The sequence below is a fragment of the Vombatus ursinus genome, unplaced genomic scaffold, assembly GCF_900497805.2.
Source record: "Vombatus ursinus unplaced genomic scaffold, bare-nosed wombat genome assembly UNPS02004691.1, whole genome shotgun sequence".
Lineage (NCBI taxonomy): Eukaryota > Metazoa > Chordata > Mammalia > Diprotodontia > Vombatidae > Vombatus > Vombatus ursinus.
In genome coordinates, this window is record NW_020944469.1 from 4,108,430 (window position 1) to 4,252,608 (window position 144,179).

At 43.7% G+C, this 144,179-nt stretch overlaps 2 protein-coding genes across 2 annotated transcripts in view; both read left to right on the forward strand.

Moving 5' to 3' along the window:
- The first annotated feature begins 15,040 nt into the window (after positions 1 to 15,040).
- Positions 15,041 to 111,659, forward strand: LOC114026340 (sodium/hydrogen exchanger 2-like). Its single transcript, XM_027840026.1, is given in 13 exon segments — positions 15,041 to 15,164; positions 15,167 to 15,397; positions 19,777 to 20,240; positions 20,869 to 21,119; positions 54,924 to 55,141; positions 65,432 to 65,628; positions 72,885 to 72,974; positions 76,479 to 76,549; positions 79,060 to 79,224; positions 82,102 to 82,213; positions 84,846 to 84,980; positions 106,005 to 106,071; positions 111,529 to 111,659. Coding segments are annotated over 13 exon segments (2,256 nt in total).
- A 23,806-nt stretch (positions 111,660 to 135,465) lies between these two features.
- Positions 135,466 to 144,179, forward strand: part of LOC114026147 (transmembrane protein 182-like) — a 29,960-nt gene continuing 21,246 nt past the window's right edge. Inside the window, exons 1-3 of the mRNA XM_027839763.1 lie at positions 135,466 to 135,618; positions 139,478 to 139,595; positions 143,307 to 143,405. Of these exons, the coding sequence (XP_027695564.1) occupies positions 135,466 to 135,618; positions 139,478 to 139,595; positions 143,307 to 143,405 (370 nt within the window). The remainder of the gene's footprint in view (positions 135,619 to 139,477; positions 139,596 to 143,306; positions 143,406 to 144,179) is intronic.

A 144,179-nucleotide genomic window follows, 5' to 3' on the forward strand; every position in this document is an offset into this window, starting at 1 on the left:
AACTGCTACAAAGCAGGGCTTGATTTATTGTTTTGTTGGTTGTCTAGACTTTAAAAAGTGAGGGAGAAAATGTTAACCTTGCCGATCCGTAAAGGTGTGGTCTGCTTTGCCGAGAGCCACTTGCTAAACATTTACCAGCACACACCTGGGAGGATGGCTTTCTCCTACTTGTCTGTTTCCAAAGTCTGTTCTTTTTTTTTTCAGATTCTGCCCGAGGGTCTGGAATGTGTATCCTCTTTTGAAGCAGGAAACAAGAAGAAAGTCTCTCTCCTCCTAAGCAATTGTGTGCCAAGCGACTTCCAAGTCCTCAGCCTCTCCAACAATGGGGAGAGTGTTATGCAAATGATCCAGGCTTCAACCCCCAGTGACACTAGGTTTAGACAAGGCCTGGTCTCTGCTGTCACAGAGCTTGCGGTCTGCCAGGGGGATGAGATCCAAACACAGGCAAGGGTAATGTACCACCCTGCCTAATAAGCGCCGCACAGAGAGGCCAAACCAGGCACAGAGTTTAGGTTCTGAAAGTTGGCTCCTCCCACTGACTGACAACACTTTCCTATATTTCCTGTAATATTCTACAAGAGCTACAGCTGCAAGGGATGTTAGAGGCCCAGAGAATCAAATCAAGCCAACCAGCTTTTATTAATCACTATGTGCTAGGCAGGCACAGGTAGGGCAGCTGGGTGACGCAGCAGGTAGAATGCTGGGCCTGGAGTCAGGAAGACTCCTCTTAGTGAATTCAAATCTGGCCTCGGATACCTACTAGCTGTGTGACCCTGGGCAAGTCACTTAACCATCTTTGCCTCAGTTTCCTCATCTGTAGAATGAGTTAGAGAAGGAAATGGCAAATCACTCCAGTACCTCTGCCAAGAACACCCCAAATAAGGTCACAAAGAATCAGACATGACTGAAAACAACTGAACAACAACATGGGACATCCAACTGGAGATGTTTAATTGGCGGTTGAAGATGCAGTATTAGAGGTCAGGAGAGAGGTTAGGGCTGGATAAAGAGATCTGGAAACCACCTATATAAAGATGCTCATTGAATCTATGGGAGCTGATGAGATCACCAAGTGAGATATTATAGAGGGAGAAGAGAAGAGGGCCCAGGACAGAGCCTTGGGCGCCACCTACCATTAGCAGGCTTGACCTAGATAAAGATTCAGCAGAGGAGACTGAGAAGATAGAGGAGCTGTCTCTAGCCAGGTGTGAGGGAGCTGGTGGTTGAGGTGACCATTTGGCTTACCTGGCACATGCCCCTTCTTTTTTTCACCCTCTGGCACTGGCCAGTGCTTTGGACTGAGGCTGAGGAACTGAAGCCCATGACCTCATTAGGTCCTCTGTGATTCTATGTCCTAACATTAACATCAATAAATAGTAGGAACACATTTATTTAAGATGAACAGCTGAGCTCTTCATTTTAAACAGTCTTTAATAGAATTCATAGTTAAAATATTAATGAATAAAGAAATATGTGCCTGCAGAATTCAGTACCAACACTAAAAGTATTCACCAGTATAAGTCTGCCCTTAGATCATTGGCTTCAGAACTATCAAGAAAGCTAATTTTTTTTTTTAGGCAGTTGGGTTTAAGTGACTTGCCCAGGGTCAAACAACTAGTAAATGTTAAGTGTTTGGTCTGAGGCTGGATTTGAACTGAGGTCCTCCTGACTTCAGGGCCGGTGCTCTACGCACTGTGCCATCTAGCTGCCCCCTAATATTCTTTCTTTAAAAATGGGCCTTTGCTTTTCTCCTCCTCTGATGCCATCTCATGATTTGGGGGATACTTGGTTACAAAAGGGTGTGCCCATGGCAGATAGACTCTGACAGAGTCTATGGAAGCTGGGAAATTGATGAATATGAGCTCAGAGACAGATTATGTTATGTGTCTGCTGTCTAAGGGCTGGCCTAGCTAGGTGCACAGAGGGTTGGCACCAAAGACCGTCCACCAGAGGATAAAGTATTTGGCTACACCATCTCACAAAGATTGTCATTGAAGTGTGGAGGGCATGTCAGGGTAGTGCAGTGGAAAGAGCACTGAACTTGGAGGCACAGGATAGGGGTTTGAATCCTGGCTCTACTACCTGCTATCTGTGTGACCTTGGCCCAATCCCTTCCCCTCTCCAGGCCTCCATCTCCTCCTCTCTAAAATGAGTGGAATGTCCTAGATCAGACGTAACCAACTTATGCCCCAGATTAAAACGTAATTGGAAAATGTTTAACAAAATAAATAAAAATACAACACAACATAGATAATGTTAATACGTGGTTTTCTAAGTCAATATGTGGCCCACAGGAATCTCCATTTGAATTTGACACCCCTCGCCTAGATGACATCTGAGGCCCCTCCCAGCTCTAAATCCATGACCTTGTGATTGCCATCTTCTTCCGTACCAATATAATCACAAATCCTTGATGCCTAGAAGGAAGTGAAAATGAGCCTACGCATCTACTTCCTCTTTCCCAGGCTGATTTTTTTTTCTGCCACAGCTCCTGCACAGACTGCCCTGTCCTCCAGAACTGCCCTGCTGGTGATGGGCTAAGGCCACAGGACCAGCAAAGCTCAGCCAGAGGGAACATCTTCCACGAGGTTCCATGAGCCCAACGACACTCTGGCCTTTCCCTCTGTAAGGAAGCTCCAACGAATAGAGCTCTGAACCTGTAGCAGACAGGGTGTAGTGATCTTTCAAAGGGGTGAGTGGGCCAAGTCTGAGGTACTGAAGGGACTTTTCCAGATACTGAAAATCTGGAAAAGAAAGTCCCTGACAACAAAGTCTTTGGACCTGCCAAAATGATTCAGGAACAGAAGGGATATTGTTTTATCAGTGGAAATGAAATTAAAGAGGCTCCATTACCGTATGTCTGCCTACTGTTCCCTAAGGACCACTGGGCCTGGCCATCTGACTGGCAGCTGAAGCCTCCTATCCGTGATGTCTCCCATTAGGATGTGAACTCCTTGTGAACAAGGACTGTCTCTCTTTTCTATTTACATCCCTAGCACTTAGCATACCGATATAGGAAGCACTTAATAAATGATTTTTCATTTATCCATACATTCATAAATAAGTCCAGTAAGAGAAAGACTCTGCAACTTCTTGTGGTCCTTCATTTCAGTGTTTGCTTTAACCGAAAACTTTATTAAGTGCCTACTGTGTCCTGGTACTGTGCTAGGATGTCTACCCCAAGCATGCGGAGACTTCCTCTGGTGGATCAGAACAATGGCTATGAAGGTGGCTGAAGCGGGTGCTGTGGAGCACTTAGAGCTCGGTCAGACACCAAGAAGACTCCAAGATCATCCACTGCATCCTGGGTCATCATCAGTGGTCTTGACTTTTGTCTTGCCACTGGACTTCCATGACTCTGGAAGAGAGTGAGGCTGATGACTTTGTGCAGCTCTGCCTCACTGAAATCCAATTCAAATGCAAGTTAAGACATCACCCATTACACTGTGATGTCATTGATCTGACAAAAACAACTGTGCTAAGGGCTGGAGATACAAAGACCAAAAGGCAGAGACCCTGCCCTCGAGGAGTTTACAGGATGGTACTTCTACTTGGTGGGATACAACTTGTACACAGAGCAATTCATACAAAATATATACAAAGTAAATACATCATAACTTTTTTGGGGGGGCACTAACAACTTGGGGGATCAGAAAAAGCCTTGTATAGGAGGTGGCAACTGGACTGAACCTTGAAGGGAAGTGGAGATTCCAAGGGGAAGATTGAGGAGGGAGAGCATTTCAGGGGTGGGGGACAGCTGTGCAAGAGGGTGGAGATGGGACACAGCATGTAGTGCGTAGGAAGTGGCAAGTCAGCCAGTTTGGCTCAAGGATAGAGGGTCTGACAGGGAAGAATGTGAAATCCAAGTGGAAATGTAGGCTGGAGTCAATGTGAAGGCCTTTAAATACCAAAGTCTCTCCTGTTTTCATTTAAATCCTTTCCTCCTGTTCCATTCATAAATATCCTTCAGATGCTTAAAGACGACAGTGCCTTTATGCCTTAGCTTTCTCTTCTTTTAACTAAACTATTCCAATTCCTTTAAATTTAGTCTTTATGCTCTTTTTAAAGACAACAGACAAATAGAGACCATACTCTTTGGTCTTTTTAAAAAATAAAGTTTTTCAATTATCAAGCATTTGTTTTTTCTCCCTTCTACCTACCCCTCCTCTGAAAAAAAAAAAGAAAAACAAAATTCTTGTAACAAGTATGCATACTCAAGCAAGAAAAATTCTCACATTGACCATGTATAAAATATATATATCTCATCCTGCATCTTGAATCTATTACCTTTAGGTCAGGAGTTGGGTAACATGCTGTATCACTGAGTCTCTGGAAGGATGATGGTTGGTCATTGTATTGATCATACTTCTTAAGTCTTTCAACATTGTTCATTTGTACAATGTTAGTGTTATAGTATAAATTTTTCTTCTGGTACTACTCACTTGACTGTATCAGTTCATATAAGTCTTCCCAGGTTTGCCTGAAACCGGCTCTTTTTACCATTTCTTATAGCACAATAGTATTGCATACATTCCCCAGTGACAGGCATCCCCTTAGTTTCTAGTTCTTTAAGAGCCACTATACATAGTTTTGTTCATATAGGTCCTTTTCCTTTTTCTTTGATTTCTTTGGGGTATAATCCTCGCTGGTTCAAAAGGTATGTACATCTTGACTTTTTGGGCGTCATTCCAAATTACTTTCCATAATGGCTAGACCATTTCACAGGTCCACCAACAGTGTACCAATGTGCCTGTTTTCTCACAGCACCTCCAACATTTGTTGCTTTTTCCTCTTTTTTTTGGTCAACTTTGTCAATTTAATTAGTGTTCCTTTTATATTTTGGATGTAAGACCTTTACCACAGAAACTTGCTGCAAAGACTTGCCCCCCCCCCAGTTAATTGTTTTCCTTTCAATCAACCCCATTGGATTTGTTTGTTCAAAAACTTTTGAATTTGTGTAATCAAAAGTGTCCATTTCTGTGCCTGTTTTCCTATCTCTTGTTTGGTCATGAACTCTTAGCCATACATCTGACAGGAATTTCCCTCATTTTCCCTCTAATTTGTTTATGATGTCACCCTTTAGGCCCAAGTCATATTTCCATTTGAGGCCTGGCTTGGTATAAGTGTTAGACCTTGTACTTTGTAAGGGCACTGTGCTGATACTGTATTTAATATGAAAAGATTGGTCTTGGAGGATTGGAGTCTGGGTATTCCAGCTTTGCTGAGGGCTAGGGAGTGGTTTTATTCTGCTAGGAAAAGAGGAAGTAAAGGCTATACTGGGCCTCCTCTCCTCAGTGGGATGAAGTGTCAGTGGCTGATTGATTGTCTTAGCAGGTTGGGTGAATGAGAGCTGGATAGGATGTACCATTTCTCTCAGGCCATGGTGCATGAGAATATGTTGAAAGGAAGGTGAGCCAGGAAGAAGGCCTTATCATAGGGGACTGGACAAATTCATCTAGAACGTGGAATGAAATAAGGTCCTGAAATGAAAAGGGAAATAAAGCAGCTCCTCATCTTTTTTGTTGATGGAGATCCCGAGTCATGAATTTAGCTGGCTTCATCGATCTAGAACTGCAAGAGACTTCAGGGGTCATTGAATCCAGCCCTTCTTAAACTCCCACAGTGGGTTGAGACCCACAGTTTAAGAAGTGTTGAAAGGGTCTCAAGTGGAAAAAGTCTAAGAAGCCCTGAGTAGTCCAGCCCCTTCATCTTGTAGATTAGGACACTGAGGTTCACTCACAGCTACTAAGTGGCAAGGGCAGGATTTGAACCCATGTTCTCTTCAGATCCAGGAATTTTCCATCTGCCTCCCAAATGAAGCCATCCCCAAACTTCTCTAGCCCGTAATGATCATTGCTTCTCTTGAACACATACATTCACAATTGGAAAGGACCTTAGATTTACTTGGGAGCATACAAGTACCCACATAAGTGTAATATGAGTTAGAGCATGATGGGCTTGAAGGAGAGAGCTAAGACAATTTGAGGAGTCAGAGGGCATTTCACCCTGGTGTAAGGGAGGGCAATTAGGGAAAGCTTCCTGGAGGAGGTAGATTAGAAGCAGCTGGGGGTGTCCTGGGGGTGGGGCAACATGTGTAGATGATTAGGACAATTCATTTCCAGGGGAAATGGAAGAGTATCTGAATTGAGATCCAACTAATTTTAGTAAACCAAGAGGTTAGGTTAAGTCAGCACCAGGGATTTTTTTGGAGAGCTAAAATACAAGAGGTCATCAAAAAAGGAGTTGCAGGAATGATTACTTCAGGAGGGATAGGGCTCCCTCCTCTTTAGAGAATGTCAAATGAAGGTTAAAATTTGGGAGTGTTATAGGGAAGATTCCTGTGAAGGCACAGGTTAGACCAGATGAGCTTGGAGGTCTTTACCAATACCTCAAATTCTATGAGTCTGTGAGGGGAAATGGAGGGAATTCGGTACTGGATTAGGAGACAAGATGCTGGGGTGCTAGAAAGCTGCTTGGTGCTCCTCAGTTCTTTCCAATGAGGCCTTGATTTTGTACAGTACAGTAGAGTGGGAGCTTAGAGGCTTCTCTTCTGGTCCTAACTCTGCTACTAAACAGCTGTAGGATCTTGGTTGAGTCACTTAATCTTGTTGAGTCTGTTTCCTCATCTGTAAAACAGCCTCCTACCTTGTGGGGCTATGGTCAAGATCCAATGAGATAATACACAGAGAGTACTTTGTGATAGCTTTTGTCACTCAGTCAACAAGCATTTATTAAGCTTCTATTAAGTGCTGGGGATACAGAGAAAGGCCACCTCCCCCTCTACCTCTGATCACAGTCCATTCGCTCAAGGAGCTCATGGTCTAATGGAGAGACAACATGTAAATAACTATGCACATGTGCAGCATAGGTCCATACACGGAATGGAGAAAAGTAATCTGAAAGGGGAAGGTACTAGCAGCTGGCGAAGCTGGGGAAGCCTCTTGGAAAAGATGGAGTCTGAGCTGAGTCTTGAAGGAAGCCAAGAATTCTAAGAGGCAGAGATTGCAGGCCTGGGGGACAGCTGGTACAAAGACACAGAAATGAGACATGGAGGGTTTTGTGGGAGAGAGTGCAAATAGGCCAATGGTGCTGGTACTTAGAGTGTATGCGGGGGAGAATTCTGGAGAGCTTTAAATGCCAGAGGAGTTTATATTGGATCTTGAAGGTGAGGGGCTGGTGATGGCAGGGGCAGTGTCAGGGTCAAACCGGCTCTTGAAGAAAATCCCTTTGGCAGCAGAGTGGGGGATGGGCTCGAGTGGGGAGAGACCTGAGGCTGGGAGATTCACCAGGAAGCTTACCTGGAATATTCCAAGGGAGAGGTGCTGAGGGCCTGAGCCAGGGTCGTGACTGTTTAAGTAGAGAGAAGGAGACACATGAGAGGCGTTCCGAAGGTAGAAATGACAAGCTTTGGCCATAGATTTGGATACAGGGATTGAATCAAGGCTAGCACTCAAGTTTGGAGCCTGGGTGACCAGGAGGATGGTGGTACTCTTAGCAGTAATGGAGAAGTTCACAAGTGGAGAGAGCTGGGGGGCGGTGGGGTGAGGGAAGATGAGTTCCGTTTTGGACTTGTAGAGTTTAAAGTGCTTTAATTTAAATGAGTTGTCCACGTAGTTGGAGATGTGCCTCATAAATAGTAAGGACTTTAAAAATGGTTATTGACTGACTCCCTGATTGACTGAAGATTGAAGATAAACCAGAGAGTAGGCATGATAATAGTGTTAATTTGCTGGAGAAGTCAGGAGGGAATTAGATCAAGGGTGCACGTAGAGGAGTTTTCCTCGGTAAGGAGAAGGGCCACATCTTCATCCAAACTCAGAGAGAAGGAGGAGATAGTGGGAGAAGACTCAGAGTGACGTGACATGAGGAGGAGGGGAAAAGAGGAAGCTTCCTTTGGCAGATGGCCTCAATTTTTAAATGAAGTATGAGGCAAGGTCTTCAGAAGAGAACGTAGGGGAGAGGTGCTGTGGGAAGCTTGAGGATAGGGGTTTGGAGCAGTGACTATGGAGAGAGGATGGGAGAGTGAATTCATTGGAGGAAAGTAGAATCATTACCATACTTCAGTAAGGACCTAGTTGAAAATAAGTAACAAGAGTGTATGGTGGGCCCAGTCAACATGGTGTCATTATTTCTTCTAGCTCGAAGGGCAAAGGAGGCAAATGGTAAGGGCTGGGGTTTGGCAAGGTCTGGTCAGCAATAGTATAAAGGGCACAGGGACCCAAATGGAGAGGACAGTGGAGAATTGAACTGGTTCACCAAAAGGTGGAGATAGGGAAGGGAAGAGAGTGTGGCCAGGGCAGGGGTAATGGCCTGGAAAGAACTGAGGCTAGAGACAATGGATCAGATAAGGGAATTTCAGAGTTCCTGAACATGGAAGTGGAACACTTGTGGGTGATGGCAAGGGTCAAGGGTTTGACCACCTCTTTGTATAGCTGAAGTGGAATGAAAAGGTCATAGGAATTGAGTAGATTGTAGGAGTGTGACATGGCAGTATTTGAGGGAGTATCCAAATGTATATTGAAGTCCCTTAGTATGAGAGCAGGAGATGGAGAGGAGAGAAAGCCTGGGCCAAGTGCTGAACTCATTGAGGAGGTAAGGAGAATGATCTGGGGATTTGCTGGTAACAGTCACCAGGATTTGGACTGAGAAGTTTGTTAGTTATGGAGTAAGAATTCCAGAAGGCATGAGGAGTGGCTAGATCTGGAGTGGGACATTTCAGTAGAAGGTCGAGATAGAGCCTGAGAGAGCATCCAATTGAGGATGGCGAATGGGGTTTGTATATGAGGACCCAGAGGTTTTTGATCCCCGGGAAGTGGTGAGTAGAAGGGGATATAAGTTAGTATGCTAACTTTTGAGCAATGAGTCCAGGCAGAATGTCAGCAGTTGATGAGAAGCCCATTGAGGGGAGCATGAGATTAGACAGTTCGAGGTCCTCCCTTGAGATTCTACCTCTTGGAAGATGGGGATGTAGAGTCTTGTAAGGCCTAAGGAGGCCTGCTTCATGTTAGGCAGCAAGAAGTGGAAAAATGGAAGCCAAGTTAGGAGGTCAGGGTGTCTTATGCTTTCCTAGACAATGGGTGGGGGCGGGAACAGAAGATGGAGGAGGTTTTGTCTGCAGGGCACCCTGGCAACAGAGAAGGTCCTGGGGCTGGGCTCCACTTGGCTGAGAGGTGAATAGTAATTCCCCTTGCAACCCCCTCCCCCAATACACACATACATAGACACACACACACACACAGTCCTATGATTGTAAAAGTAGGCTGAGGAAGCCAACAGGGCCCCATGGGAAAGAGCCACACAGGGATGATGCTGGGGATCTTGTTATCACTCATTACTGAACTATCTGATTTCCTTGAGTTTTAAGAAAAATTCTGTTTCCTTGCTGGACCTGCAGTGAAGCAGCATGGGACAGTGGCAAGAGTGTGACTCTGGGTAAGTCACCACTGTTCCTTTCTGGACCTCATTTTCCTCCTCTCTATATGACTCTGAGGTCACTTCTAGGTCTAAGTCCATGCTCCTATGATCTTCTTGCTCCCATAAATATCGCTATTTATAATTTCCCCATTTTAGCTGTGATGTTATTGCCTTCCCTTAAGCATATAGAGCATTTATTTTTCGTGTAACACTAGAGGGCAGCAAAGAGAAAAAACTATCCATTTTTGTTAGTAGTTGAACTGAAGCTTTATTTTCATTTTGAAGGACTGGCAAAGGTTACCTGAGTTTTTGAATGTCTTTCACTGCTGTATCCTTGCTCACTCTGCTCACTCAGACTTGTGTTGACCTGTGAAACTATAGTTCTCTCTCTTTGTTATAGTTCTGTATTTTTCTATTTCTACTCTCCAGCACAATTGGATGGTTTTTCTCCTATTTCCACTGTCCTGAATCCTTTTGTTTGAGCCTGGGGCCTCTCTGTCCGAGCTGAGGCAGAAGGGGGTCTAGGAGACCAGGACTGTAACCAGACCCAACTACACAGGGGCAAGGGCAGCAAACCTGGAGCCCTGATGGCTGCCAGAGGCTAGAACTCAGGGGATATCTACTGAATGAGACAAAAGGTCAGCACAGTGCCCCATGGTGGGTGCTTGATAAATGCTTGGTGACAACCTCAGTATTCTGACTTGTGCACGGGCACAGGTTCTTAACCTGCAGGGATTTCAGGGGTTCCGTGAACATGGATGGGAAAAAACAAACAAAAACCGTCTTTATTTTCACTAACCTTTGGTGTCCTTTGTAATCTTACAATTTGGTTTTACGCTCCATAGGCTTCACCAGACTGCCAGAGGGGCCCATGACTGACATTACAAAGTTCAAAAACCACCTAATGTCTTAACCATTTGTCTAGACATTGGGTCGTACTGCCACCTGCTGTCACCTGTCTCGATCTCTGCCTTGCCACAGTAGTTTAGTTGGCAACGTTGAATTTGGTTCCTCTTGCTGCCCTTTGGGCCTTGGTACTGACAGGAGGCCCTGGGCAATACTGCCCTCAAAATGATGGACCTACCCAAAAACATGGAAGTGTCGGAATTTCACATGTAAGGGCCATTAGAACGGTGAATCTTCCTTTTCATATTTATTCTCTATATACTGTACACCCTCATTGCTATGTCTGAAAATAAGCTATTCATATGATACTTTGAAGGATATGTGATTTTTCTTTTGATTTATTTTGTTTTTGTTCTGCACTTAATAATGAGTCTGTGGTTGGGTGATATGGAGGCTCACTCTAGCATCTGTGCCTTTTTATCTCATGTGACTCTTGTTCACAGCTTACGAGGCAGTATTGGAATTCATGTCTTCCTGACTCCCAGGCCAGCTCTGGAACCAAAAGAATGACAAATAGCAAACAAGCAAATAGGATACTTTTGATCTGGAGCCTTCAGGCCTGTCAGAAATTTTACCTCCTTTCTTGTCTTTCTTCCCTTCCTCCCTCCTTTACTCTTTCTTGCCCTCCCTCCCTTCCTTCCTTCCTTTCTTCCTTCCTTCCTTCCTCCTTCCCTCCCTCCTTTACTCTTTCTTTCCCTTCTTCTCTCCCTCCCTCCTTTCCTTCTTTCCTCCTTCCTTCCTTCCTCCCTCCCTCCTTTACTTTTTCTTTCCCTCCTTCCCTCCCTTCTTTCCTTCCTTCTGTCCCTCCCTCCCTCCTTCCTTCCTTTCTTCCTTCCTTCCTCCTTTACTCTTTCCCTCCCTACCTCTATCTTTCCCTCCCTCCCTTCCTTCCTTCCTCCTTCCCTCCCTCCCTCTCTCCCTTCTTTCCTTCCTCTCTCTTTTACTCTTTCTTTCCCTCCCTCTCTCCCTTCCTTCTTTTCTTCCTTCCTCTTTCCTTTTATCCCTCCCTCCCTTTCTTCCTTCCTTCCTTTTTCCCTCACTTCCTCTTTTCCTCCCTCTTTTCTTTTCATTTTAAAAGAATATAACTGTAGTCAGTATGAATCTAGCTCTGATTCTGCTGATTTCACCATTTTCCATATTTTCTTATATGCATCATATTTATCTTTTTTTAAACAGCACTAACATATTCCATTACTAGATCATAATTGATTCAGCCATTCTCCAATTGTTGGACATATATGTTGTTTCCAGTTTCTTGCTCTTACAAATTGAGCAGTTGTGGATATGAACTTTGAATGGGAATATGAATATTTCCCTTTTTATGACATTTTGGGGATATGATTCTAGCATTTTTAATTTAATAACTTTATATATTTGCTTTGGTGCATTGATTTCTTCCTTCAATACCTTTCATCATTTACATGGATACTGAATATTTAAAAATTAATTTCCTATTCCAGAACCTGTGACCTGATTGAAGTTTGTAGAGTCCAATTAGCACTTGCTGATAGCAAAGTGGTTAAATGCCCAGCAGAGGATGTTGGGAAACAAGAAAGTAGATGGAGAAGGTAACAGCCCCAAGTTTATGTGAAAATCCAACTTGGAGCTTTTCCCTGTACTTTTCAGTTAATGCCTTGCTTTCTCATCTAATTTCTTTTTAGGACAGACTTGTTGTTGACAAATGAAAGGCCCATGCATTGGTGATTCTGCATCTCCAAACTAGTCCCAATTTGCTGAAAAATGGGTCATTGATTTGTCATTAGTGGTTGGTTGGATGGTGTTTGGACAGCTAAGGAAAAATGGGTTATGGATTTATCTAATAGCCTTGGGCCTCCATGTTTTAATTACCCATGTTCTCTGTGATTAGTCAGTCATGTTGCTAATGCTCAGGACATCCTGCTATGTGAAATCCTTGTTCTCCTTCTCTCTCTCTCTCTCTCTCTCTCTCTCTCTCTCTCTCTCTCTCTCTCTCTCCCTCTCTCTTCTTTCTCTCTCCTGACAAAGCAGTTAAGTTAGGATTAAAAGCATTGGAATCAAGATATTTCCAGTTTAACTTTTTTTTCCCTTCCCTTTTACTGTCTGTGGTCTCAGCACAAGGAAACAGTATTTTCTTGGCTTCATAATTAGTGGTATCTGCCACAACCTTTCAAATCCATATCACCAACATCCCCAAGTCTTCATGGGCTACCTCCCATGAGGGTTATTCTAGAGGTTATATGAAATAGTACATATTTTCCCTTGATAAAATGCAATTCAGTTTTGTATATATCACTTTAGAAGATAAAAGGATAAATCTTTGAAAGAAGGGAAGAAGCTGGTATTTTAAAACTGAAGAAAAATACAATTGTAGTTTCAAGAATCACCTCCATTCAGCCCAGGCTTCTTTTGTCAGTCTGCTGTGGGCTTCCTCTGTGTCTGCCCAGATGTGACCTCTAGATAGGCCGTGTGACGAGGCAGGACCAGGGAGGAAGAACATGGGGAGAGAGTCTGGACTTTTTGCCTTTTCTGTTGATTGATTGTACTCTCTGTCTCTCTGAAGTCACCTTCTCCTGGTTTCCAATAACACAATCCATCTGCTTTTTGCTTATCCCTTCTCTTGTAGTTACTGCCCAAATCATATCTAGTATTTGCAGGTTGTCAATTTGTTGACCGTAGTAACAGGGCCTCCTTTGACTAGGCTCTGCTGTTTCTTAGCTGGGTGACCTTTGGCCAAGCCCTTCTCCTCTCTGGGCTGCTGTCTTTTCACTTTGCAAAAGATCACATGGGTAATAAGTGTATGGCTTTAAACATTCAACTCCCATGAGTGTTTGGGTGGACTTTAGTGGTCCCTGTTTCTTTTTGATTTTGACACCACCAACCTGGACCTTTCTTAGACTCAGTTAGGGGTTCTTAGCCCAGGGCCTGCAGATCTCTCAGTCTGTAGCTAGATTTCAGAAGGTCTGTGAACTTGGATGGGAAAAAATATTTGTTTGTTTCTACATAATTGATTTCCTTTGTGAGCCTCTGTGTATTTCATTTTAGGCATTTGAAAATGTAATTCTGAGGATTCCATAGGCTTCACTGCACTGTCAGAGTGGTCCAGGTACAACCAAGGTTAAGAACGCTTGGCCTAGATGATCTTGAAGGTTCCTCACAGCTCTACCATTTTGGGCTTCTGTGATTCTTGGGAGAAGCCAAAATTAATCTCTCCCACTTGGATGGCACTTTAAGGTCTGCAAAACCCTTTCCTCTCAACAAATATTGTTATGCTCATTTTATAGATGAGGACAAATCTAAGGGACTTGCCAGGGGTTCCACAGCTAGTATGCATCTGGGACAGGTTTGGCCCCCAGGTCTCTCGATTCCCCATCTGACACGTGGCCTTTTAAGCCTGCCTTAGCTACTAAGCAGTATTCTCCAGGTTGTCCATTTCTCCTGCCCCTGGAGCTAGGGGACATAAGTGAATAAACTGGATAATTGGGAAATGCAAACACACTTGACTTCATCCCTCAAGGTGAGAGAAATCAAAGATGAAAAGAGATCCACTGGGCAAGAAGAATTCCCATTGCATTGATTTGTACTCTCCAGCCTCACACCACTTCTATTCGTTAGAATCGCTTGACAAAGAAAAGAAAACACATGATTTGCCCAGGGTTCCTTGGAGGGGCCCTCTGAAAGATGTCACACCAGGCCCATTGTTGCCTAAAAATTGCTTGAACTCTGCGTTGGAGTGGAGTTCTGCCTGGCTTTGAATCCTACCTCAGATACTGCTAGCTTTTCTGGGCCTAACTTTCCGCATTGAAAAAGTGAGGACCACAATACACATGAGACAGTGGTTTGCAGATCTAGTGGTAGGCCAGCCACATCTTTCAAGGGGGGCTGGGCAGAGAAATAATCTAAAGGTGAAAGTGTGGCCACCAGAAGCTCCAGAACCCACAAAGGGATGCTGAAAACTCCCGAGACCTGACCTGCCTTCTTTTGGGCTATGGAAGGAGACAGAGGCAGGGTGGGTTGAGGAGAGAGTGGTGTACTTGGGTCTGGGTTCAAATTAGGCCTCTCATATTTGCACCTGCTGTCCCTGAGCCTCAGTTTCCTTCTCTGAATAATGAGAGGGTTGGACCAGATGGTCTCTAATGCATCTTTCAGCTTTAATTCCAGGAGCCCATGATCTTGGCTCAAAAGCAGACCTGGGAGCCACGGGGCAAGCTTCTGCTTGATATTGGCACTTCCTAGCATGGAGAATTTTCCAAAACTGGAATGGTGAGGCATGCTGCCAGCTCAGGCATGGATATGATGGCCTACATGATCTTTGAGGTCTCTTCTCTGGGGTGCTGTGAATTGCAGCTGGTGAGGTCTGGCAGGGAACGAGATTCTCGCGGATCCCAAAGGGCTCCCAGAAGTTGGCCCTCCCATGAGAGCTAGCGTCCCAGCTTGTCAGTCCAGCCCCAGCCTTCTGGTCCCTGCTTCCTCCCTGTTTCCCCCGCCCCCTCCTCCCGCCCCTATCCACCACCTCCCCCACCCCCAGCCCCACTGGCTGAGGCAGCTCACAGGGGCCAGGGCACATCTCGCTTGAGGCTCCTGAGAGCACAGGCGAAGACTGGGAGCTGTGACTTGGGAACTGACTGGGCTGGGAGTTTGAGGGCTGAGGGAGGATTGAGCAGGCTAGGCTGAGCCAGGGCAAAGTGCTCTGCCATGGGTGTGGGGCTGGCTCAGATCTGTACCCTGCTCCTGGCTTCCTCCCATGCCGGCAGTGATGCTGCACAGTGGGGACCCCCGGACACCCCTGACCAAGGTCATGGCAGCTTCTGGGGGCTGCAGGAGGACCTGGATCCCGGCAGTGGCTGGGGATCCCAGGAGGTCCAGACCAGCGGCAGTGGCTGGGACCCGCCGGGCAGTGACAAGGACATCAGCAGCGACAGTGGCTTGGGGCTCCGGGGAGACCCTGACCATGGCAGCGGCTGGGGCCCCTCGGGCAGCCCTGAAGGCACCAACGGCTCGGGGGCTGCACACCTGTTCATCTTCTCTCTGGATTACCAGCATGTGCAGGTGGCCTTTGAGATTACTCTGTGGATCATGCTGGCCTCACTGGCCAGGATCGGTGAGTTGGGAGTCCAAAGCTTGCTCAGCCTTCTCTGGGCACTAACCTGTCCTCTTGGAGCACAGAGACCGGGGAAAGTGTCAGGAGGCCGGGCAGAGTGGTGTGGGCTTCAGCCCTGAGGGACAACTGGGGCTTCTGGGGAAGGGACCAGGGAACTCAACTCCGGGCTCAATTGGGTCTGACCTCACTTAATACCCCTTTGAATTACTTGCCCCCAGCTTCTGGATAGCTCTCTGTATTTGTCCGATGGGTGGTGAAATCAGGGCACTCAGTCCTGCCCAGGCTTTGGGGAAAACATCAGTACTCTAGTATTATAAGAAATGTGCCTGCCTTCAAGTTTCACTTGTCCCCAAATCTTCAATTAGTAAAAACTGACCTGTGTATAGAGAGCTTCACATCCATTACCTCATTTGATTGTCACAAGAACTCTGTGAGTTAAGGGCCATTATTATTTGCGTTTTACAGATGAGGAAACTGAGGCAGATACAGTAGAAAGAACATTGAACTTAAAATCATGGGACCTGAGTTCTCAAACCTGCTCTGCCACATACCTGTGTGACTTTAGTTAAGTCTCTGGGCCTCAGTTTCCTCAACTGTAAAATGAGGGAGGGGATGGACTAGATGGGCTCTAAGTTCCCTTCCACCTCTAGACTAGATCTAATATCCTGTCACAGAGACAGATCCCACAGTAAAGTGCATTTCAGAGGCAGGTTTTGATCCGACTTGGTTTCACTGCAAGCCCAATACTGGATGCAGCCATGCCCAAATGTACTGTAGTCAAGAGTTTTATTTGCCAGGACTGTCTTTGATGCTTCTTACCAAGTGTCTTCATATTTCTTTGGGAGACTTTCATAACTGTCTTCTTAAATCAGTTATTCTAAAGTCTGACAAAACTAACCAGTGCTCAGTTGATACCAGCTTGGAAAGTGTATGCAATGCTTTATACCCATAGGCCTCCAACTCAGCAAAGAAGGGAGGGAGCTGCATTTTGTCAGTTGCATTGCCTATTTTATGTCAAAACATATCAACAGCCTTGTAAGAAGTTGGGCCTGCTGTCTGAGTCTGCCATGCGGTGGTTACCCAGTAAATGTCTGCAGAACGTGGAGAGTATTGTGCTAGAATCTTGTCCATTCCAGTCTTCAATGCTGCTTCCTTTAGCTGTGAGACAAAGGACATTCAATCCCCAAATGGTTCTACTCCCCAGTTTTGTGAAAATGACTCTGTTCTGCCATGCAGGGCCTTTAGTTAAAAGAAACCTTTGCAAATACTGCTGTTCCAGGAGAGGGGCTTCGACACTGAGCCTGAAGACTTCTTGCTAACAGTATGATGGAGGGCAAGGTCATAATGATGGGGTGCTTGGGTGCTCGTGTTTGGGTGCTTGTGCTTGTACTTGGACCCCAATTTCTCCCTAGTCTCAGAAACATTGTCTCTGACAACCACTCCCCAGCCCAAGGACACTGTGCCTAGCAGTTATTCACGCATGGGCCCCAGCAAGACTCTTATCTCTCTCCCTGGTTCAGCTACACAAAGCTGGGGGAGAGAGTGCTGGGCTGCTCAGGCCCCAGCCCTCAGATCATGTCTCTGGAAGCCTCCCAATTCCTTAGTAAGTTCCTATCTTGTGAGAAAGTTTTGCATTGTTGCAGAACATTCTCTCATCAAGACAGAGAGAGAGGAGTGCCTTGCCCAGCCCACGGAGTTTTGTCTTTGGCTGGCCCAAGGACTCTTCCTCCTGCCAGACTCCAAAGATACATACCTCTGTTATCTCCCTCCCTATCCAGTATACTCCCTGTACTTTCTCATCCATAGCTCCCAAAGACACTTGGACCTTTAGATTACCTCATCAGTGTCCCTGGCATTCCTTTCCCATGCCCTTTTCCATATAAACCCTAGCTCCATCCTCAGTCTCTCACAGGTTCCTTAAGAATCCTTGCCCGCTGAAAAGCGTAACAATAAATCTTTGCCACCTTGACTTAAAGATGCTTGAGTCTGTGAATTCATTCCAGATGACCCTGTCCTGTACACCAGTCTTTGAGGGGTCTCAGCCTGTCAGACCGCAGCAATTCCAGTCCCCGAGCCTCACTTTCCTCCTGTGGAGAAACAAACAGGCTTGGTTCATGGACCCTGCCCTGGCTGCCTTACTGCAGAGAGCTCACGGAGATTAGGAATGCAGAAGCATTCTGCAGATCAGTGTGAGGGATTATTTTTAGGAAGCTTGGCACCTGTAGATATTTGTGGTTTCCTAATACTTAGAGAAATGTTGATGCCCGATGAGATTGCAACTTCAGAATTGTGGGCCTAGGGGGGATCTGGAGGAAGTGTCCATTCCTGTATCTCTAGGTAGGACTGCTCTGACACCATCCCAGATATCAACTGTCTGACTGACCCATCCTTGGTGTGGCCTCAGAAAACCTCTCCAGGGGGAGAGGCAGTAGCTCCTTTTTGTCTGCTTTGCAGCTGCCTAGGATAGGGAGGTGCTTCTTAGACTGGGTCTTTTGGCTGCTTCTTTGATGATGTCCCGCAGACCCATTTGGCACTCTACTAAAGGGCATCCAATGCTTCAGGGAGTGGAAAAAAATTTGCAGCCCTACAAGAGAGAGAGACAAGACATATACATACAAGCCTGCAGTGATAAGCAAGTGCGTGATTGGATGTGTGCCAAGGGAATGCTAAAGAAGGGATGTCTGTGCAGTGGGCAAGTCAAGAACTATTGCCAATGGCCCCCATATGAGGTGCCTACATTTCATTGGCTCAATGAAGGAAAGGCCCTGAGGATTACTTTGGTTATTATCACCCTAGGGCCTGTCAGAGCCCATGACAGAGGGGAGAAGTGGGGTGTAAGGAGTGTAACAAACCTTTTTTTTTTTTTGGCAATTGGGGTTAAGTGACTTGCCCAGGGTCACACAGCTAGTAAGTGTCAAGTGTTTGGTCTGAGGCCGGATTTGAATTCAGGTCCTCCTGACTTCAGGGCCAGTGCTCTATCCACTGTGCCACCTAGCTGCCCCTGGAACAAACCTTGGACAGAAGAGAGTCAGAAGACCCAGGTTCTAAGTCTGGTTCTGCTATTAAGCAGCTGTGTGCCCTTGGGCAAGTCACTTCTCTTATCTGCATCTTAATTCTCTCATATTCTGAAGGGGGAGGGTTGGATTAGTTGACCTCAAAGGTCCCTTCCAAATCTATTGTTCTAAATAAGAATTGAATACCAATCTAAACTCTAACCCCCAGCACCAGTAATGTGCCTTTCCAGGTTATTGAGACCCACTGCCACTGAATTTCTTATCATTCTGATGACAAGAAGGATTGCTGATAAATACATCATTTCATGTTTTAAAATGTCTGTACCTATTTATGAAGAATTCAGCGGATACATATAAATAATCTTGCTGATGGTAACTAGATAGGGTTTATGAGTCAACGCTGTCTCCATCATAGAGGAAAAATACCTTTGTCCGTGCCTCTGCATCTTAATTACGTCATTATGAAACTGGCACATCTGAAATTGAACTTTTTTTTTTTGTAAATCCTGAGGCTCAATGATAATGATGAACTATGGAACTGTAAAACACTGTCCATGGTGCTCTACTGTGTAAAAAGTGCTTCCACCCAAGTCCTGCTTTATAATGTGAGTGACCCTGGGTTCTTCAAAGTTATACCAGTAGGTCCTACTAGGCTAGAAGGATCCTGAGCACCAAAACCTTCTGATAGATGATCTCTTGGTCTAGGACCAGCCTAGCTGAGTTTGAAGAAGTTCGTCACCAGGCTGGCCACACGGGGATGAATTTTGGGACTTTTTCAAGTATAAAATTTTAGAGGGGTTGCAATCTGAATCAGTAGAAAGTTTCTATGCTGACAAAACCACAAATTCTTGAAGTATAGAAGTTATTTTCCTTTAGAGAGGTATTGTGTATTGAGGGCTGGCCTTGGAATCTGGAAGACCTGAGTTCAAATTCTACCTGTGACACATTCTAGCTATGTGACCACGGGCAAGTTTCTTAATCCTTCAAGCAACTCTCTAATACTGTTATAGAGGAATTACTGTTCTGTATCAGTGAAGGGAGTTTTCACTCTGGGAGTTTACCACATCAATGAAATCACAGATAGGGGAGGGGCAACGAATTCAAATCATATAACATAAACCCTGTGAGAGAAGGTTGCATAAGTATTATTATCTCAACTTTATAGATGGGGAAACTGAGACTCAGAGAGGTTAAATGACTTGCCCCCAAAGTCACTTAGTTGGAAAGTGTCAGAGCTGGGTTTCAAAGGTCTTCTGACTTCTGGTCCACTTCCCTCCAGCACACACTCTGTCTCTCCAAAAAGAAGTTACTCAGAGTAAAGATGCCACACTCTTATCAGCCACACCATCCTTTTCTCTCTTCCAGGGTTTCACCTTCACAGCAAACTGCCCTCAGTTGTTCCAGAAAGCTGCTTGCTGATTTTTGTGGGGCTTGTCATGGGTGGAATCATTTATGGCTTAAATGACAAATTCCCACCCGTCATGGACAGTGACATATTCTTTCTGTACTTACTCCCCCCAATTGTCCTTGATGCAGGCTACTTTATGCCCAGTCAGCCCTTTTTTGAGAACATTGGCACTATCCTTCTGTATGCAGTTGTGGGCACTCTGTGGAATGTGCTTGGAATTGGCCTTTCCCTCTATGGCATTTGCCAGGTGGAGTACTTCAGCTTGCGCGATATCTCCTTGCTCCATAATCTCTGGTTTGGGACCCTGATTGCCGCCGTGGATCCCGTGGCTGTGCTCTCAGTGTTCGCAGAGATGCACATGAATGAGAAACTATACATTTTGGTCTTTGGAGAGTCTCTGCTCAACGACGCTGTGATTGTTGTAAGTATTGCCGCCTTCCTGGTGTGTGGCTGGTGAGCCAGGCTGCCCTCATGATGGATGGAGGCCTCTCCCCATAAAGGGTACCAGAGAATTCAAAAAAACTGGATTCAGTCCACCATTGGCCAAGCAATGCCCTTACAATAAGCTTCTCTGCAGGGGCACAGTCTCTGTTCTCAGTTCACAGATAAATAAACATAAAGTAATGACACAATAAATGCTGAATGATTTCAAAGGGGAGGAGGCATGAGAAACGAGAGCAAAGCTTGGCTTACTCTTTGGTGTCCAATGAACCTTTGGGTGTTCTGGGAAACCCAAAGTTTGAGAAGTGCTGAGTGGTAACTGCTGATGTTTATATGGTGCTTTAAGAGTTTTCCAAAGCAATTCCTATGTATTATTTCATTTGAACCTCACTGTGAGGACACTGAGGCTCTTAGAGGTTACATGACACACCCCAGGTCACACAGCAAATGCTTAGGGGAATATTTGAACCCTGCTCTGGACTTCAAGTCCAGCATTGTGTTCACTATGCCACACTACCTTTCTGGTTGGGGTTGGATCGATTTGGATGACTTGGGCCGTCATTTTTGACCTTTTCTAATGACATTTCTTCTAACACCTTCTCTTCCAGGTGCTCTATAAATTATTTCAGTCTTTCAGTGAAATGCCATCTATCACGACACTGGACATATTGGCTGGGATGGGAAAGTTCTTTGTGATTGGAATTGGAGGAGTCTTCATCGGTCTCCTGTTTGGAATGGTTGCTGCTTTTACCACTCGCTTTACCGCGGCCACCCGTGTCATTGAGCCCGTCTTTGTCTTCTTGTATAGCTACCTCTCCTACCTCAGCGCAGAAATGTTTCACTTCTCTGGGATTGTGGCGTAAGTACCCCAAGGATCTTTGATGGCTCAAGGAAGCCTTGGGTTTAGAGTTTTATGCTTGATTCTGCCCAGTAAAGCCAGGAAGTGCCTCTGGTGACATATATAAGGTGGAAAGAACAATCCCTCTCTCTGCCTAGCCGTGGGACCTGGGCCACGTTCTTCTCTCTTGGGACCTCAGTTTCTTCATTTGTATAATGGGGATGAAACCTGTACTATTTACTTCACATGACTGATATGAGGCCCAGATTTGAGAATGGATAGAAAAGTGCTTTGTAACCATAAAGAGTTTTATAAACATTTTAGATTAATTAATTTTTAAGCAAGCATTTATTTTCTTTCTATTCCACTCCATTGAATTTCAACCCATTGAGCCATTAAACCATGACCACCAACAAACTCTCTTAACATAGGCATAGTTCAACAAAGCAACTTTCTGTTGACCATATCCAAAAAAAAAATGTGTCTCCTTCTTCACTCTGAGTCCATCAATTTCTAGCAAGAGGTGAATCGCATGCTTTATCTTTGGTCTTTCAGCATTGTCATTGAATTCACTGATAAGGACCCAAGACTTACCAAGTTGTTTTTCCAAGTTTGTTTGTCATTGTTCGCCTCGCTCATTTCACTCCATGTCAGTTCATAGTTGCCTTCCCAGTTTCCTCTGAAACTGTCCACTTTGTCATTTCTTATGTCATAAAAGTATTGCATTACATTCATCTATAATAATTTGTGTTGCCATTCCCTGATTAATGGATAACCCCTTCATTTAGGGCTCTAGAAATGTGAAGTGGTAGTATATTGTGGATGAGGGAAATCCTCCTTTTCTTCTCCTCCAGGATTCCCCAGCTGGCCTTAAAGAATCTCTTAATCATTGAGGCATCACCAGCTGGATGGTAGCCCCACACACTGGCTACTTGGGGAAGTTTGGAGCTGGGGATGATGACATCTGGCTCTCCCTTCAGCCTTCCTCCAGACAGCCCTGGAAGCTGAGGGGTTCAATAGCTTTGTCCAGGGCTCCCTTGTTATCATGTGGAGGAAAACCTTCCCTGTTGTATACATCTGGAACATGCCAACTTCTGACCCATTTATGGTGGAAGACAAATCATTCTCTAATGTATTGTGTCTTGAGTCTAGAAATACTTATAATGAAAAAAAGAAATACTTATGATAAGGAGTGGCATGGGACATTTCAAGAACCTTGACATGGATTCTTATTCAGGCAACTATTGTTTCACTACATAATTATGAACTGTGTTATTTCTTTGACAAACCTCTAGGGCAGCCTGACGTAGTGAATAGAGGGCTGGCCTTGGAGTCAAGGAAGACCTGGGTTCAAGGCTCGCCTCTGACACATATCAGCTATGTGACCCTGGGCAAATCACTTAACCTCAAAGTTCTCCACGTAACTCTCTATGACCATAAGTTGTAGAACAATTACTGATCTGCATTGGTGGAATGAATTTCAATCCTGAGGATTTCCTGTGCTGATGAAATCTCAGGTCTGGATCCCAAATGAACAAATAAAAGTGAATAGCTGAGAAGATGAAGTTAATATAAATTAACAGGTATATTTTGCTTTTGAAAAGCATCATGATAAAATTGACAGGGAGACAACCTTGGAGTTGGGAAGACCTGAGTTCAAGTTTTGTCTCTGATATGTACTGGCTTGTGTGACTGTGGACATACCAGGTCCCCCAGGTGAGTCTTTGCAACTGGAAGTTGCAGATAAGTCTTGGTGATTTGTATTGGTGGAGGGAATTTCCACACAGGGAATTCCCTATGCCCTATGAATTCATAAGTCTATACCAGAAACACCTCCCCAAACACAGAAAAACCCCTAAACTTACCTTGAGGTCATGCAATATATTTTCCTCTACATCTGGTTGGCATTGAACTAATAATCACAACAACAATAATAAATACTGTTTAGTATCTGCTAAATATTTACATGGTAGACTAAAGGAAATGGACATCTTATTCTGTTTGAATTTGTATTTAGAGCTGGCGTCCCATTCTCTGTGTGCTACTAAAATGAGAACACACCCCTTCCCCAATGTACTCAACGCAGGGTTTCCAAAAGCTTAAAAAGACAAAGGGTGAATTACTGTTGAGTTCCAGAGCACTAATGCCATTTGACTTTCTAGGTGATTCGAAGCTCTAAAGGGATTTAACTTGAAATAATAAATTCCACAGTGCAGTGGTTGGAATTAGTTTGTTTTAACTGCGTGTTGGCTTGGCTAAGCTCAAGGATTCCATTCTGAGCCCAGAAAATTGTCTTCTGTCTTGGCAAGGGGATGAATTCCATGATTTAAATCACCCCTGATGTTACCAGTCAATATTAGCTATTGTCAGAGAGGTAGAGAGAGCCAATCCAATTGCCTGTTGGTTTCCTCTGGCATTTTACATTGAGCTGATGTAGTCCAGGGGATTTTTCAAGATTTTCCACAGAGTGTCTTTTTGGAAGCCTTGTCCTTTGGAAGTCCACATCTAATTTTTTCAGCTTGCCTGTTTGGAAACTGATCTTCAACTCTGTCCTCAGCCCAGAGGCAGCCACACCAGAGGGACCAATGGGGCTGAGCCCATCTTTAGCTTCCTGTACCCAGCTCAGGACATTTGCCTTTTTTTGAATTTGCTAGTGCTCTTTTTTTTTTTAAAATATAGGCTAGGACTGCAGCCCTCGAAGCTTTAATTAGATAATCTGGTCTCTTTATAGCCAAAGGTAGCAGCAGGAGGAAGGATTTGTACCATCCTATCTCCCATATATATTTCATCTGAGATATAGATTTTTCTGAAATTCCCCAAACAATTTGGGTTTCTTTCCAACTTGAGGCAAATGCTGTGGAGCTCTTTTTGTAAGAAAAGTCTATTGGGTTTGCCAAGTAGCAGGCTGTCGGTGAGCTGGGAGAGAGCAGTTCCATTGGAGTGGTCGGGGCAGCAGGAAGGTTTCTGAATATGGGGCAGGGCAGGGGAGTCAGTGTGATTGTAAAGGTAAGTGCAGAGAAGACAGTGCTCCCAGGGTATCCCTTTCAGAGTCCAAGGAAAGATTTTTTTAGGATAGGGAAGACCAGAACATGTTTCTAGGGAAAGAGAAAGGGGCCAGTGGGGAAGGGGAGCTGAAAGACCTAGTAGAGAGAGGTGGAGGAAATCAGCAGAAAGGACACCTCTGGACCCTCTGCAGGAGGGATGGTTTTCACTTTGAGGTGGGAGGGTAGGAGGAAGCATGGGGTGAAGAGGTGGAGAAATTTTGATGTAGAGGGTAGAGAAGTAGCTGGAACTCATCCCAAATGACCTTTCTCCTCTTGGTAAAAAAGGAAGTGAGTTAGTTTGCAGAGAATGAAGGGACAGGGCTGGTCTCTGGGGCTTGAAGAGAGTAAACAGTTTGGAACAGTTTCAGTGGTGAATGAGGGAATCAGGTAGAGGTGATCCAAAGCTTTCTGAGCAACTCTGAGAGTCCTTTTAATGGTAGCTAGACTGAATTTGTGATGCGGCCGATCAGCTGGGTGCCACTTTTCTCCTCTAGTCTAGGCAGCCTAGGAGGAAGGAGGAGTAGGGAATGGAGCAGAGAAAGCCACTGGCAGGCTTTGCCCTAGGCTGGAGGTGGTCTGTAGGACGGATATGGTGGAAAGTCAAGGAGGTGTTGGCAAGGTGTTGAACTGGTTGATTGTGGGGTTTGGGTCGGGTCTGGGTGGGTGGACGAGTATAGCTAGAAAACTCCAGACAGACTGAGGAAGGAGAGATAAGTTAGCAGACTAGAGGGCGCCGGAAGGGTGGATCACACAGTTTGAGAACTGGAAAGGATTCAAATGATCATCTGGTCTACTAGGCTGCTGAAGAGGAATCTTTGCAGTAGCACTCCCAACATATGGTCAACGAGACCTTGCTTGAGCCCTCCGGTGATGGGGAAGCCCACTCTCCCCAGGCAGCCCATTTCCCTTTGGGACAATTCTCATTAGGGAGTTTTCTCTGACATCAGGCTGAGATCTGCCTCTCTGCATACCAAGTCTAGGCCGTCTTCCCCAGGGCTGCCCCTCAAAAGAATCCGTTTCTGCAAGAATGACTCCTGTCAGCCTTCCTATTCTAGGAACAGCTCTACTAGGAGAACTGGAACCTGGAATATGGACCCCCGGGGTTTCAGCCTTCCAAAGCAGAGAGCATCCAGTCTCCCCCACCCACTTGATAATATTTTATTTTTTCCATTTACATGGAAAGATAGTTTTCAACATTTGCTTTTATAAGATTTTGAGTTCCAAATTTTTTCTCCCTCCCTCCCTTCCCCCCTTCCCAAGACGGTAAGCAATCTGATATAGGTTATACATGTATAATCACATTAAATCTATTTCCATATTAGTCATGTTGTGAAAGAAGAATCAGAACAAAAAGGAAAAACCAAAAGAAAGAAAAAAACAAAAAAAGTAAAAATAGCATGCTTTGATCTGCATTCAGACTCCATAGCTCTTTCTCTAAAGAGAGCATGCAGTCTTAATGATAGTTGCCTTTAGCATTAGTGGGGTACAGGCTCTGGAGAGCAGTCTGTGTTCTTTCTTTTCCAATGAAGTGGTGTTTCTGAAATCTAGAGGCTGGGTGATCTTGGGGAAGTCACTTCAGAATCCCAGCCCCCATCTCGGCAGCTCTTCCTGGGGCTCGGCTTCCTCATCTGTGAAACGACAGGGCTGGAGTCCGTGGCCTCCAAGGTCCTTGCCAGTGCCACCATTCCACATGTTTCTGTTTCCTGGCCTTTGATCCCTCTCATTCCACGTTGTCTTCCTCTGATGTTTGTTGCTTCACACGATGACTCCAGAGTCCTCAGGTAGCACAAAAGCTTTAACACATCTTAGTGAGGCACCTGTGGCCTTGAGATGTTAAGGGACTTACCTAGTGTCATCCAGCCAGACCGGATTGGATAATTTCATGAGTTGCTGTGGCCAAACTCAATTTGTCCCCTCACGGCCAAGCTTCTGGTGCTGAAGGTTTCTGCCCTGAGCTAAATTAGTGCTCGGACATCAGGCCCACCCTCATACCTCTGTTTCCCTGAGAGTATCTTTTAGGTATCTATGCACCACTGCTATGAGTTAAAAGCTCTCCAATTTTTTTTGTCTATTTTTATGGCATCTTACTCTTTCTTTTTAATATTTAAGGCTAGATTTCTTTATCTTTATTTTTATTTTTTTTTGCTAGATTTCAATATAGAAAAGTATGAATTTAAAAAAAAAACTGTCCTTTCCTATCTTAGGAAAGGTATTATCTAGTTAGAGCTAAAAGGGACTTTAGAGTTCATCTGATCTAGTCTCCACTTTTCTAGCTGAGGAGGCTGGGGCCTGGAGGGTTTCAACACCTTTGTCAAGGTAGTCACATAGGCAGTAAGCCACAGAGCTGCGATTGGCCTCGGGCCTTTGGCCCCAACAGCAGCATTCTTTCCCCTGCACCATGCATTCGTTCCTTTTGAGCTCAGCAGGCACGAATTTATCTTCCCGAAGTTTACAACCAGGTGGCCCGTCATTCTCAGAGCCATTTCAGTATATTGGCCCAATTTTTGCATTCCCCTATTAGGGTAGGTTTGAGAGTAGCATCTGTTAATTAACTCTGCTTGGGTCTGATAGTTCTTGATCTGACTTTTGAGGCTCTTGGAAAATAGCAGCCATTGTAATTAAATGTTAGGCTAATGCCACTTCTTGGCAGAGGAGACAGGAGAACAACTCGTTTTATCTTGTGTCATTCTCAGTATGCAGAAAGAAGGTTGCTGTTGGCTTGTTTTCCAGGTGTAGGTGAATGCTGCCGAATGTTGCCTCAACCACCATCCTTTGGCAGTAATGTTATTGAGTGCCACCAGACCATTATGAGCCCAAGACTACAAGTTGTAGGCATGATGTTGGCCTGCGTTAGTAGAAGGAATTTCCATAGCAGGAATTCTTCTACACTGATGAAATCACAGGCCTGGACGAAAAATGTAATTAATAATTCAATATAATGTTGAGAAGCCTTGATGTCATGTCATTTGGCTGATTGCTGAGTAGCAAACTTATTGGTGTAATGCTGAAACGAATTGCCCTTTATAACACTGTTTCACTGAATATGTCTTCCTGTAATCAGTTGTTTTTGAATATAAACTTATTTATTCCAAAGACCGACAAAGATATAAAGTGAACTTGCCCCTGAATCCAGTAGCAAAGAATGACCTCATCACATCAGTAGGGAAGTCTATGCATTGCAGGTGGTATTGGAGCTTCTTCTAGTCTGTATCCATTGGTCCCTTCCACATTTGCCCAGTGCAGCCGTGTCCTCTGCTGATCTCACATGGCTGCTGTCCTACTGGCCTGATGGCCACTGCTAACCGTTGCTCCTATGAGAGAGCGTAGAAAGTTTTTCTCTTTCCAGCTTTCTATTTAAGAAAAAGATTGAGCTGGCCCCTCTCTCTTGTAGATTAAAACTCAAAGACCTTTTGCTTTCTATAGCCCTTTAAGAAAGGCAGATCCTTTTACAGCTACCTATGGGACAAAGGGGAGCAACCCTCAGAGGTTTTCCCTCCCAGAGGGAAGGAGCCTTACTGGTAAAAGGTACTTCCTCTCCAAAAGGAAATTTCTTCTTCCAGGGACCAAGCTTTTCAGGATACAGGACCAAGGGACCAAGCTTTTCAGGATATAGGATACAGAGCAGCCACCACTGGCTAGTGCCAGAAGGCATATGAATTTTTTTTTAAACCCTTGACTTCATGCTTCTCAGGGCAAGGGGGATGGGGTCTGTCAGAAACCTTATCCTGACATAAAAATTGCTTAACTTCTCTGATTAATTTCCTTATGGGAATCCTGTGCCCCCAAAGCCATTTTAGAGGAGCTATGCCAAAGAAACCCTCAGAGTTCTGTGGGTCTGACCCACTTTAGTCATTTTGTGGGGGCCCAAGATGCTTTGTGTCTATCATCCAAGCATAAAAACCAAGGCCAGAGGGCAAAGTCATCTATTCCTCAAGCTTAGCCACATATCTGTCTTTGGCATGCCCATATGGCCAACTGTTAACTGCCCTTCAGGAGTTAAGGGAGTAGAGAATTTCAGAAAGAAAGGGATGGTCTATACTGGCTGATGCTTCGGAAAGATCAAGGAAGGTGAGGACTGAGAAAAACCTTTGGACATAGTAAATAGAAAAGCGTTGAATATTTTTTTCTGAGCTGCATTTTTTTTCACCATTCAGCTTGTTGGAATTGAGATTCTTTTCTGAGGGGTGGGGCATTGTCTGAAATTTTAATTGTGTGACCTTTGTGGTGTATTAAGACATCTTTCCTTGTGTTGTGAATCTTTGAGTGAGTCACCAAATATGCTGATTAGGACCTGGGCCTGGAATTTAGAGGTTTCTAGCTTCAGTTCTGAGTTCTGAAGTGAGCTGGGGAAGAACCAGCTCGTGAGCTTAGAGCGAACGTCACAGCAGGTTCCTCGAGTTGTGGAGAGGACACCGCAAACTTGCAGTCAGGAAGAATGGGCTTGAAATTCCAGCTGGTCACTTCCTAGCTGTGTGACCCTGGACAAGTCACCCAACCTCTCTTCCCCTCAGTTTCCTGATCTGCAAAATGGGCAACTTTGGTTCAATGGCCTTGAAGGTCGCTTCTAACTGTAAGTCTATGCTCTGCTGATCTCGTAATCCAAGAGTGTTGTCCATCAGCTCCTGTATGTTTGACCACCGCAGGGTCAGCTGGTGGAATGTGGTAGATGAGAGGGAATATTCCTTGTGAAAAGTACGTTATGGCACTGTTTGTTTCCATTGGGGACTGCGTAATACAGTGAATGGCTCCCCAAAGTCACAGTATTGGAAAGCCATGACCTCATTTGTGTTTCCATTTTAAAGGGACCTGCTTTCTGTCCTGTCGATGTGGCTCCCTCTTCTTATGCTTTTAGCTGGCAGCATTGCCTTGTCTATCTTTAGCTCTGAGATAGGAAGTGTCTGTGTAGTTTCAAATCTAATTAGACTCCCTAAATTCTAAATTTATCAGAAATGAGCAATCACTCTAGACCTTTCTCATCTTTGTATCTCCCTTGTGCCTAGCACAACACCTGGCATATGATTAGGGCTTAGCAAATGTCTATGGAATTGAATTGGATTGGAGGAGAGGGTACAAAGGCATTGCTCACAATTTCATAAGAGCAAGACAGCATTTCTTTTCAATATCACTGCCTTATTATTTCTTTTCCAAATGTCAGACCTCTGGGTCTTTGGAGACAGCTATCTGCCTTGGCCCTGATATGTGAGTGAACTGTGGGGGGATGGCCAGGTGGGCACTGCTCACCACTTTACTGGCTCCCAGAAAGTGCCATGGTGGGGGAGGGGTTCCTGCAGTGATGACTGCCCTGCTGTGACATGGTCTTTGGCAAAAGTTCCTGTGGCTTAGACTGGCCCCAAACTTAAAGAATGGTGATGTTTACAAAGAAACCAGAGATTGGCTTATCAAGGTCCTTGTTTAGCATGCCCTGTGCCCTGGAGGGGAGCTCAGTAGAAGTTTGTGGAATGAACGAATGAAAGAAAGGCATCATGGTCTTATTGGTACAAATGCTTCATTTGTGGAATTCAAGATGAGCCAAGATCAAAGTAATGTCACTGCTTTCCAAAACTGTGACTTTGGGGGGCTATTCATTGTATTACTCAGTCCCCAAAGGCTTTCCCACTAGCAGCCCTGCAGAAAATAGATCCATGGTGTGAGAACAAGAGGGAGTTAGGGATCTCTGAAGTCCTTCTGGCTCTGAAATGTCCTGACTTTGATGGTGTTCTTTGTGCAGTTAGGAGGGAAAGGCAGGGTGAATTTGCCATGGTTCACTAATGAGTTAGTTGCGAACTTGACCTTCTAGGTTAGACTCTAATCATTAATATACTCCCATCCTCATACTATAATCAATACTTGAACCTTTAAGGAAAGTACAAGGTCAGGTCTTAAATACCATTAGCCACTTGTTGACCTTATCAGGAGTTACACACAGAAGAAATTGAAAAAAATAATGCAAGCAGGGCATTTCTCTCAAAGAAGAGAGAAAAAAAAATGACTTCGACATCAGAGATGCTTTGTGTGACCTTATTCTTCAGCGCTCTGGTGCATTGTAGATCCCTTCAGCCTCCCACAGGGTACTGACTGTGGCCCATCCACTTCTCATCCTGGTTGACACTTGTCCATGTACTTCTATAGCTCCTCCATGGAAGAGTCAGCTGACAGCTTGGAGGACTTTATAAATGTTAAGTACTCAGGCCATTGGTGTGTTAACCCTCCCTTCATTTCTCTTTCATTCACATTCCTTCTTGCCAGTTCTTGAGTAGAGGTTAGCATTGGCTGCAAGCTGCAGCTTACTGGTCCCTACCATGCTCTTTGCCATTGCCCTTTGGATTTTTTATTTTCACTTTTTATTTTATTATTCTTGTGTGACATTGTTAGCGTGGGAGTTGATAAAGACCTGTATTTTCTATAAATAGTCAATCAGAATATATTCCAGCATTGCGATAGAGATCAAAGGGACCTTGGAAATAGTCTCTCTCCTAAATGAGACTGTTTACACTTCAAGTCCATTGAGTCTAACTTACAGATTAAGGACCTGAAGCCCAGGGAAATGAAAGGAGTTGCTCAGTGTTGCAAAGGGGGTAAATGGCAGAGCCAGAATTCATATTTAGGTCCTTGGACTCCAGATCAAGTGTTCTGCTAGAAAGAAATTAGGGAATCTTGAGAGCTAATCTGTTAGGCTAACCACATATGTCCTTATTGGTTAAAGAACCAATTATTCAAGAGGAATCAAAGGGCAAAAGTTTAAATGAACACTTTGCACTTTGAAATTGACCTTGCATGTGCTGTACCAAGAGACAAAAGGGTGCAGCAGGAAGAAATGTCTGGTTTTCCATAGAAACGGGAACTCATTACAGGTTCGTGAACATTCGTTAATCATTTAATTTCTGTGTTATTACTTTCTTCCATCCCTCTCCTCCCCTCATCTTGGTATGTCCTTAGGGGCCAAAGAAAGGCATTACAAGACTTAAGTGCTTTTATTTGGCTGTGAGGACACAAAGAAAATTTCACGTAATTACAAATATCAAAAGTCTAATATTTGAGGTTGTTGTTCTGGAGCACATGACTCTTAGAATTTGGAATTCTTTTTTTTTTTTAGCATTATGCCTCCTTTTAAAAAAAAAGGGTTATTGTTTTTTTATCACTGTAATTTCCCAGTTATTTCTCCCTTATTGTGTGTACAAAGAAGGAACAATTAAGAAAAAAATGGCCACACTGACCATGACTGACAGTGCATGCCTCATTCTTCACCTTTAGTCCACCATCTCTTTACCAAGAAGACACAAGTGGGTTTCATTATTAGTCCCTCTGGAGGGAGTCAAGATTGTTCATTACATTGATCTGAATTCTGATATCTTTTAAATAGTATTTTATTTTTTCTAATTACATGTAAAGACAAATTTTAGCATTCATTTAAAAATTTTAAGTTCCAAATTTTTTCCCTACCTTCCTCACCTCTCCCCTCCCTAAGATTGTAAGCAGTTTGATATAAGTTATATATGTGCAATCATGTAAAACGTATTTCCATATTAGTCATGTTGTAAAAAAAGAAACTGCCCAAAATAAAAACCACAAAAAAATAAAGAAAGTGGAAATAGTACTCTTCAATCTGCATTCAGACTCTGTCAGTTCTTTCTCTGGATGTAGATAGCATTTTTCCTCATGAGACCTTTGGAATTGTCTTAGATCATCGTATTGCAGGGAATAGCTAAGTCATTCATAGTTGATCATCATACAGTGTTATTACTACTATGTACAGTGTTCTTCTGCTTCTGCTCACTTCACTTTGCATCAGTTTGTGTAAGTCTTTCTAGGTTTTTCTGAAATCATCCTGCTCGTCATTTCTTGTAGTACAATAGTATTTCATAACCATCATATGCCACAATTTGTTCAGCCATTTCCCAATTGATGGACATTCCTTCAAATTCCAATTCTTTGCCATCACAAGAAGAGCTCCTATAAATATTTTTGTACAAGTATGTCCTTTTCCTTTTTTTTAATCTCTTTGGTATACAGACCTAGTAGTGGTATTGCTGAATCAAAGCATATGCACAGTTTGATTACTCTTTGGGAAGAGTTCCAAATTGCTCTCCAGAATGATTGGATCAGTTCACAGCTCCACCAACAGTGCGTTAGTGTCCCATGAGTTATAATGTCTTTAAGCATTGTTTTCATTTACATTCTTTTATTCACTATGTATATTGTTCTCCTGGTTCTTCTTACTTTACTCTGCATAGTTCATATACATCTTTCCAAAATTTTTGAGTCCTTAAAATTTTTTTCTTGTGGCACAATAACATTTCTTTTAAAATGTTTTTATGTATTTTGTTAAATATTTCCCAATTTAATGTAAATTTTTTAAAAATAATCATTTAAAAAAACTTTTGAATCTCAAATTCTCATTTCCTCTCTCCCCTCCCCCCTTATTGAGTAGGCAAACACTTTGATTTTGATTACATATGTGAGGTCATGCCAGATATATTTCCATATTAGCCATGTTGCAAAAGAAAACACAAACAAAACGGAACAATAAAAATAAAGAAAGCAAAAATAAAGTATGCTTCAGTCTGCATTCAGAGTTGATCAGTTCTCTCTCTGGAGGTAGATAGCATTTTTCATCATGGGTCCTTTGGAATTGTCTTGGATCATTTGATTAGAGTAACTAAGTCTTTCACATTTGATCATCCTTATAATATTGCTATTACTGTGTACAGTGTTCTCCTGGTTCTGCTCACTACAATTTGTATCAGTTTGTATAAGTCTTCCCAGGCTTTTCTGAAACCATCCTGCTTGTCATTTCTTATAGCACAGTAGTATTCCAATACAATCATATACCACATCTTGTTCTGCCATTTCCCAATTGATGGGCATTCCCTCAATTTCCAATTCTTCACTACCATAAAAAGAGCTGCTATAAATATTTTGTACATATAAGTCCTTTCCTCTTTTCTTTGGTCCTTTTGGGACCTTTTGGGTATGGAGAGTTTCAACACTCTTCTAGCCCAAGCATTGTACCTTCCCTCATACATTAGGGAGATGATCAGTCGTCTTTTTCTGCCACTTAGATTTGTTCTTCAGGCTTGACTTCTACCAGACTAGGGACCTATGTGGTACTGCTAGATTTGATGGGATTCCTAGGGTTTGAGGAGATTCCACAGCTAGGAGCATAAAAGAACCATACCAGAGTCCAGGCTTCTTCAGAGCCTAGGGGAGGTAACATTGCATGTCTTTTCCTTGCATGAACTTGTGAGGGCCATTTCTCTCATTTTGGTGCCTATGGTAAGGTTACAAGTGGCCTCATTGTTCACTTCTTCTACCAGGTGAAGTTCATCATTTCTGTTTTTAACTGGATTGGTCAATTTGTTCATGAATCATTTACAAATTGCAGCCTGAAGCAGTGACAAGTCTTTCTTTTCTTTGTCAGAGGGTCAGCTTTAGATACTAGCATAGTACATACATAGATACATAGATAGGATCTAGACCCAAAAGGGATTTTAGGAGTTCATTTTATCCAACTTCCTCATTTGAAAGATTAATTGCGTAATAAAATAGCTGCCATCTATATGACTCTTTAGGTGGCATAGTGGATAGAGTAACAGCCTAGAATCAGGAAGACCTGAGTTCATATGTGGCCTTAGATACTTACTAGGTATGTGACCTGAGGCAAATCATTTCACCCTGTTTGCCTCAGTTTCCTCTTCTGTAAAATGAGCTGGAGGAGGAAATGGCAAACCATTCTGGTATCTTTTCAAGAAAACCCCCAATGGGTCACAAAGAGTCAGACATGACTGAAAATGACTGAACAACAGGTACGTGACTCTTTTTTTTAATTTTTTTTTTAGTTTTCAACATTCACTTCCACAAGATTTTGAGTTCCAAATTTTCTCCCCATCTCATCCCTCCCCCCACCCCAAGATGGCATGCATTCTGTATACTCCTTCCCCTAATCTGCCCTCCTTTCTATCTCTTCCCCCCTTCTCTTATCCCCTTCCCCTTCTATTTTCCTGTAGGGTAGGTTAGATTTCTATACCCCATTTTCTGTATTTCTTATTTCCCAGTTGCATGTGAAAACAATTTTTTTAAACTTTTGTTTTTAAAACTTTGAGTTCCAAATTTTCTCCCTTCCTGCCTCCCCACCCACCCTCATTGAAAAGGCACGTAATTCGATATAGGTTATACATGTATAGTCAACACTTCCACAGTAGTCATGTTGTGAAAAACTAAGTATACTTCCCTTCATTCTATCCCACCCCCTATTTATTCTATTCTCTCTTTTGACCCTGTCCCTCCTCAAAAGTGTTTGCTTCTGATTACCCCCTCCCCCAATCTGCTCTCCCCTCTATCATCCCCTTGCTCTCTTGTCCCCTTTCCCCCCATTTTCCTGAAGGGTAAGAGGTTTCCATACCCAATTGAATGTGTATATTATTCCCTCCTTAAGCCAAATCCTATGAGAATAAGATTCACTCATTCCCTCTTACCTTTCCCGTTTCCCCTCCACTGTAAAAGCCTTTTCTTGTCTGTTTCATGTGAGATAATATATCCCATTCCACCTCTCCCTTTCTCCTTCTCCCAGTATAATCCTCTCTCATCCCTTAATTTTATTTTTCAGAAATCACCCCTTCATCTTCAACTCACCCTTATCCATCTATCTATCTATCTATCTATACATACATATAATTTTTTCCCTCCAACTACCCTAATACTGACAAAGGTCTCATGAGTTATAAATATCATCTTTCTATGCAGGAATGTAAACATTTTAACCTTAATAAGTCTCTTATGATTTCTCTTTCCTGTTTACCTCTTCATGTTTCACTTGAGTCTTGTATTTGAAAGTCAAATTTTCTATTCAACTCTGGTCTTTTCATCAAGAATGCTTGAAAGTCCTCTATTTCACTAAATGACCATTTTTCCCCCTGAAAGATTATACTCAGTTTTGTTGGGTAGGTGATTCTTGGTTGTAATCCTATCTCCTTTGCCCTCCGTAATATCATACTCCATGCCCTCCTGACCCTTAATGTAGAAGCTGCTAAATCTTGTGTTATCCTGATTGTGTTTCCACAATATTTGAATTATTTCTTTCTGGCTGCTTGTAATATTTTCTTCTTGACCTGGGAACTCTGGAATTTGGTTACAATATTCCTAGGAGTTTTCCTTTGGGGGTCTCTTTCAGGAGGTGATCGGTGGATTCTTTCAATTTCTATTTTGCCTTCTGGTTCTAAAATATCAGGGCAATTTTTCTTGATCATTTCTTGAAAGATGATGTCTAGGCTCTTTTTTTGATCATGGCTTTCAAATAGTTCACTAATTTTTAAATTCTTTCTCCTGGATCTATTTTTCAGATCAATTATTTTTCCAATGAGGTATTTCACAATTTTTTCTATTTTTTCATTCTTTTGGATTAGTTTCACAGTGCCTTGATTTCTTATAAAGTCACTAGCTTCCAATTGCTCCATTCTAATTTTTTTTTGTTAGGCAATTGGGGTTAAGTGACTTGCCCAGGGTCACATAGCTAATAAGTGTCAAGTGTTTGGTCTCAGGCTGGATTTGAACGCAGGTCCTTCTGACTTCAGGGCTGGTGCTCTATCCACTGCGCTACTTAGCTGCCCCCATTCTAATTTTTAAGGAAGTATTTTCTTCAGTAAGCTTTTGGACTTCCTTTTCCATTTGGCCGATTTTGCTTTTTAGGGCATTCTTCTCCTCATTGTCCTTTTGGACCTCTTTGGCCATTTGGGTTAGGCTATTTTTTAAGTTGTTATTTTCTTCAGTATTTTTTTGGGTCTCCTTTAGCAAGCTGTTGACTAGTTTTTCATAATTTTTTTGCATCATTCTCATTTCTCTTCCCAGTTTTTCCTCTACTTCTCTTACCTGTTTCTCAAAATCCTTTTTGAGCTCTTCCGTGGCCTGGGACTGATTCATATTTTTCTTGGAGGCTTTGGATTGGGAGCTTTGACTTTGTTGTCTTCTTCTGGTTGTATGTTTTGATCTTCTTTGTTACCAAAGAAAGATTCTATGGTCTGACTTTTTCTGGACCTCTGTTTATTCATGATCCCAGCCAATTACTTGAGTTTTAAACTCTTTGTTAAGGTAGGAGTCTGCTTCCAGTGTGGAGAATGTACTGTCCCAAGCTTCAGGGGTTTTGTGCAGCTGTTTTCAGAGATACTTCTAGGGACCTGTAAATTTTCATTTCTTCTAAGGTGGTATGATAAGGGGCGAGGTGTTTACTGCTTTTCTGGTCTGTACTCTGGTTTGTGAGTGACCACAAGCACTCTTTCCTGCCTTGGAACTATGAGGAGGATTTCCTCTCCACAGCCACTACAAGCTCCACCACGCCAGCACTCCACCTCACCCTAGGATTGCCACCCAGAACTCTGACCCAGATCTAAGCTCGAATAAAGCAAGAGAATCCTGCACCAGCAGAGAGATCCCTGCAATCCCCCTCTGGTCAGCCACTCGATTCCCCCTCAGTCTGTAGGCCAGAAGCTCTGGAAGCAGCCACCGCCCCGGCCGAGCTCAGGGACTGGGGCTGGGACCACGCTTCTCTCTCTTTCACTGCAGGCAGATTTTTCCCACTGACCTTCTAAGTTGTCTTTGGCGTTTGTGGGTTGAGAAGTCTGGAAACTGCCACAGCTGCCAGCAATTCGACCTTCTGAGGCCTCCTCCATGTTCCCTGAGGCCTGCCTTGACTGCGTGCCTCTCCCAACCCGGCGCGATATACCTTTCTGATCAACTATCCAGGCTGTCTTGGACTGTAAATTTGTTTCACTCTGTATTTTTGTGGATTCTGCTGCTTTAGAATTTGTTTAGAGTCATTTTCTACAGGTATTTGGAGGGGTTTGGGGAAAGCTCAAGCAAGTCACTGCTTTTACTCCGCCATCTTAGCCAACAACATGACTCTTCAAGGTTGACAAAGCATTTTATATATGTAATGAGAACTCTCTGGTCCACTCCCCCAAAGCCAGTCTGCTCCATCTTCCCCTCAGGGTTCTAGGGGGTTTCTCTTCTCTAATGCCATTGGCTCGAGGCCCCACCGGTTGTGTTAGATACATTATGTAATTTGATCCTCCCAATGATCTGGTGAGAGAGGTGTTAGAGGTCTTATTGTTCCCATTTTATAGATGTAAGGAGGTTGAAGTTCCAGGAGACAATGGGAATTGCCCAGGGTCACACATGGCTAGTAAGTGTTGGAGATAGTCCTAGTACCCAGGTCTTCCTCATTCCACCCTGTGTTCTTTTCACTATACCACGCTGCTTCATGATGAACTCTTTTTTTTTTTTTTTGGTCTTCATTTGCTCTACAAGTTTAGGTTAGGAGAGCACAAGTATTTTTCAGATGGAATTTATTGATTCCAGGTCAGTACAAGATTAGAAGAGTCCAGATCAGTGTAAAGACAAACATTTTATACTCCCCTCACCCCTTCTTCAAACTTGTACAATGATGTACTTATACAGCTTGTACAGCTACGTGTAAATGACTCAATAAAATGGAAACTGAACTTCTAAGAGCTTGTGAACAGATCCAGCTTCTTCTTGTAAAGGGTCTAGAGTAATGTAGGGGGATTTATTGAACTTTGGGTTACTTTTGGGTGATAGCACAGGGATAGTATGTGTGGGAGTTTGTGGGCTTTTGGCTCCCTGCTGGCAATGGAGAAGAACCATAGCCCTTTCTCAAGAAGAAAGCAATTTTCCCTTGACTCACATGCATAGCTAGAAACATGGACTCCCAGGACAGGAAGGCCACTTCCTCCCTTCAGGCAAGACTGTCATCAAATGGTCAAAGGCTGATGAGAGGCACTCTTTGTTTCTAAAATGCCTCAGATCCTCCAAATCCCTCGGTCACCCATGAATGCGTCAACCTCTTTCCCAATCACAGTTTGTTTTGGGGGGGCCGGGAGGGCTGGGGGGGAAGGGACTGGAAGCTAAGGTCATTTCAAGAAAGGAAAATAAGCCGACACCATCCTGTTCTTTGCAAAGGACTCATGCTATTGGGATGGTAAGGCCAGATGAAGGCTGGTAAATTTGTAACTGTTACAGAACATTAAATCCCATCAAATAATAAAATGCAATTACATTTCAAAGGCAAAGGAGACAATGGCTGCAGGATCACTGAAACAGGCCATGATTTTTTTTTTTGCTTCAGCAGAATAAGACAAAAGAACATCATTCTCTGCACATCCTGTGTATGTTGTTTTGCTCTCTGAAAATCAAATTCTATTGTTTCTGTTAAATGAAATTATTGTCAATTCAGTTCGTTATTAATTCAGCAAAACAAACTTTCATTAATTAAGTGCTGCTGTGTGCAAAGTGCTGTGCCGGCTACTGGGGATACAAAGGTGAATAAAACTAATCTTGTCTTCAAAGATCTCCTGGGGTGGAGTTAGGGTAGCACACGCATGTACACACATACATGGGTACACCTTCCACCCCACACACATGTACACATGTGCCCACATGTATACACTCACACCAGTGTGCACACATGGGTATACACACATATGCTCACATAGTGCACATACGCCACACAACGCCACAAACATACACATGCTAGACATACGTATACCAGACAAACAGACATATATACACAAACATAATACACTGAATATACATATAGCAGATATACACTATACAAACACACATTCTACACATACATATACACATACACATACTCATGTTCCATACACAAACACACACTACTTGTACACACACATACTCCACAGTAAACACCACACGCACGTCATATATACCACACACAAATACCACACATACACATACATGTGCATATATGTGCACACACAAACACAGACACCTGGAAACAGAAGTATAATGACAAGTATAGCATGGTAGAGAAAAAGGAGTGATCCAGGCAAAAAGCTTTAGGAAAATCTGAGAATGACAGATAGCTTTTGTGCGGTGGGGGGTGGGGCACAGTGAATACTTCATGAAGAAGGTAATTTGTGAGTCCATTCATGAAGGAAGAAAAGGGTTTTGACAATATGATATGATAAAGGCCTGTACTGGGGACGCGGGGTGGTCTGCATAAATGCCCAGAGGTGAGCTGGTGTGGCTGCAGCAGAGAGGCAGTAAAGGGCAGTCGTGGGAAATAAATCTGGAAAGGCAGGCTGGGATTCAGTTGTGGAGGGCCTTCCATGCCAGGCTGAGGAGTCTACATGTTATCTAAGAGGCAACAGTGAATTATTGCAAGTTTTTTACATGGACAAATGACATGATTAGATCCATGCTTTAGGAAGACTATTTTAGCTATATGAAGGATAAACTAGAGAGAAGAGAAACTTAAAACAAGGAGATACTGACATAAATAAAAATGAAAATGAATGAATGAACTTGTTTTTCTAGCCTAATGTAGTCTTTCACTTTTTTTTTCCTTTGGCTAAGTGACTTGCCCAGGGTCACTCAGCTAGTAAGTGTCAAGTGTCTGAGGCCAGATTTGAACTCACATCCTGCCGCCTCCAGGGCCGGTGCTCTATCCACTGTGCTACCTAGCTGCCCCCAACTTTTATTTCTTTTTGTTCAGGCTCTGTGAATTCTTTATTGTGGGTTACCCATTGCCTAGAGTAGAAAATCCCTCTATCCATTATGCCCTGTTGCCTTTTCATCCTACAAAGGGGAAATTGGAATATCTGAATTCTATATTTTTTACCTATTCTATATCTTTTATTGTTAACCTTTTTTTTGTTTTGTTTTGGCTAGACAGTGGGGTTAAGTGACTTGCCCAGGGTCACACAGCTAGTAAGTGTTATGTGTCTGAGGCTGGATTTGAACTCAGGTCCTCCTGAATCCAGGGCTGGTGCTCTATCCACTGCGCCACCTAGCTACCCCTATTGGTAGTCTTTTAAAAATCGTTTTCAATCAGCTTGCCCTTTTTGAAAAAATAAATTTTATTGATTATTTTTTTACAACACCAGAATCTCTCTCACCATCTCTCTTCCTTCCCCTTTCCCAGAGAGCCATCCCATATAACAATTTTTTTAAAAGAAAAAGAGAAAAAAGAGTAAGAAGAGAAAAAAAATCAGCAAAACTGATCAATATATTGAAAAAAGTCTGAAAATGTATGCAGTTTTCTACCCCTTGGACCTCTGTAAAGAAGGTGGAGTGGGGATATCAACTCATATCCCTTCTTTGGGACCATGCTTGTTCTTTGCAATTTTGTAGCATTCACATTTGATTGTTTCATGGTTGTTGTAGTTGTGTATATTGGTTTCTTGGCTCTACTTACTTCACTCTGCATCAGATTATGTAAATTTTCCATGCTTCTCTGTAATAATCATTTCCTACAGCACAGTAATATTCCATTAATTTTATATAACACATTTTGTTTAGCCATTCCCCAATTGATGGGCATCTACTTTGTTTTCAGTTCTTTGCTACCACAAAAAGTGCTGCTATAAATATTTTGGTGTATATGTGGACTTTTTTTTCACTGGCCTCTCAGGGGTATAAGCCTAGTAGTAGAATCTCTGGGTCAAAAGGTATGGCCATTTTAGTTACTTTTTTTTCACATAATTCCAAATTGCTTTCCAAAATTGTTATATTGATTCACAGCTTTACCAACCATGTACCAGTGTGCCATTCTTCCCACAACCCCTCTAACATTGACTATGCCCATCTTTTGTCATCTTTGCCAATTAGAAACCTTGGGGTTGTTTTGATGTGAATTTTTCTTAATGTTAGTAATTTGGAGCATTGTTTCATGATTGTTAATAGTTTTCAATTCTTTTGAGAAAGGTTTATTCATATCCTTTGACCATTTATGTATTGGAGTTTTTTGGTTTTATATAGAGAATTCTGAAAGTCTTAATGCAGTTTTAAGCTATTAAGTCTTAAAACTTCACTAAGACTTTTCAGATACACTGTATTTTTCTGGTACTTTCCCATATAGCTTGGATTCCAAACATTTATATGAGAAATTTGACACAATTTTTTTTTTACTTTTGACTGCTTCTTGTCTTATTCCAGATTCATTAATTTTGTTTGAGCAGAAGTTTTTCAGTTCTGTGTAATCAAAATTAGCTAATTTATTTTTGTAATTGACTCTCTCCACTGTTTAGGCAAGAATATATCTATCCACAGCTGTGAAAGGTATATAACCTGCTTTTCTAATTTTTTTATGGTACAATCTTTAATATTCAGGTCATGTATCCATTTTGATATCATTGTGGAATATGGTGTAAGATGTTGGGCTAAGTCTTAATTTCGAACAGATCGCTTCCCAGTTTTTCTAGCAGTTTTTAAAAAAAAATCAACATGTCATTTTAAAAGCTATCTTGCTTGTCTATGTTTCTTTCTGGCTTTCCTTTCATTCTCTTCTTGGCATTTAAAAATTGCTTCTGTTAAGCATTGTCTTCCCCATTAGATTGTAAGCTCTTTGAGGGCAGAGATCCTGCCTTATACATCCTTGCTAGCACCTTTTTCTCCTCACCTCGACAGGGCCTCAATGAGTATTTGTAGAATGGATGATGGTTTAATTTATTTTACCATATAGAGTCATCTTGGACTGTTCTCCACTCCTCAGTCAGGTGTAAAGTCCTGTAGATTCTACCTCCATAATGTCTCTCCCATCTACTCCCTTCTCTCCATTCGTGTGATTACCTTACTTTAGGTCCTCATCACCTCATATCTGGGCTGTTACAGCAGTCTTCTAAATGGTCACCCTTTCTTCAGTCTGTCCTCTGTCCAACCCATCCTTCACCCAATTGCCAAGATAACCTTACTCTACTAAAGGTCTGACCATGTCACTCTCTCTTCAAAGTTTATCCTCTAGGATAAAATATAAACTCCTCTGCCTGGTTTTGAAAGCCATACAATTTGGCTCCAGCTACCTTTCTAGAAAGTCTTAATTCATGTTCTTCGCCTCTATGTACTCTACTGCCTTCCACACCAAAGCTTTGCTGTTCTCCAGGTTTGACAGTCCATTTGAAGCCATGAATTTCATACCCACCTCCACCCCCACCCCAGAATGTATACCCTCCTCATCTCCTTCTTTTGGAATCTATAAATTCCTTCAAGGCTCAGCTCCGGTACCACTGTCTCTGGGGAGCCTTTCCTCACCTCTGTTGTTAATGTCCTCTCTTTCCTCAAATTCTCTCACATTTACTTATCTGGGTCTGTGTTCCATCCCCTCCAGTAGAATGTAACTCCTTGAGGTCAGAGACTGTTTCTTTTTTTCCCCTCTCTGTATCAGCAGTGATCAGTACAATACCTTGCTCATAATCAAGCTCCTTTGGATTCAGTTCCATTGGATTGAATTGAATTCTGTGCCTCCTGGGCAAAAGTTGGACCAGCAGAATAGCAAACCTATTTTAATTGATCATTTTTGCCAAAAAGGATATATCAAGCACCGAGTTCCGCTGAGAAATGGGCTAAAGGGAAAGGACATTACATACAGGTGGATTAAGAACTGGTTAAATAGTCAGTCAATAAGCACATAACCACTATGTGCCAGGCACTGTGCTAAGTGCTGGGGATACAAAGACAGGAAAAAACACAGCCCCTGCTGTTGAGGTGCTCACAGTCTAATGGGGGAGACAAATAAGCTTTATACAGGATAAATTGGAAATAATCAATCAAGGGAAGGCATTAGCATTAAGGGGGACTGGGGAAAGCTTTTCTTACAAGATGGAGTTTTAGCTGGGACTTGAAGGAAGCCAGGAATCTCTGCTCTGTACTTTTCAGCATTTTTTTTACCCATGACACAGATAAAGCTGTAGTGATATGCTTGTTTATCAGATTTGCAGATGGCAGAAGGCTAGGAGGAGCACTGAACATACTGGATGATGGAATAGAATGTTGGGCTGAATCAAATAAGTTTCAGTTTAATTGGGACAAATGTAAGAGGTTGTGTTTGGGTTCAAAAAGTCAACTTCATAAATACAAGCCAGAGGAGGTATGGTTAAATAATAATTCATCTGAAAAAAATCTGGGCATTATGGTAGATCTGAAGGTCAACAGGAGTCAATAATGTGGCAAGATAGCCAAGAGAGTGAATGTGAAGGTGATAAGCCCACTGTTTTGAAGCCTGCTGGGGCCACATTCCTGGTGTCATATTCTTGTTCTGGGAACCGTATTTTGGTAAAGACATTGATAAACTGCAGAGTGTATAGAGGGGGATAACCAGAAGAATGAAACACCTCTATTTTATGTCAATGGAATTAGTCAAAGCAATTTGGGGTGTTTAGCCTGGAGAACAGCAGACTCAGGAGGGTCATGAAACCTGCCTTTAAGTATTTGGAGGGTTGTCATGTGGAACAAAGTTTAAAATCGTTCTTCTTGGTTTCAGAAAGTCGAACTAGTAGCCATGGGTGGGAGTTGTAAAGAGACATACTTAGATTATACTAAGAATTTCCTAACAAACTTTCATCCAAAAATGGAATAGGCTGCTATGGAGATTCTGGGTTCCCTCTTGCTAGAGGTCTTCATGCAGACGCTAGATGACCGTTAGGTATACTGTACAGAGGATTCTTGATAAGGTTGGGGATGCACCATATAGCCTCTGAGTCGGACCTCGAGGGAGGATCTTGAACAGTCTGTGTTCCTTCTTCAATGAACCTCTTTCCACGCACCAGCACTCTGTCCAGACTCACTCCTGAATGGTTAGCATAGTCTTACCCCCTTACACTCCTGTCTCAGTGATTCTGGATCCCCAAGTACTGATATAAAACAAGTTGCCCATCTCCAACTACCTACTTTCTTACCTCAGTTCACCTTCCTAACCAATTGGTCATCACCGAGCAGCTTCTCCTCCTTTGAGATCTGTGGTATCTGAATTTATCACCCAATCCACATCCCGCTGGCCATTATCTCTCCACTCACAGGATATTCTCCTTTTTTCTCAGTGAGTTCAGTGCCTGACTCAGTCTCTCCTCCCCAAGTCCTGCCCTTGTACTGGTGGACTTCAGTGTGAATGTCAATGCTCCCTCAATTAACCCTAGCTCCTCAGTTCCTCAGTATACCCATTCCCCATGATTTCCACGTCCACCCCTCCTCAGCTACATGCAGAGATGGTCATGCCCTTGATCTTGCCATCACGCAAGTATTATGCTTTAGGAACTCTGAAATTCTTTTATCTGATCATCCTTTTTTTTAAACATTCCGTCTTTCCCTATGCCTTCCAATGCCTAACCCTGTTCTTTGTCTTCAATGTGACCTCTAGTTGCTTCACCCTCCAACTTCTTCTGCAGGACATCGCCCCTGCCCTGGATAAACTTCCTTCCTATCTCCATCTCCACCCCTTGGTGAGCCAGTTCACCTATACCCCATCTTGTCCACTTAAATCCTATGTCCCTTTGTGCTATTGCTTATTGGCCAAACCCCAATTCTAAATTACTCTCACCACATACCTTCTTTGTTCTTATAGCTGGAAGAAATCATGACACCACGCTGGCTGGGCCCACTACAAATTGATGTTATCTGATCTCAACTGGACCCATACTGCAGCAAGGCAACCTTTCTGTTCCTCCTTAATCAGTTCACTCTCCCACTCCCCATAGTGGCTGCTCCAAACCTTCTCTTTCCTCACACCTCCCACAGCACCCCTCCCCTATGTCCTCTTCTGAGGACCTTGTCTGGAAAGGACTTGAGGACTTCATGGAAAAACAGTCGAGGCTGTTTGCCAAGAATGTTCCCTCATTTCCCTTTCTCCTCATCGTGTATCATTCAGATTCTTCCCCTACCATCTCCTCTTTCATTCTGATATTGAAAGAAGAGATGGCTCCTCTCCTTGCCTAGGCAAACTCCTCTACATGCATCCTTCAACTATTCCTCTCCCGACATCGCCAGCAAATTGATACCACTGTCACGCCCACTTTCTCTTTTATCTTCAATCTCTCCTTATATACTGACTCTTTACCTGCTGCCTCCAAACATGTCCATGTCTCCTCCATTTTAAAAAACCCTTGTCTCCAGTAGCCATGGTCCCATATTTCTTTTCCTTTCTCTGCTGAATTCCTGACAAATCTGTCTAGATTCAGTATTTACACTTTCTCTCTTTTTCTTCTCTTCTAGACCTGCTTTAATTTGACTTCTGGCCTCATCAAATGCCACTGTTCTCCCCAGAGTTACTAATGAACTTTTCTTTGCGGAATCTCATGTCCTTTTCTCAGTCCTCATCTTTTTGGAATTCCTTGCAATATATGACCATCATGATGACCTTCTCCCCCTGGATAATCTGTCCTCTCAGGATTTTTGTGGTGCTGCCCTCTCCTCTCCCTCTCCTTCTCCTTCTCCTTCTCCTTTTCTGGATCATCACCAATATCACACCCTTTAACTGGCCTTCTTCCACTTGACTCTTCTCCCCAAAGTGTAAGATCCATCCACACTGGCCTATTTGCTATTTCCTGTGCAAGACCCTCCGTCTTCCAGCTCCGTGTTTTTGCCCCACCTTTCCCTTGGGGCCTGGCGTGGACTGCTTCCTCACCCCTGCCTCTGAGTTTCTCTGGCTTCTTTTAAGATTCAGCTTAAATCCCACTTCCTGCAAGAGGCCCTTCCCTGTCTTCCCAGCTACTAGTGCCTTCCCACCAATATTGCCTTCCATTGACTCTGTATCTCTCTCGTACGTACATTGTTGCTTGTGTGTTGTATCCATCAGACTGTGAGGTCCGTGAGTCCTGGGACTCTTTCTACCTTTCTTTGTATACCTGCCACTAAGTGCAGTGCTTGGTGGATAGGAAGGGCTTAATAAATGCTTGTTGATTGATTGGTTGATTGATTCTGCAGTCCCGTAACTCTTACTGTATGAGGTGCTCTATAAAAAGAATTGATTAGACATGTTTTCTGCTGTCTGCGAGCTTACAACTTGAGGCAACATTAATGTGTCACTCTTTTATATAAGTAACAAAGAGTGAATATATTGTTCAAATCTCTTAAGACATCGCTTCTTATAAAATAATATGTGTTTGTAAATGTTATATTTTCTTATCCTCTGTATACTTTTACAATTCAACTCCTAAGATGGTTTTGCTCTTTTAAAAATAGCATCATTTTCTAATTTTTAATGATGGGCGAAATGAGATTTTGCAATCTTACAGTGAACAAGGAAAGAATAAAGAGGAAGTAGGGGAGCTGAAGGTCACAATGTCTGATGAATAAAAAAATCACCTGCCATGCTATGCACTCAGTGCTGAGTGATCTCTGATAGTGGAAGAGAATGGAATGAAAGAGGGAGGGCCAGAGAACCTTATCAGGGAGCTGAGAAGCAGCCCCGGATTAGTGCATGGCAAGGGCTGACCTGTCAGGAGTCACATTTAGCTTCATTCAGCTTGCAGTTGACGTCCCCAGGAGCTGTGGCTGCTGACTTCATTGGCACCCGGCCTTTTGGTGTGGGGCCTTCTCCAAGTGAGTGCAGGTTGTGATGACTGAGTTCCCCTAATTGAGAAGGAATGGGGCCTGAGTCCCATGCATCCCATGATACTTTGCAACATGCCCCCTCCAGTTTGGTATGTATATGCTTAGAAAATGCCCTGTGGAGGTCCTTACCAGTTCGAGCTCTCGAGGACCTTATGATGTTGCAGGTACCTGTGAGGACAAGACTCAGGCCTTCTTTGTGATTTGCTTTCAGATCTTGAGTGTTTTCCCCCTTCTCTGATCCACACTTGTGGCATTTATGGAACCTTTATTTAGGGGTCTCAAGTTCTGATTCTTTGATGGAACCACAATCTTATTGAGCTTGGTAATAATTACTGGCATTTATATCAATGTCACATAGGTAAGACTTGAAAGTTTATAAAGCATTTTCCTTGTATGGTATCACTGGAGTGTCACAACAGCACAGTGATCTAGCTACGACAGGAAGCATGTTTTTCATTTTACAGATGAGGAACCTGAGACCCAGAGAAGGGAAGTAACTGCCAAAGGTCACACAGGTAGGAAGTTGAAGAACCACAATTTGAACCCAGGGCCTCTGCCTCCAAGTCCTTATGGCAGGCGGTCTTTGGCAGTGCAGATCATAGCCTCTTTACACCTTCTCATTGTGTGCAACTCTTGAACTCTGGTTCACGGCCTCCCTTATATCATTTGAGGGAAGTCTACTTAGGGTGTGGAAGGCTTTCCTATAGAACTCTGAACATTGCATGCATGCTATTGGAGCACATGGGCTGTTCGTTGTCCCTTGACCTTGCTTTGTGACTAGCCAATCTTTAAAAAAAACCTGAAGTTTTATTGATGTGCTTTTCTTTTTTTTTTATGTCACTATCACTTCCCAGAGATTCCTGCTTTCCCTCTCCCCTTCACCCTCCGCTGCCTTCCCTTGTAACAAATAAGTATATTTTAGCAAAAAAAAAAGAAAGAAAAAAGTCCATGTCTGAAAATGTATGTTTCTTTCTTTATCCACAGTCCACTACTTCTCTGTCTTTTTTTTCCTGATAACTTCTGAGCCTCAGTTTCCTTATCTGTAAATAATGATGATAATACTTGAACTCCCTACTTCGCAAAGTTGTTAGGATAAAAACTCTCTATAAACTGCAAGGTACTAGGGAAATGTGAATTATTGTTATGCCTATAACTAGAAAACAAAGTAGACTTCCCCCAAAAATTAACCTTAGGAAATATTCATCATATACTTGTTTGATTATTATATTGTCACTGTGATCTCATGTCACCTCAGAAGGTAAACTGATGAAGAACAGGAGTCATGTCATGGTTATTTTCTATGAATGCAGCACAATATTAAAAAGCAACAATTTCAAATTGCAGCCTAACTGGTGGGTGAAGAAGGTACAGGGCAGTTAGCAGGCTAGGAATCTGTCCTGGGCAGTATTTTCATCGTCCCCATCCTCGAAGCTGGCCCTTTGTTGAATTCTTGAGTTAGATCAAGGGTTCTTAAACTGAAGTCCTTGGGCCCCAAGAGATTTTAGGGGGTTCATGAACTAGGATGGGTAAAAAGTAAATCTTAATTTTCACCAACCACTAATTGAAATTTAGCATTGCCTTCAATTATTTAAAAACATTATTCTGAGAAGGGGCTCATAAGCTTCACCAGACTATTGCTCACAACCTGGAATTAGACGGACACAGTAGGATTTAGAAATATGAGCAGCCCAGGATGGTAGAAAGGGTGCTGAATGGGGAGGTAGAGGACTTTGGTTTAAATCTGTGCCCTGGCCTGGAATTTCCTACTTGAGTGACCTTGAGCAAGTCCCCTAACCTATGTGGGGCCTTAGTGTCCTCATCTGTATAATGAACTAGATGGCCTCTAAGCTCCCTTCCATCTCTGAATCTGTTACCACGAACAAATTACTGTTTATAATGGATTATTGAATATAGTTTATCCATCAGAAGCTCCCATAATGCTTATGATGCTTGGATTATTTTTAGAGGGTTTCAGTGTTAGCTGATTAGTTGGGTTTAAATGGTTATATTAGCATTTGAAAGGCTGATGGTAGCATGACCAGCTATGCCCCTTCCCTTTTGGGTATTTTTAGTATTTTCTGGAGGTTTTTCAGAGCCTCAGGGTAGTTTGCATGCCTTAGTTGTGGATGTGGGTGAAGGGGACAAGCTCTGTGGGGCCGACTAATAAAAAAACCAGTGAGCATTCTCATTCAGCAAGAGCTGTAACACAGTCTGAGGAAGCAGGTAAAGGGAGAGTGATCTTTGTCTATGTAGGCCCTGTGATGACAAAATCACAGATCTTTGAAGTGTCAGAAGTAATACACGAGACAAAAATGAAAATGACCAATGTTGGAAGGACTGGGGGGAAATGGGCACATTGATGCACTGTTGGTGGAGCTGTGAATTGGTCCAGCCATTCTGGAAAGCAGTTTGGAACATTGCCCCCAAAATTATTGGACATGCCCTTTGACCCAGTGATATCACTACTAGGCCTATGCTCCAAAGAGATCTCAGAAAGAGGGAAAGGACCTATATCTACAAAAATATTTATAGTAGCTCGTTTTATAGTAACAAAGAACTGGAAACTAAGGGTGTACTTTTCAGTTGGGAAATATCTAAACAAATTATGGTATATGAATGTTATGGAATCCTCTTGTGCTGTAAGAAAATAAAGAGATGGTTTTAGTGAAACCCGGGAAGGCTTTCTGAACTAGTGCGGAGTGAAATGAGCTGAACTAGGGCAGCAATTTATGCCAGAACATGGACATCATGAAAACAAACAATTCTGAAATACTTAGGAATTCTAGTTGGTGCAGTGATCAGCCACAATTCCTGAGGCCCGATGATGAAGTATGCTGCCCACCTTTTAAAAAAGAGGTGATGAATTCCAGATACAGAACGAGTCATACGTTTTTTTTGGACATGACTAAGGTGGGAATTTGTTTTGCTTGATTATGCATACTTCCTACAAGGGTTTTGTATCTCTCTGTGTGTGGGGGGCAGGGCAGGGTGTAGGGAGATAGGAGGGAGAAAAAATAAATGCTTGAAAATTGGAAAAAATTAACTTTAAGAGATATAAACGAAAAGAAGAAGAATAATTTTGTTCTTTGTATGTAACATGCTGAGCACAGTATCTAGCCCATGATAAGTATTTAATAAATGCTTATTGATTGAAAAAATAATAAATATAAAATGGATGTTCTATGGAGTAATATCAGTTTTGCTGCCACTGAGACACCCACCCTTATAACAGGAACTCACATTTCTCATTCACAACTTGTCCATGCTACACAGAGGCGAAAAGTCAGTGACAGATTGGGAACAGATGGTAACTGATCACACTTTGGAAAGCTCGGTTGTTGCCTTGTTGACCAAGTTCACCTACTTCAAGTTGCTGAGCCTTAACGGAAAATAGTGATTAAAAAAAATTGGCCTGTACCATTGAATATGATCAAGAAACACTCCTCGTCGCTGGAAGAAATCCCAATCTATTTAAAGGACAAAGAAGCAACACTTTATAACAAGGACAGAAGAGGCAGCTATTTTGATGTCTTAGGAGATGAGAGAATAAGTGAAATTTGACAAAGAAAACAATCCACATTGGCAACTGTACTGGATTCCTAAGCTAAGGAGGACTTGGGATTTATACCTTCAAAGGGGCTAAAATAGTCACTAGAAGAGGTCGTGTTGGACACTGTTGTTTTTTTTTCCCCTGTCAAAAGGACAGCTTCTGTTATTCTATTCTTCTTCTTTCCAGAGAGGACCAAATTCGGTCATATCATAGAAGCAAAAAGATTTGTCTCATAGTGAGGCAGAACCCCAGGAAAATTCTAACCCACAGCCCTCTCCCAATCGGAGAAAAACCTCCTGGTCTGTGTCCTCTGGTGTGGCATAGGCCCCACCTGGAGCTCAGTGTTCAGTTCTGGGAACTACGGTTTAAGGCCATTGAGGAGTCAGAGTGTCCAGAGGAGGGCAACTGGGAAGTCCTTGAGTCCATGACTTAAGAAAATTAGTTGAATGACCCGGGGATATTTCACCTGAACGAGAGAAGATGAATACGGGATAGGAGATTTATTGTCAAGTATTTGAGAAAGAGGGATTTGACTCATTTTGCTTAGTCCTACCTAGAGGGTAGAACCAGGAACAATGAGTGGAAGTTGAAGAGGGATAGATTTGGGTTTGATAGAGGGAAAAACTCCTAATAATGGGAGTTCTTCCCAAATGGACTGATCTGCCTTGGCAAGTGGTAAGTTTCTACCCTCCCTGGAGGTCTTCAAGTAACATCTAGATGCTCACTTGTTGGGGATGCTCTAGAGAACATTATTGCTCAGTTATAGTTGGCCTGGATGTCCTCGGGGATCCTTCCCTACTCTGATTCTTTGATTCAATCCAGAGAAAAGAGCATGATTTTGGAATATGTAAAACTTGAAGATGAGTTGGCCTGGCTCAGTGGATAGAGTTCTGGCCTTGGAGAAGAGATGACCAGACTTCAAACATCAACTCTAATTCATACTCACTGTTTGAATCTGGGCAAATCAATCTGTGTCTGCCTCAGGCAGCAAACAAGTTCTTAGGATTCATCTCCTAAGGCAGAGACAGGTTCCAGTCTACCTTGGTGGGGGGTGGGAGGAGTTCCCTATGCTGCCAGAAGCTCAGAGCCTCCTTAGATTTTGGCACATTGGACACCTGCAAAGCACAAGCCAATGTTGGCACAGATGTAAGGCCCTGTGTGTATCCTACTCCTCCTTCTGGAAATTGACCAATGAGAACTTCAGCTCAGTTCACCAAGCCTTTATTAAGTATAGTGATTATGTGCCAGGCACTGGGCTGGGCACTGAGTATATGCAGAAAAGAGCAAAACGGCTCCTTAAGGAGCTTATGTTCTACTGGGGAGAAACATGTGTACAGATAAGGACAAAGTATATGCTGAGTAACTATAAGATTATTCTGATGGCTGCAGTAACCACAAGAGGCATCTGGAAAGGTCTTGTACGGTTGGTGGCACTGAGCTGAGCCTTGAAGGAGGCTGGGGAGGCTGTGAGCAGGAGGTGATGTGAGGAAGCTTCCAGGAATATGCTGTAAGTGCCCAAGGGCGGGACTTGGAATGTCCTTTATGAGAAACAGCACGTAGGCCATGGAGGCATTCCTGTGAAATGGGTCCGGAAAGCTAGGTTGGAGCCAGCTAGTGGGCTCAAAAGGTGGGACAGAGGAATTGGTATTTGTTCCTCAAGGCAGTAGGAAGTTTGAATTGTATTTAAAGGTGAGTGTAGGTAGTCAGTCCTGCTACTGCTGTATTCTGGCTGGGTGAGCCTAGGCAAATCACTTGGGCAACTTTCCAAGTCTGAGAGTTGTGGAGAAGGGGCTGACCTGCATTGGTAGAGGGACTTTCCTCCTTCAGAAGTTCCATGTGCCAGTATCATCATAGCTGCGGTTTCCACCCCATAGGCAGCCAGTGACGCTCTTCCTCACTACACATCTGACTGATACTCTGGACTTCATTCTGAACCATCTTGAATGAGGTCATTGCTAGAGAATCGTCTAGATGCCCTCAAGGCATCACTCGTATAAATCACTTGTGGGTCTGCATTTGGTCAGGACCAAAGGCTGTTTCCATATACTAATGGCCACTGTGCAAGGTACTTCTGTTCTCCCTTTGCTTCATCCTCTTGGCCGTGTTTTAAAGTGCCAAAGATGACTGGCACAGCCAAAGCCTTGTATGCCCAAGGTGACATTGTCACCATTTTGAGTGATATGGCCAGGCCCATCCTCAACAAAATTGTGAAAGAAGCTCCTCTCTCCTCCCACTCCCTTTCCCTCTCCCTACGATATTCTTCTCTCCTGGTGCTCCCTCTCTCCCACTATGCCACTATGCCCACTCAAGAGGGTCTTCGTATTTAATAGTGACTCCTGAAGTTGAAAAAAAAAAGCCTCATTCTGAAGTGGCTTCATTGGCAATCTATGGATGGCTAGCCTCTCTCCTTCTTTCTTTCCCAGTCCAAGAGGGAAGAAATACATATTGGTTTGGTATGCTTCCTCAGGTGCCTACTGTTGCCACAGGCCTTTGGAAAAGTGTCCAATTGCCCAGTGGAGTTGTCCAGCCCTACATGTACGAAAGACAGCTGAAAAAATTTGCTGGCCAAGAATTACATTTGTAGCTTGAGAGGTGTTTTCAAATGATCAGTGAGGCTTGAGAAAGGATGGCTAAATAGGACGGCCAGAACAGAACAGACTGGTTTCCCTGGGGCCACAAATGGCTGCCCAACAGGCCGAGGCCTTGATGGGGTGAGCTGAGCAGCCTGCTATTTGGACAGAGATAGAGGTTGTGAGCACATGGCCGTCAATTCTGGTGTGCAGCAGCTCTGTGCTGAGTGGTGACAGATTCAAATATGAATATGAATGAATGAAAAACAGAGCGAGGCGGGTAAGCCACTAAAAAGCCTCCCGCACTTCAGAAATTGGTTTCATTAATAAAACAGCAGTGCTTTGGAGAACACGGGAAATAGATTTCTCATCTTTAGCACCTGCTTCTCACTGATTTAGTGCCAGCCAATGATTAGGCTCTGTCAGCCCCAGCCTGCTTTAAGGAGGACAGATTAGGCAAAGTTAAGGATGCTAAAACAGGCAGGTAGTTCTCAGTACACAAAAGGATATCAAAAAGTGCCACTGATTCAGGAGACAAAGAGTTCGGTCACCTGGAAATGGAATGGAAAGGAGGACTGCCAGTAGACCAGCTCGGTGATGGCGGTTGTTCTTAAGTTGGCTTGATGCCTTTTATTTTACACTACACTTCTCCCTCTCTGCCTCCCCCACCACGAATTCAGCCCTTCCTTATAACAGAAAAACCAAACATGGTATACCAACCAATATAGTGACCATGCCTGGTGGCATATGCCACATTTTGCCCCTGTTGTTCCCTACCTCCCTACAGAAGGTGAGGAGAAACGCTTCATCATCCCTTCTCCAGGATTAACATTAGCCATTGCAGTGCAGCTGGGTGGCTCAGTGGATAGAGTACCAGGCCTGGAGTCAGGAAGTTGTTGTCCAGTTGTGTCTGACTCTTCATGACCCCATAGACCATAGCATGCCAGGCCCTTCTACCCTCCACTGCCTCTCAAAGTGGGTCCAAGTTCATGTTTGTTGTTTCCATGACACTATCTATCCATCCCATCCTCTGCCCTTTTCCTTTTGCCTTCAATCTTTCCTAACATCATGGTCTTTTCCAATGAGTCCCATCTTCTCATTAAGTGGCCAAAGTATTTAGGCTTCAGCTTCAGTATTTGACATTCCAGTGAATAGCCTGAATTAATTTCTTTAATTATTGACTGATTTGATCTCCTTGCTGTCTAGGGGACTCTCACAAGTCTTCTCCAGCACCACAATTCGAAAGCATCGATTCTGTGGTGCTCAACTTTCCTTATAGTCCAACTCCCCGCAGCCATACATTGCTACTGGAAAAACCATAGCTTTGACTATACGAACCTTTGTCGACAAGGTGATATCTCTGCTCTTTAGTCTGCTGTCCAGATTTGCCATAACTTTCCTTCCAAGGAGCAAGCGCCTTTTAATTTCATGGCTAGTTTCCATCTGCAGTGATCCTTGAGCCTAAGAATGTAAAATCTGAAGCTGCTTCCATTTCTTCTCCCTCTATTTGCCAGGTAGTAATGGGACTGGTTGCCAAGATCTTAGTTTTTTTGATGTTAAGCTTCAAACCAGCTTTTGCACTCTCCTCTTTCACCTTCACCAAGAGGCTTCTTAATTCCTCTTCACTTTTCTGCCATCAGAGTGGTATCATCTGCATATCTGAGATTGTTGATGTTTCTCCCAACAACCTTAATTCTGGCTTTTGATTCGTCCAGGCTGGCATTTCATATGATGTACTCTGCATATAAGTTAAATAAATAAGATGACAATATACAGCCTTCTTGCACTCCTTTTCCAATGCTGGAGTCAGAAGATCTGAATTCAAATTAAGCTTCAGACATTCACTAGCTCTGTGACCCTGGGCAAGTCACTTAACCTTTTAATCCAGTGGAGAAGTCAATGGCAAACCACTCCAGTATCTTTGCCAAGAAAACCCCATACAGGGTCATGAAGAGTTGTACACGACTGAACAGCAGCAACAACAAGAGTTCCGCTTCCTTTTAGTGTTGTTTTCATTTACAATGTTACAGTCACTGGACAGACTTTGTTTCTGATTCTTGGATTCCCCAAAAAGGATGCTATAAATATTTTGGTATATTTTAGGACTTTACTTTTTGTCATTCTCCTCCCAGAGGTATATGCCCACTGATGGGCTCCTTGGGTCAGAGGGGATGAATAACTTAGCAACTGTGTGTTTCTCATGTTCTGGAATAAACCAGAGCAAGGCAAGTCACAGGAAGTCAGACGTAAGCCCAAAGAGGGTTTGTGTTCCTTTCCCCTTGATGTTAATGTTGTTTTTCTACTCTAGCATCATCACCTGTGCTATGAGCATGAAGCGCTATGTAGAGGCCAACATTTCCCAGCATTCTCACACCACCATCAAGTACTTTATGAAGATGTGTAGCAGTGTGAGCCATACGCTTATCTTCATCTTCCTGGGGGTTTCGACCATTGGTGAGAAGCATGAGTGGAATTGGCCGTATATTTGTTTCACCATCATTTTCTGCCTCGTATGGCGAGCATTAGGTATGGAACCGTAAGTATTTTTGTATGAACCAAATGAACTGAATTTTGGGCTAAATTAGACATGATATCTTTCAAATGGAAGATAGTATGTGGTCCTGGAATCACAAATTTCTGGCTGGAAAGTACTTCCAAGGTTATCTTAGTCTAACTTTCTCATTTGACAAAGAAGAAAACTGAGGCCCAGAGGGTTGCAGAGGCTTGCCCAAGGACTCACAAGTTATAACTAGCAGAGCCAGGATTTGAGCCTAGAACCTCCAGCTCCAAATCCAGTGCTCTTATCACCCACTGAGATAGTTTCTTCTCTGAAGATAACCATCAGTATTTGCATGAAAGTATAAACTTGCTATCCATGTGAGTTAGCACTCACTTCTTGGGCCTTAGTTTCTCAGGTCCATACAAAATCCTGAATAAAATGAGGGGAGTAATGAAAGACCTCTTAGCAGGTTGGCTAGTCAGTGACCAGTTGTGATTTATATTGATGAAGGGAATATTCATAACAGTGCAGTGGGGAGAATGAGTAATACAATGGGAAGCAGGCTGGATCTGGAGGACCTGAATTTGTGTCACAGCTTTGCTATTGCCTGTGTGACCCAGAGCAAGTCACAACTTTTCTGGGCACCAGTTCCTCCTGAATTAGACTATGTGGTTTCTAAGGTTCTTCTAGCTTTAAGCCTATGACTCTGATAGCTCTTTGAACTATATTAATATTATTGTTGTTGTTGGGTAAGGAGGGCTGCCTTCCTGGCTACACTCACAATGGCTCTGCATATGGCCCTTGAAGGGTAGATTGCCACTGTCCCCTGCTTGGCCCGTGTTGGCAGTATGGAAGGAATCTGCACTTTTCATCTTCAGTGATCTGTATGTTCCTGCCTTGCCTTTCCGCCTTCCAATATTATTGCAGAAGTTTGGTACCATTGCTGTGGAAGGAGAAAGGTCAGAAGAGATATTGCTGTGAACATACCGTATGACCATGGCTCAGTCACTTCCCCTCTCTTTGCCTTGGTTTACTCCTGTGTAAAGTGGGAGTTGAGGGGGGAAGCCTAGTCAACATTGGGGCCCTGAACCACAGCCACAGCTTTAGACCCTCATCTCATTCCTACCCTGCGATTTTCTCCTAGAACTCTACCCACATTTATAAGATTGAGACCAGGAAAGGCCCTGAGAGATCACTTAGTCTAAACCTGCTCTTCTCCATTTGACAGGTGGAGAAACTGAGACTAAGAGAGGGCTATGATTTCAACACTCTAGGTGGAGGCTCCTTGCTGTTCCACATCAATTGTCTCATGCGAGGCCACGACTGCAGACAAGGGAAGTGCCCACGTGGGCCATGCCATGTTAGCCTGCAAACCTCATTGCTTCATTACAAGCTAAACAGGGCCTCCTCTTTATCATACAATTTATAGCTTCTCTCAGCTTTCTGTTTATAGTTCATCATCTTTGCTTGACATTTATATGTTGCCCTCCCCCTTCCTTCCCAACGAATATCATCATTGCACCGTTAGCCCTTGCAGGGAGCCTGAGACACTTCCCCCATGGAGATGGAGAAGCACATTAGGCAAATTGCCCAGGTGTGTGAGGAGGAGCAGTAAGGCAGGCTGGGCCGCTTGATTAGCCATTAACATGTGTGTAGGGTGCTTATTACCAGGACAGCTAGCAGCCACATGTCATCCAGGTTCATAGAAGCCTATTTCCCGCTCTTCAAAGGCATGGTGCAAAATGTCTGGGTTGTTGTTGTTGTTTTTTTTTTTTTAATAAAATCACTTTTTAAGTGAAATAGGAAAACCACGTACCTCAAGATCAGTGATGGGGAAAGGTAGAGTAAAGGCAGTTAAGGAGATCTCTTTTTCTAAGATTTAGAGCTGGAAGCAGGAGTGTGCTTGTGAGCCGATTGTTAAATTTTCACTATGAGCATTTATGCCTCAGAAATCTGTTAATGCTGCAAATCAGGCCTGGATTTATCGTTTTGTTGATTGTCTCGACTTAAGAAAGTGATGGAGAAAATGATAATAATGCAGGTTAGACTTAAGTGTGTTATGCCTACATTTTTTCCCCTTGGGAAGCTAGTTGTTCAAAAGTTACCAGCATCCCACTGTTTGGAAGGGACCTTTGAGACCATCTCTTGTAACCTTTTCATTTTTCCAGATGAGGAGCTGAGGCCCAGATTGGGTGTGCATTGCCCAAGGTCACACAGGTAGTAAGAGACAAAGAAGGATTTGAACTAATATCCTCCTACGTCTTCTGAGGTCCATCATGCTTTTTACTATGCCAAGAGCAAGTAAGATCAGGGCCATAGGACCAAGGACAGTATTTCTAGCCATTTGTGAAAATCGCAGCATGCTGATAGTCAATTAGTCAGTCAACAAGCATTTATTAAGTTCTTATTTGATGCCGGTCACTGTGATGAGGATACAAAGGAAGGCCTCTCATGACGCTCAGAAAGGTTAAGTGGTTGGTCTCAAGGCAAAGTGGGACGGGCTGCCTCTGGTTCCCTAGTGCCTTCAGCCATTTATTATGTCTCTACTGTCTTTGACGACCACAGGTCACATTCTGAGCAGATTTTTTTTCCTATTTCACAAGGTGCTCACATTCTAACAGGAGAAACATCTTGGAAATGATTATGTCCATACTAGATATAGAAGAAAGTCTTCCTACAGATGATGTGATTTGAGCTAGGAAGCCAAGAAGCAGAGGGGAGGAAGTATTTCTTGGAGGTAGCCAGTGAAAAGGTGCAGGAGATGGCCTGCATGATTGTAGAAATAGCAAAAAGGCCTGTGTCATGCATCACTGGATCAGAGAGTATGCCTTGGGGAGTCAAGTATGAGAAGACCTAAAATGGGGCCCAGGCTGGGAGGATTTTCCATTTGAACCTATAAGTAAAAGGGAACCACTGGAGTTTATTGAGGAGAAGTGTGATGTGGCCAGATTTGTCCTGTAGGAAAATCCTTTTGGCAGTTAAGTGGAGGATGAACTAGAGTGCGGAGATACTTGTGACAGGGGGACCAATCAGTAGACCATTGCAAGAGATGAGGCATAAGGTGATGAGGGCCTGTGCTGGAGGGGTGGCAGGGGCAGAGCAGAGAAGGACGCATACATGAGAGATGTCAGGAAGGTCCAGTTGACAGGACTTGGTAACAGATTAGATATGGGAGGTGAGTAAGAGTGAAGAGTCGAAAATAACATTGAGATTGTAAGCATAGCTGACTGAGAGGTTGGTGGTGTCCTTGACGATTATAGGATACTTAAGAAGAAGAGAGTGTTTGGGGGGAAAGTTAATGAGTTCTGCTTTGGAAATATGGAGTTTGAGATATCTAGAGGTCATCCAGTTTGAGATACACAGAATGCAATTGAGGATGTGAGTTGGTTCCTGGGGGAAAGATTAGGACTGGACATGGGAGTCATCTGCATAGAGGTGATAATTGAACCCATGGGAATGGATATGGTTATCAAGTGATAGAGTATAGACTGAGGGACAAGACAAGAGGGCCTTGGGAGATTCCCAGAGCTGGTGGACATGAGCTACATGAAAATTCAGCAAAAGAGACTGAGAAGGAACACTCAGGGAAGAGGAGAACCAAGAGAAAACAGTATCACAAAAACCTAGAGAAGAGAATATTCTGGAGAAGAACATGATCAGCAGTGCCAAAGGTTGAACAGAGGTTAATGATGATGATCGAGGAAAGGCTGGTAGCTTTGGCAATTAAGAGATCACTGGGAACTCTGGAGAAGGCAGTTTTAGTTGAATGATGAGGTTGCTTCATTGATGAGGTCTGCATGAGATTATAGAAGGGTTAGAGAAGGATTGTAGAAGAGGGAGTGGCTGCACTAATTGTAGATGATTCTCTCAAGGAGTTTAGCCATGAAAGGGAGAAGTCTAAGGCAATAGCTAGTAGGGATAGGAGAATCAAGTGGTGTTTTCAGAAGGATGGAAGAGACATGAGTGTTTGTAGGCAGCAGGGAAGCAGCCAGTAGACAGGGAGAAATCAAAGATTAGAGAGGGTGTAGGGATGATAGAGGGCACAGTCAGCTGGAGAAGATAGGAGGGGACGGGATTAAGGATGCAGGTAGAGGAGATTGCCTTGCCAAAATAAGGGCTGCTTCTTAGAGACAGGGGTGAAGGAGGAGATAGTGAGAGAAGAGGTCTGTTATAGGAGATGAGGAAGAGGGGAGAAGAGGGAGCTCTCTTGGCAAAAGGTCTTAACTTTTGCAAGCGAAGGAAGGTGAGCTCCTCAAATTGGGAAGGAGAAGAAGTGCCATAGTAGGTTTGAAGAAGGATGAAAAGGTTCGGAAAAGTCACTGTGCTCCAGCCTTGGAGTCTGGAGGACCTGAGTTCAAATTTGGCCTCAGACACTGGATATTTACTAACTGTGTGACCCTGGGCAAGTCACTCAACCCCAATTGCCTCACCAAAAAAACCAAAACAAAACAAAAGTCACTGTGGGGAGTGAGATTGAGATTTGATTAGGGAGATGTAAGAGGATTGCCTTGCTTTAGTGAAGGCCCATTTGAGATTGTGTAACAAAGTTGTAGTAGACCCAGTCACCTTGTTTTTGTGATTTTTCTCCAGCTTCATTAAGCAGCAGATGGTGTCAGTAATCCAAAGCTGGGAAAGGGCTCAAAAGTAGAAGACAGTGTTGAATTAAACTGATTCACAAAGGAGTTGGTAGAGAAGCAAGGACAGGGGTGATGGGCTGGGAAAGAACTGAGGAGTGGGAGGATTTGAGGTCGTGGTGAGGTTGAAGAACATGGTTAGGGTCTGTAAGGAAGAGGAAAGGATGGGATAACAAAAGATTATGATAAAAAGATTCTGATCAGATAAAGGCATTTGGGAGCTTACGAACATGGGAGTGATATAAGGAACTGAGCCAAATTTATAAGAATAATAACCATTTCTAAGCTGATGAATGGTCAAGGGATATGAACAGGCAGTTTTCAGAAGAAGATATCAAAGCTATTAACTCATGTGGAAAAATGCTCTAAATCACTAATAATTAGGGAAATGTAATTTTTTTTGCCTGTAGAGTTGCCTTTATTTTTTCTAATTTTTTAAACATTTTTATTTAAAGTTTTGAGTTCTAAATTCTATCTCTCTCTCCCCTCCCCCTGAGATGATGAGCAGTCAGATATAGGTTATACATGTACAGTTACGTAAAACATTTCCATGTCAGTCATTTTGTACAAGAAGAGTTGAATAAAAGAAAAAAAAAGAAAGAAAGTGAAAAGTAGCATGCTTCAGTCTATATTCAGGCAATATCAGTTCTTTCTCTGAAGGCAGATTCATCATGAGTCTTTTGAGATTTTCTTGGATCCTTGTGTTGCTGAAAATAGTTAAGTCATTCTCAGTTCTTCATTGAACAATATTACTGTTACTGTGTACAATGTCTCCTCTTTCTGTTCACTTCACTATGCATCAGTTCACTATGCATATAAGTCTTTCCAGGTTTTTCTGAAATCATTCTGCTTGTCATTTCTTATAGCACAATAATATTACATTACAACCATATACCACAGCTTGTTTAGCCATTCCCTAATTGATGGACATCTCTTTTTTGATTTCTGATTCTTAGCCTCTACCAAAAGAGCTGCTATACATATTTTTATACAAATAGGTCCTTTCCCCTTTTTTGGATGTCTTTGGGATATAGACCTAGAAGTGGTAATGCTGGATCAAAGACGTATGCACAGTTTTATAGCCCTTTCGACATAGTTCCAGATTGCTCTCCAGAACAGTTGGACCAGTTCACAATTCCAGCAACAATGTATTAGTGTTCTAATTTTCTCACGTCCCCTCCAATGTCCAACATTTTCCTTTTTTGTTATATTAGCTATTTTGATAGGTGTGAGGTGGTATCTCAGAGTTGTTTTAATTTTTATTTCTCTGATCAATAATGATTTACAGCATTTTTTCATATGACTATTATAGCTTTGATTGTTTGAAAATTGCCCTTCTCCTTATCTCATATCCTTTGACCATTTATCAATTGGGTAATGACTTACATTTTTATAAATTTGACTCGGTTCTCTATATATCTGAGAAATGAGGCCTTTATCAGAGATACTTGTTGCAAAATTTTCCCCCAGTTTTCTGCTTTCCTTATAATTCTGGTTGCATTGTTTTCATTTGTGCAAAAAACTTTTTAATTTTATATTATCAAAATTATCTGTTTTACATTTTGTAGTGCTTTCTATATCTTCTTTGGTCCTAAATTCTTCCCTTATCCATAAATATGACAGATAAACTAGGGAAATTCAAATTAAAACAACTTGGAGGTACTACCTCATGTCTATCAGGTTAGCCAAGGTGACAGAAAAGGAAAATGACAAATGCTGGAGAGGATGTGGTAAAATAGGTACACTAATGCACTATTGGTAGAACCGTGAACTACTCCAACCATTCTGGAAGGCAGTTTGGAACTATGCCCCAAAAGGTATTAAACTATGCATACCTTTTGACTCAAAAATATTGCTACTAGGTCTTAACCCCAAAGTGATCAAAGAAAAAGGAAAAGGACCCATATGTACAAAAATATTTATAGCAGCTCTTTTTTGTGGTGGCAAAGAGTTGGAAACTGTGAGGATGCTCATCAGTTGGGGAATAGCTAAACAAGTTATGGCATATGAATGTGATGGAATACAATGGTACTGTAAAAAATGATGAAGGGGATGGTTTCATAAAAAGCTGGGAAGATTTATATGAGTTGATGCAAAGTGAAGTGAGCAGAATCAGGGGAATAATTTATACAGTAACAGTGATATTGTGAAGATAATCAACTTTGAAAGGCTTAGTAACTGATTATATAATTCTCACCCCTGCCTTTTTTCCTCTCAGTTAGTCAAGTAGATTCCCCCTTCCTCTTCTCCCCTTCAACTAGTCCTGTTCATTAGTTTTTAAAATTTCATTTTTTGTGCATTTTTCCACAGAGGATTTCTCTCACTCTCTTCATTATCCATCCTCCTTTTTCTGTTTACTCCAGACTCTCATTTTCTGATTCATGACTCCTGTAATTTGCATGTGTTTCTCAAAACTTCCAAGGTATTCATTCTAGGCTTTCCCTTCTGGGAAATTTCTGCCATGGATTTCTGTTTTCCATTGTGCCTTGCTCCCAGAACAATGCCAATTATTGTATGTGTTGGAGAGGATACTTACCTGTGGTAGGGCCCCTTCTCTGTCACGTCCTTGATTATTCAGCCCACCACTGATCTCTACCCTCCTTTGGATATCTTCCTTTTTTCCCTACATTTTCCTCAAAAATTTGCTCCTTAGGTCTTTAATTTCTCAATCCCTCAAGTGCTAATTTCCCCCAAGGGTTCCAACTCTTCCGTTTCCCGTGTAGGATGAGTAGACTTTTCAAGCACCAAATTCCCCAGGCCACACCCAGTGTAAGATCACCATCTCCCTTCACAGAACATTCCTCTTCACCTACAGGAACATTCATCATTGGAACCCACTCATAGTACCAAAGTAAGGTCTCCTTCCTTTTCTTCTTTTTGACGCTTCTCCCCTCCTCATCACCCATTCTCCTGAAGGTTCTTCTCTTTTTGAGACCACAGGGGTAACCTTCCTCTCATTGTTAGCCTGTGATTTGACCCTGGAACATTGCACACTCCTCAATATTCCCCTGTTCCCCTCTTCCTTTTCACTTACTCTTACATGTTGTAATGTAGTTCCACAAAAAGCATTGATTCACCTGTAGGCAAGGTGTTGTCAGGTTCTATCCATAATGCCCCCATCTACCTTCACTGTTATCTCTACCAGATTTCTACTTTCATCCCTGTCTCTTTGTATGTATTTAGAAAAAACGTCTCTTGCTAGTCTCTCTGTTGTCACTCTGTTACTGTTGCTGTCCTTGTCTCCTGAATTTATGCACTCTCCTGCATGCATGTTGTTTGGGGTGTTTGAGGAGCAAATAATATCCTCAGTTCTAGTTTTCTTATAAAAATGTTTTGAACACCTCTTTATTATTGAATGTCCATCTTTTTTCATGTATGTTTAAACTCAGATTTGCAGCGTCACTGTGGGCTGCATCCTCAACTCCATTGCTCTTTCGGAACACATTATTCCATCCCCTCCTACACTTTCTAGTTGGTACAGAATAATCTCGCATTATTTGAATTTCTTTTCCTTTGTATTTGCATTCCCAATCTATTTTCTCTTTTGTTTCTTTTGTAAGACTTACCATTGGAAATTCCAGTTTCTCTACTCTGCTAATGATTTTTGCTGTGTAGGCCATAAAGTCTGTTGTTATTATTCTTATTTCTCTTTTAAACCACTCAGGAACATAATGTTATAGTTCCATGTTCTCCTCAGTTTCCACAGGGTCCCCTGTCTCATCTAGTATTGGATCATTTTCCTTTGTTTTGCAGTATTTATTTGTACATGCTTGAACTCATTTATTGAATCTGGAAGCCATGTTTCTTTTTGTTGTTACTGATTTTCCTGTTGAATTATCTGCTTATGTTCAAGGTGTTTGAATTTTATTCTTCCTTGGTAATTTCAGTCTTTTTTCTCTCTCCTGTTGCTCACTTCCTGACTCTCTCTCCTCTGATTGTGGTTTCCTTGGAGACTGCATCTCAAAGTGTTTCAGCCTCCTCTCATGCTTAGCAATTCATAGTCAACCAGCCTAGACCTCTGCTCCAAGTGACTTTTGAGTAGTTGGAACTGGCCCCAGCTGGATGCTGTGTTCTTTCCCTTGGGCTTAGTGGAATTCCACATACCCCTCCCCCTCACACACATACACATAGAATGTCCTGTCCTGGTGTCCTGATCTGCTCCCTCTGTTCCTTAGTCCTCTGGCCTGGCACTGACAGTTTGGAGCTTTGCAGTGCTGGTGTTCAGGGTTGACCACCCCAGCACTGACACTTCAGAGCTTTATAGCATTGGTGCTACTGAGTTGTGGCCCCCTGCAGGCTTTTGCTCCTGAAAGGCTGTGGCCGGGAGGGATGTCTGCTGCAGCCTGGGCAAAATTCTCCAGCCTGGAGCTGGGACTTTCACGGCACTGGAAGGGAGAGGGGACCAGGGATGGGGGTACATGGTGATGTAAGCTTGTGTACTTGTTTCTGCTAGTTCAGTCTTGTTGCATGTAGCTTGCTGAGTAAGCTCAGGTCAGTTGGAGTCAGTTCATGGTTTTTTTTTTAAATGTTTTGGATTCTAGATATCCTCAGGCATGGAGACAGCTTAAGTTGCTTTCTCTTTGCTGTATAATTCCTATTTTGGAGAGATTTGAGAAATGATGGGGATCAGAGAAAATGGCTTTTCCGCCATCTTGTTGGTCACATGACTTGGAAGCTTGCAAGGTCAATCCTGGATAGAGTTTGCTCCTGAGTCTGTAGGCAGGGCTGAACAGGAGTGGAGTTTCAGGGGTCCCTTCTTCTAGGCCTACACTTAGAACCCTAGAGCAAGGGTCTTAGATGCGAGGTCATGTACCTTCTCTTTCAATACTATCAGCATTCCCAGTTTCTTAAAGGTGGCTGCCTCCAAACTAGGCATCTGGACATGGCTTATCAGATTTTCTGAGAATGGATGGAAATATTTTCCTTAGTTTCTGTGATTCATTTTGCAGTTATCCAGCACACCCATTTCAAGCCCCAAGGGAATACCATCCATACTTCTAGTTTCATTTTCAAAATTTGGAGCAAAGCAAAGCAAAAAAAGAGGAAAGCCACTTAAAGAAAACCCTCTGATGGAGAGGCAGCTGAGTATGGTAGAATGAATAGGGCCTGTGCTGTGTGATCTGGGGCAACTGCTTGACCTCTCTGCCTCTGTTTACTTAGCTTTGAAATGGGAGGATATCCAGGGTCCTTTCCAGCTTGAAAAAATGCCATGAGCTTATGACCAAAGCCTTTAAGAATTTAATTAGTTTCAGCTTTTTAATTATTTATCGCCAATCCTTAGAATTCTCATTTAGTTTAATACTAATTTTCTACACTCCCTTAAAAAATAAATTTTTATTGATGCCCTTTGCTTTTGCATCACACTCATAGTCGCAATCACTTCTTGAAATACAACCCTCCCCCTTGCTTGGAATTGAAGACTCCTTGGTAGCAGAGAAAAGCAGTTAAGCAAAAATTCAGTTACCTTGTCAGACAATACATGCAACATTGCACTCTCATAGGCCCCTGCCTCTTTGCTGAAAGAAGAAAGGTCCATTCCTTGGGACCCACACTGGTTTTCATGTCGTTCAGAATTCACTTCCCTTACAATGCTGTCATTACTATTTATCCTCACCTCCCATTTGTGGCCATTGACTCTCTGCTGACTTCCCACCTCTTCTTCCTTCCCCTTTGGAAATGTAGGTGTCCTCGTGTTGACATTCTTTGTGAATAAATGTCATCTGAACACAGTCACCAGAAAGGACCAGTTCATTATCGCCTATGGGGGACTGAGGGGGGCCATCTGCTTCTCTCTCGTTTTTCTCCTCCCGAACTTTCCCCAAAAGAAGTTCTTCGTTGCAGCGACCACGGTGGTGATCCTCTTCACAGTTTTTGTACAGGTAAATATGGCTTTGGGAGGAAAGGAGAGGGGGGCGATGGTCTTTCTGCTCGAGCACTGAACTGTATGTGAAAACAACCCATGGTGACATGCACTAGCAAGGCTGCCATGGCATTGATTTATTAGAAAAGGAAGAAATGTAACTGGGGATTTTTACACCTGGCACAAGAGGTGTTCACGGTGGAGTACTTCATCTGAGCTATGGCCTTTGGAAGCCTTAAGATACCATAGGTTCCTGTGTGTTGAAGGGCTGGCCAATGCTATGGAGTGGTCCTGTGGTGCTGGGGGAGCCTGGGAGGAGGGTAAGGAAACTCATGCCCTAGGACCAGGTGGCAGCCACAGCAGCTGCAGGAGACTGGCCTGGGTGCAGAGGAGCATGACCATGGCCAGGGAACAAGTTCACATGGGAATAGTGTTGTCAGTATCCTCTCAATTTGGCTTTCCTGGGACCAAGGGCCCGCCAGCCCATCCTAGGCATGTATCTGCAGTCAAAAAGCAGGAGGCTGTGGGCCTTGCTGAGTTGCTTGGCATTGCTAGCTGTCAAACCTTGATTTCAGCTACTTCAAACAAAAGGTCTGTGCAATATTGGAGGAGTGGGAGAAGGGCCACATGTTTTGTTGTTGTTGTGCTGTCATTTTCAGTCGTGTCTGACCCTTTGTGACCCCTTTTGGGGTTTTCTTGGCAAAGGTCCTGGAGTGGTTTGCCATTTCCTTCTCCAGCTTATTTTACAAATGAGGAAACTGAGGCAAACAGAGTGAAGTGACTTGCCCAGGGTCACACAGCTAGTAAGATTGGAACTCAGGGAAATGAGTCTTCTGACTCCAGGCCTTGGCACTCTATCCATTGTGCCAACCAGCTATAACGCAGAATACACTTGATTATTTATCGTGAAACTATTTGGGGGCCTGACCTGTCTGGCTTTCTAAACCATGTATCAGGTCAATGTCAGCTCCAGCCACTTGAGTTTATACTGTATTGATTGCTCTAAGAATCTGGGAGGAAAGGCAGAAATCTTCCTCATTTGCCAATGGCACACATATTTGCAGCTTTTCCCAAAACCTTTGGCCTAGAGACTTTGTGGCCACCGAATGCAGTGAGACGAGGACTCGTTTGGAGACGTTTAGGTGGCACGAGAGCTGGAGTGCTAGCCTTGGAGTCAGGAAGACCTGAGTTTGAAGCCTGTCTCAGACACCTGCTAGTTGTGAGGCCCTGGGCAAGTCTCCTGATCTCTGTCAGCCTCAGTTTCTTCATCTGCAAAATGGAGATAATGTTAGCACCCACCTTTCAGGGTTGTCGTGAGGGTCAAATGAGTTGATGTTTTCAAAGTACTTTCCAGACCATAATGTACTATGTAAATGCTCAGTCGGATTTCGAGTCAGCAGACCTGGCTCCCAACCTGGCTCTGCCACTTAGCAGCTGCAGTCATCTTCTCTGAAAAGCCCCCATTTTTATTTTTGGTTAATGGTTTTGGTTAAGCTCCAACATTTATTTTCTTGCCATTTAAAAATCAGTTTTAATTAAGCCTTCAGAAAATCACATTTGATTTAACTAAGCTTTACCCAGCTTTCACTTTAATAGATGCTTTCAACAGAAGAATGCTGGTTTGAAATACAACGTGATTTTCAAGAATTCATTTCCATTTCCTGTGAAATAACCTACATGTGCTCCACTTCTCTCTGCTTGCGACTGTAATCACATCCATATGTTATCCATGGAGAAGCTGCTCTGGGCCAGCCCTACATGGCTGAAATCACAGGTTCAGCCCCCGCCCCCCATGTCATCAATAAGAGCTACTCTTTTGTTTGAAATTGGGTCCCAAAAACATTGAAAAGCATTTGCATCCCTGTCCTTCACCTTGTGCTGCTGGATCTTTTGTCCCCTTTTCTTCTCTTTGGCCTTGAGGTTGAGCCGGAAGCAGCTGAAAGCAGGCATAGGGGAGAGAGCCTGCCATGTCATTCCACCACCATCTAGTGGCTAAAGTATTCCTAGGATTTGTTGTTTTCCCCAAGACTGAAATGCCATGGCAGGGAAACCCCATAGCGATTGTTTCCTTCAGGAAAGGTGGCTAGTGCCAAGTGTGCCATAGTAGAGCCAGTGTTGAGCTTGGAGTAAGGAGAGCCTGGATGCAGATTGTCTGATGATCTGGGTTCACATAGAAGCTTGGCATCAGCCCCCTAAGCCTGGGCTGTCTCTCCTCTCCTCAGGCCATTCTCTAGGATATATTCCCTGAGTCCTAGGCTACTTATGATCTGCCCTGTCTGGAGGGAGTTCATATGTCTGACAATATTACTGATAATATCACAGACCCCGTATTTTCTAGAGGGTGATGGAATTACCCGCCTGTTTGCCCTTTTGTAATTCTGACAACTCAATGAAGCGAACCAATCATTCAGGAATTGTGACTTAGTTTCCTCATCTAAAAATGGGGAGGCGGCATTGGTACATTAGCATGACCCCTGGATTTAGAACCAGAGATCTGGATTCAAATCCTGCCTCAGCCATTTAATGCCTCTGTGACTTTGAGGAAGTTACTTTATCTCTCTGGGCCTCAGTTTCCTCATCTATAAAATGAGGGCTTTGAACAACATGAACTGGGTAATTTTAGGGCCCTGCTAACTCAGCCTATGGGCCTGTGATCCTTGTACCTCGTACCTCAAATGAATATTATAAGAATCATAGCTGGTCACCCCAGGGATTGTTCTCAGTTTCCCAATTTGTAAGAAGGAAGAGTGCATGTCCCCCAGGCCAGCCAAGGCAAACCTGAGCCAAAGGGAGCAGAATTGTCACTTCTGCTGACAACATTTTATGCCCTCTGCTGGACATAGCACAATGGCATCGAGTTTGACAATGAGGCTGAATTAGGAGTTCCCTGTTACTGAGTCTGGAGAATCTGAGAGTCTTGTATTCAGAAGTAATCTTTTTGATATGTTCTTGATACACTAATCTGTTCGGTGAAGATTCTGCTCTGCCCCCACCCCTTTCCCGCTCCCAAGCCATGCACAATGTCCATATTTGTTAACAAGCAATTGTTCCAACAATAAAAGAGCGCATAATAATTTTCCAAATGACAAAATGACTTTAGTGGGGTCTCTTAATTGAAAGAATGTTCCTCTCCCCCTTCCCCTGCAAGTTACTCAGAATCACTGGCATAGTACTATGTGGCTATTTTGACTTGATATTTCTGACTAATTCTTCAGTATTTACAAATACTGATTTAATCCCAAAGTGATTGAGATTCTAAGGGCCAGCAGCATGCTCTGGTGGGTGAATGCATCCGGGGCCCCTGATTTCCAACTCCAGGAATAGGAGTCTCTATAATAGGTGTTCATGCATGAACAGAAACACTTACATCCTGCTTTCTTCCTAGGTCTGTGAGATCTTTGAAGAGGACAAAGTGGGGTGGGTGCACTTATGATAGCAGGAGCCTGTTGGTGGATCTCCCTGCCTCAAGTTTCTCCCCATTCCAGTCTGTCCTCTCCTCAGATACCAAAGTGATGTTCCTAAAGCACAGATCTGACCATGTCACCCCTCTACTCAAGAAACTCCAGTGGCTCCCTATTACCTTCAGGATCAAATATAAAATCATCTGTTTACCTATTAAAGCCATTAACAATCTGCCCCCTTCCTATCTTTCCAGTGTTATATTTTACTTCTCTCTGCCTGATCCAGTGATAGCGGCCTGCTTGTTGATCCTCACTCAGGGAACTCTACCTCCAGACTCTGCCTTTGCTCTGGCTATCCACTATGGCCGCAATGCAGTCACTCCTTGCTTCTACCTCCTGGCTTCCTTCAAGACTCAGCTCAAAGCCTACCTTCTGCAGGGCCTTTCCCAGTACCCTCATTCCTCCCTCATCCCTTCCCTATGAAATTAGCTTGTTTGTACATAGTATTTTGCATGTTGTGTCCCCCATTAGACTTTGAGCTTCTTGACAGCAGGAGCTGTCTTTTGCCTTTCTTTGTATCCCCAGTGCTTAGCACAATGCCTGAAATATAGTAGATGCTTAATACGTACCTGTTGGTGATGATGATGAGGAAGAGGAAGAGCTTGGCTGCCCATTGGCAGTGGTTTTTCATATTGCTCTCAGTGCCCAGACTGGGGGCCTTTGAGCTCCATTCAATTCAATTCAACAAACATTTATGCCACCTAGTCTTCCCGGTATTAAGTACCTACTATGTGCCAAGCACTGTGCTAGGCACTGTATGTAGACTGTACTTCATTACTGCAACATTCTCCCTTCTCATTTCCACCTCTTGGAATAATCCTTAGATCTCTTCAAGGCTCTGCTCAGGGCCCATGTCCTTCCAGAAGCCTTCTAGGACTATCAGATGTTCCTGCCCTCTACTTTCCTCAAAGGTCATGTCTCTGTTTACACATTACACACAAGGCCCTGACACAGGCCCTGCTCTCCAAGAGCCAGCATTCTAAAGGAGACCCTGCTCTTAAAGCACTTCTTTCCACATTTGAATGGATGTTAACATTTTCCTCTCCTGAGGTCCCTGGTTTTTTCATTATTGTTATGAGGCAACCTGAGATGTGACAATGTCTTGCTAGATAACCTTTCACCTATCACAGAATCATAGATGTTAAGCTCAAAGGAATCCAGAAGCCGTCTAGTTTAACCCCTTAATTTTACAGATGAGGAAACTGAGGCCCAGAGAGAAGGATCTTGCCCAAGGTCACACAGTACGTACAGCTAAGTCCAGACTAGTGCTATTCAGGAATCCAGTGAAGTGGTCGCATTATTTGAATTCACATACAAATTTCCACTGGGCTGGAACCAATTACTGTACTTTACATAATTATAATTTTAAATAGTGAAACTTTGAGTATCAGAGGTGAGTTTTGAACTCAGATCCTCTGATTCCATAGTCATTGCCGTTTCTCTTTGAGTCACATGATTTCAATCAGTGGTAATGATTACTTGGTTGGTGTTAATAATAATTAGAGGATAGTCATAGGATCATTGATTTAGAGCTAGAAGAGACCTCAGGAATCATCCAGCTCAGCTACCTTATTTTACAGATGAGGAACTGAGGCCAGTCAGCCAAAGTGACTTGGCCAAGGTCACGCAGGAAATCAGAGGCAGAGCTGAGGTTGAAACCCAGGTCCTCTGACGGGAACTTGAGCTCTTTTCCCACTATAACCCACAGGCTCCCCGGCCCACTGACTAGTCCTGCTTCGGATAGCTGCCATCTCGTTAGCATTGCATAGGGACAGTCAGGCTTATGTCTTTAGGAAGTCAGTTAATAAGAAAATCAGTTTAGAGACCAAACAGAGACTCATAGCTAGCCTTTTTACTTTATCACAAGAATCTCAGCAAAAGATACTTCAGAATGCCCCCACCTTGAAAATTGACCACATCAGCACAAATTCTAAGTCTTCATTTGTAATAATGCCATTCTCTGTTTTGAGAAAATTTGATTTCCACCTTCACAGTTGATATTCGTCCAGACTAGGCCACGGAGCTAAGCTGAAATGCCTCTGTGCAGCGATTTGGCTTAGGCCCTTGTGATCGTTACAACAGAGAGTTCATTTTTTATAGCAGCTTCCTTTAGAGCCTGCCACAGTGGTAAGTTTGCAGGTAAGAGGCAGTGTGGAGTGGCTGGTGAGTAGAGACAGTGTGGCCTTGTAGTTGGGAAGGCCTGGGCTCAAGCCTTGCATCTGACACGTACTGGTTGGAGGGGTTGCTCAGCCTCTCAGCGTCCCCAGTGATTCTCTAAGACCTTGGTTACAGAGGAGCTCCTAATCTGCTTTGATGGGAGTAGTCCCCACACTGAGAGTTCCCTTTAACCACAGGGCTGGATGCCCACCACCAAACAATGGTGTCTGGTCTGTGGGATTCCTTCTATGGCAGAGAAGAAGCTAATGACAAAATGACCTGCCTGCTAAAGTCCCTGGCAGAATTTGAATTAGGGCAGAAGACTCTTGGGGGGCAGCTAGGTGGGGCAGTGGATAGAGTGACTGGCCTGGAGTCAGGAAGACTCATCTCCCTGAGTTCAAATCCAGCCTCAAACATGTACTAGCTGTGTGACCCTGGGCAAGTCACTTCACCCTGTTTGCCTCAGTTTCCTCATCTGTAAAATGAGCTGGAGAAAGAAATAGCAAACCACTCCAGTATCTTTGCCAAGAAAACTCCAAAAGGGGTTATGAAGAGTCGGACACAACTGAAAATGACTGAACGGCAGCAGAAGATTTTTGATATTCTGAAGTCCTCACTGCTTTCTTTTGCCCTATAAATTGCCAGTGCTATTTACCAAGTTGTTATGGGTTTCTCTGACTTCCCATATCTTACCATGCCATCATGTCCCCTCTGACCTGAGGGAAAGAAAACCTCAGCCCTTTTCCATGGTATCATGGTATTCACTTGTGCCCTCCCTATCCCCCAGATGCCATACTTATGGATTTTATGATTCTGTCCAGCATTCTGTTCACGGTCTAGCTAAAACATACACATGCACATGCGTGCGTGTACGCGCACACACACACACACGCACGCACGCTGATCTAGAAAGTACATAAAGGTATGGGATTCAAAATGGCAATTCATGTAAAAGATGTTTGGCTTTTTGTATAGTCAGTAACTTGACAAGTGGGTATTAATTACCTAATCAATTCAGTTGAACACAGGAAGCATGTATTCAGCGTCTATCATATGCTAGGCACTGTATTAGGTACTGAGGGTACAGACAAAATGACATGCAGTACCTGCCCACAGGGACCTTTAGATTCTGCTGGGGGGAAACTATACATGCACAGCTAAGCCAAAATTATGTATAAAACAAATGCCAAATAATTGGGGGAGAAGTTGCTAATAATTGTTGTTGTCATTGTTTGTCCTTTGTTCTGGAAGAGGACCATGACATCAGGGAGGTGATGCCATGACTTGCAAGTGAGTTCGGTTTAAGTGAGGGAGGCCCGTGCAAGGTCACCAGCCTCACTCTCTCCACAGGAGCCCTCTGGGTCCAGCGGTGAAATATAGATTAGGACGGCTGGTACTAACAATTGAGAGGGATCAGGAAAGGCTTCGTGGTACTTGAGCTGAGCTCTGAAAGGACGTAGGGATCCAATGAGGCAGAGATGAGGGGAGTGTAATCTAGGCAAGGGATTCAAAGCCTGTGCAAAGACATAGTGACAGGGTACAGAATGTTGGATACAGGCCAAAGCCAGTGGGCTTGCTGGAGGGGAGGCCTGGTGCACACAAAACAGTTCCTGCCCTTGACAAGCTCACATTTTACCAAAATGTTGTCATGTTGCAGGGAATGACCATCCGGCCTCTTGTTGACTTATTAGATGTGACCAGAGGAAGAGAAACTTCTCCAACTGTGAGTGAGCAGATTCATATCCGAGTAAGTAATTCATGCAACTTAAGCTTTCTTTGTGCTTGGGTTTTTCCTCCTACAAAAAGCATCCATGAGCCTTGGGCCTCTGGAGGGGTGGCTGTGGTCAAGGGTCCATTTGTACTCTGCAGACTTGGAGAGCCACGCCCCACCTTCCAAGCTGCATACATTGGGGTTTATTGCAGCCATGCTGAGCTGGGAATGAAGTTTGGTAGCCTTGACTCCTTTGTGACTTGAGATTCAATATCGTTTCCTATTTGGGCTGGAATGTCATCCACTTATTGGCTGACCCGTCTCGCCCTTGTGTAATTGGAAAACTTTATTTAATGTGGTTAAGCTTTGGCAGAGCTGTTATTCCATACTATTAATAGTGTCTCCAGAGTGAAAGGTTAAAGCAATAAGATTACAAACTATGCTGTCTGAGCGAGTTACTCCACAACAAAAGACTCTGAAGTCATATCACGTGCTTCATGTCTGCTCTTGAACCCAGGAAAGTGTCGGGGAATATTTGGGCCAGGTAATATATGGCACTTAGCTTTAGTTCCTCAAGGAAATTGGATTTGATATGCAGATTTCTATGTGGGATAAGTTATCCATGATCAAATACAAAGAATGAGTTCAGGACCTCCTTGGGTTGTTGAAACAGAGCCTGGGGGTTTAAAGGGGAAAAAATTCCCAGAAAAGTATGAAGCTTGCGTTATGACTTCTCTTCAAATACTGCAGAAGCATCTGGGTTTCTCAGACATCTTTTCAGACCTGTAACAGTATTTCCAACACATGTGAGTGTTAAGTTTCACTAATATAACTAGTATAACTAGCATAACTAGCAGTGTCAAGACAGCTGATTGATTACTTAATGATGGCTGGAACTGATCAGATGGAAGACAAGGCATCTTCCACATAGAAGAAAGCCCATTGCAATCTGTTATTTTGGTCATGAAGATGCCAGAGTTCCTCAAGGGCAGTGACTGTCTAGGCTTTGGCTTCATATCGCCATCACTTAGCACAGCACCTGGTGTGTAGTGAGTGCTTAACGAGTGCTGGCTGGTAAATCGATTGATAAATTACAATCCGACTGTTGGCCTGTGGCCCTGATCTTATGACTAGGTATAGCCAAAGTCATCTTTATTCATAGGCATAGTAGAATTGAACATCCCCAATTTTTCTGTATCCTTGTCCATCTGAGACCCCTTGTCATTTCTGCCCTTATATTGCTGTATGTCAGTCTTGAGAAGCAGTATGGTTTAGTGGGGAGAGTGTGGCCTTGGAGCCAGGATCATTTGGCTTAGGTTCAGCCTCTGGCACCAGCTGTCATGGGCAAATCAATGAACCTCCCAGTAGCCCAGGCAACTTTCTGAGAGTCAGAGTTTTGGACGAGTTGCCAATCTGCATTTATGGAGAAACCTTCTATCCTAGGAATTTCTTAGACTAAAGAAGTCACAGGTCCAGTTTACCCTCTCCCAATCCCAAATAAAAATGGTAGTTTTAGATAGCATTTTCCATCGTGAGTCTTTTGGAATTGTCTTAGATCGTTGTATTGCTAAATCTGTCAAAGTTGGTCATCGCGCAGTGTTGCTGTTATTGTGTACAATGTTCTGCTGGTTCTCCTTACTCCACTCAGCATCAGTTCATGTAAGTCTAAAATGGTAGTTTTAGAACAAAACATTGTGGCAAAGAAGCATTTCACTATAACCCAAAGGAAAGAATTTACCCATAAGGCCAAATCTAAACTTCTTCAACTAGTATTCAGGACCTTCTATCAGTTGGTTTCTACCCCTTGCCCCCGTGCCAATCCAATGTTTTGTCTCCTGACCCTTCATATGATCCATGGGCACTAGCTAGGTCCATCTTGTTGCTGCCCTACGTATCCCACTCATTCTCATTCTATACTCCTTTGTTTCCACCCTTTCCTATGGGTAGAATGCCTTAGAACCACAGGTGTAGAGCTCAAAGGACCCGAGAGGCCATCTAAGAGTTCATTTTAGAGACGAGGAAAGTGAGGCTCAATGAGGTGAATCTCCCAAGTCACAGAGGCCAGGTTTGAATCTGGATCTATCGCAGAACCATTGTTGTTTTGTGGTTACTACTTGTTTCAAGATCCAGCTTCAGATTAATTTCTTTCAAGGTGCCTGGCTAGCTCAGTTGGGAGAGTATGAAATTCTTAATCCCAGGTTGCGGGTTGTGTCTCATGTTGGACACAGCTATCTTTTGGGAAGCTCGATGGGGCAGTGGCTAGAGTGCTGGACAGAATCGGGAGGATCTGAGTTCAAATCCTGCCTCACACGCTTACTGGTGATGCCGGGCAAATCACTTGACCCCTCTGGGCCTCAGTTTCCTTATCTCTGAAATGAGATGTTGGACTAGATGACCTCTGAGGTTTCTTTTTCTTCTAGCATTTTTTGATGATTCTTTGATCTCCGAGTAAGTCTGCCTTTTGAAGCTCATTCTCTTGCTCTGCTCCTCCTTGACATGCACACACATGCATACACGCATTTCTGGAGTAAAAGTCTTATCTTGCACATAAAGAGGCTAATAAAGGACATTAGGAGAGGCATGCCTGCTCACAAAAGGCAGGATGGAGAGTTTCGTTTGAACCTGTGATTTCGTAGGTGTAGGCAACTCCCAGAGAGGACATTGCCTCCACTGGACAGATTGGCCCTATTTGGCAGCTTACCATGTTACAGAGTTGCCGGGGAGGGGGGCGCGCTGAGAGGTCATCCAGGTCCCACAACCAGCAGGTGTCAGAAGAAGGGACACTTGAACTCGGGTCTCCCTGACTCACAGGCCAGCTCTCTATCTGCTGGACTCCCTCGCCTCTATTGTGAGGCCACAGAGATGAAGGATGAAACAGTCTCTACTCTCTGACAGTTCACATTCACTTGATGGGATACAACATGATGATAACTATGATGATGATGATGATGATGATGATGATAGTGGTGGTGGTGATGATGGTGATGATGGTGGTAGTGGTGGTGATGATGGTGATGATGGTGGTAGTGGTGGTGGTGGTGATGGTGATGATGATGGTGGTGGTGGTGGTGGTGGTGATGATGGTGATGATGGTGGTAGTGGTGGTGGTGGTGATGGTGATGATGATGATGGTGGTGGTGGTGGTGGCGGTGGTGATGGTGATGATGGTGGTAGTGGTGGTGGTGGTGATGGTGATGATGATGATGATGATGATGGTGGTGGTGGTGATGATGGTGATGATGGTGGTAATGGTGGTAGTGGTGGTGATGATGGTGATGATGGTGGTAGTGGTGGTGGTGGTGATGGCGATGATGATGATGGTGGTGGTGGTGATGATGATGATGATGATGATGGTGGTGGTGGTGGTGGTGGTGGTGGTGATGATGGTGATGATGGTGGTAGTGGTGGTGGTGGTGGTGATGATGATTATGATACAAAGAATTGTGCTCTTTTATGCTTCTAAAGCAGAGTTTCTTTTCCTTGGCTGCTAGTTGAGTTCCTCCTACATGCTGTGTGTATAGACAGACTCTTCTTTTTCAGTTCTTGGACCACTTGATGGCTGGCATTGAAGACATATCTGGACACTGGGGACAATGTTACTGGAAAGACAAGTAAGAAGCTGCTAGAAATACAGCTGTGTCCATGTGTAGAAAGGGAACAAAAAGATGACCCCTATGACTATTTCTTCATCCCTCTCCTGTATCATGAAGTCGACGATGGTGATCTCTCTCTCTTTTTTTTTTACCTTACCCCAGAAGGTATGACAGTCACCAGATTGGGCCACCAAATCCCGACACGCTGCCACACAAACTCCCAGATAAGGCCTTTCTCCTGGGAGTGTTGCAGGCAGCCTTAGGGAGAGGCTTTTTACCTCCTAAAGGGTCCTATTTTTGACCCTTTCCAGACCCACTTTCCACTGGATTCTAAGCCCTACTGCATTGTCTTCATTTATGGTCTACTCTGGGCTCCCTGGTGGTCTGGTCCAATGTGTGCTGCTTCTGGGTCGTGGTGGCCTAGCTAACAGGGAGATGTTGGTAGTGTGCCTCATAGGACAGGCTACTTCTGACCTATTTCTTTATGACTTTACATGGCCAACTGAGTTGGCAGGAAAAGGAGAGACTAATAAGCCTTTGAGTCTTTTAGGACATGCATCTCAATTGGCCAGAAGATGTGAACTCTCAGAAAATACCGTAGATCACAGTGTAGATTCATAAACCTGAGTTCAGTGACAGAGTTGGGGCACTTCTTTTCTCCATCATGTTCTCACACTGAAGCAATGGGCAGAAGGGATTGTGTTCTTAAGGTTGGAGTTAGTGGACCATTGACGTTTTCAGAGTCCAATGGCTTTCTGAGGTCATGTTCCCACCCTACCCCCACTGCCTTTCATGGCCTGTTCTGAAATGCAAAGGGTGCTTAGGCCACATTCAGTTCTTGAGTGTGAGGATTATTTCTTGAGTGTATTGGCCAAGATACTTCACCTCTTATATCTAAGGAAGAGGCATTCTATTTCCACAGTATCTATTGAACCCTTCCCTCCTTTTCTCGAGGCAGCTAGGTGCTTAGTGGATAGAATAGTGGGCTTGGCGTCAAGAAGACCTGAGTTCAAATCTTGGCTCACACATGTACAAGCTATGTGACACTGGGAAAGTCACCAAACCACTATTTGCTTCAGCTTCTCAACTATAAAATGAGGGTAATAATAGCACCTCCCTGGGTTGTTGTGAGGATCAATGAAATAATGAGTGTAGAGCACTTAGCATGGTGCCTGGTACATCGTAGGTGCTTAGTTAATGCTTCCTTCTTTCTTTCTCTATTCCCACCTCAATACCAAGCCTCTTTTAAGATGGACCAATGTTGTCCTTCAATGTTCAAAATCAAACTCAGATTTATTTCTAAAAACATTAAAACTTCAGCTTAATTTTCAAGTGTGTACTTATGAAGCTTAATTAGCCAAATTAGAACATTTAAAGACAATTTCACTATTTGGGCCTAGCCTACAAGGGTCCCATCCTTCACATCTTTTCTGTTTTGCTTTTTATTGCACAAACATCACAGTTCTAAGTGACATGGTCTGCTCTCATGGAGTTCATAGTCTAGTGGGATGGTAAGGCACCAATAGGGATAACCCCAACACACAATGATGTGTGGTAAGTGCAAGAGAGAGGTGCACACTGGGGGGCTAGAGAAGGTTTCATGGGGGAGGTGCCTTTTGACTAGGAATGGAGAATGTGGAGGAGACTAGAAGGGGAGAGTGGTGTCAGATTGTAGAGGGCCTTGAATGCCAGGCAGAGGGGGTTTGACCTTTTCTCCAGAGGTGATAGGGAATCACCAAAGATTTTTGAGCAGAGGAATAACTGAACTAGATCTACACATAAGAAAAAAAATATTCTCATACCAGTCTGACAGACATTTTGGAGGGGGAAGAGAATGGAGGCATGAAGTCTTCTTGGCAGGGAATTGCAGTAACCCTGGTGGGGGTGTGGCAATAAGGGCTTGTACAAAGCTCGGAGGTAGTAGTGAGTAAGAAATAGCCACAGAGTGTTGTAGAGAGAGGCATTGAATTTGAAATGAGAGGATGTGATGCTTGAACCCCAGCTCTCCTCCTTCCCAGCTTTGTGATTCTGGGCAAGTCACTTTCCCTGTCTCCTGTATTACTTCATCTCAGAAATGAAAGAATTGAACTCGATGTTCTTTGAGGCCCATTTAGCTCTCGATCCCATGATCCTCTTCTTTGGCTATGTCCTATGCAGTCTCTTACTCATTTGTGTCACTGGTGTGTCCCCCCATTAAGATCAGTCTTCACTTCACAGAAGAGGACCTGAGGCCAGAGGATGTTTGGTGACTTGGCCAAAGTCATGTAGCTAGTTAGTAAGTAGCCGAGATCGTACTTGAACCCAGGCCTTCTGCCTCTCTCCTTCTGCCTCCAGACCTTCTGCTTGGAAGGTCTTTGAGAGCAGAGGCTGTGCCTCCTTTTACCTTTGTGCCCTCAGCGCCTTGCATATAGTAGGTCTTAAACAAATGTTTGGGGACTGACCTGATTTGAACTAAAAGCCAACAGGACTTTTCTGAGGAGAGTGGCCAGTGAATTCTTGGCATTTTTTTTTCTTTGCCGCCTGAGCAGATTGGAATATTTCAATAGCCAATATCTGCAGAAGATTTTGCTGCGAGATTATGACCAGCCCAAGTCTAGCATTGTGCTCCTGTATGAAAAGCTGGCGAGGAAACATGACATTGAGCTGGTAGAAGCTGGTCAACTGGTCCATGCTCCAGCCAGTGCACCTGAGTGGTAAGTATTTTTCAAGACCCATGATGTTCTCTTGCAGGTACCACCCACCCAGCCTTCTGGACCTTGGGAAAATGGAAACAGCTGCAGCCACTAAAAGAAAGGGTCGAAAGTTTTCTCTTGGGACCTGTGTTTCTCTTCTCTCCCACCCCAGGCCTTCATAGCTGCCTTGCTGAGCATGGAGGGCCCAGTCCTTCTAAAAGTGGGGAGGCTGGCTGTGAGGTGTTTAGTTACATGAAGATACTTTTAAAAAGTCCATCTCCTAGTGTTCAAATTTACTTTTTAAAAATGAAAATAAAAATGAAGTTACCCCTTGCTTCTGTTGAATGAGGCATGAATAGAACTTTAGAGGGTTTTTTTTATTTTGCAGAGGAAGGGGACAGAAATGATGGATGTACCAAGGGTCTCCTTGCTCTTTTTTTCTGGATGACTGTTAAGGGAGAGAGAACTTTAAAAGGGAAAATGAAAATGGTGGGGGAGAGAGAAAGAAGAAAAAGCAAAAAATTCTTCTACAGAACAATTTACATTAAATGTGCATTAAAATGGGAGTGTGGTAATTCTCTGAGTGCCATGAGGTTTTCTTTCCCCCTCTTGGTAAAACTTTTAAGGAATTTTTGTCAGTGTTTGGAGAAGAGTTTGGGGGTTTGCAGTGAGCCTATTATGTACCCATCAAAGTCCTCCTCTAAAGCTCCATCATGGCCCAGAGATGATCCACAGTTCTGAAAGATTATACCGGAAGAACATCACCTCTCATATGTCCTACCAAGCTGAAATGGCTTTGAATGAATGAATGAATGAATGAACTCTGGCTAAGTGCAGAGAGGCTTGTCATGAAGTTGGTGGGGTGAGTGTGTCTACACTGATACCATTTTGGATCCACCAGACACCAGTGATGGCTGGGCCCATCCTATTCAGTCAGCCAGTCAGCACGTGGTCCAGTGCTTATCACAAATGTCATGAATACACATATGCAATATGCATATTGAGACTTGAAGAGTCTGGCTTAAAGTTGTGGCCATGGTTGGCTTGACTTAAGGCCCCAAATACAAATGACTCAGGTCCAAGATCAAAGCACCAGTAGCACACTCCAAGTTTTAGAAGAGTCACTCATAGAACACTACTATTTAAAAAGTGACTCTGATACTGGCCGGACTGTGGGTATGGGGGACGACACAAACTGGTGGCTAAGTCATCCTGACCTGATTTTGATCAGAGAACCTGGAGGGAGGAATGGGTCCAGAAATAAAGAAACCAGAGATGTTCTAGAGAAGAGTGATTGCAACAATGATTAAAGTGATGAATGAGATCCTTCAGGAGACAGTTAGAGCAAATGATGCTGTTTACCTTGGAGAAGAAAAGAGAAGAATTCCCCTTAGGGGAACTGACCAGTTGTCTTCAAGTATATGGGAAGGATCTTTTAGTTCATCAGTTGAGGGGGGGATTCTCCTCTGCTAACACAGTTCCCAACCCTCCATGACTTAGAAGACTAGCCCTGTGGAATTGTGAGAGGCTTGCAGAGCTAAGTGACTTGTCCAAGGTCACACAGCCAGCAAGTATCAGAGGTGGCCTTGGGACTTGCTTCTTCCCGACTCCAGCTTCAATAACCTGCCTAGAACTCCAGGTTTCCTCTGTATCTTCCAGGAGAGCTGGGAGCAGAATGCTCATCAGTTAGCTTTCCTCACCAAAGATAAGACCGTACAGTTAGCCAAAAAGAGAGTTTGTCAATTCAGTGTTGAAACGGGCCATCCAGGGATACAGTGGAATCTTTTCTTCTGGAGAGCTTTTCAGTTAGGCCAGACCTTTGCAGGAGTCAGCTGTTCTGGATGGCTCAGGTTTCCTTCCCGTGCCTTCATTAAGGGGGCTGGCTCATCCAGATGGCCTTCTGAGAACCTTGCCTTGTGAATTCAGCGTGGGGTGGAGTGATTGGAATGAGGCAGAAGTGGATGCACAGTGGGGGAATATCATTCCTTGGGCCTGATTATTTGGGGTAGGGGAAACCCAGGGCTTTGACCTTTTTGATTTGATCAAGGTAGGGCTATATAACCCTTGCAAAATGGAGGACTGAATAATAATCTGGGGATGTGGGCAGATATAGAGAGTTCATCTGGATAATTCAGGACCTAAGTAGGAAATGGTTTTATTTGAAATTCATAGACCAACTGTCTCCATTGCCTGAAATAGCCAGATGACAGCTTAAGCCTCCATTTTGCATTAGCTGCATAAACCTGGCAGTAGGATTAGGCCCAGAGACATTCCGAACCCATTAGTCATTATCTCTTCATTGAGTTCTCCAGCTCTAAGAATATGAACTGGAAAAGAAACACTAAAGATGGGAAGGCCAGAAACATTTACTGTCAGATGGAAGCTGGTAACACAGCTAGGAAAACTTCCACAAGCCATTTGAAATGCCTGTGAATAATGCCTCCTGCCCAGCTTTCATGCCTTACCTCAGTGCCTTACCTAACTGGATTTCTCATTGTCCCCGCATGATTACAAAGAAGAGTCACTTCGAAAAAGTTGGTGATTCTCCAATCCAGTTGGCCTTTCAGAACCCATCGATGGGACTCTCCAAACCTTTTCTTGTTCAGTAGAAGGAATACTAAGGCTCTTAAAGCCCGGTACTAGACTTGCCCCTTGAAACATTCATATTTATTAACATTTGGGCTTAGCTACCTCTTGTTGAGGCCCACCAGGATTCATTCAAGGAGCCTTTTTTTTCCTTTTAAAGTGCAGTCCTGATCTTTCCCCCGCCACTTTTATTTTGTTTACCTTTTGTCTTCTGATGCCTCGATAGCTTGAACGTGGCTTGTTCTCATACCTTCAACTTCGATGCCTTTTTGTATTTGATTCCTGTAAACAACCCAGTTGTTTTCTTTGCAGCCCCGGTCATGAACCAGCCACAGCAGCCACGGCCCCAACCCCTCTGGATCAAGACCTCATGGATAATATACAGCAGATATTGGCTACCAACCTATATAAAATCAGGAGAGGGGTAAGGATTCTTTTTAGCCCAAGTGATGCTGTAGTTGTTCTACAAATGGAACGAACCCGTCTCTGTTCTGGCACATTGCACATGGATTTTGTGGTCTTGGTCTAGTCAGTTGCTGAACTAGCCTGATGGCTGTCCTTCCAGTTCTAAGATTCTGGAGTCTTGTGAGATATTAATAATATTCTGTTTAGGAAGATATTGGATGGTGGAGTGACGCAGAGAATAGAATTCAATAGATATAGAAAGCACTTGGAACCCATGGGAGGAAAGAGGATAAAAATCCAATAATTAGACTTCCAATAAAAGACATAATTATAATTCTGCCAATTTACATGTGATTTCAGTTCCTTTCCTAACATGGAATCATTCCATATTGTTATCCTAAAATTCCTCATCTGTAAGATATTCCTCCCTACGTTGGGGTATGTTGGGGCACAGTGTGTTGTGATAGAAAGGACACTGGACTTGAAGACGCGAGGACAGAGGTGAAAATTTGTCATTTGTAAAATGGGGCTAGTGATGCTTGCCCAGGGTTATTGCTCTGTAAACCTTCAAGTTCTATAGAAATGGGAGTTATTTACATTAATTATTAGTTTGGGCAGTTATTATGTGGAAGGGCTATGAAATAATCTTTTCACTGTACTCTACAATTGTCAGACCCATAGGAGAGCATTGGACCTAATCTTGGCCACCAAATGTCATAAAAAAGATGTGGAGAAACTGGGGGGAGGGTTGGGGAAGGAGCAGAGGGGAGAGAGACATGCACACGGACATATGTGCAGATGAGTGGATGAGCAGATGGATAAAAGATGGGTGGACAGACGGACAGATGAATAAAGGATGGATGGACAGACGGACAGACGGATAAGGATGGATGGACAAACAGACAGATGGATAAAGGATGGGTGGACAAACAGACAGATGGATAAAGGATGGGTGGACAGACGGACAGATGGATAAAGGATGGATGGACAGATGGACAGATGTATGGAGATCAGTAAAGACCTTGAAAAGAGTACCAGGGTCAACCAGAGGAATTGTACTTGTTTAGTTTGGAGAAGACAAGGAGAAAACTAATTATTATTTTCAAGAAAGGATTTATAAAAAAGACATCAAGCAGACATTTTGTCTGGCTCTGGAAGCCCTAACAAGATCCAGCATGATGCAGTTTTGCTTGGATATAAGGAGGAATTTCTGAAATAGAACCTGAGAATGGGTAACCTTGTAAGGGGGGTAGTAGAGTCTTTATTCTTTTTTTTTTGGTGAGACAGTTGGGGTTAAGTGACTTGCCCAGAGTCACACGGCTAGTGAGTGTTGTGTCTGAGGCCGAATTTGAACTCAGGTCCTCCTGACTCCAGGGCCAGTGCTCTATCCACTGCGTCATCTAGCTGCCCCTAGAGTCTTTATTCTTAAAGATTCTTTTTTTTTAATTTGGCTAGGCAATGGGGTTAAGTGACTTGCCCAGGGTTACATAGCTAGTAAGTGTTATGTGTCTGAGGATGGATTTGAACTCAGGCCCTCCTAACTCCAGGGCCAGTGCTCTATCCACTGCGCCACCTAGCTGCCCCTAGAGTCTTTATTCTTAAAGATTCTTAAAGAAGAGAAATCATAGATAAAGCATTTATTAAGCGCTTACCATGTGCCAGACCCGTAAGACCAAAAAATCAGCCCAAAGGCAGGGTCTAGGGCCCTGTATGTGAACCCTGTAGATCTCTTCTAGCCCTTATATTCTCTCTATGCTACCAACCATATGCCTAGCTGTTCAGGGTGGTGCTGGAGTCAGTTCAAACAGAGGCACAAAAAACTGGTTGTTAAATTTTCAGTGTGAGCCTTTAAAACTCAGAAATCAGCAAACACTACGAATCAGGGCTTGGTGGATTGTTTTGTTGGTTGTCTAGATTTAAGAAAGTGATGGAGAAACTGTTAATGTAGATTAAACTTAAAAATGTGTCATCCACACACCCCAGATCTGGTTGTTAAATATTTACCCACCCACCCCTGTGCTTCATCAGCTTCCAGAGTAGAGCCTAGAGCCATAGCAAAGTAGAGCAGAGAGGCCCTGGCCCTGGCGGAGGCCCTGGCTCTGGCTTGCTGTTCTAGCAGCACGTAGGAGATCGCCTGCCTGGCCTGCTTGAGTTCTTAGTCATGGGTGAGACTGCCTTTCTCGGCAGTGCTGTCCTGGCAACCTCAGGAGATGGGGATGAGGCTCAGCTTAGGTGGTGATCGAGTCTGGCCCATTAGGCCAGGAGCAATACGTCTGAGGAGCCATGGAGAGAGGTGACTAGAGACTGAAGGCAAGAGAATTTAGTTCTTTTAAAGGCCGAATCTTTTTTCTTCTAGCTTTAATATTCTTATAAGAGTTTATTTTTGTGAGGAAATTGTGAATGAACATGATTTCAGATTTTTTTTTAAGTTTAAGGATGAAGGCCATTTTAAGAAGGCATGCACATGTATGGGTGAGATGGGTTAACTACCTTTCTTTTGGTTTACCTTCCCTGTGAAGTGCGTATAATCTAAAAGAATTCCAAATGTAAGCCAATTTAAATTACGTATGCCTAGAGCCCTGAGTCTCTTTCTTAACACTGATTTCATCGGGACTTCATTCTGTCTACTTTGTGTTGGGCTGTGTTTTCAGATTCCTGCATATAACAGGCACAGCCTTCCAGGAGAAACGGGGGCAGCCAAAGAGGCCAAAGAAATTCTCATCCGAAGACACAGGAGCCTGCGCCCCAGCCTTTCCAGAAGTGATTGGGAGCCAGCTGTCACGGAGGTAGGAGTCTTCTGAAAGACACTGAGGACTTGATTCACTCACCCGAGTCTTCTAGGGCGAGTGTGGCTATCCACAATCAGAGCTGTGACCACGAGACGTGGCTACTCCAACGAATGCACTGGTGCCCACGTGGGACTTTTCCTGAAAGCCCCTGGAGAGAGAGGATTTGGATTCGGGAGACCATTTTCTGGGTCACTGAATATTTCACAGATACCAGTGTAGCACTCGGGCTGGCCATCTGTTGGCCCTAACTCGTGATACATGTCGGGCCTACCTCCCTCTCTGAGGTTGCCCTTTTCTTTTTCTTACGCAATGATCACTTCCCAGTGACTCCCTTCCTTCATCCCCTCCCCCAAATAGAACCCTGCCATGTCACCAATAAATGTAGCCAGACAAAACAATGCCACACTGGCCTTGTGTGAACTTGGATGCATCACCCCTCTGCTCTTGACCTGAGAGGAAGAAGGCAGGCAGGCTTCACAAGCCAGTCCTCTAGAGTCACTTCTTGATAGTTCTTTTTTTTTTTTTTTTAAATGAGGCAATTGGGGTTAAGTGACTTGCCCAGAGTCACACAGCTAGTGAGTGTTATGTGTCTGAGGCCGGATTTGAACTCAGATCCTCCTGACTCCAGGGCCGGTGCTCACTTCTTGATAGTTCTTGATAACCCCTTAGAAGTTTGGTTGGAATGACAATAAATATGCAAACTATTTTAACTGGCAACGTTAATTTTTAAGTGTCTAACTGTTGTTTTCCTTTACATCACTGCAGTGGTCATGTCAATTGGTCTCTTGACTCCATTTCTTTTCTCTGTATCAGTTCATACAGGTCTTCATGTTCATCATTTCTTATGATCCATTAATATCCTATTGCATTCACAATTTGCCCAGCCTTTCACTGATCACCAGGTACCTACTTTCCTTCCAGGTCTTTGTCACCACAAAAAGTGCTGCTCTAAATGTTTCTGTGTGGGGGATTTTAGCCTCCTTGAGGTATATGCCTGTGTGCCCTACCTTGGGGAATAGTAGGTTTGCAAGGTCAAAGGGTATGTTCAGTTTAATGACTTTAGTGTAATTCCAAGTTGTCTTCCAGAATTATTGGATCAGCTGATTCCACCTGCAGCGCTAACGTCAGTAGGTCTCTTTCCATACTTCCTCTCATAGTTCTTATTTTCTGTACTTTGGCATCTCTGCCAATCTGATGAGCATGAAGTGAAAGCTCAAAATTATTTTCATTTGCAAGTTGCTTAGTATTAGTGATTACACATGGTTGTTGCTAATTTGCATTTTGGCTTCTGGAAAGCTCCCTCTTAGAATCTTTGACCATTTATCTTTAAGGAATGACTTTTATTCTTATATGTTTCTATCAATTTCCTGTATGTCTTAGATATCAGAACTTTATCAGAGATTTTTGCTACAAAGATTTTTCCTAATTAACTGTTTTTCTTCTAATTATGTTGATTTTCTTTGTAGGAAACCTTTAAAATTCTTTGTAATTGAATGAGTCTATTTTATCTTCTTTTATCACCTCTGTTTCCTGCAGTGAGTCTTTCCCTAGTCCTAGCTGTCCCTCATTCCATTCTTCACCAATGTCATTCCTTTCATTCTCTAATTTTTCATACTATGACCTTTATTATTCTGGTCATGTATCTATTCGTACTTCATTGGGATATTTTTGTGGCATAAACCTAATTTCTGCCAAACTGCTTTCTAGTTTCCCCAACACTTTTTGTTGAATAGAGAATTCTTTGGGTTTATTGAACACTGGCTACAAAATTCAATTGCTTCTGAGTCTTACTTTACTAAGTCTCTTCCATTAATCAGCTTTTCTGTTTTTCGAATCAGTACCAAATAGTTTGGATGAATACTGCTTAAAAGTGTTACTTGGGTTATGATAATGCTAGCTTCCCTTTATTCTCACTTTTCCCATTCTTTCATCATCATCATCATCATCATCATCATCATCATTATTATTATTTTTGGTAGAGATTGAGTCTTCCTATCTCTGCCATGCTAGAAGTGCAGAGACTATATCCTGGGCCCAGTCCCACTGATGATTGCCATGGAAGCTTTGACTTGTTCCATTTCCAACGTGAGCTAGTGTGCCGCTCCTTAGGGAGCCTGGTGGTCCCCACTCCTGGAAGCTTACCCAATTGACTTAGTCCACTGCAGCTCAGAATTCCTAAACTCAAAGAGTCCCCCAGCCTTCACCTCCCTAGTAGCAGGAATTAAAGCCATGTACCACTACTCCTGACTTCCCTTTCAATTTTTGACCTTTGGTTTCTTCAGATGAATCTTGTTACTGTTTTGTCTAATTTTATTTTAAAAAATGACCCCTTGGCAGTTTGATTGATACAACAATAAATAGGCGAGTGGTTTTTAGTAGCAGCATCCATTTTTATTATATTAGCACAGCCCAGCCACTATTTCCCCTCTTCTTTTTCTGTCAAACACACACTTGATGTCCTTCCCAAAGAAATCCATTCCCAAATCTACAAAACTAAAGTAGAGGTCAACAGAAGAGAAAAGGGTTGGGGTTAGGTGGAGTTAGTTAGGGAGGCCTCTGGTGAGGATGCACACGCACGGATCTTGAGCTCAGTCTTACAAAAAAGGTTACCCAAGTTTGCATTGGTAAGGAAGAGGGGAAGGATGGGGCGTTCCGAGTGGGGAGAATTGTACCAGTGGGAAAGGCATAGCACATGGCATATGTGAACAGTAATGTAAAATGCAAAGACCAGCCAAAAGGCCAATAGAAATTCTCTTTACAATGGCTAATGTTTGGAGGACGCATGGAGAACTTTTTTTACTCTTCTCCACTAGGGTCTCTGGTATTTCGATGGTGTGTGGATACTGCCCTCAGCTCTTTGATGACTTGGGTAGATGTCCCTTAGAGTTCTTGTGGCCCAGCTCGTGGGGAGCCAGGCTGGTTGTTGGAAACCAACAAGATAGTCCTGTCCTCAGGTCCTTGACAGGCCTGGCACATAGTGAGTTCCATTGGCCTATCCTTTGACAACAGAGTCCATGCTATACCGTGATGGGATACAAAGTAGGACTAGAGTACTTAATAGAAAGAACTCATAACAGAATCTATATTTGGAAGTATAAGCATATAAATATAATATTTGCAACATTTACTTTAATAGGTAAAATTTTAAGAATCATCATCATAAAAATTATCTTTGCAAGTAAATTGTAACTGTGTTTGTAACTCTGGAGTTAGAGCATCCCTCCCCTCCCTTCTCCCCTCCCCCTCCCCTATCCTTCCTCCATTCCTCCCTCCCTTCTCCCCTCCCCCAAATCCCCTCCCCCCTCCCCCCTCTCGTCCTCCACAAGAACTTGGGTACAATTTTTGGATTATCTCTCTCAAAATCTTGTGTCCTTACTCAGGGAAACTTTTGGAAATTCAGTATCTGCCTTATTTTAAAAACCCCTTGACTCATGCCTACATCCAGAGTAACCCTAGGAACTTCAGTATTTGACTGATTTTGCATCTCCCCTCCTCCAACAAGAGGCCCTTAGTTTCCCTGCAAGCATCTAGGCTAACAAAGCATTAAAGACAGAAAAGGTTTTATTTATGCAATAAAAGGATAGAAAGGATTTGTACCTTAACTCATAGACAGCCAGGAAAACTTTCCCCCACCTTCCCACAAGGTACAATCCTGCCTTATAGTACTACTCTACTTTTTCATGACTACCCTACTGAGCTCGGGGGCTTTCGCCCCTCTGGTACTGCCCTGTTCAGCTTGGGATTGCTAGGGAGATGACTGTTCACTTTCATCTCCTGGAGCCACACTGGCCTCATGACCGGTAAAGGGCAGGTTTGGGCCATGTGGCTCCCCGGCATTGCTCGCTGCCTCGTTGCCACTTGGTTCTGCCATTCCCTCCTGCATTGGTTTTCCTTCAGCTGGCAGCACCTGGTCACTCTGCTGCTGCTTCAGCGTCCTCGTCTGGCGCTGGCTGCTTCTCTCAAGGGACCACATGGATGCAGCCCCCTTTAAGACAGGCCTCTCTCCAGCACTGGGGGCAGCTGCTCTCTCTGTCCACTGCCAGCTCTTGTCAGCTCTTTCCCTCAGGGGCCACATGGATGTAGGGGACTTCAGCTCAGGCCTCTGTCCAGAGCCGGGGGCAGCTGCTCTCTCTGTCCACTGCCAGCTCTTGTCAGCTCTTTCCCTCAGGGGCCACATGGATGCAGGGGCCTTTAGCTCAGGCCTCTCTCCAGGTCCAAGTGTACCTTGGCATCTCCATCTCTTCTGGCCCCCTACTTCCTCCGAGTCTACATGTGGTTCTGTATCTCCACCAGCTCCATCTCCCCTGGGGCTATGCACACGGAGCAGAGGTATCTCTCCTGGCACGCGTGTTGTGCGTCTCATGCCGACTCCTCCGAACTGCTTGCCGCTTTCAGGTCTGTGTGGCGTCTTTCTCTGTCTCTGTCTCCTGTGGCCCAAATGTTCCCTCTTTTATGTAAACTGTTGTCCTTTTGTGTGTGCACCCTGGGGAGGCCCTGGCATGTGAGGGAGGGAGGGGCATGCCCACCTCCTCTTGGCCCATGCTTGCTACAAATTAATAATATTTAAGAACCTGCCATGAGGAGAAAATGCAAATAAGCATAGGAATTCTTATTCTAGCCAACAATGTGGTTCAGTTGGATGAGAATTATTGGAGTCAAGTAACCTAGGAGAAAGCTTATCATGAACATGTTGTATAACAGTTTTTTGGATACAATGCCAATAATGTTCTTACTGGAACTGTAGTGCGTATGTTAATTAATATTGTTTGTCCTGTTCTGGCCTGGCCTGGAGCCGTTACTGACCTTGAACTCCAAAGGACAGTGAGAAGTGGTCAATATACTTAGAAGCTCTCAACACTGGGAAAGCAGGCTTGCAAAAATGATGGGCCATTTTACTAAATGTGACACCCAGAAGGGAAGACCATCGGGGTGGGAGGATGAAAACCTGGATTTGAATTTCATGTTTCCCACTGACTTCTTCCCCTCCTTAGGCCTTGGTTGTTTCCTCAATGACTTCTCAGGCCCTAAGATCATTGATATAGGGACCTTAAAGGCCATGATTTCTTATGGAGTAGAGAAATTGTTTCTCTTCTCTACCCCCTTCCCCCCCACCCCAACCCTTTTATATTATTGAACGTTTATTTAACTCACATTTTCCAGAGGGGGAAACTAGGCCCAGAGAAGCCAAGTCCAAGGTCAATCCTGTTATAAGAAGCAGAGACGGAATTCGAACCGTTCCCCTGATTGCAAACCTTGGGTTCTTTCTACTGTACCTCCTTTCATGCAGCCTCCCTTCACAGCTCCAATAGCCTGTGAAACTCCAAGATTCTCATTCATATTTGGACCCAACAGAATCATAAAAAAAGAAGGAAATCAAACTGTAGTTAGAATGGTGGTCTTTCCTTCATAGGAATAATAATATAATAGTTAAAAACATTTATATGGTGCTTCTTATGTGCCAGGCACTGTGCTAAGCGCTTTATAATTAATATCTCATTTAATCCTTACAACAAACCTGGAAAGTGAGGGCTATTATTATCTCCATTTTACAGATGAGGAAACTGAGGCACGGAGAGGTTAAGTGACTTGCCCAGGGTCACACAGTCTGGATCTGTCAGAGGGGGGACATGAAGCCAGGTCTTCCTGGATCTTAAGGCTAGCTTTCCATCCATGCTACCATTCTAACGTAATAATTAAAATAACAATAACAACTTCCATTTCTAAAATGCTTTAAAATTTAAAAGAATGCTTTCTTCATTGTACTGTGAAACAGAAACAAAGGGAGACATTTCAATATGAAAAACCAAAAGGTACATGATGAGGAACTGAGATTTTGAGAGGCTAAGAAACCCACCTCAGGGCCCACAGTGTCTGAGATAGGATTTGAACTTGGGCCTCTGGATGGACTCCCAAGACAGTCAGAACTCTTCCCACTATGCTAAGCATTCATTCATTCATTCATTCATTTCCTCATTGTGGTGAGAACAATATTTGTCCCCTACTGTGTCTAAGTACATTCCCTTTTGTTAACTGTTAGAGAGATTACAAGTGTCTTCTTTAATTCCGGTCTCAAACCTAAAGTCCCAGGGGACTGGCCTGAGTCAGGCCTGGCCTGTTACACTCAGTAAGTATTTATTAGGGTACATCCCCCGTGAAGAACTCTGTGCTCAGGGAGAGCTGGGAAGGTAAGACATGGCCCTGCCCCCTGGGGTTCCTGGTCTAGGGGGGATTAGACACTAAAGCGAAGAATGTTGCTGTTGCCCAACATTACGTGATATCTCCACTAGAGTCGCCAGACAAAGGAGCTATGTGAAGTGTGAGGGGAAGGACCATCCCAGACCAGGCAGTCAGGAAAGGCTTCCTGGGGGAGATAGAATTTGAATTGGGTTCTAAAGGGCATATGGGAATTCAGCAGGCAGAGAAAGGAAGGGAGGTCACTGAAGACATTTGGAGCAGTGTGAGCAAGGACGTAAATCGAGGAGGGAGAGTGTGGGCACACTCTTTGGTCAGAGAGTTGTTGTTGTTCAGTTGTTTCAGCCATGTCTGACTCTTCATGACCCCATTTTGGGGTTTTCTTGGCAGAGATCCTAGAGTGGTTTGCCATTTCCTTCTCTAGCTCCTTTTGTAGATGAGGAAACTGAGTCACATGGGGTGAAGTGACTTGCCCGGGGTCATACAGCCAGGAAGTGTCTGAGGCCAGATTTGAACTCAGGAGGACTCCGGATCCAGTGCTCGATTCACTGTGCCACCTAGCTGCCCTTGGACAGAGAGGAGCACAGTTTGAATGAAGCCTAGTGTCCGCTGGGAACAGCAACATGGAAAAGGGCAGGGAGTCCAGGCTGCCTGGCAGAAGAGGTTCAACTTTCTTTAGGAGACAGTTTGAGCAGGAGGGATGAGACATGGAGCATTGAGGGTTAGAGGGGATCTTAAGGATCACCTAGTACAACCATGTACATAGGGGATAATTGAGGCCAGAGACCTGGAGCCACCCTGGCTTTCTCTTCTTTGCCAGAGAAACCAAAAATAAAGTCAGCTAAAAGTTAAAGGAGGACATTTGAACTATACCTTCATGAAAGTCAGGATTCGAACCCTCCTTCAAGGAGAGAAGTGCTTCAGGGCCTATGGGCCAGTGCCTGAATATATTGGTTACATTCTATGACTGCTTCTAAAGGTCACACAGCTAGCAGGTAGCAGAATGAGTGTCCCAACCTAGGCCTTACAAATCCCGATTCAGGCCTCAGTCTGTTTCTGCTCCTCCAGGAGCTGTGCGCCTAGCTCTGTGTGCAGTGCCCTCTCTGGTCTGCTTCCCCAGCCACTGTGGCCCTCACACTAGCATGGGACCACTCTTCTCAGCTTTTACCTGGTGGGTCTGTACTTCTAAAACTAGAGCCCTCATAAAGGACTAGCCCTTAACAGTCTGCCTCCACCAAAGCTAGATTCATTTCTTTAGCAGAGTAAATATCAGTTCCTTGTCTTCAGGCAGAAGGATTTTCTTCTGCAGGCAGGTAGGGGATATCTAGGCTAAATGCCTCACTTTCCCAGATGGTGCTCCTTGGAGGGGAGGAGCAAGGAGAGGAGATTCCTGCCCCCATGAGCACTGCTCCATTCCTGAGGCATTAGCTACTGAGGTAGGGGTGTGTGTGTATATACGTACACGTGCGCACTTGTGTGTTCATGTATGCGTACTCACCATGCATGTGTATATATGTGCATGGTATATATTCATGTGTGCAGGTACGGGAGTGTGTTTATGGGTATCTGTGTGGGCTCATGTGTATTTGTGCACATGTGTGCATGTATGTGTTGTGTATAGTATGTGGCATGTATATGTGATGGATATGTATATGTGTACAATGGGTGCATGTGTCTGTGTCTGTGGTATATGTGTGTACTGTTGTGTGTATGTGTGGTGTGTATACACATGTGTGTATCTGCATGAAATGTATTGTGTGGTATGTGTATTATATATTAATGGTGCATGTATATGTGTGTGTGTGTGTGTGTGTGTGTGCTGGCAGGAGAGGAGGATGGGATGACAGCTGCCCAATGGAGGTGGAAATGCCTCACTCTGATGCTGGGGCAGTGCAGACCCACTTCCTCTAGGTTTATGGTGACGCTCACCTTCATTAGAATTATTTTGGCTTGTGCCTAGAAGCCTCTTCGTTTAGGATGTGATTCATTGGGAGGCTCCATAGAAAGGCAAAGTTGAGAGATGGGATTTAGAGGATCAGTTTCTCTTGATGAAAGAGGGAATTGTCTTGTTTTGGACCTAGAGCATATTGTGGAAGGAAACCTAAAATAGTAATGGGAAAATGGATGATCCTGTTCCCCCCTACCATCCCCACCCCATGTTCCTATGATGCTATATGTTTTTGGTTTTTGGTTTCTCATTGCCCTAGGGGAGGAGTGATGGAGTCTCAGTGACTAGGAATGATGACCTTAGCCTGGCCCATTGTGCATTGGGTCTGCCCCTTTGTGCTAGACTGATAGAAAACGGCATCACTTGTAAAGTTGACTGTTCGCACTTTTGGAGACATTTAGAAGGAGAATTGAGTACAGACAAGGACAGGAGAACTGTGAGCCATCTTGGATCCCCTGGGGGAAAGCTTTCTTCCTGAGGGCTGGGGTTTGGGACCTCTCATCTCAACCAAATGGCCCCCCAGTCTCCTGCTGCCATCTTTCAGGCATGCCTCTCTACAGCTGGGCCAAGAACTCTCTTTTCCTTTTTAGCTAGTGGGTGAGAGCTTGGTGCAAATGTAGTGTACCTTGACCTCTGTCCCGAGGCAGGCATTAGCAGCTGGGAGAGGTCATGCAAGTGCCCAGGCCCCTCCCCCCAGCAGTTGGCAGTCTGGTTTGTGTTCTGCACTTGGCCCTCTCTCTTGGGATTCACTCTGCAACTGACCCTAAAAACCAGTTCCAAGGGTTGATTAACTAACCCTCACCCATCCACAAGGGCCTGAGTTAGCCTAGTTATGTCCAATCCCTGAGACTCCATCACTCAACCTCATATGCTATCCTAAGGATGTCCTGGTAGATATCCATCAGTCCATTCAACAGAGGACATCAGTGGCTGTGTCCACACCCTCCCTAGGGAAAACAGAGTCCCAAGCAAAGCTTTGCTTCCTCAACCTTGTCTGGTTCTTTGGATCACTCTTCTATCTACATACCCCCTTGGAAAACTGAGACCCAAAGGGGTTAAGTGACTTGCCCAAGGCCACACTTGTAGTAAGTAGCAGAGCTATGATTGGAACCCAAGTTCTCTGACTCTTTCTACTGTAGACTTGTGTAACCTGTTATAAAAACATGTGGGAATGAAGGAGGTGTGTGTTACAACAACAGCTCCAGATTGGGAGGCAGGGAGATAGAACTGGACTTGGAATTGGAAGATCTGAGTTCAGATCTCATCTCTCTGCCTCTTATTAATGGCATGACCTTGTTCAAGTCACCTCCCCCAGGATAGGCTTCCCTAGGATCTCCAGTCTAGCATCTCCAAGATCCCTTCCAACTCAAGACCTTCTGCCCACAGCCCAAAGTCTGCTATTTTGAGTAATAGATCAATGACGGCATAACAAAATGTACACCTTTTTTTTGCTACTGAGATAATGAAGTTTGATCGAGGTTGCCATGGACCATCAATAACAAAGAAACATTTTTCTAGAGGTTTTCCCAGTTGTATCTGCTCTAGTGCCTGGAGCCAGCCTGGCTCTCTTTCCTTTCTTTGCTAAAGAAACCAAAATTAAAATCAACTAAAAGCTTTTGGTTAAGAATAGAGAAATGAATTCTGCCTTGGTGAAGGTCAGGATTTATGTCCTCCTTCAAATAGAGAAAGGAGCTGCTTTAGTCTGAGGCCTGTATTAGAATGATTGTATACAGGGGACGGTCCGAGGCAGGCTCAAAATGTTTGTCAGACGGGGCTTGTGAAGAAAATTCTAGTCGAACGCCAATACAGCCAGGATCTAGAGATTGCCTAGTGTGTGTAAGGCACACAGTGCCCAAGTGACAAAAAGAGAAGATGGTCCTTGGCCTCCCAGCGCTTCAATTCTGCTGGGGGTGGGGTGGGGGGTGGGAGGGATACACCCCAGAACTTTCTTTCAGCTGTTCCAGTAAGAGTGAGTGAGGGGCTCACTTTCTGTTGCTCACATTAGGTTGGATTTGATACGTCACAGAGACCAGGCAGAGCTCTGTTCTGTTTTTTACCACCAGATGGAACCATTAGAATTCAGTTCACCAGTGACAAATGACAATTCCTGAAGAGCAGCTCTTCCAGCTCAGTGATGGCAGCAGAGAATACCCAGGTCCTTGCTTGCAGGCTTACTGTTCCAACCACCCCTGACCCAAAATAGGAAAGTGTGTGTGTGTGTGTGTGTGTGTGTGTGTGTGTGTGTGTATTTTCTAGGGAAGGTGTTTTTTCAAGGCTTGGAATGTGATTTCATGGAGTGTGTTTCTGGTAAATACTCACCTGATTTCCAGGTTCTTAGGAGGGATTTGGTGAGTTCGTGCCCTTGAACTTGGGCATATATGAACACCCAGACTTCTAAGTCATTTTAAAGTGGAAATGCCTTAGTGACATGTTCACAAAGAGAAAAATTAGGAATTATCACCATTTTAATTAGCTTAGGAGAGTTAATTTTCAGGAAAACTAGCAATCTTTTTAAGAAAAAATGCTTGTGGGGTAAAAACCCTGCTGTGACTTTAATAAAGGCACTGTGCAGTTAATAGATCCGATCTGGAAGGTATTAGAACAGTTGGTTTTCTTTTCTTTTCCCCTAATTCTCTCATCCAGTCATCCATTCAATCAACCCATTTCTGAAGTGCCCTCCATATCCAGGGGCTGGGATGGCTGCTGTGGGTGATACAGAAAGTGGCCAACCGACCTTTGAAACCTTCCACTGAGGCACCCCACTGCCTCCCAGTACAGCCCAGTCCACTTTGGAACAGTGCACAACCTTAGTCAGTGCCACCAAGTGGAAGTGGAACTAGGTGGCCTCTGAAACTCCTTTCAGCTCTGGTTTGGTGATTTCCTTTAAAAACCCTGTCAAGTGAAGCTCATATGTGCTGTTATCGAAGATAAATCTGCAAGACAAGGGCATCCTAAGTCCCTGTGTGTCCCTGCCAAGTTGAATTAACAAGCAAGCATTGATGAAGCACCTACTATGTGCCAGGCACTGTGCTAAGCCCTGGAGATACAAAGAAAAGCAAAACCAATCCCTGTTCTCAAGGAGTTCACAGTCTAATGGAGGAAACAACATACAAACAATTATGTACTGACATGCTCTAGACAGGATAAATTGGTGATAATTAGCAGAGGGAGGGCACTGGCATTAAGGGGGGGGTCAGGAAAGCTGGGTTTGCAGAAGGCAGGATTTGAGCTGGGACTTAAAGGAAGCCAGGGGAGACAAGAGGGAAAGATGAGGAAGGAAGGCATTCCAGGCAGGGGGCAAGGTGAGAGGAAAGGCACAGAGTCAAGAGATGGCGTCTGTGCAAGGGCTAGCAGGAGGCCAGTGTAGTTGAATGGGAGAGAGCATAGAGGGGAGGAAGGCATAAGAAAATGGGAAAGTTAGGAAGGGGCCACATCATGAAGGGGAAGATTTGATCATTGATTCTGGAGGCAGTAGGGAGCCACTACGGTTTGTTAAGTAGAGAGGTAACATGGTAAAACCCTCACTGTAGAAAGATCAGTTTGACAGCTGAGTCTGTCTAGACTGGACTGGAGTGGGGAGAGACCTGAGGCAGGCAGAGCCCCTAGCAGCTATGGCAGTGATCTGGGGATGAGGTGTTGAGGGCCTGCACCTGGTGGAGGGGCCAGAGTCAGAGGAGGGAAGGGGGTGTATTCAAAAGATGTTACAAAGGTCCAGGACTTGGCAGCAGGTCGGTTATAGGGGTTCAGAGGGAGGAGTCGGGGTGACTAGGAGCATGATGCCCTGAACAGTAATAAAGACGTTTGGAAGACAGGCAGGTTTGAGGGAAAAGATGCTGAATTCCGTTTTGTTCATGTTGAGCTCGAGACGCCCCTCAGAGATAACTGAGAGAGAGAGGGAGATGCATGAGGCTAGTTTGACAGAGAGACTAGGGCTGACTACAGAGAGCTGTGAGTCACCAGCATCGAGATGACCAGTGGACACATGGTTGGACACAGGAGACTGGCACTGAGACACATAGGTAGATAATGAGGAGAGAGCAGTGTCAGGGAAACCTAGAGAAGAGAGAATATCCAAGAGGAGAAGTGATTAGCAGGGTAGAAGGCTGGAGATAGGTCAAGAAGGAGGAGGACTGAGAAAAGGCTGTCTATCACATCTGCCCATTAAGAGTCCATTCATAATTTTAGAGAGAGCAGTTTTAGTTGAACGATGAGGTAGGAAGCCAGACTGCCGAGAGTTAAGGAAACAGAGAGAGGAAAAGAAATGAAAGAGAGGAGAGGCTAGAGAGGATGGATGGATGGATGGAGTCTTATTGTGAAAGTGAGGAGAAGCTGGAGAGGATGGATGGATGGATGGATGGATGGACGGATGGAGTAAGTGAGAATTGAGGGTAGAGGAGATATCAATGTGTGTGGAGGTGATAGGGAAGCATGCTGTCATACTCCTACTCGTATTGACAATCCCCAATCCAATGTTCTCTGCAAACATCACTAGTGTTCTTCTCCTATAAAGCTGACCCATCCCTGTTTTCATTCCCTTATAGTCCTCCTTCCTTTGTATAAGAAAACACAGACTTTTAACTGTCTGGGACTGAGTAGTTCAAGGGAGGGAGAAAGCATGAATGAGGTGACCAGAAATGTCCACTCTATTAAAAATTTCTACCTTTGTATCTCATAGTTCCTTGAAACATTAATTGATAAATTCACTGTTATTAAAGAAAAAAATTTCAAATTTTGAGTCTATTGAAATTCATATAGTGATTTTATTTCTCACCACTTTGTGGTTAGTATATTACTTAGAATAAGCTAACTGCAGACTTATACCTGTATGCCTCTCCATTTCTTCTGAGTCTAGGTGGCACAGCCGTTCTTGTCTCGTTCACCTTGAATTCAGGGTAGAGCCTTATTTCAGCCCTCACCTTCCTGGATCACTTGGCTATTGATGTTATATAACTGCTCTAGTCTACACAGAGCACTCAGTAACAATAATTGGCATTTACAGGGCACTTTAAGGTTTACCAAATGCTTTACGTACATTATCTCATTTGCTCCTCACAGCAATAGGCAATATCTGTCATTATCCCCATTTTTATAGCTGAGTAAATTGAGACTTAGGGAGATTAAGTGACTTGTCTATGGTCACTAGACCACAGTGAGTGTCAGAGGCAGCAAATCTCTGCTGATTACCAATCCATCGTTCTCTCCACCACCCACCATTTTGCTTTGCTAGTCTCTCTCCAGAGCTACAGCCTCACAGTGGCCTCTCATGTGGCCTCTCATCAACTCCCAGGAGTTCAATTATCGTCTCTATGCTGATGATTCTCAGGTTTACTTATCCAGCCCTGACCTCCCTCCTGACCTCCAGTCCTGCATCACCAGCTAGCTTTTCAGTATCTTCAGCTGGATACCCCATATGCATCTTAAACTCAACATGTTCAAAACTGAACTCATTCTCTTCCCCTGCCAATACTGCCTTCTTCCTATATTCCCTAATACCATCAAAGATACTGCCATATTCCCAGGCATCCAGGCTTACAACCTAACACCATCCTTGACTCCTCACCCCTACTCATCTCACATGTTCATTCTGTTGCCTAATATAATCTTTCCTTTTCCGTTTTAACCTTCCCAGCATCTCTCATTTATGTCTCCTTTTCTCCACTTACATCCGTCACCCTGGCACAGGCTCTTCTCACATCTTGCCTTTCCTAATGTAATAGACTTCAGTCTTCCTGCCTCCTCACTCTGGTTATCATCTATCAGATGCCACGTTTTGATCTGACAATGCTCGTCCCTCAAGGTTCTCTGGCATTTAAAGTTCCTCCTGAAGTGGCCCCTTCCTAACTTTCCAGTCTTATACCTTACTTCTCTCCATGTACTCTATGATCCAGCTTCATGGGCCAACTTTCTATTCCTTGTATGTGCCACTCCATTTCCTTTCTCCTTGCCTTTGGCTGGCCCTCCTACCTAGAATGCTTACCATTTTCATCTCCACCTCCTAGTTTTCCTTACTTCCTTCAAGACTCAGCCCAAATGCTATCTTCTTTAAGAAGTTTTTTTTTCCCAGAACTCTCAGCTGCTAGTACCTTCCCTCTGAGATTATCATCCCTCAGCTCTGTCTATATCTTGTATATATCCAGATATCTTCAGGTTGTCTCTCCCATTAGAATTTATGCTCCTTGATGCCTTTCTATGTATGTCCAGCTTTTAGCAAGGTTCCTGGCACATAGTAGGCATTTAATCAATGTTTATTAGCTTGACTTAATGACTCGATTTAAAATTGGAATGGACTCTAGAGATCATTAAATACAGCTTCCTCATTTTGCTGAGAAAGAAATCGAGGCCCAAAAACATGAAGGGATTTGTCCAAGGTCATAGGGAACAGAGCCTGAATTTGAACCCAGGTCCTCTGTCCAAGTGCAGTGCTCTACTACACTATTAGTGACCTCAGGTCTACTAGTTTAACTAATATTTATAATTACATCTTCCAGTTCTTTATCCTATGTATGTACTGGTAAATTCTCAGTTTTCTATTATTCTATATCTATTGCCTTCATTCTCCACTGCTCTGCTGTGTCCCCCCTCCCCCCACCCATTCTTAATCAGATTCACTAGGTGCTGCTATATTATTAACTCACATTTGTTCCCAGGACTCCCTCAGCCTACAGAAGAGGCCCCATTCTTGCCTTTGGCATGGTTTAGAAATGGAGCAGTGATTTTTGGTTCCCTTGCTTGGGTAGTTTTGTGTGTTACATACCGAAGAGTGAATAGAAATGACGCACTGTGGCAGCTGTTGGGGCGACTGACGGAGGGAATGCTAATTATGTTCAATCTTAATGTTCTTTGTAGAAAGGCACTCGAAAGTTACTGACTGCAGATTAGCCCCAGGCACGGACACCTGGCTCTGGCTAGATCATGTATCTTGATGTCAGACCACATGCTAGATGAGAAATGGTGGTGCGGTGAATTTGTGTGGACTTTACAACTTTTGTTGAGCCCATTTGGGGCAATTGGGCTGTTGCAGACATGTTTATCAGGGAGCTATGGTTCCATCCATAGTACTCATACATGCTGATATTAGTACATTGGTGGCAATTTTATTTGGGTGTATTCACATGTACATGCATGATACTTATGTGTTCATGCTTGAGAAGGCCCATTCTGCATATATCAAAGTTGGGTTGTGTCTCTGAATTACCAGAGCACCAGACTATCATCATCATGGCCTGCTTTATGTTATAGTCATTTCTGTACCTGTTTCATCATCTCCTCTACTGAATTGGGAACTATGTGAGGGCAGGGCCCAGGTCATTTTGTCTTTACATTCCTTGCAGTGTCTAGACTGGTGACTTGTAACTACTATGTGCCCCCCTAATATATACATATATGGGTATATGTGTATACATATGTGTATATATTCATACATGTTAAATGAATGAATGAGTTGTTGAAAATAACATTGGTAGAGTTTTGCTGAAGTTGGCCCACTTGAGAATCACTCACATAATCACACAAGTTTGAAAGCTGGATGGAATTTCAGAGGCCTTCCAGTTCAACCCATGTCTACGAGGAGTCTCCAGGACACAGTGTGTGACAAGTGGCTGCCATAGGGACCTTAGTGATCATCTTCCAGTCCAACTCGTGCATTTTATGGGTGAAGGAGGGCTTCAGGGACTTCACAGAATCCCAAGATTGGAAGGGGCCTTTGAGGTCAATCTATACCTGACTGAGAATATCCTCTAATAAGAGTTGCAACATTTACATCGTAGACACATTAAAGTTTATAAATACTGTCTATATATGATTGAATGACTCTCATTTGGTTCTCACACGGCTTTGTGAGGCAGCCACTCCCTTGTTGTACTGTGGTCACATGGCTCAGGGCAGAGCCACATTTGAACCCAAGCCTTCCTTGCCCCCAGGTCCAATGCCCTGTCCCCTAGTCCACTCTTCCTTTTTAAATAATGTCTCCGTCAAATGGTCCTCCAGGCTCCTGCATGAGAACTGCAAATAGGGCAGAGCCAGTAGTCCAGAGACAGTGTTAGATGATTTTCCTTGTTTGGAAGTTCTTGCACCCAATCTAAAAATGGCTCTTTGTAGCTTATCCCTACTGCTCATGGGTCTGTGATCAGAGGTCAGCCAGAACAAGGCTAATCCCTGTCTCTTATGCCAGCTGTTCAGATGCTTGACAGCAGCTGTCGTGGCTCTCCTAAGTCTTCTCTTCTCCATGCTAAACATCCCCAGCTCTTTCTACCACTCCTCATGCAGGAGAGCCCTCTCTCTTTCTTGGTGCCCCTTCTCTGGAATGCTTCACTTTGCCTACGTGCTCCCTAAAATGGGGTGCTCAGAGCTGATCATGATATCTGAGCCTTGGCCTGACCAGGGGCCCTATTGCCACCCAAGTTCTAGGCATTCTGCTTCTCCTAATGCAACCCAGGATCTCGTTGCCTTTTGTAGTACTTTATCACATACTGGGACTCACAGTATTGAAATGGAGGAGAGGTGATATAGAACATAGACCGGGGAGGGCAGAACAAAGCTAACCCCTCTGCTCTGCTCTAGTCCTTCAGATACTTTGTTCACAGTAATAAATACATAAATGTTTATTGAATGGAATGGAATAGAATAGAGTGCCTTCTGCATTTCCAACCTTAAAAAAGGCATGTTGGGGCAGCTAGGTGGCGCAGTGGATAGAGCACTGGCCCTGGAGTCAGGAGGACCTGAGTTCAAATGTGGCCTCAGACACATAACAGTCACTAACTGTGTGACTCTGGGCAAGTTACTTAACCCCAATTGCCTCACCAAAAATAAACAAACAAATAAATAAAAAGACATGTTGAGGCTACAAGAAGGTCGGTATCATCGCTTCTTAAGCACTGATTGTATTACACAGAGGAATTCGGTGCTTTGTGAGGACTGGTGGATCTTAAATTGGGATTATGGGGAGCCAGGAGCTGGGGCCCAGTGGAGCTGGTACCATTTTCCCCGAAAGCTGTGTTCAGGGATGGATTAGCAGAGCAAGAGATATTCACTAAGATCCATCTAAGATGGAGACATCAGGCTTAAGGGGCAAGTGTGCCTTGCTCTTGTTCTGCTCTTAGTAGTGCCTTTCCAACATAAGAGTCAAAAAAACATCTTGCTAAATGATTTCTGTACAAAGCCATTAGCCTAGCAAAAATCAAGCCGGAGACCCCTGCCAAACTGAACTGGCCAAAGGAAAGTTCCATTTCAAATATTTGAAAGGCTTTCATGTGAAAGAGGATTAGCCTTGTTCCACTTGGTTGCTGAGGGCAGACACAGGGGCAGTGAGAAGAAGGTGCTGGGAGGAAGATTTAGTTTTGGTCAGACTTTCCATCTGCGAAATGGGCTGTACTAGAAGGGGATAGTCTTTTGCTCTCTAGAGGTCCTCAGTGAAAAACTGACCAACCACTTGTTGGGTCTACTAGAAAGCGAATTCTTATTTAGGGAAGAGTTAGACTAGATGCCCTCTGAGATCCCTTCTGACTTGGAGAATCTCTCTGAGGAGTTTTTGAATTAGATGAACATGTGTTAATTACCCACAATACCTTAATCACCATCCCATCTAGATATTCTGGCAAGAGTGGTTTCTGGAGATGTCCAGGTGAGGGGCTATTGCCATGATGTCAGCGAACCTGTTCGGACTTGATCAAATAGTATCACATGGTCGCTTCCCTTGGTGGTCATGTAAACATCGCTGGGGCCACTGAGAGCCCTTGCTTATTTCTGGGTTGTGACTTTATTCCAGGTGAGTGGGGATCAGGTAGCTGCCCATTATGGGAATTCTTTGTTCTTTGATTCACTTTCATGAAATTCTTTGTGAGTGAGGTATATTAATACTTTCTGGGGCAAGAAAAGATGCTAAACTACGTGTCATTCTTGACCTTTCCCGTGCCTTGACTCATGAGAAATGTCCTTTTTTGAAGATGAAGTTTTCTCATGTTGTTTCTTTTTTTAATTGTGTGGCACCATTTTCTCATGAAAATAGAAGAGAGTCTCCGAAACATTGCTTGGATCAGCCCCACCCCCCCACCCCCCCCCCCACCTGCCCCAGTGCCTTCTTTTTGAGATGCAAGGTGCTGACATACCTGCTTGCTGGCTGCTTCAGATAGCAGTGAGCAGAATGTTAGGGCCATATTCGGGGTTGTGGCACTGGCCAAAATGATGTTGACTTTGTTTTGTGTTGAAATTTGTCTCTGTCCCATGACTGTTCATTGATTCCTATAGATATGGTTTCTGGCATTGCTTTTTTTGCCTATCTTTAGACCATGATTAGAAAATTTATGTTTGCTGTGATATTCTAAGTACCAAAGATACCTGTGGAAGAGCTGTCTCTGATGAGTTGGGGCAGGTCACAGAGGCCCTCGCCTTGGGGAATACTCTCATGCAACATTGATCATGTTCAAATACATAGAATCAATGGAATATCAGCTCATTGAAGGGAGGGCCCATTTCATTCTTGTGTCTCTAGGCCTTAGAAAAGTGTCTTGCACACAATAAACATTTAGTAAAAGCTTGATGAATCAAATTGAATTCATTAGCTCACGGAGCAAGATACCTCTGAGTGCTTCTCTCTCAAACCCTTACAGATATGGGAATCTCAGGGCATTGGATTTCTGGCTTCAACTCTTCTGACTGGAAAAATCTTGGTGCTCTGAGTATGGACTTCTTAGGTATGGTGGCAAGGATTGAGAAGAGAGGAGTTCTTCTGTAGGACTTTTCTTGGTATGACTGTTTCAGTGATTTGAGAATGAAAAGACCTGGGTTTGAATTCTCACTCTGACACTCTCCATGTATCCATCAGCTAATCATTTTCCCACAATGGCACCATGTTCTCTTATCTGTAAAATAGGGTTGATAGTACTTGTGTACTACCTCCAAAACCTCTGCTGGTTAGCGTTCTATATCTCTCCTTCATTTCCTGTCTAAACTCCTTGAGAAGGCTGGCTTTCATCATTATCTCCACTTCCTCTCCTGTCATTCAATTTTAAACCTTCTGAATTCTGGCTTCCAGCTTCATCATTCCACTGAAACTACTTTCTCCAAAGGTACTGCTGATCTCTCAGTTAACAAATCTGATGGCCTTTTCTCAGTCTTCCTCCTCCTTGACCTCTCTGCTGCTTTGGACACTATCGATCACCCTCTTCTCCTAGATATTGGTTTTGCTCGAGTTTTTGTGATACTGATCTCTTCTGCTTCCCTGACTGCTCCTCAAATGTCTTTGCTGGCTCTTCCCACTAACAGTGAGTGTTAGAATCATCTTTGTGCAGATGATTCTCAGATCTCTTCATCCACCCCTCACTTCCTTCCTGACATCATGTGTCCCATTGCCAGCTGCCTATCCTGGATATGCTACAGACCTTTTAAACTCAACATATACAAAATGGAATTCATTCTCTCTCACTTTAGCTCCTCTCCTCTTTCTCACTCCCTGCTGCTGTTGAGGTCATCACCATTCTCCCTGTCACCCAGGCTCACAACCTGGGTGTCATCCTCAACTTCTCAATCCCTCACACCCTGCCTTCATCCAATCACTTGCCAAGTCCTGACCTTTCTACTTTCATAACTCTCCTACATACCCCCTTCTCTCTTCTGACACTGCCAACACCCTGGCAAAGGCCATCATTGCCTCCCACCTAGACTTCTGCAATGGCTGACTTTTTGATTTCCCTGCCTCAAGTCTCTCTCCCTTCCAGTCCATGTTCCACTGATCTTCCTAAAGTGCAGGTCTGATCGTGTCACCCCCCCCCCAATTCAATCAACTCCAATGGCTTCCTATTGTCTTTAGGATCAAATTGAAAAGGCAGTTTGGCTTTTAAAGCTCTTCCTAACCTAGTCACCTCCTGTCTTTTCAGTCTTTTTACACCTTACTCTGGGATCTGGTGACTCTGACCTCCAGGCTGTTCCTCCTCAAAGATGCTCCAGCACCCACTTCTGGACCTTTTCAGTAGTTGTCCCCAATGCTTTGAATTCTCTCCTTGCTCGTCTCTGCCTCCTGTATTTCTTCAAGTCCCAGCTAAAATCCCACCTCGTGCAAGAAGCCTTTCCTGATTCTCTTTAATGCTAGGACCTTCCCTCCGAGATTAATTCCCATTTATCCCATCTATTTCTTGTCTGAATATACTTGTTTGCGTGTTGCCTCCCTCCTTAAACTGTGAGCTCTTCGAGAGCAGGAGAGTGTTTTTTTGCTTTTCTTTGGATCAACAGCGTTTACCACAGTGCTTGGCACATAAGAAGCCCTTAATAAATGCTCACTGATGTGTTGACTTCGTTTGTGAGCAAAGTAGAGTGCTGTCGGAAAGTTAACTAATGATGATGACGATCATAAACCTATATAGGTGATCCTGATCAAATACCACATAGAGTTTTGTGTTATGGCTTTTTCCTTATATAACGATTTGCTAAGAAAGGAAAATTAAAGGATGAAGTCAAGCCTCCCCCCACCCCCCACTCCTGCTCCCTGGAAAGCCAGAGGGGCAGAGTTCCTCAGTTGATGCCTTGCCTTCCACTCAAACAGATGATATCTTTAACTTAGTCAAGCTTTTTTTCAGTTGATGGTCTCCTCTTACCCTAGCTCCTGCCTGAGCTCACCAGATCACTGCTGTTCAAGCATAGTCACAGACTTTCAAAGAATAAGTAATAGATTTTCATACCCTTGTTTCTGGACATTTATGCAATGTTCTTCTTTGAGGTGTTTTGGGAAGTAATATCTTATCTTGGGGTTTCATGCTTTCTAGGAAACTTTGAGAAATGAAAAAAATGGTGGGAAGTATAACTTTGTTTTGAATGCAATAGAAGCAGAATCAATCAATGATTTGTGGGCCATCTTTGGGAGAAGAATCATTTGTGTTCTTTGCTCTTTCTAGAAAGCTGCAGAATTCTTAGTTCATTGTGGTTACCAAAAGAAGTCAAAGCGGTGCCAATCTCTAACTGCTAAGTTTGAAGTCCTCTAACTAGGGCTATTTCCTACCCCATTTTCCCTCTCTGGGTTTCCCCATAGGCCCCTCCAGCTGCTTAGGGCCATTGTCTTGAGGCGTTCTAAGGCACCAACCCATCAATTTTCTCAACACGATATGCTAAGAATCATAAACCTCACAAGTGATTTTAAATGGATTATCCTGAAACTGGATTTAAGTGCCTTGTCTTTTGGGTTTTTTTAGACTTGATCATATTTGTCTCATGACCTGTTTGTCTCAGTCTGTCTTAGTTTGGTTGAGACATATATGTGTATTTAGCATCCCTAAGGGTGGATGACTTTTTGGGTTAGAACATAATGCTAATGAGTCCCAAGTCACAAGTTTGGTTCCCATGTGGACCAGTTAGCATTACTCTGTGCCCTGGCCACAGACTGCACCCTGAAATCTTGGTACACTGTCTTATTGTCCACATGCCATTCGTCCCAAGGGATCCTAGGTGAGTGAGATACTGGATGGCTCAGTAAACCCGTTGGTATGTCAATACTTCATGGACCTGTGATTTCATCAGTGAGACAAAGATCTGCTTGCAAAGATCACAACCTCTGCGAGTCTTAATAGAGGGCCTTCATTGAAGTGCTACAGCCAAAAATAAAGGAATCACCCCGAGGTCAACCTGGTGACACTTCTTCATACTTTGCTAGGTGGTCTGCAGATGATAGACATGATAGATGTTGACGTCTACCATCAGCCCTTCCTTGAAGCCTGCCCAGGCTCATGCCCCACCAGCATAGCTCACAGGGACCCAGGCTCACTACTCTGCAGCAGTGACTGAGGCTTTGGAAGAGGGCATCCATGGAGGAGGATTTCTGTGAAGGAGGATGTCAATGCAGGAAGAAACTAGCACTAGTCTGGGAAAAGGAATGAAAGAGCATGCTTGACTGAGGGAGTCAGGAATGGTATCTTTGTATAGAAGATGAGTGCCGTGCATGTATGGAGTTAAGGAACCACTCCCATGATGGTGTCTATATAAGCAGTGAATGTGCTTTTCACCAATGGTTCCTATTGGCAAAAGTGTTATCTTTGTAAAGCATATCCCCTGACTTCAATGGGTTTTAAGTACTGTTAACAATGGACAGTGTGTTAACAAACAGATTGATGAATTGTCTTGATTTTGGTATTTACTTGTCAACCTGACATGCCTTTTGTATCCATGTGGTGCAGTGGATAGAGTGCTGGGCCTGGAGTCAAGTAGACTCAACTTCCTGAGTTCAAATCTAGCCTGAGGCACTTCCTAGCTCTGTGACCCTAGGCAAGTCACTTCACCCTGTTTGCCTCAGTTTCCTCATCTGTAAAGTGAGCTGGAGAAGGAGATGGCAAACCATTCCAGTACCTTTGCCAAGAAAACCCCAAACAGGGCTATAAAGGGTAGGACACGACTGAAATGACTGAACAACAACGAAAGGCCTAGGTGTGGGTTTGGACATCGCCTCCCACCTCCTCTGCAGCCTGAGGATAGATTTGAATTCAGGGATTTGAACACAGACCACCCTCTGGCCCCCCAAGGTCTAGATCCTGTCCACCAAGAAAGTGTCTCTTAGGTTTTTTTCTTTTATAGGTACTCCTATTTAGAGTTTCCTAGGAAACAAAATTAATCAACTAGGTGGCACAATGGATAGGGTGCTAGAATTGGAACCAAGAAGACCTGAGTTTGAATTCTGCTTCTTACTACTACATATAGCTACTTACTAGATATATGACCTGGGTCAAGTCACTTAAACTCTTCTCAGCCTCAGTTTCTTCACCTGTAAAATGGGGGAAAATAACATTCCCTACCTTACAGGGTTGTTATGAAGCTCAAATCAGATACTATTTGTAAAGTACTTTGTAAAACCGTGTCAGTTATGACTATCATTCCTGCATGTATGACGTGGCACCAGGACTGGACTTTGAAGGAAGCTAGGACTCCCAAGTGGCAGAGGAGAGGAGGGATACATTCCAGCAGACGGGACCACCGGCCACCTGTGCAAAAGGCCCGAGGCCATTTCTGGGGAATGTCCAGCAGACACATTGGGCTCCAGCCCAGCAACCAGAGCATTGTTTGTTCTCTGTGTACTGCTCTCAAAAGAATTCTTTCCAGCCTGAAGTCATTTAAACAGCTGTGAATTTGTTCTCCTTATACCAGAAACCTTAGACACATGGAGACAATCGATGGATAAATGGGTTACAATATTAAATTTTCTCTCAGACTTTTCACTAACCAGGAGGCAACAGAAAGCAAATGGTGACCTCTCACCTTGTCCTTCTCACCTCTCATGTGAAGAGACCTGGGAAACTTCACCTCCTTGTCAGCTAACTCTATCCCTTCTGCCTCTTGGCAAGATCTTGGCAGGGGATTCTTTCCTGATGAGACGTTTCAGGTGGGAGAGGATCCCCATGGTGCCAAAGGGGGCCCAGAAATGTGGAGTGAGGAACCAGTGCCTGCAATGAAGTGTTCTCACTACTCTGCAGAGCCCTTCCGTGACTAACATTTGAAAGATGGATTCAGGAAGCGTTCTGAACATCAGTGAGCTCTTGGGTTAGAGATGACTCCCTTTAATATGGAGAAATAGAGGACATGACGTGGGTGGTGGATCAAGGGGGAGCCCCATCCCCTATCCATTGCTCTTGTTTATGGGACTTAGAATCGTATTCAAATATATAATACATATTTAATCTTATATAATAATATAATCTTACATCCTTGCCAAAGGTATGAGAGATGAATAGGCAGGTATTCACAAATGATATTCTGGAGTGAACCATATCTCCACAGTCACACAGTTGGCCAAAAGAGGTGCAGAACACACTCTCATTGTGCTGGTTGTTGACTGTAAGAAGGCATTGGATTTGGTGAAGCACAGGGCTGCCGGAAAGGATCTCCTACAACAGCGTGCCTCTCATGTAGATGGCAGATTCCTTGGAAGATATCCAACAGAGCTCACTGTTTTTGACCACTCTGTGGTCATTAATATCAAGCAAGGCATAAAACAGGGAAACATGCTCACCAGAGGGATTTACCACCTTCATGGAAAATGTCTAGTGCAGGGTCCAAATGGAAGATGAATTTCTGGTTGATTATGAGGTCATTCAGCTCTGCTTACTTGAGGATGACATTGTACTGTTTGTATCAGCCTCAAAACCTTGTAGTGACCTTTAAATGAGATCCATAATCACTCAAAAGGAGTTCAGCCTTATTATTCACATGGGAAAGCCAAGTGGATAAAGAATTTCCCTGATATGCAATTGGCTGGACAACTCATAGAGCTAATCCATTAGTGTGTGTGTGTGTGTGTGTGTGTGTGTGTGTGTATATATATATATATACACACACATATATATGTATATGTGTATGTGTATATGCATATGTATATGTATATACACACATAACATACATACATTCATACATATATGTGTGTGGTGTTGTTTAGTCCTGTCTGACTCTTTGTGATCCTATATGGGGTTTCCTTGGCAAGGATACTGGAGTGGTTTGCTGTTTCCTTCTCCAGTGTGTTAAAGCAAACAGAGGTCACATGACTTGCCTAGGGTCACATAGCTAGTAATTGTCTGAGGCCAGATTTGAAGTCAGGTCTTCCTGACTCCAGGCCCAGCACTCTATCCACTGAGTCATGGCAGCTAGATGGCTAGAGAGAGAGAGAGAGTGGAAGACCACAATATTGTGGGTGGACAATTATTTGGGCCCAGAATTAAATAGGAAGAGGAGAGTGAACTGGATTGTCTTTTAGAAGGTGCATAGTGCTTTTAATTATCCCATACTTCTCTTTGTTTTTATAACATCAATATTTTTCTGCCACAGCTCTATGGAGATGAATCATGGAATATCACAGTTTCCAAAGAATAAAAATTGCAGGTGACCCAAAGGGCTATGGAAAGTTATGTAGTGGGTATAAGTGTATAAGAAATGCACATACAAGTGTCATTCAGAAAATGACCAGAGAGATAAAGGGAAAAAGAAATGGGCCAGTGGCATGGTAAGAGAGAGGGATAACCAATGGGTAACCAGCCTGCCCCTTTGGCAATGTTGAAAGATCTAGAAGGAGGCCCCCTGCACGTGTTGATTCAGTCCTCTATAGAACATTTACTAGAAGACACAGACAAAGATTGCTCATGAATAGTTATGGAAATCTGGGTGGTACAGTAGATGGAACACTGGACCTGGAGTTGGGAAGATCTGAGTTCAAATCTGGCCTCAGACACTTACTAGCTGTGTGACCCTGGGCAAGTGATTTCACCCTGTTTACCTCAGTTTCCTCCTCTGTAAAATGAGGAAAACAGTAACACCTACCTCATGGGGTTGTTGTGAGGACCAAATGACATAATGATTATAAAGGGCTTAGCATAGTGCCTTGCACATAGTAGGTGCTGCTATATTAATGTTAGCTAATAGTAGTAGTAGTAGTGGTGGTGGTAGTAGTGGTGGTAGTGGTAGTAGTGGTGGTGGTAGTAGTAGTAGTAGGAGGAGGAGAAAGAGGTGGAGGGGGAGGAGTGTGGATGGGTTGCAATTTGCACCATTAGAGGCAGCATTCTTTGCAATCACGGATCCCCTAAAAGATGGAAATATAGTCTTGCTCAGACAGTACTTCTCCCATACCCCACTGGGTTATTATGCGAGTGACCCTGTATTGTCACTTAAAGAGATACTTAAGAACGAGTCTATGATATGCATATTTATTGATGCCTGCCCAATGGGCAGTTGTACTCTACTGTGGCTGCCAAGGAGCGTTTGTAAAGCTGTATGCTCTCCTCAGATGAGTAACCTATTTCAGGTCTTATAAACTGCTCATCAGGGGCTTGTTTTGTTATTATTGTTGTTATTTCTACCCAGGCCCTGGGTGAGCTTCTTTGGAAACTCTTTAGACTCTCATCTGGTTGTAACAGGATTTTCTTTGTAGGGTCTCCAAATACTCTATGGCTATTTCCTCAGTCATCTTTCTGAGTGCCACCCAGAGGTGGGGCCAGTAGCAGTTCTACCAGCTGTTTTTTCTGCTCTTGACACGCTCCCTTTGTAATAGGTACTGTCTTCTCTCCTACTTGGGGAAAGGCAGAAGTGACCTTCTCTTCCTCATTTGCCTCCTCCTCTCCAACCCCCAGCAAGGTACAATTGGCAAAATGAAGAGATCTCGGAGACTTAATGTCAGGAAGAAGTCCATAACCTCTAGAGTTAGCCGCAACTGGAATGGGCTGCCTTCAGAGGCAGTGGGCTCCCTGCCACTGAGTGTCTTCAAGCAAAGGCTGATGACCACTTGCCAGTGATATTTTAGAAAAGTTTGAGTATGGGTTGGGCTCACTGACCTCTGAGGTCCTGTCCAACACTGAGATGCTGTGCTCTCTTCCAGACTTGCTCTCATTCTTTATTATTCCAGGAGAGACTTAAGAACAGCGGTTCTAATGGGTATCCCTTTCCTCTGCTTTTCAATAGGGGATCCTGGAGCAGTTCCTAATGTGAAACGCAGCTGATCCAAGTCGACATGCCACATCACTCCTCTGAAGTTTGGTGGCATGGGGTGGGTTGATGAAGAAGAAATAGACCAAGACCAAGGATTATAAGGATCAAGCTTTGGGGATCACCTTTGGTGCCATGGAACTGTTGCTTACTTATTTGCCCAATTATGCCGCACATAGTTTTTGTTTTTGTTTTTATTTTTTGTGGGAAGAAGGTCAGGACTTGTAATTTCACCAGGTGTGTGGAAGCTCCCTTCACTGATGCAGGTTGGCAACTTGTCTGTAACTTTTACAATGTTATAGAGTTGCTGAATCTCATTAAAAAGTAAAACAAGAAGTTGAAGCTCCCAAGAAGACATTCACACAGATGTGGTCTGCTACATCTGTAGGAAAATGACACTATGGGCTTCCCCTGCAGCTGCTAGCCATGATAAGCAGCCTATCTCTGCTACCCAGCATCACTTGGGCCTTTATTGGAATTCAGTGTTCCATTTGGAACTTCAAATCTCAAAACTATATAATCAAAGAGGGAGAGCTCAGAAAAGCGTTAAGGAAAATGGCAAAAAGTTTGACAAAAGCTGGAGAGGAAAGGTCATTGAGACTCTCTGAAGGCAAGAGAATGGAGGTATCTTATGAACTTACAATAAAGAAGAAATTCTTTTTTTTTTCTTTTCTTTTTTTTCTTAGGCAATTGGGGTTAAGTGACTTGCCCAGGGTCACACAGCTAGTAAGTGTCAAGTGTTTGGTCTGAGGCTGGATTTGAACTCAGGTCCTCCTGACTTCAGGGCTGGTGCTCTATCCACTGTACCACCTAGCTGCCCCTATAAAGAAAAAATTCTCAGTAGTCTATGAGAACTAGGGAAACACACGGCATTTAACATGTAGGAAAAGGCACAGTGTTGTAGAAATAGCACTGGTGTTGGAGTCAGGAGTCACCTTGCCTTTAATATTTCCTGGCGTTGAGACCATGTTTAGTTACCAAACCCTCTTTCTTTAATGAGGATAATATCAGCAGTCCCTCCCCTCCATGGCTGTCGTAATATCCGAATCACAAAACCGATGAGAATGATGGTACACCACTGCTGAGGGAGGGCTATGATCTTTGTTGGGCTGGACATCTTCGAGGTCATGTTAGAAATGCCCTGCTCCATTTATTTAACTTCTCTATTCCACAGGCAACTTTCTAGGCCTATGGGCTACATTATAGGCCATTATATTCTGCATTGTTTGAGGGGAGTTCCCTAAACTGATAAAAATCTTGGATTCTTCCGGCATTTGTGTTTTTTTTATACCACTCTCGTCACACCATACCCTGTCTTTCTTCCTTTGTAACAAAGAAAATCATCTCTACACAACAAACCTTCCTAGTGAACGTCGGGCAGAGTATGCAACATTCCGTACCTCTGGTCTACCTGGAAGAGAAAAGTGGATCTCTTCGGTTCTCGGGAGCAGATATTCTTCTCCTTTTCCAGAGGATCATAGATGCAGAGCTGGAAGCACATTCGAGGTCATCCAGTCCTTTGGCCTCATTGGACAGATGGGGAAACTAAGGCTTCTAGAGGTGGAGTGACTTGCCCAGGGTCACACAACCTTGGAGCTGCCTTTTCCTCCCAATTCTTTCACATCAGAGAACCCTCCTCCACCTCTTCCACATAATAATTATGTACATTAACATGGGCAGGACCTTTACAAAAACTTTAATCCCAAGGGTAGATGGATAATTGTGTTTCTAATTAATTAAACCTTAGCACTTTCCAAGACTTTACATTTTATTTTTGTTTGAACCTTTATCATGTATAGTGTGGAAGCCAGAGACAATTCTTTTGTCATAATTAGATATTGTATGGCAGGGTTTTTTTTTTTTTTTGCCTTTAAAACACTCTAGTGAGTCAGTATGGTATGTGTCTGTGTGTGTGATAGACAGAAAGAACAGGGAGAGAGAGAAAGAGAGTGTATGTGTATGTGTGTGTGATAGGTGGGGGTGGGAGAGAGTAATAGGTGGGGAGAGAGAGAGAGGGAGGGAGAGAGAGAGAGAGAGAATGAGAACTGATGATGCTGTTGGAAGACCTGGCATTGAAGGTCGACCTAGGAGCAGTGGGTGGATGTTGAAGAAAAGTGGGCTTGGGTTTGCTTTAAGAAAAAAATTAAACTTGTCATAAACTCCAAGTGGCCCCAGAGAGGAATGGGCTGCCTGAGGAGGCAGGGGGATTCCTCTCACTCCAGGTCTTCAAGCAAAGACCAGATGAGCACCTGGAAGGGTTGGGGGGCAGGGGCAGCACAGCCAGGGAAAGACTGGCTTGGCCAGCTTCAAGCTCACTTCCTGATCTGAGATTCATAAGCTCATAGTTCAAAAAAGAACAAAAGCGGGGATCTAGTCTAAGCCTCTCATTTCACCAATGGTGCAGGAGAGGAAACCCAAAGAGGGTCCAAAGAGGTTGTGACTTGCCTCTAGTCACAGAGGTAGGAAGGGATGGAGCCAGCAGGATCCCCAATTATTATCCCCTTATTAGTTATGTGACCATGGGCAGCACTCAACCTCCCTGCACTGAGCCTTGGTTTCCCTATCTGTGCAATGGGCAGAGTAATCCCCATAGCACCTACCTCACAGGGTATACAAGGAAATGTATATGAATATGCTGTGTAACTTTAAAGTATTATATAAACATAAGGGTTAATTTTTAATTAAGTCATTATGTACATTAAGTTCTGTTAAATTTCCTTGCAAAAAGCCAGCTCACTGCTTTGTGGAACTAGGTCACTGTGTTCAAAATTGCAGTTAGAGGGGTCCTGATTTGTCTCCCCTTATTGTCATGCTTTTACTTAAGTAGTCACTTGAATACTCAAAGCCTTTCAGTCCCTCTTCTCATCTAATACAACCGTTGACACTTGAATGCCACAGTCTACTCTGCCAGGCTAAGAGCAACATCATGAGATTGACTCAAGTCACAGTTCAAGGAGGCTTGTGGGACGCTGGAGGCTGAGAGTGGAATAGGCAGGCCACTTCCGGGTGCTGTGCAGGCCTCCATGTTCTCCTTGCAGGTGCCTTTGCATTGAGGGCTTTCTCATAGTACTCTCAGGCAGCACTCAGCCAGCCACATACTTTGTTTCTCAGACTAGAACACACTCTTTTCTCTCCCCATTCCTCGTTGATGCTCCAAGAGATCTCCATGCCTGGAAGTGTGATCTTGCAGAGGAAGGTGGTCTTGCTTCCTGGGTGGCAATGGTGGTGAGATGGGCTGGGAAGTCAGCACCTGGAGAGCTGTAAGTTTGGATACCGTTTATAGAACACCTGGTTTGTAGCACCTTTAGTTACTTGGGGAATCTGAGGCTGCAAAGGTGGGGGCCATCCCTGCACCAGGTCTGACCCCAGGTTTCTCAAAGCCTCCACTCTTTAGTAAGTGGTATACAGGAGTTTCTGTGCTCTGCCTTTCCACAAATTGTGATGGCTAACCCTTGCTAGACTGGTCCTTGAACAACAGACATGAAGTTTTTCCAGCTTGGGAGAGGCCTTGCCAGAGTTTGCACTCTGTAATTGCCCAAGGGCACCCAAACACCACGATGAGGCACCAGAGAAAGATGGCAGTGGGGAGCCCAAAAAATAAACCAAGTCAGACTGCTGCTTGACTCTATATATTGAGTCCCCAGGGCAATTCTAAATATATTGGATATAAAGATGCAATGTCACCTGTCTGCAGAGACTTTGCCTTTAACAAGGGAGAATGCAAAAGCAACCACAGTAATGTAGAATGTACTACGGCACACTGGTGAGTCAGGGACCAAGGTGGTGGGAAGGGGGGGAGCGGAGGAAATGGTTCCCGTTCATTGAAAAAGCTTCACGGAGGGAAGGACCTTGAGTAAAGCCCAGGCAGATGGAAGGATGTTATTCCTTGAATTTAAGATAATTTAGACAAAAACCCAGAGGGTGGAAGGGAGGACCAAATACCAGGGAAAGTGAGAAAATAAGGATGCCATGGCTCCTTTTCTTCTTGATTGCTGCCTCCTCCCATAGTGACACTTGGTCATTCATCTAGCTCCAACACTGTCATTAATTAGGGGGACCACCTTAGGCAAGTCTCTGGATAGCCATTTCCCCATTTGTAAAAGGAGGGGCTAAGTTAGGGGTCCTTCTAGCCTGAAAATTTTATGTCTCAAAGATCAAATCTTAATAGATGCTAAAGGACTCTCTACTTTTTTTGGTTTCCTACAAATTTCGTTTCCATCCAATTACTTGACATAAGTAGGCCATTGCCTTGGTTATTAATATTATTTTTTGGTCATGCAGCAATTTCTTATTATGGGGTTTTGACCATTAATTGTGCTTTTCTGAATTTGGAGGTGGTGGCGGCGGCAATATTAGTGAATTAAACTTACTGTGCCTTTTCATATTTTCTCTTGAAACAGCACTTTGGGGTATTTTTCCACGAAACTCTGAACCAGCACCAAGTGAGGAGGCTTTTAAGGGTGACATAGGAACCTCTTTGATTGTGAGCTTTTCCCACAATGCCCTGCTTGCGTTTCAGGCTCATTTCTATGTCACAATCTGCCAAGCAGACCTGATTCTTTACATGGTTTTCCAGTGATTCACTGTGCCCCAAACTTCACCTTGTGAAAGTTATGATTGAGATTAAAAATAAATATAGTTTTGGAGGGGCAAAGTCCTATGAACTAGTTGAGAGTTTGGGGAAGTATTTTCCAGCTGGTTTGTGGCCCTAATACAATCCTAAATCAGAGTACTGACGCTGAAACTTCTGAGTGGCTTTGTGAGGACCCATTGTTGGTGGTCTTGAAAAACTTTACAGCTGGGGGAGAACTGTTAAATGCTCGGGTTGGAGCGTGGAGAATGCATTTTTGGCAGGGTTTTCATCCTTTAAAAACTGTTTCAGACGTATGTGGTTTCGTGCTAGCATTGTGCATCGTGCAGTTGTTTCAGGCCCATGGGTTCATGGAAGTCTGTTTTAATGATTGGATTCCCTGAAAAGTTCGGAGAGATTGCTTAGAAAGACTCTCTCTCTTTCTCTCTCTCTCTCTCTCTCTCTCTCTCTCTCTCTCTCTGATTCTCTATCTCTTTTCTGTTTCTCTCTCTCCTCTGTGTCTCTGTCTGTCTCTGTCTGACTCTGAATCTCTCCACCTCTCTCTCTTTCGCTGTTTTTCTGTCTCCTTTGTGTCTCTGTCTATCTCTCTGCCTCTCTCTCTGACTTTCTCTATATCTTACTGTCTCCTTTCTCTTTCTCTCTATTCCCCCCACCTCTGTCTCCCTTCTCTCCCCTTTCCTCTCCTCCTTTCCCTCCCTGCTCTCTTGTTGCAATGGTAGAGAATGTCTGTGCAGAACTCATTCAAGATCCAGGATAAAAAGGCCACTGGGAAATTTGCTGTCGGTGAAATGGCAGTTGCTTCAAGAATGAGTAGATGAGAAGAAACAGGAGTTAGATGATTATGGAAAATAAATAATATATGAAACTGAAAACAGTCCTCTACCTGACTGTGAAAATGAGCTGAAACCAGAGTAAGGCAAAGGAGGGGGATTGCTTGAAAGTGTGTGCTGCCCAGCTTGAGCATATGGTAGGACATGAAAAAAAAAAACCCATCAAGAACCCAGTGTAACTTGGACCATATTGATGATATCTTGAACAAGGCAATGGAATTTACTTCCACAAAGGAAAAAAAAAGTATGTTTGCCCCCAAAGTGGGAGAAGCTATTGTTTTCTTTTTTCTCAAGAAGCTATTATTTATATTCTTTCAAAAAATCCCAGTTCTCAAGAAAACAACGCACCCACTTCATTAAGATGCCTGGGACACCATCTTCTTTCCTAAAGTCACACCTCACTGCTCAGTCTTCAAAGGAGCTTACCAGAAACATCCGGCAGGGAGGGGAGGGGAGGAGGGGGGGGAAAGGGGGGATTCAGTCTTCATTTGGGAGCTTCTTAATCACTGATGCCTTTGCTTAGCAAAGATTTCTAGGAGAGAAAGCATGTGAAAGCAGTTCCACCGTGTGATTAGAAAAAGCTGCTGGAATGAGCCACTGTCAATGTTTTCCATCAGAGTTGTGTATCAGACGTTGTACATGTAGGCATGGTATGTGTAGGCGTGGTTTGTGTCAGGCATGGTATGTCTAGGCATGCTATATGTAAGCATTGTACATGTAGACATGGTATGTGTAGACATGGTATGCATTAGGCATGGTATGTCTAGGCATGGTATATGTTAACATTGTCCATGTAGACATAGTATGTATAGGGATGGCATGTGTACTGCCTTCCCTGGGCACCACCTCCAGGGATGCTGCAAGAAGAGTTTGAGCCTTGCCAGCCAGATCGCGTGCTTTACCAGTGGGCTGGAGGATTGCTATTTGGGCCGAACTTTGACCTAGAGCACATGCCATCCTTTCCCCCCCTCACTCTATGAGGCAGTTCTGCAAACTATTTAATCACTTTTCCCTTGAGTGACCTACAACTAAACTCTCATCTTGACTGGCTGCTTCTCTGTCTGCCATTTTGAATTGCTTTTTTTCCAAGTAGTAATGCCATTCATGATTTTTGCAATTGTTTGATATCATTCCCTTCTTTCAGAAATCTTCATGATTGATTGACCAATGCCCTTCAAAATATGTCCCTTCTAGCACTGACATCCTCTGGGTATTTTTGGTCTGGCCCAGCTGCCTTTCTGGTTTTTTCCATTTCAACTTCCTCATTGAGCACAACGAGAATATAATATTGGAATCCAAACGTAGTAATTCCTCTGTCATCGATGGAGAAAAGAGTTTATTATCAAAATATTAACATATCTTTTCCATTTTTCACATTCTTTGTGCTTCCATTTTTATCCTCGAATGCTGTAGAATGATTTGATTTAATTGGGTCTTGTACCAAGCTTTCTATAGGCTCATTTCCCCTCTCCACCATTTCTCATTGAGTTATGAGGGGATACTACTAATGATGTTCCAGTATTCTACAGATTTTTACAAATGAACCAGTGGGCTAAACTGAGGTTGCCCTTGGCTATCATATCTCTCTGTTTGGCAAAGATCAACTGTTTGCTGGCTTCATTGGTTTCTAGGCTCTTTTGGCCTTGTCATTGGCTAGACCTGTATAGAAAATGATGATGATCTGTGTTGATATGTTCTCTAACCAACTTCTCATTTTTTTTTTTTAGCATCAAGAGCTTGTTTAAAAAGGTTAGATTAGAACTATTTTAATTGAACACCATATGTTTTCATCTTTATTCTTCCTTCCTACTTGCTGTTAATTTTGCTCTGTACTCTAACAGGTCAGTGGTCTGACTACACAAATAGCTGATTGGTAAATAATTCCCACTTTGGTAAACATTCATTTCTCCAGGATCAAAGAATGTCCACTGTTTGACTTTTAAAGCCATTCATAACCTGACTCCTTCTTATGTTTTCAGTCTTCTTATACCTTCTACTCTCCAGATATTCTTTGATCCAGTGCCACTGACTTCTTTGTTGTTCCTTGAACGTGACATTTCTTTCCATCTACTGACTCAGGGTATTTTTCACTGGCTGTCCCTCATGCCTAGAACTCCCTCTCTCCTCATCTCTGTCTCTTAGTTTCCCTGGCTTCCTTCAAGACTCAGCTAAAGCCCCACCTTTTGCAAGAAGCCTTTCCTGGTCCTCATAAATTTTTGTGCCTTCCTCTGAGACCATTTATCCTGTATATATCTTGTTTATACATAGTTGTTTTCTCCCCAGTTAAGGCTGTGAGCTACTTGGGAGCAGGGACTGTCTTTTGCCTTTTTTTTTTATCTTCAGTGCTTAGCACAGTGCCTGACACATAATATGTGCTTAATAAAAGCTTATTGAATTACTGACTATTATACAGAAGAAGAGAAAATAAAGAAAATCAAACAAAGCTCATAAGACTTGAAAAAAAGGTGGCCCATTGGGAATAGGAGGCAGTATTGTCTTGAGAGATACTTAGATGCTGTGAAGTTTCCATGGTCTCTTTGGTATAGGTACCCATCTACCAGCATGGATCACAGTCATCCACACCTCATCCTAGGCCGTTCTTATCTATGTCATTCCATAAATACTCCATAGAGGATCTATAAAATGAGGGTGATCATAGCACCTACCTCAGAAGATTATCGGTGAGGATCGAATGAGATATTTGTAAAATGCTTAGCACAGTGACTGGCACATAGCAGGTGCTATAGAAATGTTAGCTATTCTTATTAAACTAGTGTTCTAGAAGCTGTTCTCTGGTCCTTTTAACATTAGGGGACTACCAGTGCCTAGGAGAAAGGGTGCTTAATGAAAATGAGGTAGAGGGGAGAAGGGCAATTGGGAGAAAACACAAACTCCCTTCACTTCCTCTCTGGATAGACCTCAAACCTGGAGTGGTGGAATGGGTGAGAGGAGTATCTGAGCTGCTCACCCAGTGAGATCAAGGAAAGATGCCAGGAATGTGAGAGAAACATGAAGGGAACTTTGAAGGTGACGAATGCACCAAGCGAATGCACCAAGGGGAAGGTGAGGTCATCCTTACTCATTTGGCAACCCTGCTGCTTTCTCTTGCCCCCTCTCACTATCCTAAGGTCTGCAGTGAAAGCCTTGGCCGGACAGCCCGGACCAGAAGGCGTTTCGGATGCATTTGGGCCTTTTCGCTAATAATGTTTTCCAGATTCATCCTGATGACGTGTAACCGTGAAGTCTGGTGTCTGTTTAGAGAGCCCACTTGGACTCGTCTTAAATTTCTCTGGGAAGAGACAAACTGGCATCCAAGTTTTGCTTCTCATAATGAAACAATTTGGTGGTAGAATGGCTTAGATTAGCACCAAGGGCATTCAGTCTGGTCTGTTGCCCATCATTAGTGGTGTGAAATTGTGTACTGGTTTTATTTCTTGTCAATCCAGTGGACTTGCCAAGCTCAAGGAGTCAGAGAACAGAGTGTAGACATTGCTGTGAGGATTGGTTTAGCCTTTCAGTACTTTGGGAGTCTTGGAGTCCTAGAGACATTCATTCATTATTGTCCATAAGAAGAGAGACAGCAAGTTGATTGCTTTTTCTGTGATTAGTACTATTAATTGATATTCAGTGAGACTTTGTAAGGCCATTAACCAGAAATGAATATTTCTTGGATATTGAAGTCATGTTGTTGTTGTTTGTCCTTTGTTCTCGAAGAGGACCATGACGTTAGGGAAGTGATGCCATGATATGCAAGTAAATTGGATTTAAGTAAGGGAAAAGTTGTGTAAAGTCATCAGCCTCACTTTCTCCTCCAGAGCCATCTGGGTCCAGTGGTGAGATATAGATCAGGATGACTGGAGATGGCCCTGGATGTAGTGGGAGACCTTGGCCTTTTTAAGCCAAAGTTTTTAACAGGTCTCAGTTTGACTGAGGCAGCATCCATTCAGTGATTAAGGTTGGGTAAAAAATGAGGCAGAGACTGGTTTCTTTACCTAGTCAAAAAAAAATTAATATGGGAGGCGAAGATCCTCAGCGTTTCTGGCCAAATCAGAAACAATTGCTATTTACACTCACTCTGAGCCCGTCAGTGACCAAGTGGGGCTTGACCTGGGACCTACTGTTGGCCAGTCAATGAAAGCCAGAGTGATTTGGATTTAAGGTGTGGTCCTTAAGGGGGAAAAAAGTTTCAGAGATCAAAATTTACATTCCTTTGGGCATAGCACCTGCTGGTAAGGGTATGATATGCTATGTGGACAGAGAAGAGGAAGGGAAAGGAAAGGAAAGGAAAGGAAAGGAAAGGAAAGGAAAGGAAAGGAAAGGAAAGGAAAGGAAAGGAAAGGAAAGGAAAGGAAAGGAAAGGAAAGGAAAGGAAAGGAAAGGAAAGGAAAGGAAAAAGAAAAGAAAAGAAAAAGAAAAGAGAAGAGAAGAGAAGAAAAGAAAAGAAAAGAAAAGAAAAGAAAAGAAAAGAAAAGAAAAGAAAAGAGCTGTGTTGCCTAATGGGCCAGATCCAGTTGGGTCCTCAGTGAGCAGCTCCTCTCTCTACTCACTGAGGTTGCTGTTTGTCCTTCATTCTTGAAGAGGACTGTGACGTCAGGGAGGTGATGCCACGACATGTAAGTGAATTGGGTTTAAGTGAAGGAGGGCTGTGCAAAGGCACCAGCCTCACTTGCTTTTCAAGCCATGTTGTAATAATAATAGCTCATATTTAGACAGTACTTTACATTATTTCATTTGATCCTCACCACAGCATGTGAGGTAGGTGATAATTAGTAGCTTGTGAGTGTTGGAATGGAACCTAGGTTCTTAGATTCTACTGTTCAGTCAGAGGCAACTAGGTTGCACAGTAGATAGAGTGCTGGGCCTAGAGTCAGGAAGACCAGAGTCCAAATTTGACCTCAAACACTAGCTGTGTGGCCAGGGGCAAGTCATTTAACCTCTGTTTGCCTCAGTTTTCTCATATGTAAAATGGGGATAATAATAGCATCTACTTCCTAGGGTTGTTGTGAGGATTCATGAGGTAATAATGAGGTAATAATATGATAATATGAGGTAATAATCATAAAGCCCTGAGCACAGTGCCTGACACATAGTAGGCACTATATAAAAGTGTTATATATACACATATTTATACATACATACATACATACATATACACACAACATGCTATCAGCACCCTTGGGCTCTCAAGGAGACCTGCTCTCCCATTGTTAGTGAAAAATCATTCTCAGGGCAGCTAGGTGGTACAGTGGGTAGAACTTTGGCCTTGGAGTCAGGAAGACCTGAGTTTAAATCTGGCCTCAGACACTTGACCCTGACTAGCTAGTGTGACCCTGGGCAAGTCACTTAACCTCGATTGCCTCACCAAAAAAAAAAAAAAAAAGAAAACGAAAGAAAGAAAGAAAGAAAAATCATTCTCCCCTGCAGCCAGGACCTGAAAGGGAAGTCTCAGGAGGGGTTTCCCTCCCTACAAGGATATCCAGTGAAGGTGGCCAGTAGTGACACAGAAATAGAGGGTGGCAGTAGATACGTTAGATACATCAGCTTTGGATGGGGCAAAGGAAGCAATTGTAGTTAGGTAAGTGGGTATGTAAAGTGCTTTGCAAACCATAAAGCCCCCTCTAAATCTGAGCTGCCATTATTAGCCAATACTTCTTCTCTCTGTGATAGCTATGAGCCTCTGAGACAGTCGGCATGAAGCATGCTTGGGGCCTAATGATATCTTCCAGCCACATGTCTTTTCTTGGCCAGGCCACATTCTTGTCCAATTAAATCCATTCAGTTCTACCACTGGAGTGCTGGCAGGCCCGTTTGACCCAGGGAGACTATGGCCAGCACTGGGACACTGTTCCCAGCTGGCTTCTTATCTGAGGTAGTGTTCTGCCCACTGAGGCCTGGGTCCAAGGAACAGTTTCTTGTCTGTGTGTCAGTGAGTGGGGGGGAAAATCTGGAGACCTGGCTTGGGAAGGTTGGGCAGGGAGCCCCCACTGATGAAATCTGGTTGTGCCCTAGGCCAAATGGGCTCTCCTCTGGGGGAGGAGCTTGCAAGGACCCTGTCACTGCTCTTTTAAGGATGACATGTTGGGGGAGAAGTAAGAATCTCAGGGTGAGACAGAATTGTGACACAGCTGCTCCCATCATTTGCCAAAAGGCGATTCAAAAAGAGGTGTTTCAGTCGCTAGGCAGACAAAAGCTCACATCTGTGAAACCAGGGTGCTGGGAGGAGGGACATTTCCTAGTTTACATCTCTGAGGTGATGAGAATTGATTTGTTCCTGAGAAAATGAACAGTAGCAAGGATGCTTTGAAATGGCTGAAGAAGAGAGAGCACCTGGCCCTATTGGGGAGCTGCTTTGTAGTTATTTGTGGTTTTCTTTGCACCCTTGAACAATTCACAATGCTCTTTGAAGCAGAAACCCCTCTAGCTTACCTCCTGGCCCTTCATTGGTCATGATACCCACGTGAAGGGAGCACAAAGTGGGGCCTGACCGTTCCAACCTGCACTCACTGTGTAAGTGAGGGGCCCCTGTGCTCCTCCTATAGCCATAAAGATGGAACTGTCTTTGCCATTGGGCCCCTCTGCTTTTCTTGGAATTTTCACATTGGAACAACTTGCTAGACTTGTCCTCCTGGTTGGTTCTGGACAGTTTCTCATTTGTGAGGAACTTGGGAGGGTTATGCAGGCCAGGCACCTCTTTGACGCATCCCGAGCATGTGGCCATCCAGTCTTTGCTCGATGACCTGCAGAGAGGGCACGCCTACTGTCTCACTGTCTCCCAAAGCAACCCATTGTACTTGGTGCTCTAGCTGATGCAAAGTTCTTTCTTATATCTGCCTCTTTGCGATTTCCATGCGTTAGTCATAGTTCAATTTAATAAACATTTGTTAAATGCTTACATTATGCAACGCACTGTGCTAAATGCTGAGGCTGCCCTCAAAGAGTTTATATTCTATCGTGGAAACATAATGCCCATAGCTAAGAAAATACAGAATATGGCCACTTCAGCTACAACACTTGTTTTTAAGATGTAAATTTGTTCCACTACGATTGATATATTAGGGAACAATTTGAGTATAATGCAACTTGAGCATTTACTTATGCTTGATTTCATCAGAAAGAAAGAGAAAAGAATACCCAACCGAACAGAGCCCCAAATGCACACATGGCCCTCAGATGTCTACCAATGACGTCACTTTACCACATGTGCTGGTTGTCCTGCAAGACTATATAACAACACTTTAGAGTAACTTACAAGCTGCAGCCCTTCCCACACCCACTTCCACAAGCAAACTTCAGGTCTCTTTCAAGGTAAAGTGTCATATTTATTGTTTTAATATCTTCTGGTACTGAAGGAACTGTGAGCTGAGGGAAACTAGGCTGACTGCATATTTTACCCTTCCCCCTGCCCACATACACACCTTTGGCCTGGCCCTGCCCTCTCATCCCCATTCCTATGTCCACCCTCACATCATAGCCATACACTTTGCCAGCCTGGTCTCCATGGAATCCAGGGTGCAGACCCAACAGTAGCGTGAGGGCACTGCCACTATTTATTGTAGTATTTATATGTTTTTTAACCATTTAACATGGATTAAATTGTGCTACCATTTTCATTTGGTTCCTAACTTTTTTATGTATCACTGAAAAAGTTTTTGAGTGTCGTGCCCCTAACCCCATTTCCCCCCATAAGTCCTCCAGCTTTTATTGTATGATTTTTCATAGCTCAGGGATTTTTAGGAACCCATTTGTGTATGTAGCAAGTCATTTCAAGATTGAGATTAGATGTGAGGCAGGGTGGATCAGAAAAGTCCTTGTGTGTGAAGTGGCATCTGAAATGTGTTTTAAAGGAAGCTAGGGATTCTACTAGGTGAAGGTGATGAGGGAGGGAGGGCATGCTAGGCTTGAGGGGCCAATTGGGCAAAAGTGCAAAGGCAGGAAATGCAATGTCATATACAGGAGGAGAGCTAGTAGGCCAGTTTGAATGGGACAGAGAATATATGAAAGAAAGTAACCTGAAATTTGACTGTAAAATAAGGGATTGTGGAGAGCTTGAAATGCCAGTTGGGAGAGCTATTGGGCCACATCTCGAATTAAAGTTCAGTGTCTTGCCTGACTAAATGTAACTTATTCAGTTATGGCCTTTAAGGTCAAACAGAAAAAAAGTTTAATCATAAATGTGTGTATGCGTATATAATGCATATGTGTATATACATCTACACATGTAGATGTATATACATATATATTTAGCCATTTATCTACTTTAAGTGCTTGAAGGCAGCTGCCATGAATACCACCCAGAAGGTTAGATAAGGTTGAAATGAGGTTTCCTAGAAGGTGGTAACCCAAATAGAATACAATACTCTAGGGGTAGTCTGACCAAGGAAGAATACAGGAGGACGATCACCTTCCTCGTAACGAACGATATTTCTGTCAATTTCACCTAACAGTGCAATGGCTCTTTTGGCGACACATCGCCCGGTTGACTCATATTGAGCTTGCATTCCACCATAACTCCCAGATCCTTTCCACAAGAACTGTCGTCTAGCCATGCACATGTGAAGGTCCCATCATGTGCCTGTGAAGTTGGTTAAGCTGCAACATAGAATCATAGTAAAGAGTGTTGGACTTTGTGTCAGGAAGAACTGAGTTCCAATTGTATCTCAGATAATTCTCTGTCTCCTTTGCTGAATCTTCCTTCAGATCATGCCCTCTAACCAGAGATGTCTCTCAAGCTTCTGTCCTGGGGCCTCTTTTCTTCTCCCATATGACTTCAGTTGGTGGTCTCATCGGTGCCCATAGATTTAGTTACATCTCTATGTTGATGATTCTCAAATCTAGCTTTCCTGTCCCAATTTTTCTGCTGACTCTCAATCTCACATCTCCAACTGCCTCTCAGACATCTCGATCTTGATTCCAGAAGACAACTTAGACTTATCACATCCAAAATAGAACTCATTATCTTTCCCCTAAGCCTTCCTCCTCTATTACCTTCCCTGTTCCTGTAGAAGGCAACTCCATCCTTCTGGTCTCTCAGACTCTAGGCTCACAATCTAGGAGTCATTCTGGACTCCTCACTATCTCTTGCCTCTCTACTCCATATCCAATCTGTTGCCAAGGCCTGTCGATTTCAACTTTGCACCACCTCTCAAATAAGCCCCCTCCTCTTCTCTGATACTGCCACCACCCCAGTGCAAGCCCTCATCACCTCATGTCTGAACTATTGCAATAGACTGGTGGTGGGTCTGCCTGCCTCAAGTCTCCTCCTACTCCAATCCTTCCTCCATTTAGCCACCAAAGTGATTTTCCTAAAGCACAAGCCTGATTATGTGAACTCTTCTGTTCAACAAATGCCAGTGGCTCCCTATCACCTCCACGATAATATACAAAATTCTCTGCTTGGCATTCAAAGCCCTTCCTTACCTAGCCCCCTCCTACCATTCCAGTCTTCTTATACCTTACTCCATGACACATACTGTTGAATCGAGTTATACTGGCCTTCTGGCTGCTGCATGAACAAGACATTCCATCTCTCGGTTCTGGACTTCTTTCTGACTATATCCATGCCTGGAATGCTTTCCCTCATCTCTGTCTACTGGTTTCCTAGCTTTCTTTAAGTCTCACCTAAAATTCCGTCTTCTGCAGCAAGCCTTTCCCAAACCTGCTTATTTCCAGTGCTTTCCCTCTCAATTATTTCCCATTTATCCTGTATGTAGCTTATTTGTACGTATTTGTTTGCTTGTTGTCTCCTCCATTAGACTGTGAGCTCTTTGAGGACGGGAACCATCTTTTGCCTCTTTTTGTATCCTCAGCACTTAGCGCAGTGCCTGGCACATAGGAGGTACTTAATAAATGTCTATTGCCTATTGGCTAGATCCTAACTCCACCAGACATTGTTAGCAATCCCTTCCACTTTAGTCTCATCTGCAAATTCAACAAACTTGCCACCTATTGGCTTTATTTATGTCACCAAAACAAAGCTGAACCAGGGATGGATCCCCAAGGTATTCCACTGGAAACCTTCTGCTATTTTGACTTTACCTAACTTTGCTCTACTGTAGCTCACATTTCTCTGTCCTGTCCACAGAGAGTGTGATAGAGTTAGCTGAATGCTTTGCAGAGATCCTGGTGTACTATATTTATGGCCTTCCCATTCTAGTGACCCAGTCCCCTCTCCAACAAAACAAAACAAAACAAAGCAAAATGGGAAATGAGGTTGGTCTGGCATTACTTGTTCTTGATGAAGCCTTGCTAGCTCTTTGTGATCGTGGCTTCTCTTGTTAAATGCACCCGAGGCATCCCTTAAACAATGTATTCTACAATTTTGCTAGTAATTGAAGTCAAGCTGTCTGGCATACAATTGTATACTTCACTATTTTCCCATTTTTAAAAATCAGGATATTTGTCCTTTTCCAGTCCCATGTCACCTTTTAACCTTATGACCCTTTGTTAACAAATGAGATGCTAGTGGATGGTGGTTCTTTTGGTGTTGGTGATTACCACCACCATTAGAAGCTTGTTTTTCAGGAGCATGACTGATATGAGTCAGATGCTGCTGCCCATGATATTTGGGTCAATGCAAAGCATGGTAGTGTGGCACAAGGGGAATGAACAGGTCTAGGATGGCATCCAGGTCCTAAGTCTCAGCTATGCCACTAAGTAGCTCTATGACCTTGGGCAGATCATTTCCCTTGAGCCTCAGTTTAATTTTCTGTAAAACAAGGGGAATGGACTAAAATGATCTTTAAGAAATTCCTTTCTGGTTGCACTACTGAAAATGTGAGAATAATGAAAGAGAGATTTTGGTTTGACCTTGTGACTACAATTCCTTTTGGCCAGATCTAAGCTTGGAGCCGGTTTCTGCTGTGCATTTGAGCTGGGCTGGGTAGCAGGACCTTTGATGCCTTAGCTCTCCCCATCCTGACCAGGTTACCACCTGCAGGACTGTCAGAAAGGCAGCCAGGAGTTCTCCAGATATTAAGAAGAACCAGCCTCTGGGGCACATGTGCAGAGAACTGTGCCCGCACCATCACTGCCTAGGAAATGAACAGTGTTCATCTAGAACGTGATGGAGACAGCGCAGCAGAACTTTTTCCCTTTAATTAAAGACAACATTATTATTTAAATTAAATGCCTTAAATTAGGGTTTAATAGGATGCTACTCAGCTACATACAAATGCATGTAAATGGCTTTCATTTTCCCAAGCTTGCACTAGGAGGTGGGGGGTGGTAGGAGCTGAGAAAGGCAGATGTCCTGGGAGTCCTAGAATCACAGAATCTCAGTTGCAGAAGGAGACCTCAGAGGTTATCTCATTACCCACCCCCCCCCCCCCCGCAAAGCCCCTTGCTTCGAGACTGCCAGTGAGGAGGGAACTCCTCACCTCCCAGGGCAGCCTATTCGACCTTTCGGGAATTTCTTCTGGACATCAAACTTCTGAGCTCCGCATATTGCACAGAGGCTCAGGCTGGGAAGGAACAGACAAAGACTGAGGGGGAGGACCTTCCCTTCTCTCCAAAGGCAGCTGTTGGGCAGGACATAGATATTCGTTGCTGGATGGGACCATTATCACTTATGAAGATAAGTAAGAGAATGGATAGAAAGTGCTTTCAGCTTTGAAAGAGAAAACACTGTTTAATAACAGAATGTTCAAATAGTTTCCAAAGAAATTCTTTTAGTGACTATGTAGGCTTGACCCAGAAAAACAGTGGAAAGAATACTAGGTTTAGAGCCAGAGGATCTGGGTTCAGATCTTGTTTCTGCCATGTATTACCTTTATGACCTTGAGCAAGTCACTTAGCTTAGCTGGATCTTGTTTCTACCTCTAAAATGAGGGGATCAGACTAGATGATCTTTAAGGTCACTGTCAGCTCTAAGTTTATGATCCTAGGAATAAAGAGAGCAGTTTGTAAGAAGTGAGATGCACCATTTACCTGATAAGAGAGTTCATGGCTTTGCTGATGCTCACTGGCCGCCATAGAAGAGGACATCTGTCTGGCGTGCCACCGTCAGTGCATACACCACATATCATAGCCTCTCCCCCACTCTTTTAGACCTGTCAGAGGACCCGGGTTCAGGTCTTGATTCTGCTCCCTATTAGCTGTGTGACCTTGGAAAAATCACTTTCCCTGTCATGTCATCAATAAATGAGGGCCTTGACCATTTGGCATCTAAGGGCCCTTCCAGATTCGGTATTCTGTGCATCCTTGATTTTGCTGAGCTTTAGTTTGGTCATCTATGAAAATGGCTAAGAATCCCTTCACTTCTTTTTTCTTAGTATTGTGAGGAAAGGACTTTACATATTATAAGATGTCCCATGAACATGAGCTATTCATGGAGAAGGGGCACATATGAGAGATATTATAAAGGTAGAATTGACTGGATTTGCCAAATAATTTCATATGGGAGGTGAGAGAGAGTGAGAAGTTGAGTATGACACCTATATCTTGGAGCTTAATGGCTCTATTATGTAAAGTTTATCTGTGATTTCTTGTCAAGAACAGAGTCCAGAATAGATTTTGGGAAACTTTCAAATAGATGGTCATTGTCATAATTCACTACTTTGACGGGTCTTCAAACTCATCAATATAGGTATTCCCTCTATTGAAGCAGATGACATTCTGGCCGTGCCTTCTTAGCCTGTGCAATTCTTGGCTATGGTTTCCCAGAAATCCTCCATAAATGGTCTACCTGGTTTATTGGAGGACCACATCTAGATCAGATGTTCTTAGCCTGGGGTTGGTGTACTTACAAAGACTTTGATAACTATATTTCAAGATAATTGGCTTACTTTGTACTCCTCTATATTTTGTTTTGTGCAGTTAAATACATGATCCTGAGAAGGGGTCCATAGGCTTCACCAAACTGCCAAAGAGGGGCTGTGACACAAAAAAAGTTAGGAATCTCTGAACTAGATTATTTAACCTTCTGTGGGTTAGAAGGTGGCATCTTAGTTGAGACTTGAAGTAAGCCATAAGCCAGGGAAATCAGGAGGCAGAGATGAGGAGGGAGAGCATTCCAGGCATGGGCAACAGTCAATGAAAAGTCACAGTTGAGAGATGGAGTGTGTTGTGGGAGGAACAGCAAGGTGGTCAGCGTCACTGTATTGAAGAATACATAGTGGGAGGGGAGTAAGATGTAAGAATACCAGAAAAGTGGGAAGGGGCCAGGTTATATATGTTATCTAGATTATATATGTGTCATATATGCCATAAATATACATTATATATATATATATAAAACAGTTTATATTTTATCATGGAGGTAATAGGAAGCAATTAGAGCTTATTGAATAGGGGAGTGACATGGTTAGACCTACATTCTAGGAAGATTACTTTAATAGCTGATTGGAGGATGGACTGGAATGGGGAGAGACATGCCGCAGAGAGATAAAAAAGTAGGCTATTAAAATAGTCCAGGCATGAGGTGATGAGAGCCTGCACTGTTGTGGCAGCTGTTATCAGAGAAGAGAAAGGGCATATAGGAAAACTATTATAAAGGTAGAATTGACTAGATTAAGCAAATGATTTCACATGGTGGGAGGGCATGACAGAGAGTGAGGAGTTGAGAATGACACTTAGGTTGTGAGTCTGGGTGACTGGGAGGATGGTGTCCCCTCAACAGTAACAGGGAAGTTAGGAAGAGAGGAGGGCTTCGGAGAAAGACAATGAATTCCATTTTGGACACATTGAGTTTGATACCTATGGGACTTCTAGTTCAAGATGTCTAATAGGCAGTTGCAGATGGGAGACTAGAAGTCAGGAGAAAGGTTAGGGTTGGATAAATGGATCTGAGAATCATCTGCATAGAGATGATAATTGAATCCACAGAAACTGATGTCATCCCTAAATGTGATTGTATAGAAAGAGAAGAGAGGAGGGCCCAAGACAAATATTCATAGAGTACCTGTAGTAATCCGGAGTGAACTGGATGAAGATCCAGCAAGGGATACTAAACAGGAGTGGTCAGACAGGTAGGAGAAGAACGAGGAGAGATCACCCTCAAAAAACCTAGAGAGAAGAGAGCATCCAGGAGAAGAAAGTGATCAACAGGGTCAGGCTGTGGAAAGCTCTGTCAAGAAGGGTGAGGATTGAGAAAAGGCAATTAGATTTGGCAAGTAAAAGATCATAGGTAGCTTTGGAAAGAGCAGTTATATTTGAATAATGGGGTCAGAAGGTATACTGCAGAAAGAGCTTAGAATAGAGAGGATAGAAAATAGAGCCACTAATTGTAAATGGTTTTATCAAGAACTTTAGCCATAAAAGGAAGGAGAGCTATAGGATGATACCTAGCAGGGAAGGATATTCAAGTGAGGGGTTTAAGGATGTGGGAGACATGAGACTGCTTATAGGCAGCAGGGAAACATCAAGTAGATAGGGAGAAATTGATGATTATTTAGTTAGAGTGTGTGGTTGATAGAGGGGCAAACGACTGGGGAAAATAAGATGTAATGGGATCAAGGGTTGTTGTAGATTGGCTCTCCTTGGTAAAGAGAAGGGCTATTTCTTCACGTGAAATAAAGGAAAAGGGGACATAGTAGGGGAAGAGATCTGAGTGATGTGAGATGAAGAGGAGGGGAGAAGAGGGAGCTCTTGGTGAATGGCTTCAGTTTGCCATGCCTCTCCTCTTTGTAAGAAGATTGAGCATTTGCTAGTTAAGATGGTTTCTGGGTTCATTTGGCTTCCTCATTGTAGTCACTTTTACATCATTTTGACTTCTCTAAGAAGCCAGTCAGTGTCTTGACTTTCACCCTCCTCCTTTTTTAAGAGTAAACAACTCATTTAGATAATTTGGCTTAGAGCTATTATAATTCTATGTAGCATCTTCTCATCTTTTTCATTTCTTCTACTCTGGTGTTAATTATTTACTTTTTCTTTAACTAGTAGATAGTGGGACTGACTGTAGAAAGACAACTGATCCACAACTGAGCATCCCATCAATAACCAGTCATTTCCTATCTGCTAAGATAGTGTACATTTCATTTTTTGATATTTTGTCCAACTGGTGTTGGCAGATAAATTGCAATTATCTTCCAAGTGGCCTTTTGGCATGTCCGCATCACAAGTAGTAGTTGACAAATTAATTTTTGTAGGATCATAGATTTAGGGCCAGTAGTGTCCTTAGAGACCATTTACTGTATGTACTCCACTTGTTCATTTTACATAGGAGGCAACTGAGGCACAGAGAGGTTCAGTGAATTACTCAAGGCCACAGAGCTAGTAAGTATTAGAATGAGGATTGGAACCCAGATCTTCATGCTCCAAATTCAGGGCTCTTTTTACTAAACCAGGTAAGAGGAAATTGTCCCTCTTGCAACTAAGTCAGAGTCTGATCATTCTAGAAGAGGAATAATATTAAATATTTAGGATGTGAAACTTCAACTGTCACCATCAAACTTTATCAGTGAAATTGGCCTTGGCCTTTAAAAGTGTAGTGAAATCAGATCTGACTGGCTAATTCTCCCCAGGCTGCCAGCTACTCAATCCTGACAATCTTATTTTAGTCACCAGCTCTTTGTCACTGATGCAGCTTCTTTTTATAAAGACTGATGAGCACGCTCAACTAGTAACACAAGCCACCCAAGGCAGGGCCTTTGTGTCACATTGATAGACGCAGCTTTGTGTGGCAAAGTCAAGGTGTTGGGCCCAAGAGCAGCAAAGCCTGGAGCCTGGTGAGGTCTCAGCTAATTGGGAAGCTTCTGGTGGGGAAACTCCAATCTTAAAGAGGCAGTGCCCAGGGAAGGCCCCTCTCTGCTTGCTGACGGGAGTTAACTTTTAGACAAGGAATGGAAAACCCATCCCCTCTCCTCCCTGGGCCTCTTGGACACACCCTACTGGCAAGCTCTGCCAAGCCATGGTGATCTGGGGCCATATCTCCTTTTTCATGTAGCTTTTGCAGCTGACTCTCAGGCTTCTGGGAAGGGAGAATTCCTTCACTGATATGAGCAGGTGGAACAGTTGGGGGAAAAAATCGCTGAAGGGCAGCTGACTGGGGAGGAATGCCCTCTCTTTCCATTGCCCCCTTCTCTGTTGCCCAGTCCATCAAGATCTGCCTTATCTGTGCTTAGTCTGGACCATTCAGATGTCACGATTCATTTGCTTCTCCTTATATCGTTGTTATAAGAAATCATAGACTCTCAAAGCTAGAAGAGGTGTCAGATCATCCATCTACATGCAACCTGGAGCCTCTATCATAGTCTCTCCAAGCAGCCAATTCCTTCTAAGAATGTAAAAGCACCCTTTCCTGAAGCTGCCTGGTGAGGGAATTTTCCTTCCTAGGCAGCTCACTCCCTCTCCTTTGAGATTGTCTTAAGGGTCAGGAGATTTTTCCTGATATCAAGCCTAAATGGGCTTTTTGGCCCAGGCTCCAACCAGTGCTCTTGGTTCTGTCTTCAGGGGCCAAGGAGAACAAGGCTAATTTCTCTTTTGCAAGATAGGTTTTAAGTACATGGAGACATCTGTCATATGGCCCCTGAGTTTCCTCTTCACCAGGCTAAACATCCCTGATTCCTTTAACCAGTCCTCCTATGGCATGGTCAGTAGTCACTTCTCCATCCTGATCACTCTCTCTGGATGGATTCTGGAACATCTATGTGTTCCTAGTGACCAAGGGATGAATATTCAACAAATGCTTGTTGCCTGAATCAATAAAGGAACTTATTTCACAGACCTCATCTGTGTCTTTCCTGTTTCTGCACTAGCTAAGTGCCATATGTGCTATACAATTCAACCCTGGATCACAGGCCGTTTGGTTTTGTCTTCAGTTTTATGGATAGGTTTCATTTTCCCTAGTAGTCTGTAAGGTCTGTGAAACAAAGGATTGTGACTCTCTGTGTCCCTGCCCCCCTCCCTCCACTTCCCTGCTGCCCTGGCCTTGGATATATTTGGGATAGGGCTTGGACTTCTTATTTCGTTAGTAAAAGGAACTCCCAGATGGGGCTACTCTCTCTACCAATGCGGGCTGGTGCCTTGTCTGCAACTGTTGTCTTAGAGAATTGTCTAGAGCAGTAGTTCTCAAACTTTCTGGTCTTGGGATTTTTTTACATTCTTTTTTTTCTTTTTACATTCTTAAAAATGACTGAGGACCCCCCCCCAAGAGTTTTTGTTAATGTGGGTTACATTTATCAGTATTTACCATATTAGAAATTAAAATGTCTTAGTGTTTTTATAGAAATAGTTTTGACCTCACAAAACTCCTGGAAGGGTCTTTGGGATCCCTTTGGATCTCCAGACTTTATTTTTTTTTGGCTAGGCAATGGAGGTTAGGTGACTTGCCCAGGGTCACACAGCTAGTAAGTGTTATGTGTCTGAGGTTGGATTTGAACTCAGGTCCTCCTGACTCCAGGACTGGTGCTCTATTCACTGCACCACCTAGCTGCCCCTCAATCCTATTTTCTAATGGATTCCCCCAGGGTTTCCCTTTCTCTTGTGCTTGATCATTCTTGTATCTTGATGCTTCCGTATTTTCCATGCTGCTGCTTTTCTTTTTGTAATTCATTCCCCCCCCCATTAGCAAACATTTATTTTTCCTCTTTCCCACTCCCATCCCTCTGGAAAACAAAATCTTTATAACAAAATGCATAGTCAAGGAAAACAAATTCCCACATTGGTCATTTCCCAAAATGTTTGTCTCATTTCACATAAAGAGTCTATCACCTATCTGGCAGTGGTGGGTAATACTCTTTTTAAAAAAAATTTTTTTGGGTAATATTCTTCATCAGTACATCACATTAGTCTGTCTTGCCTCAAGTCGCTTCCCACTCCAGTCCATCCTTCATTTAGCTGTCAAATGATCTTTGTAGAATGAAAGAAGCCGCTAGCACTCATTTATCTAGTCTTCTTCATTTAACCTAATTCAATTCAATGGGCATTCGTTGAACACCTGCTACTCGCAAGGCACTGTTCTAGGTACTAAGGAAACAAAGCAAGATCCAAGCAGTCCCTGCCTTCAGTGAGATTGCATTCTATCGGGGGAGATAGCTGGATTCCCATGTCCAGATGAGTAAATATACACTACAGTGTATGTAAGGCAGGACAAAGTCATTTCAGGAGGTAGAAAGCATTAACAGTTGGGGAAATCAAGGAAGATCATTCGCATTTAGGAGAGACACTTAAGCAGTGCCTTCAACGCACCTGTGCAAAGGTGTGGATTGTAGAGGTCGTGAAGGGGAATAATATACAATCCGACTGTAAAGGTGTGTGGGAGCCAGCCTTCATTTGGGAAATGAATATGCCTTTTTTACCATTGGATTCTTTGGGCCACACTTGTGGAACCTTTTGGCTAATACTCCAATGACTTGGCTGAACAAGGTCATCTTCTTTTAATAGCACTGCTCTTGGAGCTCTCCACAACTTGGACCAATCCTAAAATGATATTCATCTGAGTCTTAAAATAGGACCCCTCCTCGCTGTATCCCAATGCTGGGCAGTCCCTGACAGCTGGTCACTTCAGAGCTTCTCTTGTGGGGCATAGGGAGCAGCAAAGCCACTCATTCGAGCATGAAAACTGGAATTGGTGCCCTGGTTGCGGGAATCGTTGGTGTTATTGGCATTCTTCTGTTCCTCGTTGCCTTTGGAACCGAGTACTGGCTACTAGCAACAGAGGCCTGTGGAGAGTTTGCATCTAAAAATGGAACTCTGGACACTGAGATGGTAAGCAGTGATCAGATGAATGTTATGAAAAGCCACCGGGGTTCCCTCTAATGGCCTAAGAAAGATATTTGGGTCCGAGGAAACTGCCACAAAAATGCTACAAGATGGCTGTTAGGCTTTTCATTTTAACTTGTGTTTTTAGCACCTGGCAATGATTGAAACTATTGGGTATTGGCAAAGCACCTACTGAAAAACACTGCCATTGGGAAGCCCAAGTGAGGCCTGAGAGGGAAAGAGAAGCCCAGTCGTGTCCTGGACTTGTAGACTTGCTTGGGAGTCAGGGGATCTGGGTTCTACTCCCAGCTTCGCTGCTCCCTAGCATGTAACTTTGGCCAAGTCACTTGTCTCTTATGAGCCTCAGTTTCCCCCTCTGTAAAACAAGGGGGTTGGCCTAGATGTTAGCTAAGTTCTCTCTCCCTTTTGAATGGTCTAGGGTCCTGGTGGCTTAACAGCAAATTGTGGCAGGTTGAAGTGTCAGGAGAGATATTTTACTTACTTGGAGATGGTAGTCTAGGTTCTCCAAATGTTTAGGGCTCTCATTCCCTTTCTTATTTCAAACTAAATGTCATATTTTCAAAATTATTTTTGGCCCAGACCTGAGATTTCATCAGCACAGGGAGCTCCTTGTGTGGAAACTCTCTCCAACTGTACACAATGGCAATGTGTCTGCAATTTGCAGTCTTAGAGAGTTGACGGGGGCATTGAGAAGGTAGGTGACTTGGCCAGGTCCACAGTACTGGTCTGTGTCAGAGGCAAGCCTTAAAGTCAGGTTAGGCTGCCTCCAAGGCTGGCCCCCTCACCATTGTACCACCTGGCTTCTCCTCAGCTATATACCTTAAGCAATAGGTCAGGGATTTATGCATTTGAGGAATTTGGCAAAGTAAATGTCCAGGAAGGCTTACAGAGAAAAACGGATCCAAACATTCCATTCATTCACTAAGGAAATGGTTTCTAGAATTAAACTCTGAGGGAGAGCTTTCTCTCTCTAGACCTCTGAAAGCAGTCTTTGTTTGGTTTGTTGAGCTCAGATGCAGACTCATAGCTTTATCTCAACAGTGCCATGGTGCTCATGTTTAATGGTGTTCTAAGGCATGGTCAGAAAGGCAGCAGGGCATCGGAGGAGATCTCAGAGTCAGTGGGGACTGGGTTTGAGACCCGCCACTGGCACATTCTCACTGTCATCTGAAGCTTCACACCAGGAGGTGACCACAGTGATGAAATTATGGGTCTGGGTTAACAACAACCAAAGTCAAGGCTACTGTCATATATATTTGGGGTACATATCTGTATGGGCCACCTGAATGGCACCGTTTTCTTCCTTAGTTGTGAGTACAGGAGCTGTCTGCTCTTACTCAGTGGAAAAGGGAGCTTACTGACACAGAAGTGTCATAGACTTGGTCCTCAGAGAAACTGGCAGTCAAAACCACTGTCTCTGCTGTCTCTGTTTCCCTTTTCCCCGCCATTGGGATCTTTCTGCCATCTGATGCCTCTGTAATTGTAGAATTTCAGGTAAAAGCAAACCCAGTAGGGAAGGTATTTGGAAACAGAGGATGTGGGGAGGTTGGGCTTTCCTGGCAAAACTTGGATCACAATACTAAACACAACACCACGAAAGGATATCTCTCCCTGGTCTCTAGCTGGGGACTGTCAGTGTAGTCCAGGAGGCATTCCAGGGAATCTATACAGAGTGGCAGAATCCTCTGTTGGGGAATATTCTTAGTCTCTGAACTTAATATGTATCCTTATGGAACACAATACGTATGTACCATATTTGTTCAAATATAGGCTGTACTTTCCCCCCACATCTATCTTGTATAAAACCTGATTGTTGCCTACTATCCATGGTATTTTTCAATGTCTATATCTCTTTTTTCTTTTAAAGAGATCTCATTTTGGGTGTACAGCCTGTTTTTAAGAGAGGCCAGTATCTAGGCAAATACAATAATTAAACTTCATTTAATGAAAAATAAATCCGTAATTTAAGGTTGACACTAATCCAGTCTCACCTCCCTCCTAGTCCCTCGCAATTAATGAAGTTTGACTGTATTTTATAATCCAGCCTTTTATTCAGCCACTGCCATCCTAGCCAAGGAACTTGGAAAAACAAGCTGCCAATCCACACTGGTGGCCCATTTTTCCATGCATCAGACTCACCTGGAACCATTCTGCCCAAACGATGAGGACGGTACATCAAGAGACCAGGGGAATCCTGGATCTCTGCCCATTGGACAACCGAAGAGACATAGTGGGACAGATGGTTTCACAGAGGTTTGCAAGATGTTTATTAAGTAGGACTGGAGCATTGTGGTTAGTTAAACTGAAAGCTTGTGTCCAAATGGTTTTCTGATACAGCTGTAAGAAAAAATATATAAATCTGAGTTGATAATGGGAAAGATATTCAAACAAACTAACATCCCAGTTTGGGAACAGAGTATTTTAGGGAATTGTTTTTTTTTTAAATTTCCCGGGAGTTTAACCATTTTTTAACCAGGAGTTAAACCATTGGTGGGATTGCACTTATTCTTGTCTGTAATTAAGTAGTGTTTATAACTCCCACATCGTATTTAGGTCTCTGTCAATTAGTCAATTGACAAGTATTTCTTGATTTGTAGTCACAGAATCTCAGAATTGGAGGGAATCTGGGGGCCACCTAGGCCAAAGCATTCCCATCTCCAACATCTATCCCCAATAAGTGGGCATCCAGCTTTTGCTTGAAGACCTTTAATGAGGGAGTCGCCACTGTCTCCTGAGGCAGCCCTCTCCACTTTGGGGCAGCTCCAATTCTTAGGGACTTTTTCTCTGACTTCCTCCCACAACTGCCCTAGTTCTGCCTTCTGGGGCCGAGTAGAAGGAGTCTATTCCTTCTTCCATACAACAACAGGTTTGATAGCTTCCTGCCCCTTTCCCCCCTTGCCTCCTCCCCAGGTCTTTTCTCCTCCAGGCTATGCACCCCACATCTCCATGTTCCTTCACTGGATCCTCATATGTCATGACCCCAGGGTCATTTCTGATCCTTCTTGTCATCATCTGGACCCCCTCTAGCTTATCGATGTCCTTCTCCAAAGGCAGTACTCCAAAGACTACACCTGGTCCAGGGTAGGGCTGTTGGCTCCCTGGGCCTGGCCACCGCAGGTCTCCAAATGTAGGCTTGGGGACTGCCATGGTGTACTACTGACTTATTGAACTTGCACTTCGTTAGCATCTCCAGAGAATTTTCAGGCAAGCTGGTGTCTAGCCATACCTCCCCCGGGTTGTACTTGTAGAGCTGATTGTTTTTCGGTCCAAATGTAAGACTCTCTATCCCTTTTAATTTTTACCCTATTTGCTCTCTCCCATTGTTCTAGAATGTCAAGATCCTTTCGGATCTCATCTGTCGTCCCATGTGTTAGCTGGCCCTCCCAGCTTAGTGACATCTGCTCATTTGCTAGGTGGGCCTTCTCCAGTGCCCTCACCTTTGTCTCTGTCACCTATAAAACAACTAACCAGCAGAGGGCGCAGTGAGGATGCTTGGAGGCCCTGAACTAGTTGACATCAGTGCACTCTGTTGTCAGAAGACCTGGGTTTAAATCTTGGTTCTGTTCTTTACTTATTAGCTCTGGGGCCTTGAGAATATTACTTCCCTCTCTGAGCCTTCGTCTCCTCATTCGTAAAATGACTGGGTGATTTCTCAAGGCCCTTCTAACTCTAGATCCTTTGAATCAGGGTGCACCCTGGGCCCAGTCCTGTGCATTTAGTTTGCTTCCAACTTCCTGGAAAGCTAAGGCAGACTTCCAACTAGTGTGAGAACTCCACGTCCAAGCTGGACTTTTCCAGTGGTAGGACCACAGCTTCAAATGTTGCCATGCTTTGTTTCTTGTAGGAAGGTGTTTTCGGAGACTCCTCGAGAGGTGTCCTCACATTCCACCATGAAGGCTTCTTCTGGAGGTGCTGGTTCTCAGGAGAGGGCACCCATGGGAACGTCTGGAAATTCTGGTTCAGTGAGTGCAACTGAGAGAGACTTGCTCATGGCTTCTGGGAAGCTTTGGCATATGGGGATTATAAATTGGAGGGTAGTGAATACAAGGTGCTGAGCCTGAGTTCTAAGAGGCCTGTGCTCAGAGGATACCACTTTCTGTTTTCATTCACTGGTTTCTACAGAAGGCCTGTGGCCATTTGAATTCATCAGAAGGTCAAATTCTGGCTTGGCTATTCACTACCCGTGTGATCTTTGGGCAAGTCACTTAATCTCTATTGGTCTCAGTTCCATCAATGGTCAAATGAGTGGGTTGCACTAGATGACCTCTAAGACCCCTTCTATCTCCAGATTAATGATTCTATAACCTATAAAACTCATTCGTCCATTAATTGACCAGTAAGTATTTATCAACACTTACTGTGTGCCAGGCATTGGGCTAAGCCAATGTTTCTTAAGCTGGGGTTGATGGACACCTTGCTCTGTGGACAGTTCAGAGGGTTCATGAACTTGGGAAAAAAGTACATCTTTATTTCAATATAATTGGTTTTCTTTGTAATTCTATGCATTTTATTTTATACATTTAAGAACATTATTCTGAGAAGGGGTCCTTAGGCTTCACCAAACTGCCAAAGGGATTCATGGCACAAAAAAGGTTAAGAATACTTGTGCTAATCACTGGGGAAAAAGAAAAAAAAATAGTTCCTGCCCTCAAGGAGCTTACATTCAAATGAGGAAGCCAGCTTGTATATAAACAGGTACATATAAGATATGTACAGAGTAGATACCCAGTGTCTACTGGTTAATCCCACAGAGGCGGCCTTTGAGCTGAATCTTGAAGGAAGCCAGGAATTCAAAGAGGCCAAGGTGAGGAAGGAGAGCATTCCAGTCATGGGGGACAGTAAAGGGAAAGGTGCAGAGGTGGGAGATGGGATGTTGTATGCGAAGAATAGTATGCCAGTTTGCCTGGATGTGAATGGAGGGGTATAATGTGAAAGAAGACTGCAATGGGAGAAAGAGGCAAAGTTTGAGCAATTTAAGTAACAGAGAAGTTTATATTTGATCTTAGAAGAAAGGGAATCAGTGGAGTTTGGCAACCTGAGGAATGGCCTGCTCAGATCTTTGGTCTGGCCAAATCACTTTGGCCACTGAGTGGAAGATGGATTGGGGGAGTGGGGGAGGGTTGGGGCAAAGAGACCAACAGAAAGTCATTCTAATAGTGCAGGTAAGCAGAGATGAGATCCTGAACTTGAATGGTGGCCAGAAGGGGAAGTATGTGAGTGATGTTCTGATGGGAGAAGGGAGAAGATTTGGCAACTAGCTTACTAGATGGGGTAAGTGCAAGGGAGGGGTCAAAGATGACACCTAGGTTGCAAATCTAGGTGCCTGGGAAGATGGCGCCAGTCAGAGGGAAGTTTGGAAGAGGGGTGGATTGGGTGGGGAGATAAGGTGTTCAGTTTGGGACATGTAGAGTCTAAGTCCCCCCAAGTCTGGGCCTCATTTTCCTCATCTGGAAAATGAAGTACCTTCTCACCCTAAGCCTATGGTCCCCCGATATTTATTAACTATTATGTGGCCAGCCTTCCGCTAGGCGTCGTGGGAAATACGGGGGAGCCTAAGGAGCATAAACCACTCGCAGTCTAGTTTGGATCCAAGCTGTGAATGGACAAAAAGGTCAGCAATCCAAGATGGGGATATCAGAGGCAATGCTGGACAGTGATGATTTGTGTAGGAGGTAAGATTTACGGAATTTCTCAGGAGGACTTAGGAAGGAGGATGGTGGAATAGAAAATGAGCCTGAAGAGTGGACAGGGGGATGTTCCAGGACAGGACTTTGCTCAAAGGAGGCATTTAAACAAATGTATGTTGAATTGAGTTGAATTCCAGGGCATGAGAAAAGATACCAAGGTGTTTGGAGGACCTGTCCAAGTGAAGCAGTGACTTTATATTAGGGAGTAATAGGATATTAGGTTGGAATGGTAAGTTGGGACCAAACTGTGGAGAGCCTTGAATGCCAGGCTAATGAATGAGACTTTATCTTGTAGGTCCTAGGGATCCAGTGAAGGCTTTTAAGCAGAATCACAGAATTTCAGAGTTAAAAGAGGCTTTGGAGTCCTTCTAATCCAATCCATTTCTGAAACAGAATGCCCACAATGCCCTTGATAAGTGGTCATTCAGTCTTTATTGGAAAACCTCCAAAGTAGAGGAATACCTATTGTCTTTCAAGGTGGCCCATTGCTTTTGGCACTCAACTGTAATTTGGCTTCTTTGTGTTTCTACCCATCACTCCTCATTCTGTTTTCTAGGGCCAAACCAAACCAGTCTAGACCATAATCCCCATGACTGCCCTTCACATACTTGAAGATATCTATCATGTCCTCTAGGCCTTCTCTTCTCCAGATTAAATATCCCCACTTCTTTCAATGTGCCTTTCTGTGATGTGACCTTGAGGCCTGATCAGGGGCATGACCTGATGAAAGGGACATTTTAGGAAGATTAACCTGCCAAGGGGTGGGGGTGGGGTGGAAGGAGAGACTGAGAGACCGGTTAGCAGCAGGGGCCAAATGCAAAAGCCTTTAGGAAGACTCCAAGGGCTTGAAACCTTTTGGGGGTGTGGAGAAGGAGGCATCAAGGAGGAATTCAGCTTCAAATGAGGGTGAGGAGGACAATTACAGTGCTGCTGATGGAAGTGTTTCCTGTGTGAGGGCCTGACGGCCTGAGAGCCTCCTTTTCAGGTGGGTGTCAGAGCCGGGCACGTGCAGAGGCATACTAAGAGGAGAAGGCAGCCCGCACACTCCATGTTTTTCATTGCACACTTCACTAGAGACTGACAGATCCTCATTCCCTTCTTTGGCATTGATTAGAATAGAAGCAGATTAGGTCCAATTATTTTGATCCCCTTGTCCTAATGATAATCAATTCAATAAGAGTTCCAGAGGCATTTGGGTAGGAACAAGTGTGCCCTTATTATGCTCTGCTCCTCTTAACTAGGGAACATTGGAAAAGAAGCGGCCTCTTGTCAATGTCTAATTGCAGCAGTCTCATTAATCACTCAGCACTTTTCTGGTGCTCATGTCCCTCCTCATGGCTGCAGACACTGGCCATTCCCCAGAGCAGCCAGTGACTCAGTTCCCTTCCAGATGGTTTGGCACACGTGACGCTATTATGGATGCTATTTCGGAGTGTGCCATGGCACACTCTTATCTCTTGAGTTGGAAGATACAGAAACTGTGAACATGTCCCATTATACTTCATGGCCAATCTGGAGTGCCAGCTTTGGGGACTTCTTTGGAGGCCGTTTCCTTCTGAGCCTCAATGTCATTGCTTCCTTCCCTCCGTGAGGATGTGTAATCAAGGTGACTGCATGAATCCCAACCCTGCAGTGTCTTTCCAGCTTCTAATTGCACAAATGTGCAAAAGGAGCTCTGGATGTGGGAACTTCCTCCACCAATGCAGATTACACGGGTCTATGACACAGTAGATAGTTCTGCAGAGTTGCCTGAGACACATAGAGGGTGTGATTTGCTCAGTAAGTGTCAGAGGTATGATTCGAATCCAGGCCTTCCTGACTCCAAGCCCAGGGCACTCTCCACTATCCTTCCACTGCCTCTATAGTCAGGTCCTAATTATTTTTATCTGTTTTGTCCGTTGTTAAATGTGTAATTTGCAGAAACTTAAAGTTTGTTGGTTTGGGTGCTCATTAGATTCTAATCAGTTTTTATTTTTCCTTTTGTAGCTAACCAACCTCGTACCAAGCACTGCCGCCCCGGTTATCTCTTTCCTATGCCCATTGCTCTGGGACCTTTACCACACCCTTCTTATGATGCGACTGCAGGTGAGTTTGGAAAAGTATGCTTAGGCCTTGTGTTTCCTTCTCCCCTCCAACCTGACCTTTGTACTCAGTCTCGTCTTGCTTTATGCCATTGTAGACACAGAACAGAAATATGTCATACACGAGACATGGTCCAAAGCCTGTTGTCTCAATGGGCTGGCATACAGAGTTACCAAACCAAAGTTGTCATTTGGATCCTTGTACAGGCCAGTTGGCTTTGCTTTGTGGACCTGAATTCCTCTAGCCACCTAGAAGATATGTGTCAGCAAGTATGTGAACTCATTCCTGTCATGGGGAAAATTATTCCAAACCCTTCCCTACTTAAATGGATGCTAGAGATTTTCCTTTCTATATGGAAGATTAACGTCCTCCCCCTGTCCCTAGTACTCTCACTCTGCCATCCTCGTGGCTCCAGATTCAGGGCAGTTTTGTAGTTTTTATTATTTCATAAATTTCCACAGACAGGATTCATCCCCAAGTGGCTGGCCTACTGGTGATGAGTCTCTCTGTACTTAAGTAGGCTAAGCTAGGTGGAGCCTTGGAAAGCAGAATCAATGTGCTGCTGGAACTGCACTTAAGGCCTTTCTAATATGTTTGAAGTTGCCAGAGCCAGGACTTTGTGTAGGATAGAGAGGACTGTGAATCTCACAATCTTGAGGCCACCTATAACCATTCAGTTAGATTTTGGTGTTCTAAATGTGAGATCTTTGTCTGAAGACCAATAAGTAAGTTATGCTGGATTGGCTCTGTCTTGAGGATTTATAGAAAGACATGGAC